We start from the raw sequence: 140,519 nt of genomic DNA on the forward strand, positions 1-140,519 counted from the left end.
AAAAATAGAGGTCTTTTCACAAATTCAGTATCTAAAAAGCCGTCTGTAGTCAAAAATACTTTAGAAATTAATAGGAATAATTACTTATAAATTTCATTAAATGTCAGTTCTGGCTTGCTCTTAAACCTTAGCTTGCCTGAGTTTTGCAAAACGTTTTTATAGATTACAGCACTACCCACTCTACAGACTGTATGCCCTAGGACAAACAGGTCCAAAAAGTAAACCACAGTATAAGTTTGTTGACAAATGAATTTGTAAAAGAACAGTTTACACCAGAAGGATCAAAGTCAGAGCCTTTATTAAACGTTCCTTCTTTAAACAGACTGCATTTAATCCCCCTTTCGCATTTGTGATTTCTAAGGCTATTTTAAATACTTTGTTTTACAGGGATTTTCAGTCTTCAGAACCGTCACAAGCAGCAAGTTAGCAGTACACAAAAACAATACATTTTAACTTTCACCGAGTTCTTCACAGGGTCCATGGAAAAAAACCAATACTTCCAGTACTGGAGTTTTTGCACAGACCCTGGAAAGGAAGTAGGTGTCACCAGAGTTTAAGCCTGATGTGCTCTAGCCACATCTCACAATTGGCCACAATTTACCAGTATTGATTAGTATATCTGTTTCTTGCGCGTTATCTATTTCAAAAAGGGGACCAAATTTTCAATTTTCAGCTAATATGGGTCTAATTAAGGCTATTCTGGTATATTTGATACTAAAATACTCTCTGGGAGTCCTTTTCATGAAATCCCATCAGAATTAACATTTTCAAAAATGAAAACATTTAAAATAGGTGTTGGAGTTGAAATGCTGATGCAGCGGTTGGTTCAGTGTTTTCTTGTCTTCTGGAGCTTTATTATCACGTCAGTATAGTGTCGTCTATTTGTTCCTCAGAGTCAGCCTGGCCAGCCAGCTTCTTCAGAGATCTCCTGCAGCTTTCGTTGAGAAGCTCCAAGCTGGCAGCATCCAGAATCTTGGAAACCGACTGCAGAAGGAAGACAACACCAATTACCAACTCCTTATGACATACCATTCAAAATATGAATACATTTAAGTGCCTTACAAGCTATATTTATCTAAAATCTTTCAAGCATACCAAAATCCTTCTTCCGGTTTTATGATTCCAGCCATGGGAACTATCGAAAAGCAGCTAAGACTTAGAAAAGAGGTCTGGGAATGGATGGACGAAGAAGTCCATCCTAAAAATAGTCTCTCCATCACCACTAATGCTGCAGTTGGATTATGCAAGTGACAAAAGCAATAAACGATCAGGCCCAGGTAAGGTAACTGCAGGACAGTAAGGGCTTAAGGCATTTTGAAAGCAAGGCTACGATGTTAAACACGGGAGGTATGTTAAATACCTGGATTTTATTACTACTGCACTGTAAGGTTGTGCAGTATCAGATAATTTGTGTATTTCTTCAAGGCTTAGCATGAGAATACTGATACAGGGTTAAACGCAAATAGGAATGTCCCACTCCATCTACTTCGTGAGAGATTGCCAGCACGTTCTGAGGCTCCGAGCACAACACAGAACCACGCACAGAGCAACGCGACACAGCCTTCTACCAATGACTATTCTTCTGTCTCATACCTCAAGCACTTCTTCACCCGCTCTCATCTTCAGAAGATTGACAATAGCTTGGTCGCTGTAGGCTCTTACACTGGTGTTTTTGTCCTTTGTGTTGTCCAGAAGTGCTTTGAGAATTGGTTTAATTGTCTGAGGATCCAGTGAGGGAAGATGGTTTTTATTTGCCCACCAGATCATCTTTTCTGCAACTAACTTTATGTCGCTGGATGAGTTCTGGAGACACTGAAGGAGACAAAGACGGACTTATATTCAGATATACCAAGGACAGGTATTTAAAGCACTCGTTTATTTTTTTTTTTCCTAATTGAAGTATTTTAAACTATAACAAGAAAAGCAAGTTGTTTGCAACTCACAGGTACACAAGAGACAAACTTGTTATCAACAAGTTTGACTAAACTGTGTAACAGTAAGAGAAGATCAAACCTTGAAAACAAGCCATCTTTTCAAAAGAACACTTCTAAATGTGTGGTCGGTGACAGGGTCACACCTTTCTCTCAGCTGTCTGAGGAAATGACAATGACCGCTCACTACAGCAAAAGCTGACAGTGTCAGCACCTCTGTAAAATACACTCAATCGGCAGCAACAGCCGAGTCAACCTCTGGTTGGAGTATAAGGTGCATTTCAACAGTGAATTTCATTTTAAAATTAAAAAAAAAAAAGCTTTGTATTTTTTATTTAATCTAACATCTGAATGTCAGCTGCGTTATTAATACTGTGATAAAGGTATTGTGATACTTTTATATTTTAATACACTAATATGATACAAATTAATATCAAGAATGTAGGATTTCAAGCAAAAAGCCTGCTTTGAAGAACGATGGCCTGCATCATGTCAGCTGCCGTGTTTGGTAGTTTTTCAAGTAAACTGAAAAGAAATGTAAAACCTGAAAATGTAACACATTTTTATTTACCATAAAGATGACAAAATAAAAGCCAGCTCTCCTTCTCCAGCACTACCCCTCACTCTGTCTTGCCCTACCTTTTCTAAGACGTTAAAAATGTCCTGAGGTTCTAACGTCCAAAATTTAGATCCTGTCTACCATGAGGGATATTTTTATGGGAAGGGGGGGAAAAAGGAAAAAAAAACCCCACACCAAAAAAACCAGAACAACCAAGAAAGAAAGGAATTTGGAGGTAGAATATTTAAATAGATAGGAATTGGAAAAAGCGTTAGCTTCAATACTCTTTTTTATCTCAGTCTTTAGGAGCTACTCCCTTCCACAATAGCAGAAGTCAAAAAGTACTGGAGCAAACCCAGGTAAGGAAAGAGTTGGTATTTCATGTTTTTCTAACAAGGGCCCTTTGACCTTTTGCAACCTTAAAAAACCTGACAGCTTCCCCCCGCCCCTTCTCTGGCAGCTGTTACTGCAAAGGAAAAAAACTGAATTCATAAGAATCAAGTTTATCACAGAAAGATCGAAAGTCAAATTTCCATATTACAGCAGGGATAGCGGTACTGCATTCACAACTGCAAAGCAGGCTGATAGCGATTTTGTCTGCTTTGCCACAAAAAGACATATCTAAGTGTCCGAGCATTACGGGACTTAGAGCTTCCCAAGATCAGGCAGCCAAGCTTTCCGTTTTTATGCTGGGTTAGCACACAGAAATTTGATAGAGAAAGCCACCCATGAGTTAGCTCAAAGACTCAGATCACACGAGAACAACCCCAGGTAGTTACCATAAAAAGTCTTACCTTGATAAAGAGGTTGGAAAGTTTTGGAGGCAGGTTCCCTCCTCCGTCCATGTGGTATTTCATAAGAAAGCCCATCCCTCTGATGCCACTAACTGCAATGGGAATCTTCGACATAAAGACAAAAATTGGTATTATTACAGCAGAGTCCAACAGCATTTAGAACTAGGCTGACAGTCACACGGATGGGTGAGCTTCTGCAGAAGGCTAAACAGGTCTTTAAAAAAAACCTGCAGCATACAAAGCGTTAAAACACTGGGTTAATGTTACTGGGTAATAGGATGAAAAAATCAAAATGCGACTATGAGCCACATGGAATAAGGCGACAGGTCTCACAAAGCCCCCAGGTTCCCCATCCAAATCAGTCATTCAGCTCTAGATTTAAAAATCTTCCTCCTAAAATGAAATATCTGCATTTCTTTTAAACCTGGCCCGTGAATGAGAACTTTAGTAAGGAAACAGAAGCGTAATTTACTCCCAATGAAAGCTATTCTGCAGGTGAAGATTCTTTAATCTTTGTCTCCACAGAGATCAGAAAAGAATCAGAACGTTTGCATAATTTCACTATAAAACTGCATCTAGCCAAGGGAGAATCTTCATGTTGGACCTGGGGATTTTAGTTCTGTTTGGTAACACAGAACCTCCACACCTTTTAAAACTACTCCCAACAAGCGCTTGCAAGAGAACTCGCCCGCTCTCAGGTAGCACTTACCCTGTCAGCGGTGGCGTTGCTGAGGATCATCTCCTGAACACTGCCGTAGTATTTGGGGGAACAGAGTCTGCTGGGAGCAACATTCACAGCCACGGAGAGCGCCAGGCTTCGCCCATGTCTCACCATCCAGTCAATGCCAGAGACATCTGCTGCAAATGAAAGAACAGAACAATAGCAAGGCTCCTGCTACCCATTCCTCTTCATCTGAGAAAGCTTTTGTCGATTTGCCAATTCGCTTCCACAAAATGAAGTAATGAACAGCACCTAAAGCAATGCCTTGCTTCCTCCACTCCTCCCAAAGAGCCACACAAACAGCGCTGAAACACAACACCTCTACCAGACAGATATGGAAACCAGACACAAACAAGTCCAGCCCAGTCAGGCCCACATCACTTAGCACATGGAGGAACCTGTCATTGGAATTACACAAGCTTTGACTCTCTAATTGTACAAGTCATTTGTAACTTGAAAGCAGAAAATGGATTCCCTTTTTAATGCCAGAGAGGAGAGTAATCCCACAGCACTCCCAACCACTATGAGCTGCTGTAAAATTCATGGTTTTGTCTAACTTAGAGGCAAATTAGTTAATTCTCCAAAAGCAACCGCAGCCATCAGACATGGTCTGCAGTAAGCATAATCTAAGATCACAATGTCATCGAAAAAGGTGGCATGGTCCTCCTGTGCACCCTGCCTGGACATCCTTGTCACCTCCCACCCTCCGTGTGTCAGCACTAGCAGTCACTCAGCCACACTGGTACCTTCATCAACTCGTCTGACAACAAATCCAGAAAAAAAAAGTATGGGTAACCCCAAATTACAGCCACCACCCTGCATCAACCATGTACCAGGGTGTACAAACGAACAGCCATAAGCAAAGAAAAGTACAATAAAATCTGGAGTAGAGATTGAGGTTTTAGATAAAGAGGAGGAATCTAAATAATTAGTCACAAAGTTTTCCTGAACCAATGGCTAAGAAGGCATTTTCCCTGCTTTCAGAGTCAGTGCCAGTCACCGTAAACAGCTTCACCTACCCAGTAAGTGCTGATGGAGAACAGTGCTGAGCTCCTCTTCGGACAGAAACGCGCACAGTTCTGCTAAGCAGCCAGCGGAGGCCATGCGGGTGGCGTCCTAACGAGGGGAGGAAGAAGCGAGTAACACTCAATACACATCAGAGATAAGGAGCAAGAACAGCAAGTGCCAGAAGACGATATAAAATAAAAAGGGAAGGACGAGATAAATATTAGTAGACACCTTTACTACCTGTGGATTTCTGTCAGTTCACAAAGTTTCTTGTACATATTAGAACTTAAAGCCAAATCCACAGTCAAAAAGAGCCATCAGAGAAAAATTAGAGATCTTATATACGTCCTGATTTATTAAATGGAAAAGTCATAAAGATGAAAGTGAATGTTTTAAAAGATGTGTTAAAAGTTAGGTTTGGATTCACAGTCTAGAAAGTAAGCGTTACTTCTAATCATGGCTAGACAAGCTTATCTCTGTGATAAGCTCATACTACTTTTAATTTAAAACTTGCGAGCGTTTGTTGTTTTGGTTTGCTTATGTGACCATCCCACACTACTCCTCTCCACCCCAAGACCTACTATCCCGTGGAAATGTGTCAATGTTTTCTATTTCTGGCATGCCAACAGCTGCATGTCTCTGTTGCACAGAAAGGAAGAAATTACTAGATGATTAATTTTAATTTCACAGATGATCCTGTTGCTATCTGCCATGTACAGAATACCCTATATTAAACTTGGAGATTCCTGTTCGTTGGAGTAAAATCTGCCATTATCTGAAAAAATTCTCACGCTAAATGACAGACCCCACCAACACACGTATGGGCATGTAGTGAAGGTATTTTGCAGGTTTTCTCCAAGATAAAAAGCAAACCTGACTTCAGAGCTGCCTCAGACACGTTGGTGAGGAGCTGCAGGTCAAACCCGCGTACACGGTTGCTAAGGAAACGCTCAATTCGTAGATTAGATTTTGAGAGTTAGCAGTGACTGGGCCAGGGTTCTGTAATTCTTGCCCCTGACTCTCAGCTAACACTCTGCAAGGCTCCAACGAGCTCCATTTTACAGACCGTATTCAGTTTAGCGAGAAATGCCCGACCGTATGCTTTATCTAAGTTTCTTTCCACTCTATCATTAGTAATTTCCCCTGGAAGTTATTTCAGAAAATAATTACTAGAAAATTCAGATTTTAAATTTAGGAATAAGACTTTCTACAGCAGGAACCCTTTGCAGCTGGCTGACGCAGTACCTCATCGTGTCCCAGCATCCCTAGAAGCACCGTGCTGATATTCTTCCTAATTGCAGCATCGACTTTTGCACCAGCTCCTCGGGTGACAAAGCGCAGCGCTTGCAGCATCGTGTCCCTGCAAGTGATCACAACGTCCAGTCAGACATTGCTTCTCCCCCGCCCGAAAGGAGAAACTCAGCTCTGGATACCTGTAACAGTTTCTTCCGCAGTTTAGGAGACCAATACTCTCTCTGCGCTGACAACAGCTCCATGCTAGAGAATATTACTGTGTTTGTGCGCTTGTGTCTGTCTGTCACTGCGTAAATATCTTCTGACTATTCAAACATTAAATAAATTCTCAAATCAGGAAGTTAATTTCTTCGGGATCTGTGTATTTCATATACCAGAACAGCTGCATTACTTCAGGTCAGGCTGACAATTGATACAGTCTTGGATCTGCAAGCGGGGTGCAGTGGGTTGCTGGGGGCGTGCAGGAGAGAGGAGAACGGGGCAATATTGCCCTGATACACGGTCACAGCTCAGCTCCTGACCCAGGGAGTCCCCACCATCCCCGTTCTTTGTTTTCCACCCTTCAGTAACAGTCAACTCCTTTCACTACTAAGTAAATCTTCCTCTCAGAATTAGGGTGGGGGGCAATGCTACACAAATAGCTGTAACAGTTTTATTCATTCATCCCAGCCCTTGCTTTCATCCTTAATAAGCAGGAGGGTCTGAGATGCCACCTACGGCTTACCTGATGGCAGAGTCATCACTGGAACGAATTCCATTCAGCAGCTCTGTGAAGAGAGGATCCACTTTCACGTGGATGACGATGAGTTTACCGAGAGCATCGGCGGCTTTAAGGCGAACAGCGCGGTTTGAGTCTTGCAGGGCTTTGGTGAAGGTTGTTTGCAACTGGGGCAAAAATGGTTTCAGGGCAATCTCAACCTATACCAGAGATGAAAGACGGGAAAGTGGTGCTGTCAAATCTGAAAGAGTGGCTAGAAATCAACGCCTGAAAACACACGACCTCTTCTACAGCAGTTAGTTATCACAAACAGCCCTTATTCAGATCTAACACACTACTGAAAGAGAAAAACCATGAAACAATGCTTTACCACAAAACTTTTACCTTTCCAAATCTAATCGTGTTTTCCGCATACTGAAATACAAGGGTAACGTTGCTGAAAAATTTTACACTATCATGAACAGCCTTTTGCGTACAGAGCACTAAAAAAAAGGCTCAGCTCAGTTCAAAGACACACAAGATGATCATCTTTGCAGTTAGTAATTCATAAAAATAGTGGACACGGGAGAAATTAATTACATGGTAGTTTTTAATCACTTGAAAGTGGGATCAGCATTTAGCAATATTTCTTAGAAACCCAGTGATTCGAGCATCTGGCTTTTTTGGTAGGCCAGAAGCTGCTGGAAGAATACAAAGCCATCACAGTCTCATTGCTGAATATCACACCAGCAGACATCCTGGCTGTGGTTACACGAACAGCAACAGGTATTTCTGAAGGTTACCATGGAAAACTTTCACAAACCACGGTCAATGACTTTGAAACTTACCTTAGCTAAAAGAAGGCTTAATGTTTCAAGCAGAGCCACCTTGACATTCCAGCTGAACCGATCTCCCAAGATCCGAATAAGCGGCCCAGTAATGCTCACCACGGATGGTTTAAGAGCTTCAGCAGAAGTCAGCTTAATAACTAGCCCTAAGGCCTTTGCTGCCTCCTCCTTCTGCTCCGGATTACCAGTTAAAACACCTTCCCGCAGCACCAGGAGTATGGAAGTCACTCCCTGTCATGAAAATCAGATAAGAAAGATTAGAAGCTACGATGCAAAAAAAATCTTATCTTTGCTCCTTTTATACACCAGATGCACAAACTTGGAGAGTTTCTCTCAATTTCCTGTTGACCTTCAGCTGCCTGCTTCCACATTTACAGAGCTACTTCTATTTGGTTTGATTTTCATGCATCTACGCCTCACTAAGCCAGTTGCTATGAGAAAAGTGGTGGCGGTTCAGGGAATTTTTAAACCAGAGAAATTTGGCAGAGAAGTCCAGCTTTACTCCCCCACAAAAAGCAGGCAGCGACCATGACTTACACGCAGAACAGAACTGTCAGAGATCGTGTTACAAGAGGAGCCTTCTGCAGGGTAACTCCAGAGCAGCGATAGCCCACAAAAACTCTCTCTAACATACAGGTCTGGGATGCCCCAACAGTCGCTGCTTCTGACAGCTGTAAAGTCACATCCATCAGTTCCCTCAAAAGGAGGGTATTATGGCTGTGACGAATCCACGCTCATTCTGCTCCTTTACCTTCTTAGGGATACAGAATCCCGGCACATGCTCGCCTTTGGCCTCATTCCCTACAATCCGTATATCCTTGTGCAGGTCCTCAATGAGAGCGAGCTGGTTCCCAGCGTCTAATTTCTGCAGGAGAGAGGGGTAAGACAAAGATGAGGCAACACGGCAACCAGCTATTCTTTGTGAATTATTCTCAGGTGTGGCAAGAGAAGACACCTGTGTCCTGCCTCCTCCAAAGACCCGCCTACTGGCTCACAATGCTTAAGTCAAACTGATCTTACAACTCTCAAATCTTTGCAGTATTTGTAAATGTAAATGTAGTTTACAAGCAAAACAGAAGGCTCAATTTAGGCAGTATTTTACAAGCTACCCCCATTTTCTCCTTGCCAGGCGTTACCACTGTCACCTTTTTCAGCCGCCTCTCACCTTGGTGATGGAGTTAAGCGCATCCCAGCTTTCATTCAAAACTACAGGGTTGCTATCATTAAATAGACGTATCAAGCCTGAAACCAAGCTCTTGAGATGACCAGTGTAGTCCGCTTTTGTCTTGGAGCAGTAGATATTCAGCATGACAGCTGCTGCCTGTCTCATTCCCAGCTCCGGGCTGCGGGTAGCTTCCAGTAAATCTTCAGCTATAATTCTTTGTCCAGCATCATCTTCCACAGACAGGATCACAGACTGGCAGTTTGCCATCTCCTAAAGAGTCCAAATTAACTTTACGTTAATTCTCAAACAGAACAAAGCCGGGTTTAGCCCCAGGTTTCCCCATGTTATCCACAGCATTACGTCTTAGAGAAATGCTGCAACATATCCCACTTGCTAATTGTTTCTCGTTAAATAGCTGGTCAAATCACTATTAAAGGCCTGATTCAGTCCTGGAGCAGAGACAGGTCTATAACCAACTCTCAGAACTTAACAAGTGGCCGAACTCTGCTGAACTGATTGCCGCGCAGGTTGTTCTCCAGCTGCAGATGGACTAATCTACAAAAATGAGAGTGGCTCAGTCTCCCCGATCTTACTCACCCCTCAGACACTGCGGGTCTTGTCAGATAACATTTTCTTAATTTAGGGAGTTTAATGCCATGCGTCATAATACTAATTACAAACACGTCTGTGGGTACATTAGAGATCTCCAGGCAGACTTGGGGCTAGAAGCTGAGCTAATGGGCACCTACAGCAGACAGACAACAGGACTCTGTCACTAACATTCCTAATTCACCAACGTATGTACACGTCTGTCCGCAATCACAACTCCAGGATGTTCTCTGGAGTCCAAATACCAGATGTTTCGGAAAGCAGTACAGAAGGAGTGCTGCACGCAAAAGAGGAGATTTCCTTCCTTCAGCCCTTTAATCTCTCAGTCTTCTATAGCAAGAATAAATACAAAGTTAACTAGACACGCTGGCAATTCTCCAAGAATAAGTAAACTGAGAACTGTGTCGTGTTGCAGGCCAAAGAGACTTTTACATGGATACAAATAGATTTGGAAAGCATACGTTTTTCAACTCGCAATATGCCACCAGGCAAAAAGACTCATCCTGAGGAAGCTAATGGACCGAATTAAAACATGCAATCTGTGAGTCTAGAGAACACAGACTCTGTGCTGGGAAGTAAACCCGAAGCACTACCTTCAGGCAACCTGTCATAACAAAGAGCTGAGCCGTGCTACTTGCCAATTGCTCTTCACTGGTTCCCAGCTTCTCTTTCAGCGCAGACATCATGGCAGGCAGGATGACACTCAAGTGCCGTGTCAGAGCATCCCCTGCCACTGATGAGAGGAAAGCTAGCACCCGGGTGTTCACAGGGGGAGTAGTCAGCTAAAAAATAAAACCAGCAGAAAATTATCTCCGAAGGAATCTCACTTCATCAACAACATGAAAGATTTCGAAGTATAAATGCATCACAACCCAAATGACAATGTTTTGAGCATAAAATCCGGAGAAAATTTCAAACTGTGCTCTTCCTTTTCGTGTATCAGTCCAAAAAAAACCTGGCAGCAAGCAGAGGAAAAAGCACAGTCCTGAAGTTTAAAATTGGTTTCCCATTGTACCTTTGGCACCAAATAAGGCAGCACCACGCGGCTCTTGACAGCCATAACTTGTTTAAGACCATCCACGGCAAAGTCAGATGTCTCTTCATTATCCTACAGGGAGAGAGACAAGTTAGAAACTCGAGAGATGATTTATGACACACCAAGTTAAACCCTATTTCAAGTGACAATTTGCCATGTGATCATATAACCAACACACAAGTCCTTCTAGCCAAAAATGCTCTCATATTATATAGCAAAAACCCAAACCAAGCTCTTTTGCCACATCAGAAAGATTTTCCGTATCAGGCATGGCGGCCAAGCAACTCAAGCAGGTGACAATGGCAGGGCCAGAAGTAGCAATTCTTCGGCCTATGCGTTGGCCACAAGACCTTCCCTACAAATGGCTAGGATGTCTCTGTGGAGGAGACAAAATACAGCTGCCATTCCCTGGAAGGTCTGCCACTACAATCCTGCTTCTCCTTTAAGCTAATTATTCAAAACCTGTCCCACAACAGCATTAATTGAGTTGTTGACTAACACTGAGCAATGCTTACCAGCTGCTTCAGCAAAAAGGGCAGGATATCTTCAAGAGCCTGATGTCCAATTGTTGAGTGCAACTGTTCAAATGTTTTAGCTGCAGCCTCTCGGACTTCTTCCAGAGGGTCACACAGCGCTTTTCTCACTGTAGGAACCAGGGACTCGGAGAAAAGCAGTACCTAAAAATGTAGAGATGAAATTACAGAATATCTAAAGCACAATGGACACATGCATCTCAGTGAAGTAGCTGAGAACACAGAATTTGCACAACTGAAACTAAATTGCTCTTTGCTTGAAATATGTCAGAAGAAAGTGAGGATTAATCAACACAAACATTTGAAGTGCTCTACGGCTACCTAGTGGATGATTTCTATTATTATATCTCATAAAAGTCAGAACTGTGCTATGTTTTAAATGTACAGACACATACAAATACATACTTTTGCCTGAACAGCAACTCACGTTAGTCATAAGCCCTGAATTCAGTCCATAAAACAAGCCCAGCACGAGCTGTATTATTCTGTCTTAACCGCAATACCTGCACCATCACATAAATATCTAGGAAACTGGAGATTTCACCTTCCCCATACAACTTACCGCGTCCCTGCTGGTGGATTTCATTATCTCACTCAACCCAATGCAGACTCCTTGCCTCTCGTCACTCTTGTCCGACCTCAGTCCATCTTCCAGAATAGGAATGATTTCAGGAAGGATCTTCTCCCCTAGCTTGCGGACAAGGTCTCCTAATGTCCGTGCTGCAACCTGTCCCCAAACATTTATTCATTAACTGTTTTACTGTTTTGTAAAAGTTAAGACGGTGAACTGTGAGTTAATATTAACTTTTGACCAAAAACTACTGTTCACAGTATAGACAGAGCAGTAGAAATGGAAACACTGCTGTTGTAAGTAACCACAGAAAAATAGTTTTACTGTCATCACAGTTGCCCTCAGCAAAGAGAGAACTCAGACATATTCATGCTCAGAACAGTTAAATTAATGACAGCCTTGAAGTGATTTATCAAAAAGAATCATCCCGTGTTCTTCAGGAATTAGTTTATATGGTCACCTGCGGTAAGAGGTAAGGCATTACTCAGTTTCTCACCGTTCGCTTATCTGCACAAGTGCTGGCCAAGAATTTCAGCAGAAGCCCAAAGAGGGTTGGCAAAATTTCACGCAGCGTGCGAGGAGTGTTAGAGACTACGATCTTCCAGACATGTAAGGAGGCCTGGCGCACCACCAGCTGCGTGTCAGAGCGGCCCATGTACAGCCCGGCCAGCACCCTGTTCCTCCTCTCCACACCGAGAGCATTAATAATAGCCTGGAAAGAAACATCACAAAACTGTGTTACCCACTCCTGAAACTTCCAAAAAGAATAAAATACATGACTATTCAATACGTCTTTCTAGCAGGCTTTCCATGCTGATTAAAAAAAAATAAATAAAAAATAAAGGCACAACAGACAAGAACAGCTTTACCTTGTTTGACTGGGCTGTTCCAAAGTTGTCATCCTCTGAGGCAGTTTCTGTGGTCATTTTTCCAGTGACTCCTGAGATATGGAATAGAAGATCTCCAAGCAGCTGAACTGAGCTAAACCTGGCAACAGGAGGGAGTCAAGTGTTACAAGCAGGGTATTCAGGCAGTACCTGCCCAAATATGACAATACAGCAAATACAGACGTGAAGCAAAGAGCAAGGTCAGCAATGAAATGCTGCATGAGCCCATGTGCAATATCAATCTGCCCACATGGCTGAGAAGCAGCATGGTAAAGGGAACGGGAAGGAATGAATTCCATCCTGGAAGGGGCCAAGAGAATTCCCATATCAAAGCAATGAATCAGGGAATAGCCTGGACTCTAGAAAGGAAGGAGACATTGCCAGTGTCTGTCTCAACCCAAAAGACATTCACCTGGGAGAAGTGCCCTCATCAGCACTCAGCTGACACAAGCCTTTTAGTACAACTAATTTTTGAGCAATTGCTATTAGCTGTGAGCGCCCCACTGGCTCATTTCCATGCACAGGAGAAGAATTAGCTTACTCAGCATTTTGAAAAATGAAAAGCAATATAAGAGGGCTGAATATTACCACATCGGCTGCCTTGTAAGTGCCTGTCAGAGTCACTACCAGAATTACTATCTAGTAGGAATGTTTCGCAGGTACCAGGGACCCCGATCCCCGGCTGGCAGGGCTTTGCAGGCTCAGTGCTATAAAGCATCATATGCAAATCAACGAGCAAAGAGAGACACTTGCTTTTGCTTTCCAGAAGGTCTCTGCATTTCCTTGAGGAGCAACATAGAGTCTAAATCACACCAGTTTTTCAGCCACGGAAGAGAAATGTCTGTGGATAAGGTGGTTACCCCTTACCTTATCCTCCACAAGTCATCGAACAGGCCATCCTCCAGCTGTGGCAGCAGAAGCGCGATGGCAGTCTCAGCGTACATACTGATGATCCTCTGGCCAGCGCGCAGGGCAGTGTCCCGCACAAACTCATTCTCGTCTGCCAGAGCCTGAACAGAGAGAGAAAAGTGTCTGTGAAAGCTGGTGTTTTTTCAGCACAATATATATATATGTATATACACACACACAAGACCAACAGGAGGAAAACAAAATGATGTTTTCCCTCTCAGCCAGGAAAAATAAATGAACTAGAGAGCTGTGAATGCACAAAAGTGATTTCAAGAAATTACTAGTGACTACAAACATAAGACAGCAAACAAATAACTTGGAAGAAGAAATAATTTCTAATTTAAGTATTATTTTTTTTATAGTCCAGCAATGCTGGACAAGTCTGCACGTCCCACAATTACCAGAAATGATGCTTAAAGTACTCTGGAGGCTTCTTTTTATCCTCTAAATAAATAAAACTCTCCAGGCCTCTGCCACATACCTTAAGGATACAAGGAATGATGGGACCAACATAGGGAGTGAACTTGTCTCCAAAGGTAATTGGCAGGTAGTTGAACATCATGATATAACCATCTCGTACGTGTGGAGCAATATCCACTTTACTGGCAGTAGCTACAATCTCTGGCATAAGTTTCTCCAGCTTTTCTACCCCCAAACCAGCCATAACTTCAGCCAGACCTGGGGAAAAAAAGCAGGGAACAGAGCTGATGAATGTAAGAACAAGCTAATCTGATTTAACAGGAGAAAGTCTGAGCTCAGTATTCAGACACAGCTGTCCCCACCTTGAGCAGCACCAGATCGATCCACTGAGCTCTGCTCATATGTCAGTGTCTCCATCAGCCATGGCAACAAATCCTCAAAGCACGATTCTCCCATGCCCTTCACCATGGCTCCCAGTGCCTTTGCCGACACCGTACGCACCTAACGGACAAGAGGAACAGAGATTTGCAAAATACCCAGTCAAAGTTACTAGAACAGATGCGTCAGACTGATTACAGATCTACAGAAGGTTAGGACAAAGTCTAGCCTAATGCACTGAAAAACACATTGTATTTGTACAAAAAAATCCAACTTACTTCAGGTACAGGATCCAACAGAGATGCCTTCAGTCCAGGAGTCACACTGGGTAGGTAAGGAGCCAGATCCTGAAAGAAAGAGCCCAAAAAGTAAGAACTAGATTCAAAATGAGAAAGAAACCTAAGTCACCTTCACGTAAAGGGCATTCAGCAATCATCCTTAACAGCCTGAGAGTTTAAGCAGTTGCTCTCACAATCCTGCAAATAAGCACACTGCATTGTTCTGTAAGTCTAAGCAACATACGTTCTGTGCAGATCACCCAAAACTTTTTTGGTGCTCACCCACAGCAGCCTAGCACTTTGTATCTAAGGAAAATCCAACACTCTAACATTTGCACAAGGTTTAAAGGTAGAGATTATCAACACAAAAATTAAACACAGATCTTTAGCCTACAGTGAGGTTCCACAAATACTTTTCAAACAAACCCTGGATCCATTTGTAAGCAGCTGATCTGTGTTTCACTGGCACTGGTTTTGCTTGTTTGTTTGTTAAGGCATTTCTTATATGGTAAAAATCGCAAGACCTTTTTGCAGGGATAAATCTGGTAATAACTAGATGACCAAAGTACAAAGCTGGCAGTCTTAAGCACCTGAGAATTATCACTGTCTTTAAAGCTGTCATGTGTTCATCTACATACATTTAATTAAAGAAGCTGTGTGGATTGTAACACTGTCTACCTTAACAGCAAAGTCTCCAAACCAAATAAATTCTCTCTAGTGCTTGTTCAGTCACCTCCTACGCAGTAAATACAGCATACAGTTAGAAAGGGTTTTCAGCACTGTACCTTCTGATCGGTCAGGGAATACATGTTCCCGATGATCTGGGCAGCCATTTTCCTGGTGTCTGTGGAACGATCTTGAAAAGCTCTTTGAACAATCGGCATGATCAGCGCTAGGGATGGAGCATCAATGAAATGGACAAATTTGGTATCCAGTAGAGTCTGCAGACACTTCTGGGTCTTCCTGGAGGGGTCAGTGAGAGCATCCAACAGAACTGGAGCGATTGCTGAACATTTTTAAAAAGGAGAGAAAAGACTTTATTTGTACACAAAACAAAAACGCATGTCAGGGTGAGCTGGTGTTCCCTCATGGGATGGTTTAAATCCTTCTAAAGCAATTAGCAGCACAGGGGCAGAGGAAACCCTATAAACATTAGCTGACAAAATGGACAGGAGCGTTCAAAAAGCCTTGAAGCAGACAGCAGCCGGTAAACTTTCATGTTACACTTTTCTAGGAGTAGTTTCATTTCTATAGAAGTTTGGATTTAATCCTAAATGCTGTGAACACAAACCTTGCTATTATAAACCACGGTCACGTCAGGACATCAGAGATGCAGACAGTTCTTACCCAGGATCTCTGGATTCCTGATGACGGACCCAATCTGCCGGAGAGCCTGCTGACCTGCATTCTGCACCTTCACGTGAGAATCTGTGAGCACTTCAGTAAGTTTTGGCACAATATTGGGTAAGCAGGAAGAGAGCTGTTTGGGAGCACAGTACGCCATCGCCCCCAGCAGTTCCACTGATCCTGTGCATGAAGTACATGAAAAGGAAGAGGAAAAAAAGACAAAACACAAAACAATACACAGCATTAAGCAGAGATATGAGAAGATGAACACATTTACCTCAAACTCAAATCTACAAGTGGTACGACAAGTCAGAGAACATACAGAATGGCTGAAAAAAAGCCACTCTACACCACTTTAAGACACTAAAAATTACTTTTTTGTTGTACCAGGGAAAAGAAGGGAGGGGGGAGAAATTCCAGCTTCTGGAGTACTTCCAGAGAGATGAGGGGTAAAAAGCGTCCCTTGAATCTGCTGTGGGGGGACAAAGTTGCTCAAATGTGTCAGGGAACTCATTTTTCTATCTCAAAAGCTGTAATTTCCACAGCCTCCTTATGAGACGATAAACTACCACAGCCACCTGTAGGGATGAAGGAATAAACAAGGGGAACGACAGCGAAGGGAACTGGCAGTTACTCTCCATCAGTCAGATATTGGTCCATACCAGCTTTGGTTCTCCAAGATTCCTCTTCTAGCGCTGCAAGAAGCGATGGCAAAACCAGCTTCACTCCATGAGTACTCAAGTTGCTCATCACGGCTTTGGCACAGTCATCTGCAGCCTCCAAGGAGAAGAGAACATTTACAAGCTGTGTCACAACGCGTGCTTTGTCCTTCCTCAGAGACTCAACGTGAACAAAGCCTTCACATAAAACAGTCTCTAAGTACAATGATGCAGCCAGCCAAGTACCTCCCCCAATCAATGGCCAATGAAATAAGATGCTTTCAGTTATTAAGAAAATCAAATTGTATTAGTGCTATCTCAAGGGATAGACCCACCTTCTCAGTTTGCCTAGTTACAAACAGTATTCCTATCCATTCCATTTCAGTTTCCTCTTAACGCTCTGTTCTTAGAAATTTAAAGCATCTTACCTCTCGCACGTACTGGTTCCCATCTCCAAAGCAAAGCAGCAAGTGAGGCAGCACATGAACCACATAGGGCTCAAAGAGCTTTCCAAGCATGCTGCAGAGCATCTCGAAGGCAAACAGAGCCCCTAAAAAACCAAAAAGGACAGTCAGAGAGGAAAATACAACTTCATTTAAAAGGAATGGAAAGTGAAGATAGAATTTGCCAAATCTCTGTAGAATTTCTCCAAAAGCACTCAAATCTCAAAGCTGAAGGTTTCTGGCCTTCTTGCACTAGTGGCTAGTGCTGCGGTAGGGATGTCTGGTCTCAGAAAGGACAACAAGAAGCCCAGGAGCACTAAAAACATGTAACAGTCCTCTGAGTCCCAGCTTAGATAAGCAGAAATAAGGAGAGGAAATGTTCAGCAGCAAAAGAAACAAATAAGCTGTGAAAGCCCCTGTGGACCAGCTGGAGCCGAATATGTACAGTCTCAGAGGAAGCCGGAGCCCACCTACCGACACCTGCCTTTGAAACCGGGACGGAGAGGCGCCAAGAACATTGTTTAGGACCAGAAACCCTTCCTCCACCACAGTGCAAAGAGAGCAGTTTTAGGACACTATGCACAATCAATGGCCCCATGACAAACACTCCCCATTTCCTTCTTGGCAAACTTTAGTAAAATAAATGTAGATAAACCAAGCACGGGGTTTGGGTATCATTTGATCTGACCACAATGGTAGTACACACAAGAGAAGTTTGAAGTATTTGGGAAGGAAAAGCTTTTGTCCCTTACCCTCACGCCGACGGAAGTTCTTCTTGTCCTGGATAGCATCAGTCAGCGTGGTCATCATCTCCTGCTGCTTGAGAGAGAGGATGCCAAGGCCTTTCACCAGCCCTGCCAGCCCATAAGCTGCACCTTTGCGCTCAGCATACTTATCAGACTCTAAAAGCAGCTGCATTAGCTTCTGTATCATTCCTCCTGCATCCTCCTTAATTGCAGGCACCAGAGGCGGTAAACAGCTTGCCACTGACTCCTGGACCTGTAAAATAATCCACCAGCTATCAGATCACAAAGTATTCATCACCAGCAAAACTTCCCCATAGGCTGCACCCACAACAACAGCTTTCTGTCACCAGAGCTATTTTTCACCTCTGACATCCCTAAAAGTACCGTAGTGTTAACCTGCCTCTGCACGGAACATGGGAATTCCTCCAGGAAGTCGCCTACCTGCTGAGATGGGGTGGACAAGGCTGCTATCAGTTTGCCAACAATTGGTTTCACTTTAGGGTCACTCTTGTCCAGATGTTTTGCCAGTGAACCCATCAGAATGACCACGCTCTGCCTGACAGCATCATAACTGGCATCATTAGGAGCATTTTTCAGGAATTCTTCAAACACTGGCAAGAGAGAGTTAACATTGTCCTGAAAAACAAAACCACAGAACTTGCCACTACAGTCCACTCAGAATGAGATTTGCTATGCTCAGTGGACTTGTTTGCTCTTCTCTGAGCCAACAAACCGAACAACCACACTGTATTTACAGTTCATTTAATGTGTCACAACACATAAAACCTCATGCCATCCCAACAGGCGACAAATATTTCCTGCTAGAGAGAAGTTAGCTCTTAAAAATTAGGTCCCCCAAACCTGCCAGCACGATGTTCTGCCAGAAACAACACAAGCTACCAGGCAAGACTGCCGGCCTAAACATCAGTGCCTGCTCTTTCGCTTGCTCCATTTGCAAAAGCAGAACAGAAAGAAAGATAAAACAAACTTCACGCTGCTTTTCTGAGAAACAGAAGAATTAATATGAAAATACTCCAACTGTCTTGGACTTAACAGGAATGCAGAGAGCTGTCTAGAAGAGGTGAAGGACACGTACGGGGAAATCAGAAGCTGAGCAATTTCCCCCCTGCACGCCTCCGCATCTAACCCTGCTGGAGAAAGGCTAGCAGTGAGAAGGAGGATGGTCCTCGATTCTCTGAATGACTTAGTTGTTTTCAGTTTAATTAAGCCAACGATCAGCAAGCTTTCATGTTTTGCTCTGCATGAGGCCCGAAAAGGAATTCTCACGTTCCCAGGATTAAAAGATCTGCGGTCTGACTTTACTTTTATTCCTCTAGTTTTATACCATTTTAACTCTGGTTGATTCAGGGCTATTTCTTTTTTATAGCAACGACAGGGAAGAACTACACTTAGTCAACACTAGACACTAACAGAACAACTCCTAACACACAAAAATTCCTACTACATGAAAGTTTTCAGCTGTTACAAGTAACAGCAACCTCTAAGAAATAAAAAAAAAAAACCAAACCAAAACCAAATCTGTGGGCTCCAACACAGTATCTACATTTTCATTCCATCTTTTTCCACTGCATGAGAGAGAAACGTTCAGACTTACTTTGCCATGAGTGTTGAGTGTTGAAAGAGCTGCATCTAACATGCACTTCCTGACTTCAGGACTGCGATCATTCAGAGCATCCGGTACAAAAAACTGAAAGAGGGGCTTCACCTGAGAACTGTCCAGATGCTGTGAGAGCTTGTTGAGTGCCAAAGCTATGCCACACCTGCAAAGATGGTGAGCTTGTGAGCTTACTGACTTCACACAGAATTTGCTCGAGGTCTCAATCACATATGCTATCAGTAGTACATTACAGAAATTGAGAGAGAACCATTACGAAACAGAAGAACTTCAGAGTGTCCAACCCACAGGCATTTCGTTACAAAGCCCCATGCTGCAGGTTCCCAAAAGGACAACAATCCTTCAGCCATATAATGACTTTTATCCCGATGAAGCACTACAGACACTTGGGCCAAAGACAGACATCAGGATCATTTCATCTACTGCTGAAATACAGCAGCTCTACAACAAGGTACAGCAGTACTGAAGAACAGATTAGCTTAAGACAGGTAGCAAACGAGATGATCTTCAATTAAACCTATACAGGGCATGCAAGTAGACAAAAAGTAATTATCCAAACTGGAATTTGTCCAGTTCATTAATGCTCGCACTGCTGCTCTTGAAACAATGAATTATCCATACAGAGGTGGGAATCCAGTAAGATAAGACAAAACTCAGTCTGAGAGGGAAAGACTCTGTTCTTATCAGGAGGACGTAGAGAAGACAGCACCCAACGTTTGAATGGGACTGAGAGCATTTCAGTTTGCCTGCCCAGCCTGCTTGAGGGCCACAAATATTCTCTACCAGAAGGAAGCACGAAACCAGCATGAAACAGCTGCATATATTTTGTTCCTTTACCACTCCCTTCTTTCTCCGCTGCCTGAACTTCTAAACAAAAATCTGGAACATCTCATTTGGATGCACGGCAAGTGATGAGATCTGAAGATGACTGTACCTTGCTTCCCACTGGTCAGGCGGTGATTCAGATATCACTCGTCCCAAAGCATCCAAAACTGGAGGTGGCCTCTGCAAGGAGAAAAAATTTCATCAGGATGCCTTTTCCAAGGAACACACACACACAGAGAATACTGTCAGCCATACCTTCAATGCCATTTTATAATACTGCACAGAGGTGTGATTCCGCTAGCGGAAAAGCACGGTAAAAAAAAAACCAAGCAGAGAGGCAGCTTAGGCCCAAAAAGACTGAGACTGACCCTGCTCTGCCACAGTCCTTTTGTATCACCTAAGGCATATCTTCCTCCTGTACAATGGTGCCATTACTGGCTGATAACTTGAGGCTCAAGACATCGAAGTCTGTGATAAGCTCAAACACAGCAACAGTAGGCTTCATGCACATCCTCAAGACAGACAAAAGGAAAACCAATATAAAATAAAGCACAAGCTTGTGCCTGTCAGCCCCTTAGGACAAGAGTACTTACATAGAGCTTCTCCTGGTAAATCTCTGTAAGTTTATTCATGACCTCTGCTGCTTGGTTTCGATACTGAGCGACAGCTCTGGAAAGAGCTTCAGCACCTGCTTGTCGCACTGCCTCTTCATGGTAGATGACATCTTTGATCAGCAGAGAACAGAGGTCGGGCTGCAGCTCCAGACCCATGGACTCCCACAACCTGCAGCACACACAAAGAAGCGACGGATCACCCTTCAGCATGAGAAGCCACTGCTATATGCAATATCAGGGTGACCTGAAGCTGCCCTCCACCTGCAGGAGGCAAAGCCCCTGCCAGTGTTGCTCCAGGAGGTGAGCAGAGGAGAGGTCCCCTTACAATCCATTCAGACAGGAAGAACTCTTACCTCTCTGCCAGCTTCTGAATCTCAGCTTCGATGTCAAACTTTACTACCCAAAGGCGACGCAAGAGATTCAGTCCATTCTTTTCATCGCTGTCTGGGGTTGGTAGAACCATTTGTAGCTCCATCAGTCCCTGAATTAGTTTACAGGAGAATCAGTGCAAGGATCTGACTTTAGAAACAGATACTTTAAAATACTTAAAACCTTTGCCAAGTCAATCTCTCAGTGTTTTGAAGTGTCAAAATTAATGTTTGCTTGTGCAGCACGCTGACAGCGTTGATCAAGGACTTCCTGTTGCTAACAGGTGAGACAGTGAAACTCAAGAGCAGCACTCCCTGTGCAGGTTGCAGAGAGGCAACTAGGCACTAGGTTGTGCTCTGGTGACTGCAGTCTTTTCTGCTCCTAAGTACAGAGACTCAGCTGGCTGAGAGCTGAGCTGAAATTTGTTCCATGGCAAAGAAAACAAAACATCCTTGTTATTTAGTTCCTTTTTTTATGTCCTCAGAAGCAACTAAGCCTCAAGCTTTCCAAAAACACTGGGCCCAGTACAGACACAGCAATTTTTTGACAGCTCCTCTTGTTAAGACTAAGCTCTATGCAATTGTAAATAGGTGTTAAGTTAAGGTGCTAGGTTAATGGCTGGACTTGCCTTAAAGGTCTCTTTCCAACCTAAATGATTCTGTGATTCTAAGTTGTCATAATTACACCTGTCTTAAAACAAAGGCGTGGACAGACCCAGAGTACTCCTTTTTGCAAGATAAATCTAGCACAGAGAGCATTACTTAGAGCATTATTGTTCAGTAGCTACTGTCTCCTTCTGCAGACATATTGCTCAAAGACCAGCATCATAGCTAAGCCTCTCAGTGTTAGAGAAAATTCACCTCCCAAAAAAATTAAGGAATTCAGTGTGACCCTGAATGATTCCCACCTACCCTGAGAGCTGCATCTCGAACATTCATGCACGGAGACTGCAGGGCCTGAAGCAACACATCGACCTCCTCCTGTTCTGCATAGGCACAGCCATCCTCCCCGCTGCTGCTCGTGCACAGGGTGGTCAGTGCATTGGAAGCCAAAACCTAAAATGCCGTGAGGAAGTATTAGAGATTCCACCACCACCACCTGCTTCTATGCACTTGGTCAAAGCCAAGTGTAGGGTGGGGGCTGAGTGCTATCACAAGAGAAAAAATTCTCAAAGAACAGTGGCAAGGGTTTGTGACAAAAATGAGAACTGATGAGTTCAGTCCAACCCTTCACCTTTTTGTTATTTTTGACCTTTCTGCCATCTCATCCCTTAGATCAAAGTTTACTGCTGGTTACTTGGGGGAGCAACTACTAAATTTCTTTGCCAGAGCAAGGCCCTAGAAAAGGAATAAAACGTTACCCATGGAAAACTGAAGAATATGTTTTGTGCAATAAAAACCCACAGGAAAAAAGATAAAGGCATTTTATCCCAAGAAGAATACCAAAGCATAGGAGAAAACTGGCATCAAGCACCAGCCTCAGAAACTTAAACCAGGTGGGTGCATTTCCCTCAGTTAGATCCTGATGAAATTTGGCAGAATCCTGGCTGTGGTTATGAAGCCGAGGACTCACCTGTAACCGTGGAGAACCCGTTCCTATCACCCGGGTCAGCAGAATCAGCATGTCCCTCCGGGGCAGCAACTCTGGGCCATTCTGAAAGGTTGCGGGGAGAAAAGTCATGTCTTGTGACTCCAAAGTACCCTGCCTGTGTATGACACTCCTTATAAAAATCACAATCAAAACCTATGGCTGGACAGGTAACCGAAACCTGTGACAGAAAACAATCTTACCTTGTTAACTTTAACTCGTAGAATTAATCTGCTTTGTCCAGTTTATACATTAGCTGTTTTACCCCACGCCTCATCCGAACAACTGTTGAAGGAGGTCATCTCATCCCCACAGCTCTCACTCACCTCATCCACCAGCAAAGCCTGGCCATTTGCTGATGATCTCAACTGAGCGTGGACCATAAGGATCTGCAGAATCTTGACCAGAAACTCCTCCTTGTCTTCACTGTCATGAGGTGTCTCAGTCATAACAGTCTTTAGGAGAGGAAAGACTAAGGAAAATGCTGGAGCTGACAATGGCGCAGCACCTGCAAAAAGGAAAAACAAACCTGTGAGCACAGCTGATCTTGTTATATTCCCAAATTTTATAACTCTAAGCATGTCTTTGTTTTAGAATATCGACTGGTGTAAGATTTACACCTTGGTAGAGCATAACGGACATGGCCAGCTTGATTCAGCCTTAGGTACACACATGCTACCTGACCCGAAGTATTTCTGTGCCCCTAGAAACACGCGGTCTAAAGGGCACTGCCTCCTGTGTGTCTGGATTTACCGCTCTCAAAGTTTAGCCTGTTGAAAGCAGCGCATGCAGCCAGCCCCTTGTTAGCCTCTACCCTTTGCCACTTCACTTAACGGTACCAACAGCGTGGCTCCAGCAGTGACTTTTGGCATTTCAGTGCTATGTTAATGGTTGGACTTGATGACCTTAAGGGTCTTTTCCAACCTAAACGATTCTACGGTTCCACCTAATGTTGTTGGTCACTACACCAATGAGCTGGCTTTAACTAATGTCACATTAAGATTCCAAATTACTTCCCATGCTTTGACAGTGCAAAAATACAAACTGTAAGTGAAACTGAAACAACTGAATAGACTAAAGTAGACAGGCAAAACTGAAGTTTTGTCTGTCCTGGAAATACTTGCAGGCGGGGGGGGACAGGACACAAAATCAAATCCATCACACAACCAAAGGTGAAACAAAATCTGTTATTTAAAGTGCATTAAGATTGTGTGTACACTCTGAGAATTAAAATGAACTAAAAAAAAAAATTATGGTCAATTTTACTTCTGAGCAGGAGGATTCACACAGGGATCTGATACAATTTAACTAATTCACTTTTAAAGTTCATCTGTCCCAAAGTAGGGGCCCATTTGCCAGCTATATTCCCTTTAAACACTTCCTACCAACCTAGCTAACCTGTCATTCCAGCCTGCAGCTGGATTCCTGACAATGAGGTCCCTCTAACTCTGCTGCAAGTCTCGACTCCCCCCCGCACCTTGAAAAAAATAAAGCTTTTGGATTCCTGTTGTTAAAGATTTTGATCCTTCCTTCCCACAGGGGCTTGGCTGTGGGACATAACAAATGCTCCTTCCAGACCTCCAGTTGGCCCAGTTAAACGTCAAGCACTAGATGGCCAGGGAAAACTTTTCCTTTCTACATTCTATCTGTGCTGTAAGAGAACACCAGATTTTAAATTTCTAAGATGCAGATGAAGAGCACTGCAGATACAATACTGCAGTATTAGTCAGCTTATGTAGGGCACAGATACTGCAAAAGTAGTTCAAGGGAGAAATATTAAATACCAAACACACTGTGAGCTCCTAGCTATTAACAGGAATAGCTTAGGTAAAACCCCCTCCATCTCTGATGAGGGATTTTTTTTTTTTTTTTTACTCAATATCTGTTTGCTTTTATGTTAGTTTTGTTTTAAATTATTGGCCAGATATTTTTAGGCTTAAGCAATTGTCATTCTATATGCAGCAGGAGGAAGAAAGCTTTATCTAGAACATAAATGTTCTATTAACACAGAGGCTGGTATTGACCAATACAAAAAAGATTATAAAATGTATCTTGGCATTTCAGCAATGAATGATAAATTTTATTGTCAACATTAGAATGAGGTATGGTCTCTCGGAGGTGTCATGGTAAATAATATTGCAAGACTACACTCAAAGGAACTTGGAAAATGAGGAAAAATCATGTGGGAATATAACATGACTTGTCCAACAAAGCACTATGGAACCTACTTCCTTTCTCCTGCAGAAGTGAAAAAAATATCAGATATTCCTTTAATTAAGCACTGTAGGAAATTTTGAAGGACAAGGGTTGAAAATACTTTCACTGCTTTCAGGAAATAAGCCTGAAAATGGATTTGAATGTTAATGAATTTGCACTTACTATGGAAATAAATTGCACAGTGGAGACACTGAATTATCACTTGAGATGTTCAGCACTGAAGTGGTGCTCAACATGGTCGATTGCTACTACTCAGCTGTGAGGATTACATGTGCCACCGTCACACAACTATCTGGCAACAGAACAGCAAGAGGAGAACTGAACTACTGGGGTAGGCGACAATCGGAATCCTACGTTTCCTTTAAAAAATTATAAACCATCTACCACAGCAGCTTTTGATTGAGCTTGATGGTGGACAACTCCAGAGCCTGAACAAACCCCCTCTATCTTTCCCACAGCATTCTCCTGGAGAAACTGGCTGCTCATGGCCTGGACAGGTGTACTCTTCACTGGGTAAAAAACTGGCTGGATGGCCGTGCCCAGAGAGTGGTGGTAAATGGAGTTAAATCCAGTTGGTGTCCAGTCACAAGTGGTGTCCCCCAGGGTTCGGTGCTGGGGACGGTTCTCTTTAATATCTTTATCAATGATCTGGATGAAGGGATCGAATGCACCCTCAGTAAGTTCGCAGATGACACTAAGCTGGGCGGGCGTGTTGATCTGCTTGAGGGTAGGTTGGCTCTGCAGAGGGATCTGGACAGGCTGGACCGATGGGCTGAGACCAATGGTATGAGGTTCAACAAGGCCAAGTGCCGGGTCCTGCACTTGGGTCACAACAACCCCATGCAGCGCTACAGGATTGGGGCAGAATGGCTTGAAAGCAGCTCGACAGAAAAGGACTTGGGAGTGTTGGTTGACAGCCGGCTGAATATGAGCCAGCAGTGTGCCCAGGTGGCCAAGAAGGCCAACAGCATCCTAGGCTGTATCAGGAATAGTGTGGTGAGCCGGACTAGGGAAGTGATCATCCCCCTGTACTCGGCACTGGTGAGGCCCCACCTCGAGTACTGCGTTCAGTTTTGGGCCCCTTGCTACAAGAGGGACATTGAGGTGTTGGAGCGTGTCCAGAGAAGGGCTACAAAGCTGGTGAGGGGCCTGGAGGACAAACCTTATGAAGAACGACTGAGGGAGCTGGGGTTGTTTAGCTTGGAAAAGAGGAGGCTGAGGGGAGACCTTATCACCCTCTACAACTACCTGAAAGGAGGTTGTATAGAGATGGGGGCTGACCTCTTCTCCCTGGTGACAAGTGATAGGACGAGGGGAAACGGGTTCAAGTTACGTCAGGGGAGGTTTAGATTAGATATTAGGAGACATTTTTTCACTGAAAGGGTTATTAAACATTGGAATAGGCTGCCCAGGGAGGTGGTGGATTCACCATCTCTGGAGGTGTTTAAAAAAAGGGTAGATGGGGCACTGAGGGACATGGTTTAGAAGTGGCTCTTGTCAGGGTAGGCTAAAGGTTGGACTCGATGATCTTAAAGGTCCCTTCCAACCTCAACAATTCTATGATTCTATCACGACAGCACAGCAGATGCGTTAGGACAGCCTGAGCCATCCCCGCCTCCAAAGGAAGCGGACCTACCCTCTCTCTCCTGTACTATTATCTTCAATGTAGTGGTAAGAGTACTTGCGCACCGCATTGTGAAGCAGATTCTGGAAGTCATCTAGGTTAAAACTAATCCAGTGGGGGTAAAAAAAAAAAAAAAAAGAAAAAAAATTCAAGAAAAAAAAGCTGATTTGATTTTTGCAGTGCAAGATCATATTCTTGCACTGCAAAAATATTGGTGCTTGTCTTCGTGTTACAGAGTGGGAAAGAACTGCTTCTTCTACAACCGTGCCAGAATAAAATATTCATGAACTGCAGCACTACACAGCAAACAAGCAGAGGCCACAGGCACTTCACTGCTGAGATCACAGATAACAAGCAATCATTTTGTCCTTCCACTTAGTCTCACTGAATCACTTATGCTAAGTGATGTTGAAAGGTAGGAACTGTCCTTGGCAAAGATGAGGCTTAATTTCGCTATTATTATTTCTGTATGAACCATTTTAAGGAAAAATACTGTTATTTAATTTCTACACTTACTATACTTGTAACATCATTTCTACTACTACCACTGCAAAAAAAACCCTTAAGGTTTTTCTTATCTATGAAGTCTTATCAGATTTAAAAAAAGAGAATTCAAGTCTCCTCTATAAAACATTATACAAACCATCAAAACTAAAACAGCTCACAGAGTTATTGCCGGGGGGGCGGGCGTCAGAGGGATCTACAGTACTCTTTACCTGGCTCTCCCTTGCCCGTTCGGCTAGGAATGGTATGGGCATGCAGCAAGCTAACAACTCTGTTCAGAGCAGTAGGCAGCTCTTCTTGACACCAGGATTCATCTAATTCACATTCTGGTTTCATCAGGCGCAAGGTCACGTGGCTCACTAAAGTACCTGGTATGAAAGAATAAAGAATCCATGAGAGGACTAAAACCAAACATTTCTTGAGAGAAACAGGAACACAGACCCAGGAATTATAACTAAGCTCTGGGCAACAGCCCAGGCTGCAAAAGAGGCAGGGAGAAGGAAGCAGAGCCCCAAGGCTAATAGGCGACGGCTTCCTTCCCACCCGCATGTATGAGTTACACTCACATCCTCCAAACTTTGCAGAGGGGAGACAGTCCCATTGCCACCAAGTGCTCCTGAGAGGTGGTCACAATGACTAGACAAGTCCTTGTCTTTGGACCCAGTCCTCTGCAGCAGCAGGATCTCTGGGATGTCACAGTCACCTCCCTAAGCACTGTTCCAGGGTGGCTTTTCCTCTTGGCTGTCTGTGGTACACGGTTATGATCCACGGCTTGTAAGAGCAAGGATTTGCACCACCCTGCCATAAAATTAGTGCTCCCTGCCCTTAAATAGCAACTGCAAAAACTTACCAAAGGTTTTCAGTCGAGCAGGCATGACACAGGAAGCTAAGGAAAGAAAAGGTTCCTTAATCCTTGGAGCAGCCAAAGGCGATCGAAAAAGTGGCAAGAAGGAACCGATGAGACCAGGGATGTACTGAGTTAGACCAGGAGGCTTTCTCTTTATAACAGTGTCCAGGAGTCCTAGGGCTGTTTCCAGCTCATTATCAAGCTATAAGAGAAACAATTCAAAAGGTTACCATAAAAAATTCATCGGGAAAAAAAATCAAGTTGTTAAATCTAATTCCTAATGAAAGAAACAAATAAATTATTGCCAAATATTCTCTACGCTACTCCATTTTCCTGTTATCAAAATGACTTGGGTCATGATAGCTGCAGAGCTGGCAAAAAAGACCATCAAAACTTACCTCTTTCAGTCGTTTTCTTATCTGAGACTCCCTTTCCAGCTGTGCATGCATCAGCTCCTTCTGCTTGCTAGTCAGCTGCACCTCATCCTTTATTCCTTTCTTCTTCTTTATCTCCTGCAATAAAGAGACATGGACATTATTAACCAGGAACTATTAACAACATCTCCTTAACTAGGTAGAGAAGAAAGTTGGACACATTGTTTTTTTCACAATTTACTTTTAAAAGAGCATCAAAATATTCTTCCAAGCCTCTCACTCTTAAGTGAAGACACGAATGGAAATCAACAACACTTTAGTGTCCCATTAGCAGCATAACATCGGTTCCTCTCATGTTTAAATAGGTCACAAATTATTTGATATCATCAAAAAGAGCTGTCCGGCTCTTTCTACAGTGGAAGGGCGTGTCATCCTCCCCAGAGCAAACACAAGTCAACCTTCACTAAAAGAATGCTCCAGTCAACCTGGTACGTTCCCTTCCTTTCATCAAATTCTTCCCCCCACCTACACCCATTGCTCTGGCCAGACTGAACAGAACTGCCAGCTGTCAACAAGATGGAAGCACCTATTTAACAACCCTTATCGAAAAAGTTACATGAGATACATTGAACAAGAGATGAAGAGAAAATACAGATACTACCAACCAGTAAGCGCACTCACAAACAAGTAGAATATGACATAAATTGAAACAAACACAGATAAAAGAGAAAAGAAACTGATGCATGCAGGTGTAAGAGAAGACAACATTTAGGTATTCAAAGTTCAGAGAATCTTTCCCAACAGTGTACACACATATGCCAGAAGCCATGAAACTACACATGTGAGACAGCAGTGAAGGTTCTGACACCAGCCTGGCCCTCCCGTTCCCAGCAACTCACCTCCTTCAGCTCCAGCTCAATGATTTGTTCCTTGAAGGAATAGGCTTTGTTCTCTCTCTTCATGTTAGCCTTTTTCATGCTATCCTGTTGAGCACTGAGATGGAAAAGTAGAGAAAAGAGTCAGCACTGCTCAGGACTAAGATCCAGGCACAACAAATCCAGGAGCTCCTCTCCAGAAAGAGCATCTGGCAAACCCACTCACCCACTGGCTAGATGTCAGCAGCAATCAATCCCCAGGTGCACAGAGAAAAGAAATTATAAAGTCCTACCTCTGTATTATAGATTTGTCATACAGTTCTCCCTCTGGTGTCTTCATGATGGCAAATTCCTCTCGGGTAACCTGGCAGAGAGCTGGATTCTCCATTGATGCTGAGATAGTGTTGATGAGCTGTGGGAGCACTCTACCAGGTGAAAGCAGAGAAAGAGATCCCACTGCATTCATAGTCGACTACCAAGAAAACAAAGGGAAAAACATTATTATCGATATTTCTTGAAATTGTATCAAAAAAAGTATGCCCTGTTGAGGGAGTCCACATTATATTCTAATTCCTTGTTCACTGGGTACTTGAATCTTATCTAGAACTCTACTCGGTTGCCGGTACACATTCTTCCGCCCTTAAATCCCAGCTCCTTTTCATTGGAGACATTTTCTTTGAACCTGCCTTTTCCCCACCTTTTAGACAGATCTCCATCCTCATAGATCAGTTAGTACTTAACTCCTCCAGAAAATTGTCCTGTTCCAAAGTATCTCCCAAAACTAACACAAGGAAAGCAGAAGTTTATCACCTGGTTCTCCGGAGTGTAGGCAGTGATCCTGGGTAATATGTCATTCAGGTGCTTGCTAATGAAGTCTTTGGGATCTATCTTCATCTTGATGAGGAGGGCTGGCCAAAGACCTGGCTGCACTGCCACTAGCAAAGAGGATAAATAAGTATAAAAAATATGAAGCGGACTGCTAACATAATCAAAAAAAAAGGTAAGATAAAAACCCCACGTTATCCATGACAGCGGTCTTATCCCTTCACGTACCTACAGATGGATGGTGGCTCACCAGCAGCATCTCCAGAGCCAGCTTTTCGGGCTCAACAGAATCCACATCCTGCCCCGCCACACTTGAGATGACACAGAGTGCCTCATGAAGGACGCGGGGAGGAATGTACGTCTTTCCTAGCTCCGACAGTTCTCCTGACTCCATCACCAGGACCTCATGAGGCAGAACCTGAGCAGACAACTTGTCATTAACACGTCACAGCAAGCCTTCCCCACAGTAACACCACACTGAACACCAACAACCGCCTCCCTCTGTCAGTGCCAACAGCCTGAAGTTTTCAAAGCAAAGAAGGGATAAAGGGTAACAGTGGAACCAAAGCACAGAGATGACAGTGACAGAAAGAAGAACGAAGGACTATACTAGATTTGGCAAGCAGGGGTAAAATAAAACTAAAACGATCATTTTTGGCAAAGAGTACTTTGGAAAAGGTTGAACCAGCTGGCTGGGAACAGTATGCCCAACTTCTGCAGTCCAATTTTACTCAGTATCTTTTCAAAACCACTTTATTCAGGCTGTATGTGTGACATGGGAAGACTATTTACAAAGTCCCAGCCTTGGTACCTAATTAATGCAACTTAATCTATTACACAACTGGAATGGCGCTGGCTTAGCAGCATGCCCAAGGATATTGGACTCACTGTTTCCTTTTTTATTTTCTTTTTATTTTTGATAATAGTTGCTGCTAAAGTATTTATGTTACTTTTGTTTTAAATAGGCAGCCTAAGCTATAAGCCAGGGCCAAAGGACCAGGATACCAAGAAAGAAACTAAGCACTTGGTCTTCCAGCAGGGATTAAATTTGGATTAAAATAATAGAACATCATGGAAAACTGCAGCTTCCTATCCAAATAAATTTGAATAGCATGTCTTCTGTGTATATAAGGAAGACCAGGCACACCACAGACACTGATGCAGTAATATGCAGTAATCTAGTAAGAAGTGGCAGCCCAGGAGATCGCAGAGCTGGAACTGAATCATCTTCATATCACGCTGTATGTCAATACTAACAGCCAGTCTAGGGTAGGGAGGTGATTGGCAGCACACAAACAACTGGCGAAGTGGAGAGTAGGCTCCTTGACTACTCACCTTGTGAGAACTGAGAACCGCTTTCAGCTCCTCCAAGAGCCCATAGGCCAGTTTGTACCCTCCCAGAGAGGACAAGAGCTTCTTAACTGTGTGATGGGCCTGTCTTCGAACATGCCAGATCCGACTCAGCAGTACTGCAACAAGGGCACGGTGATACTGCCTGCAAACAGGGAAATAAACAGGTTTAGCAAGGGAGGCAGCTCTGCAAACCAACTGGACATAAAAGCACAGAAGTTCAATGTTTTGTGCAAAGTCACAAGCCCACCCTCCTCCCAACTGCCCGCATTAACATTCAGGGATAAGTCAGGGATGGGTGGCAGCAAGAGCAGACTACGTACTGAACTTTACTTTCAGGCAGCCGTTGTGCATGATCCAAGAGAAGGCGCTCTGTCAGCTGCAGTACTGTACACATTGCTGTGGGAAAAGACAAATATTTAAAATAGCATGAGACTTCATAAGGAACCAGATTTATTTTTTTTACCTGAAAACAAACAAACAGCAAGAGGGACACATGAAAATGGCTACCCACACTGAGCCTCTATATAATCTTCTCAGTGAAGCCAGAGACAAGTCCAACTCAGATCTGCCAAGACTGGAAACGGAATCGTGGTTTAATAGAACTGTTGTTAGCTGGATCCCAGCAGAATTTTTTTGACCAGTAAGTGTGACCTATTTTTGTCTATGTCAACAGAGCAAACCAAATGATAAACAGCATGTTCACTGCATCAGTGCTGCTAATCCCAATTGTGCTGCTTCAGGATACCTGCAGGCTCGGGAAGGAAAACGAATGGATATACACGCTGCCTTCAGGAAACAGGGATGAAATTATGTTATTTCCCATTTAGAAAACTTTACCTCTTCGAAGCTTGGTACAAAAGATAAATGAATTCATTTCAGAGAAACGATTCATGAACTCATTTTCAAACCTTTCAGTTTAAAATATAGCCAGTAATGTTTTCTTTTGGGCACATTCAATTTTTTTTTTTCAATTAGTCTTTAGACACAAGAGAACAAAATAGAGCATAGAGACACTAATACATAGCTCAATTAATTTACTATCTGTTACTACTCTTCCCCAATATATCTTAAGATTTTCAATTACATGTTTTGCTCTCCAGTCTTATTTTCCTTTTTCCCCATCTCCTTAGTTTTAGGCTTCTCCACACCCTTTACATTGGCTGCAACTATTTAGTTACGCACTGGGGTACCACACAGGCACATTTCGTATTGGAAAGACTTTTACAGAATATACAAATTTGGAATTATAAAAGTTTGATAACTCAGGTTCATTAAGAAGTAAATTAATTAATTGTCAAGCTTAGACTACAACTAGTCTGAATGTACTTCTGAAAGCGCACATTGTTCATTTTAATCTGAAACTGGATCCTCCAAGGGTCACATAGCAGGGCTAACAGCAACAGTAGCTCTTGTAAGTACTAAGTAATGGAGTTAAAACTGGATATACAATAACTGAGAATTTACCTTCCTCTGATGCAGACTGCAAGAACTTCTCAGATGTAAAAATTTGTTTTTTCTCATCCAGAATCAGCTGCCAGAAACCACTCAGCTTAGACTCTGACGGGAAAAGAACAGATGTCTATCAAGGATGTTTCAAAATAAGGCAGAACTCACCAGTGTACATAAAATACAGCAGAATTCTGTCTCCTGAAATCGCTCAAGTTTTTTCTAGCTTTACTTGTCCTCAGTTATAAAGCCTCTCATCTCTCTCAATTCAAATCTATAAGCATTTCCAAAAGTATATTGGAAATATACTGACAATATATATATTTCTCTGACAAACACTTGTGAAATGTAAACTCTGTTTCATCTTAATCTTTCATAGGGTGACCCTTCCTAAAAATGAAGGAAAGGAGGAAACTGGCACGTTGCTTTCGACATACAGAACACACTTGAATTTTATATCCTGGCAGATGTGTGAATTCAGACAGTTCTTGCAATATCCTCTAACGGAAGACAGAATTCCAGTCCTCGTGCTTTCCAAAGGTGGTTTGTAGAGAATACTTTTAATGCATCAGTCAAGCCCTAGCGTGTAAGGACTGGGTGAACAACTTCTATCAGAATAAAGAGGAATACTGCCCTAAGCGAATGGAAGCTGTAATTTGCAAAGGCACGTAACAGCAAAAACTCTTCACTGACATAACCGAGAAAGATGGGAATAAATCCTTTCCTGGTTTACGAAAATACAAAATATTGCTTCTCTATACAGAAGCAATACACAGAGTAAGGAACAGTATCTCATGCACATTGTCAAGGAAAATGTTAACCCTCAGAACTTGCTTATATTGGATTCTACTAGATGTTTTGTGACCTTACCAGTTTGTCCCTCAATTACAGACATCCTGCAGATCAACAAAGCTGCAGCAACTCCTTCAGTTACCATGGGAACCTGAGTACTCTGAGATGCTGCTTTTTCTACTGTCTGGATCAGCATTGGCAGCAAGTCCATGCCCTGTAATAACGTGTCACCTGAGGAGACAGAGAGACAAATTACAAAACAACATGGTCCTTCATATTTTACATCACAAGGATATCAATGGTCCTTTGTTGTCATGAGACAAGGAAAGGAACCAGACACATACCGGGAAGACTCTCAGTCTCCCAGAGTTATTTGCCAATCACTACTATCATTGTAACTATGAAAAGCTAGATGATAATCACTTTAGTCCTTTCCTCACAGATAAAACAGTCCTGTCTCAATACATGTTTCTGTTCAAGGGATGCGAAAGAAAATGCTAATTCAGTTACATTAAAAGAATTGACTCAAATCACAGGATGTCTGACTTAAAAGACTGTGTTTCCCTAAGAGAGTGAAAGTAAATTCCTGGCAAGTCACAACCATCTGTTCCACTTCAAACATTCACAAGTCAAGGAATCCCACTGGTCCCCGACCCTTGCTTCCACAGAAACTGAGCTAGGTGTTCCTGGTATTTCCAGAAGCAACACTGCACACACAATACTGAAAAAGGAAACAAAAGACCCTGTGATTTTCCATGTTAAGTATTCACAGGTAGTGTTTTAGCTAACTCCTCTGAGTTAGAATACCTATTTTCTTTATGTCCCAGTTGGATGCTTCATTGGGTAGGTCAAAGCAACAGTAGTCAGCATTCCAGTGCCCAGTAAATTATTTTGGAATTCGAATGTCTTGGGCCCTGATCCCTTTAATAGCTGCACACACCACTCACAAGTAATCCCCCTTGCCCATGGCAAGCATGAGCAACTTCAGGTTTGCCACGTTGACATCTCTGAAAGAACCACCATCCTGTGACATCAAAGTAGTTTTGGAGTGGCTTTTTCAGCCCTATGATAGCACAGAAATTCCTGGCAGCTACAAAAGACAAATCTAGAACTACAGTTTCACTCATAACCATATTGAGAAAGTGATGGCTAATCCATTGTACCTATACAACAGATTGGGTTATTGACCTCTTAAAGCAAACGTATACCATCCTTTTGATTCACACTGCATCGACAAGAAAGGGAGATCTCACATGCAGGCACCAGACTGATCGCCTGTTGACCCATGGATGAAATGCTGAAGTCAAAGAGGATAAGACCAATACAAGCAAATCTCAAAAGGATCACCAGAAGTTTACAATTTCTGAAGATCTTAATTTCAAACACATTAATTTTTATTAATTTTTTTTAAAACTCTTGAGAGCCAAAAGCACAGACCAAGATCCCAGCATGCTGGGTGCTACATAAAAAAAAAAGCACAATCCCTGAGCTAAAAACCTTACAATTTAAGTGTAAGACAAAAATAAAGCAAACAAAAACTACTTTGGGGGTATATGAAAAGACAGCATGATGGGCAGTAAATGCTAGTAATACAAGGAGACAAACCAACTTTGGAGGCTTGAAGGGAAAAGAGAGTTTAAGGAGAAATACAAAGGAGGCTGATGAACAGATACTGCCTTACAAAATCTTTCTTAATCTATGCAGCTATCTACTTATATCAGGAAGTACAAAAGCTGATTACTCTTCTCTTAAGCCACACAGTCAAGAGAGTTACTGACAGCTGCACAATTTTACCTTTGAAAGAGGCTAGCATGCACTGCAGGTAGGCATGTCTCACGGCTGAAGTAGATGTTTTAAGGCTAAAGGCTTTCTTTAGCCATTCTATCAGCTTCTTAGGAACTTCCGTGGAGAACCGAGCACACCAAAGAGCCAGGACAGAGACTGCATGAACCAACGTGCCTTCATGGACTAGGAAGTAACACAGAGCTCATGTCAGTACAGCAGTTGCATAAAACACAGGAACGTAAAACTGAAAGCAGGTAACAACATCAGGAGAAGGCAGGAAAAGAAGGGATGTGCTTCTAAGAGACACAGCACTCTCTCCAGGGCTCATGAAAACAGAGCAACAGATTATAAAGTCTAACACAACATGCAAGAATCCAGGTTTATCCTGAATAACAGGCCATATGAAAATCCTGCTCAAGACGAAAGCAGCTTAGCAAACCCAGAACGAAGGCAAGAGGTCTCACCTTCTTGTTGCAGAAAAGGGATGAAAAGCTCAGCCACGGTTCCAGCCAGAGCTTGGCTAGAGGATCCAGAAACCACATGGTGACTAAGGCTGCCAATCCCTGAAAGGGCAGAATTCTCTCATTAGTTCCCAAACTAACAGCACTTGCTGCAAAATCTGAAAACAATCAAGAAGGACCCTTCATGTTTCAATCCTTGCACAGGTATCTCTCTCTTGTCACTACATCTGGATGTAACACCCACCAAGTACGAACACTGCAGGACCTCTGCCTTCATTTTTACCCAGGATACAGTCATCTTCCTTCCGTAAAACATTTTAGCCTACCAGCCACTTACTTCCTTTGAAGAGAAAGTCAAGAACTGGTGTGCAGTATCCAGCACCCTCTGTGACATTAACCACAGACAATTTAGATCAACAGGCAGGGAATCCTAAAAGTTTAAGTACAGATCCCTTTCACTCAGCCTTCTGCTGAATTTCCTCCACCAGAGAAGCAGAGAGTGACTCACCTGAGAGGACACTCATCTTCTGCGCGACAACCGTCAGCTTCCCTTCTGAGCCTGCCGACAAGAAACAAATGGGTGACAGCTTACTTACAGACAGACAACAGCCACGTGCAACATCAAGAATCTTCTCTAAAAATACAAAAGCTTGCCCCATTACCCATGACCCAAGTTGGGCCACCCTTACCATACAGCCAGCTAAAGACAACAGAAAAAACAATACATAAAACTCCTCGAAGTCGGCAAACCTTTATTCGTTTCAGCTGCTTACCCTACAATTTACTCACCCCCTAAGATGGCAAAAAGGTGTCTGCCCAGCGACTCCACAGCCGAAGGATCACTACACTGTCGAGCCAAGTTCTTTAATGCCACAACTGCTTCATCCATCAGTTGCACGCTGTTGGATTTCAGATGACCTAGAAAATAATGCACAAACTAAGCACTCCCTACAACAAACTGCATAAAATTAGCAAGACCAAGACATATGTTTACATGTGGCTTGACTCAGCTTCTGGAACTGTCACGTGAACTATTCTGGTTACAACTTAAAGCATCATCTTCCCTCCCACACAAACCAACTTCTTCAACAGTAATCACACCATTACAGGTACTACCAGAAAGTTGGAAGAAAGCTTTATTCTGAATTCAACACTCCCTCCAGAAGTTAGCGTACTTACTGGCCAGTCCTTTCACAATGTCGAGAGCATACTGGCTGAGATCCAGGTTCACAGATACGAGCAGGCAAGAGATTGCTGAAGACAGAAGAGATAATGGCATATTACATTTTGTTAAGTAACCGTTTTTAGCATTTTAGTACACCCTTCCCCACAATAGACATCAAGAGCAGACAGGGTCAGTAAGGAGTAGTATGAAAAAACCCTGAAATTGATTCCCAATGAACAGATTAATTCAGGATTATTCTTAGCACTCAGCTGTGAAACTCTGTCCTCAGTTCAAACAGTAGCTATCACATACCCAGACACTTGGGATCACACCACAGATGTTGCTTCTCCACATCCAATCCTTAGATGCCAGACAATCCTGCCGCCTGCGCTCACAGGACCAAAAGCATAGTCCAGAGATACACACTCCCCCGGCAACTCCAGACATCTAACGAACAACTGTTCACGCTCTTTGACAGAGCAATGGAGAGAGATGACAGACTCACTTTCAATCACGTTCTCAGGACTCCGTAGCAGGGACTTCTGCAGAGTTGGCAAAACTAAGTCCTTGAATTCAGCATGAGACACGTACCGAAGGAGCGGGGAACAGCTGTCCTGCAAAGGGAACAAAGCACTCAGCACAGCAATGGACATTGCACACAGGACAAAAGCACAGACAGCTCTGTAACAGGATGTCTCACCAGCACGTGCTTCTGAGGCTTTGTCTTGCTCATAAGGATGGTCTTCAAGTAGAAATCCAGGAGAGCACTCTGAACAAGCAGAAACACCAAATTACAGCCACATCACAACCCATACGCAGCTCCCTGCACACCATCAGGAAGCCAGGCCTGATACCCCACCTCACTCTCCTCCAAAAGGCAGCCCTACCCACTAAGCAGAAGCTTTGCTTCCATCCTCACATAAGAGAGCCAAGCAGAGATCAGCGCTCTCTGCTCTGCCCTTCAGGCCAACGCTCAAAATGCACGAGAGGTAAATGCTGTCTTCCACTCCTACAACAGGGGAGAAGGCAGAAAGCTGCAGCGCTGGCCACCTACATAAATGCACAGGCCACAGCAAAAAGCCACATATCTGGCTCCTCCTCTATAAATCTATCCCAGCTGTTGTAGTCATAAGTGCGTTACTACTGAATTGCCAGATAATGAAACCAGGGGCAGGCGCAAAGTACCAACCTCATTGAAACGTCTGTCCACCCTCTTCTCCATCATGAGAAGCAACACTACTTATTACAAAAAAAAAAAAAAAAAGCAGTACAACAGATTTACCTTGTATCGTTCGATAATATCAATTTCTTTCTGGGCTGTGCAAAACTGCACCACAAGTCCCAGCATTGCAGCGTAACTCTGGTTTGGTTCAAGACCAAGAATGACGGATAGGTACTGATCCACCAGATCTTGGTTCTGAAGAGAAAACAGAAAGGCACATTAACACAAGAGAACCTAGAACAGCTACTGAATATGGTCACGTAAGGCATACGTCACCTCTTTCCACAGCCTGTTCAATTTCTTCACGGCCCCATCCACTGCCTGCTTATGAGAACCTCCCAGGACTTCCAAAAGGAGCAAACACTGAACCTCCACCTGACAAAGAAAACAGCCAAGAAAACTTTCATGAACCTGCTTCTCGGAGAGCTCATATCAAAAAAGATGTGTCAGATGCAACTGATTAGCTGGATCTGCTTAGGAAAAAGTCCTTAGGTCTTGTAAGTTCTTCCAACCCCACACACACCACTTTGCAGAACCACGCATAACAGTTTTGGAAACTCTGACTTTAAAAATGGCAATTTATATCAGATTATAGCTCTTCTTAAAATGTGTTCCAACTATATTCCAAGATGCTATGAGCATGGTCAGAGGTTCAGGTCGCTAATGTAGGTGAAAAGCAAGCAAAAAGCTACTTGTCACTATATGACAGAATATCACGTGCAACTACTTCAAGGGAGGCACAAGGAATTCAGGCCACGCTGCAGACTGCACCCTGGAGGCACCACTAGCCCACCTAGTCTACAAACACTGGTATGAACCATAGCGCGCAGAGCAAGACTGCCCCACGCTCAGGCTTTATACACCTCTTGCTTTCTCCAGCGAAATAGGAGAGATCAAAACACACCAGAAAGCAAAAAAAGATTGTAATGTAAACCTGGATTTTAACATGACATTGTCAGTTATGTTCAGAATTATTTGCAATGTTTCAGCAACTTAAAGACATTAGAAATATTTAAGTCCTTATCTCGGAAGGGATATTTCTGCAAACTGAAAAGAACCTACCAGTTTTTTCCATGTTTCTCCCTGTCTCTTTTCAGGTGTTGGAAAGACTGTGCGTACAAGCAGGCATGTCCAGGAGAGTGCCAGCAGAGCTGCAGATCCACTGCTCTTACTGTTGTACAAACAGAAGAAGGATGTAAATCTACAGCTCCCAATACGTAACTTACCTCTACTAGTCCGTAACAGACTCATCTTTGCCCAAGTAAGAACACCACCTTATAAGCGAGGCAACATTATCACAGAAAAACACAGCAAGTCTTGGCTTTTAAGGGAAATAATTAGCCCTCAGAAGCTATGTGCTTCAGCTCCTGTTTAACACGCAGAACTTCTGAATGGCACAAAAGAGGCTAAATCTCGCCTTGCTGGAAATGAAAAAACTTAGCATAAGAAAGACCATTTTTGGATCTTCCCAGTGGCATTACAGAAATGAGAGTTAAATACTTTGCCAACTGAGAGTGCCCAAAAAGTGACTCAAGATTTCTCATCTGCTGCTCATCTTTACTGTCAGAGCTTCCCAGCCTTAGATTGCCAAATCGTTTCTCAGCTTTCATTCCCTCCTGGCACACTACTCAGTGGTGGCTTCTGCTAACTCTCACCTCCTCCCTCCACTTCAGGTAACGGATCCCACCTCCCAGCTCCCTGAGGATCCTCATCCCATTTTGACCTTTACCTCAAAGTGAAAGAATGTAGAAAGTCTCCTTGGGTACAAGGCCAGCCACTGTGACTGAAGGGTAAATATCATATCAACGCAAGCCTCTAAACTAAGATCAGATTTTTTTTTAAAGCTACACTTCTATTCCTCCATGGAGGCATTGCAGGACGGCTCTCTGTGGCCTGTATCAGCTGAACAATTCCCTAAGTCACCTTTTGGAACCACTGATGTTCCCAGATGCTACCACAATAAAACAGTAGCATGTTTCTCAGCTCAGCTTCAAATTTCATTATCTTCCTATCTATGATAAGGTCTTGAGTTCCACCAGATGAACGCCAATGGACAAGGAAATTCTCTTTCCTAATCATTTTGGAGACTATTTCTTGATAAAAGAGTTTATTCCTTGAAGGCAAAACTGTAACTCAGACCCAATCCACCGGCAGTAATACCAAGGTAGTCTTTCTGCTTTCACAGAAGACTGAAGAGTTAAGAAAGGAACACTTGAATGGTCATTAACAGCTTCGTCTCCGAATGTTTTTAACACCTCTGGCAAGCAGCAACAGAAGAATCATTCTGAATACAAGACGAACTACCAGTGACTCGGCAAACTTCCACACAAAGCAACTCATCCAGCACCTGGGAACTCCAGCCTTGCCGCCGATCCCTGACGACTGAAGCGACTGCAGAAGGTTTTTTGCTGTTGCATCTGGCTGGGATTCTGCGAGCTGCTGAAGCGCCAGCTGCAGGGCTCTGCGGGATGCTGCATCGCTAGAAAGAAAAATATATCTCCGTGAACATAACAAATCCTGCCAACACCACACATACTACTACACTTGCATCACACAAAGGATTCTGCTTTCTCATTTCAGCTGTCGAGCTAATAGTTATTTTAGCCTTGCTGTTCCAAGAAGAGGAGAACTTTCTGGCAGAAATCTCCGTTCCCTTCCTCAGCCAGCAGAAGTTATGTCGAGGCTATCCGGCAGGTTGCAGAGGAAAACACGGGTTCTGAACAGCTTCTCTACAACAGGCCACAATTTAATCCGATCTAAAAGACGTCTAAAAGACACCTTAGTCTTGCTTCACAAGGACACAGGCATGCATTCTTACAGACTGAACACAGAATGCAAGTTTTCATTTCAAAATTAAAAGTGAAACACAAGGTAAGCATTGTAAAACTTTTTAATGTCAAACATAACTTGACAGCCTAATTATTAGACGGCATCTTTCAATGTCATGCATCTATGTGACACTGCATGCTAATGTTTCCAGATGTTACCAGTTTAACTAATAAATACATAAATACCAACAGATTAAATACAGCCTTTCTACACTAACTTACTCACCGGTATCGATGCAGAGTAAGGCAGAAGAGTTTGCAAAGGCCTTTCACTGCACCCTCTGGAAGATCTGTAACAGATTATATTTCAAAATATTTCTTCATAAATCACTGAGCTCTTAATCTTCAACACAAACATCATTCGCTTTACAACTGAAATCAGTGAACTGCTCACAGCCCCTACACATCCATGAAATTGTTTGCAAGGATCATAGTCAGAGTCCTCCCTTTTTATACACTTTATGCATATTTTTAAAAATAAGGGCAAAATTGGAACACGTGCTAATTCACAGTTATCTTCAGAAAATGAGAGAAATCAGAAAGATTTTTTTTTTAAATTTGTTTCAGCTGTTTTATTAAGACTATCTAAAATCTTCCATACTCTCCCCCTCTCTACATACATACATGTACCACTAACTGGAAAAGCACACATGCTAGTAACTGGAGTTCTGGGTTACCTACAAAACCCATGCTTAGAATTCACACTGTGAGAAAGCACACTCCAAATGCCGCCAGCCCCCTGCTTCGCTACCCCACAAGCTTCACGCAGCCTATGAAACAAAATATTTTAACATTCTTCCCCACCCTGGTAACCAGAACATCACTCCAAAGCTTCTACCTTTCCCAGAAATGCATTTTCCCAGCTCACTGAGGATCTCTCTCCGTTCCTTCACGCTGGCTGTGGTTACCTTTACCGCAAACCGCTTCAGTGTGTCAGAAATCTAAAACACGGAGAGGAAAAAACGTCAGACTGCCTTCGATATCAACACATAGAACACAAAGCCAGGGCGAGTAAAACGTGTCGTCTGCCACCACGCGACCTCTTAGTGACCAAATGTGACCACTCACGGTCTTATCTGCTGCGGAACGGCTCAATGTACATCACACACGATGGAACTCAGAAACCTCCCCCTTCGGCTGAAGGATGAAAGGATGACTGCTTTCTCTTTGTTAACCTGTGTCCCTGTCACAGCATTCATGCTCTGCAAGATACATTTATCCCTCTAAAAGTAGGACAGAGGGAGAGGTAAGATCAATAGCCTGGAGTACAGGACCTTTAAAAGCAACCCAAAAAAATGCACTTCAAGAACACAAAGGTGCTCTTCAGTGCGTATTACCTCCTAAAGCCCATGCATCCCTGAAGGGGCGCTTCTAACTGCAGACGACCCAGGGCTGACCGTAGCCGCCCATCCCGAAAAACTGATTTGTGGTTTCAGGCTGCCAATAGTTGTGAAATTCTGTACACAGGCCCCAAAAAAGCACGAACCGCTCGCCTTCAGTCTTTTCCAGAACTAACAAGTACATCGCAGGCATTTTGTAAATTGGACTTGCCAGATTACAAAAGGTTGCGCCTCGCTATCAAACTCCTTCCACGTGCTATCAGTAGCACCCAAGGTCACCCAAGCAAAACGCAAAATCCCATCACACAACTGAATATTTGTCATGCCTGTGCTACTGTGCACCTGGATCTGCCAGCAGGAAGGGACACAGGATGCGCCCCCCCCCCCCCCGCAGTTTAACTCCTGTAAATAGTTTGTTTCGGTTATCAAGTGCTACCGAGACGGTGAGATATGCTGTCTCAAAAGACTAGCAAGAAGCTTAAGTTCTCAGTAACCAGCTCCTTGAACTACCGAAACCCTTTCCATGAACTTCCAAGTTTTGCAAGACCTGCAAGACGAAAGACTTTGTGGGGACTGAACAGGGCTCAGCCCGGTCTACGCTCACGGGTTTCCTGCATTTACATAAAACAAAACACGGCTCTCCAGGAAAGGCTTTTAAAATTCAGGTCTTAAACTAAGCAACTTCAGATCTTAATAATCATCATCTTTAGGAAGGGCAGCAAATAAGCATGCCCTTAGAAACTCATCAAAACTGTTCCTTCCCTCTTCAGGCAAAACTCTACCAGTTTTGCCACAAGCCTTTTTCTAAGCGCAGGAAACCAGGCAATTGAGAAGCAGCCATTGTCTCCACCCTTCTGAGCGCTGCTCTCAGTGAAACCTTGCTGCCGAGGCGCAGGAAGGGTAACCCTGCACAGCGGCTGCCGGGGATTTGGAGAGGCCAGCCACACCGCCCCGACCCTGTGACCACCTCACACCCTCAGCTCTCCTTAAAAACTGGCTGAAAGCAGAACTGCACCTCTGAACAGCAGGATACAGGTCGACCTGTGGAGGACGACTTTATCATCAGAACTGACAGAACCAGCTGCAATTAAAGAGCTCCTCTTCGTTCAGACCTTTCAATTACATGAGTTCATCACATGCAAATTCAAAGCAAGCTGCATTTACTCATGCTGCTTCATCACAAGCAGGGAGACGTACAGACATGAAAAAACACATTAAAATTACCCTTACAGCCTAGAAATGCAATATATAAATCACGTATAACACCACAGAACTTCCCAAGCAGCTTAGTGCCTTACCCAGATGGCACAAACTACGACTCCCCGCTCTCCACAGAACAGACGCTTCACCCATTTGCTTTTTCTTTTTATTAGGATGTATACATATGCGCGTTACAAAGTCAGAACACAAGCAGCGCTGCTGCAAACAAATACAGAGAACAAACGCAGTATTTATCCTAGTAAGGACCTGCTGCTGAGAAGGCTGGGATTTGCCTTGGGAACATCCCCCTCGAAGGCACCGAGCTGCAGACAAAAGCCCACCGGGGTGTAACAGCCGATCGCGGCTGTCCGGGCGCTGGGGAGCGCTCCCTCCGGCAGGCCGGGCGCGGGGAGAACGCTCGACTTCCCCCGTTCTGAACGGGACCCCCGGCAGCCGCGGGGGCGGCCGCAGCCCCCGCTGAGGCCGGCAGCCGCACACGAGGAACAGCCGCCTTGTGCCGGCCGTTTATCCGGCACTCGCTCCGGGAGCGGGCGGGACCCTCCCGAGGGCGACAGCGCCCTTCCCCGCTCCCCTCCGAGCCACAGCCGCCCGCGGCAACCGCTGAGGGAACGGCGGCTCAGCCCGGGCTCCCCAGCCGCCATTGCGGCCTCCCTGCGGCGGGCAGCGCCGGCGCGGCCTTCCCTCCCCGGGACGCGCCCGAGCCCGCTGCCACGTCCCCGGCCGGCCGCGGGCGCCAGACCGACCCCCACAGACGGGCCGATGGAGCGTAGGAGAGCAGCAGCGGGCGCAGACCCGCCGCCGCCATCACCGAGCCGCGACCGCCGCGCCGCGGGCCCGTCCCGCACTCACCTGCGTGTCGGCCGCCATGGCGCCGCCTGCGACCCCGGAAGCGGTAGCGGCTTCCGGTGTGGGCCGCGCGCGCGAGGGTGGCCGGGGCGGACCCGTCTCCATGGCGACGGCGCCGCGGCCCGGCCCGGCCCGGCCCGGCCCGAGCCGCCCCGCACGGCGGGACCCGGCCCATGGCGGGGGAACGGAGCCGAACGGAACGGAGGATCCGCCGGCACCGCCCGCACCCCACGCCGGGCGCGGAGCTGCGGGCCCCGCGGAGCCGGCGCTCCCCAGCAACGCACCGGAGCTGCCGGGTCACACTTTCCCCGAGCCCCCTGGTGATCAAGGCATGGATGCAGGCACACGGAATGTGTAAAATAGCTTTTATTTCTCCAGTCGGACCAACTCTGACATAAACAGACAGAGGGCGGCTGCTGTTAGTCGAAGAGGCCAAAGCCCATGTCCTCGTCAGACTCCTCTGATTCCTCCTTCGCCGCCTCCTTCGCCGGAGCAGCAGCGGCAGCGGCGGGCGCAGCCGTTTCGGCTACCACAGGGATGGCGGCCACAAAGGCAGACGGGTCTGCCAGGAAGGCTTTCACCTGCAAAAGGCAGGGAGGGGAAAAAGGTAAACTCAAAAGAAGCAAACATTTTGAAGGATTGAACCTCTGCAATCACGAAGGCAATGCTCGCAGCTTGCCAGAAGCCAAAGAGATGCACTCAGCCCTGCCACGTATGAAGGATCAGAGACATTTCAGCTACACCCAAGTGCAACAGCCCCAGGGAGGCAGGAATGCCAGGCAATTCAGCTTTCTCCTGCTGTTCATACAGAACACAAGGACGCAAGTGCCCCTTCCCAGGACAAGTCCCTCACACACAGGTGGGTCTGAGTCCTTTCAGATGACGTGACATGCAAGGCTTCTGTGGCAAGGCCCAGCTGCGTTTCTGACAGCCCTCTGTGCAGCAGATCGCTCAGCCATTAATTACCTTTTCAGCCAGCGGGAAGGTGTAGTCGGTCTCCACTGCCACAGCCAGGACCCGCTTGTACCCGTTGATGATGGAGTGGGGCACAGAAGCAATGGTGGGGTACCCGATCTGCAGACAGACGCTGGCAACATTACGGACACCCTGTGAGGAGAGAGAAATAAACGGGACTAGAAACCATGGCAGATGATGGCACATTTCTACACTGCGTACAATGCACGCAAGTAACACAGCTCCAGTGAAATCAGACAATGATTTAAATGGCCTCAAACGCTTTCTGAAGTAGCTTCAGGTGCAAAAGCCTACAGAAGGTACTCCCTGACAGACTGTTTCTGCAGGGCACCAGGGAGAACTCCTAGCTTTGCAGGACCCCATGGAAAATACCGGAGACGATCCTTCATTCTGCAGTAGTGCTGGCTGCCACAGCAGCAAGGCACAGGTAGAGCAGAATGGACATGGGCTGTGGCACTCACCTCCAGGAAGCGCTTGTGCAAGGTCTCCTCGGTGATGTCCAGCACTTCGGGATTGTAAATGCTGCCATTGTCAAAGACCTGCTGGATCACCAACCCGAAGGAGAAGGGGGAGATGTTCAGCATGTTCAGCAGGGTGGCTTCGCTGGCACCCACTTTGTCTCCAGTCTTGATGAGCTGCACATCGCTCTGAGGAAACAAGGGGGAAAGGAGTGAATATGCGCAAAGAAATTCAGGCACATCAATGCAACTGGACACAAATGCACATTTCCAATGGCAAGAGATGGAACTGAAGGAACAAACAAGCACAACAAAAACAGACGCCGTGTCCAGCTCCACCAGTTGAGAAAGCCCTCGACCACACGAGCAGGCGCATCTCAGCCAGGAGAAAGGCAGCGCCCTTCCTGCATTACTTGCAGGTAGCTCAGCCCAAGACTTTCTCCAGCAGAGCCCAGCCATGCAGCTGAGATCTGATGGAGAATTTAAATCCCCCCGCACTGCACAGCCAAACCAAGCCAGACATCCTCTTTTGAGTTCCCAAAGTGCAGCAGTCAGAGTTTGATCTTTAGAGCTCCCTCAACCGCCACAATCAGGGCCCTCCAGTCAAGGAGCTTTAACAACAGCAGCATGCTGCTCACTAACCAGAATTTCAATGGTTCCTCTGGAAATCTTCGTGGTGATGCCCAAGGCCTGGAAAAAGGAGGTCTTCTCAGGTCCAAGACCAGTGTTCTGTGCCGGCACAGTCACATCACAAGGAGCAATGGCACCAGCACGGGCAGCTGCTGGCACCTGGAGGAAGAAAAAATGAGAAGCTGGAAGAATGCTCACCTCTCAGATCTCGTGGGATGGCATCAACTCCCTCCTGAAGTGTTCCTCCAGGATGGACATCACCCAGGCACACACAAGTGAGACAGAAGTTGAATTTGAGCAGTTTGGCTAAAGCTGCAGGGGCCTAGCACCCAACCCATGAAGACTCCTAATAATCAGGTATCCCCCATGCAGTTTCAGTTTTAAGTCTGTATCTGCCAGCCCAGAGACACAGTGAGAGCTGATCTCCCCTACCTTGTTAGCCAGCAGCATGTCCCGGATCTCAGTCAGATCCTCCTTGGTGAAGACAAAGCCCACGTTCCCACGGATGTGAGGCAGCAGCCTGAAAGAAAGACAACAGCCTTCAGTTCTGCTACTCACAACTTCTCCTCCTCCCAGAGGACCCAGGAGTACATTCAGACAGTGTTACCCACTTTTCTAAAGCAGGATTATTCTCCAGATGACCACGAATAGCTTTGCGCATCATCGTGTTCTTCCCCATCAGCACAACAGCCTTCCCACGCAGGGACATACGGATTTGCTGCATCTGCTTGGATCCCACATTGTCTGCTCCCACAATGAAACATTTTGGGTAATCATCCAGGAGTTGCTACAGCCAAGAAAAACACTGTAAGTATCCAAAGAAATCTGGAACACTGCACAGAACAGCATTAAAACCTCAACATGTTTAAATGCAAAAAAATCCCCAACTTTCTGAAGTTTTAGAGTGCTCGGTTTAAAACGACGTTGGGTGCACCACACGGCTGCACCTTTCACTCAGCTATCTCTTTAGATCCCGAAACAAGTTATCTCTGTAACTGCTACAGCAAATTCTCACAGGAGCCTTAAAAACGGTCTGATGTGGACTATCTTAATCTTCTCCTATTGCCTCGTAATCGGTCCTTAAACAGACAACCTACGGCACCCCATCTCTTTTTTTAAAAGCCCCCCCCCTCGCAGACACGCCCCGAGCGGCGCCAGGCCCGTTCCCTGCGGGCCGCGATCGCCAGGCCTCAGCCCTGCGGGGCCGCGCCGATACTCACGATGATTTTCATAAAGTAGTTGGACTTCCACGTAGCCCTGTCTTCCCTGGGCATCGCGGCGGTGCTCCAAGGATCGCCCGGTGGGTTTAAAGACGAGCTGGGACCTGCCAGGGAGAAGCGCGGCTTAGGCGGGCCCGCACCCCTCCCTTCCCCCGCCTCCGCCTCCCCGCCCCGCAGCCCAGGACCTCCGGTACACCCCGGGCACGGTGCGGACCCACCCCGGCCCGTCCCGGCCGCCCAGGCCCGCCCCGGGCCCACGGGAGCTGCCGCGCCGCGCCGCGCACCCACCTCCACGAGGGCTCCGGGAAAGAAAGGCCGGAGGGCGGGCCCACCTCTTTTTATACCGCGGCTCACGCCCAATCGCAGGCGGCCGCGGAGCTACCTCTCCTCAACCCATTGGTTGCCCGCTGCCTGTCAATCAGGGCGGGCCGCCGTTCTCACTGGACCAGCGCCGCCTGCCGCTTACAGGACGTGCGGCGCAGGAGGCCGCGCCGTGGCGGAAGGCAAGAGGCGCCCCCTGGCGGCCGGAGGACCGCGCAGCTCCCCCCGCTCCCCAGCCCCAGCCGGGGGACCCCGCTCCGTGTCTGGTTCCTCACAAGCTTAGGGACGAGAAACAAATCGCAACACACACGTAAGAATAATGGTAAAAATTTTATTAGCGTAACTGCAAGAATTTTAAATGGAAACAAAAAAAAAAAAAGAAAGCGGAGTTAGAAGTTTACACGGGAGAAAAGTTACCAAATAACTATCAACCCAGCGGAGCAGCCCCCAGCCCAGCCCCGGCCTTCCCCAGGGGCAGCGCTTGGTCCAGGGGGGCTGCCCACAGAGCCTTTGAAGACAAAACCTGCCCAGGAACAGCTCCCGGGTCACCCACCCACCCTCCCCTGGGGACCTGCCATGGCACCGGTCCCTCCTCCGGCACCACCCCCAGCCCTCGCCCCCCGGCTCTCTCCACACGCAGCTCCCCTAAAACTGCACCTGCAATCACACAACAGGCATTTTGGACATCCAAAGGGGCAGCAGGCACCAAAAGTCATCATTTGGCAGAGTAGCACCCACGTAGCATCTCAGCATGTCAGAAACCGGGTAACTCGAGGACATGCTCCACATCTTGCTCAGGAGGAGAGTGTGTGACGATCTCCGTTAAGCACTAACGACAGACAAGCCTCCTTGTGTCACTTCGGCAAGCCTCAACCAGCAGTGAGGTAGGTTAAAGACTCCCCGGGGAGGGAAACTGAGGCACATGATGACACAGTTTGCGGTAGCGCCAGAAGCATCTTCTCGCCCCCTTTGGCACCCTCAACACTACACAGCTTTTAGTCCTCCTAGAGGGGCTGAAAGTTGACCTTTGCAGACAAACACACACAACTTACAGTGTCCATTTTAAGTCAAATTGATTTCAAAGCAGAAAAGCCAAATGCGTGAGGTTTCTTGCCTCACCAACCCGCCAGGTGCTGCACTCAGCCCAGTCGACACAACTTTAGCTCTAGTGCTTCCACAGCTCCCTTCGCTCTCACCACCACACGCTGAGGCTCATTTGTACGGGGAAAACGGTGAAAAACAGTTCCAGTGGCCCAAGCAGGGCAGCAAAGCACCGCCGCGAGGTTAAGCAGGACAGCAACCGGCAGATCCCAGCCCAAGGTCAGGCTGGTTTTTGACACAGCTGCCCCTGGAGCCCCAGTGCACCTGAAAAGCACAACCGCTGTCAATGGTGATACTGCTGTAGCGCTCCGGAGAAGTTAATTCCAAACACCACTCCCTGTGCTGCTTCGGCTGTTACCACAGAACGCCATCAGGTATTTCAACATAGTATTTCACCTTTCATAGCACCCTCCAGCCAGAGACCTAAAAGTGCTTTGGCAAACGTGAACTAAGCCTCACAATAACCTCACAAATCCAGGCTAAACTGCCCCCATTTTACAGATGGGGAAACTGAGGCACGGTAAGGTTTAGTGACTGGCCCAAAGTTACACACAGCTAGTCAGGAACAGGGTCTGTCTCTCCCAAATTCTTCTCCTTAGTCACAAGACCTTTCTTCCACAGGAGAAAAGGAACCCCTTCCCCAATTAGCCTTGCTCTGGTTTCAGGTGGCTGAAGAGGAGAAACCAAGGGCAAAGGTCTGAGTTCTTCCCTGCTGCAGCATCATATTAAGACTCGACTAGAACATCCTGGAAGCTGGGCTTTGGGAGAATGACAGGTGATTCAAATACAGCAGTTTACAGGTTACAATAAAAACCCAAAAACACACTTTTAGGTGACCCAGAGGAGGGGGGCGGGGGGAGCAGGGGAAAAAAAAATAAAAAGCTATTCACAGTTCACCTGCCTGTGCTAGGAAAAAAAAAAATACAAGTCACATTCCCTTCCCCATAGATTCCAGCCCCTCCCAACCCGCAATAAAAAGAAAATATTCAATGTTAGTTAGGCTTAACAAAGCGTTGAGGTTACAGATGCAGTAAACCAGCACAACTGGCACACTGCCTAGAACAGCACAGCTTGATATAAAAGTTGCTTTCTTAAAATCACTTCAAAACCAATTTCTGTATAAGAGGATTAAAAGTAAATTAGGTATGAATTCAAAATCAGTGTAGAAATCTACAGTTCTTATCAAAGACAGGATACAGTATTTACTTTGATAGTAAAACTCCAAGTGTGTCACACACACCTGACCCAAGGGACTTGTTATACCAGTAACAGTCAATATAAAAGGTTATTGCTCTAGCATCTCTCAGCAGAACATGTTTAAGGAGCACAGAAAAGGGAAATACCAAGGGACTGACAGGTCTCATTAGCAAAGAGAGGAAGAAAGGATATAAAGTTTGGTTGTTTTTTGTTTTTTTCCTGGCTTCTTAAACCCCTCCACTTCTCGCTCTTGTGACAGTTTCAGGCCCCGATAGATGGGAGAGTTTCAGGCCAGATAAACACGCACACGTCCCACTCGCTCATGACAGGGATGGATGAAAAAGGCTGTGCTCTAACCTCTCTGCATCTGCTTTTAAAGAAGGGACGATGCCTCTTCCTCTTTCCCGGGAGCAGCAGGCAAGGGGGGCAGAAGCCCTGAGCAGGCCTGGGTGGTGACAAGAGAGTGCCTGGCCTAGGATGTCACCCACAGGAGCACACCAGTGCTGAGGGACGGTCAGGGCTTACTCCACCTTCTGCTCCAGTGTGTTGAGAAAAGGCAGAGAATAATAAACTAGGGAAAAAAAAAAACAAAACAACCCACCCCACACAGTAATGTTAATCTTGTATCCTCTTAACAAAAAAAAAAAAACCAAACAAAACCAAAAACAGTAAGTGGTATCATCTCCTTACAGTGTAATGGAACTGGAGAGACCCTTGCAGGGTCTTGGCTGCCTGCGCTGGCGCTCTGATCTCAGCAAGTCACACATGGCATGTGGCTTTAGTGAGCAGAGCCAGGGTGGCACTGAGATCACAGGGTGCCCTCGCTGTGCTATTGCTCAGACTGCAGGCATGCAGACAAAAAGCCTGAGAAAGAGGTGTCAAAGCAGAGGGCTGCATTGTCAGCAAGTGTCACGATTTGCTTGGAGCGCTGACACAGGCTGAAACGTACTGGCAAAGACTCCTTCTGCCAGGAGGGGGCTGGGTAAAATCTGCCTGTTGGAGCCCTCGAGCTAAGCTCAGCTGTCAGTCACACACACAGACACGCACACCGTAACGAGGGGACTCTGCCTCTCTCTACTGAGACACAGCAAGGGCATTTCCAGTTTAATGGTCCGTCTCGTCTCTGGATCTACTGCCTCTCCACAGCAGCAGAAAGCACTCCCACCCCACCCCACCCACCCTCCTCCCCTGCCTGGTAAGGTTTCTAAATCACAGTAATGTTCAGAGAGACAGAACTGCCAAGGGGGTGGCAGAAAGATGCTTAGCGCCCATCTATGATGCCTCTAACAGAAGAGCTTGAGAAAGCAGTTCTGGCAGTAGGGCTTGTCATTCTGTTCTTTGAAGGTTCCTTTGTTGAGCTGCTTGAGGCAGAAGGCACAGACAAAGTGTTCGGGGTGAAATTTCTTGCCCATAGCAGTGATGCAGCGTCCTGTGATAGGCTTCTGGCAACCGGAGCAGAGCGAGCCACGCCGCTCGTGGTAATGCACCTCGCAGTAGGGCTGCCCGTCATGCTCAAAGAAGCTGCCATTGATGAATGGTGTGAAACATTCCTGCAGGAGGACAAAGCAGAAGGGGACAGATTGTATAACAAGCTGGGGATGCGGGCAGCTCCACAAGCCTCCTCTGCTCTGTGGCACAGCCTAGCTGTACTGTGGGCAGGGTGGAACAGCATCGTCCTGTTGTCCAAAGAGCCAAACTCTGTCCATCGAGAAGAGTTTCCAAGGAAAGGCTGACAGATGGACAGATACAGCCACAAGCAAGGGAATTAACTATGTAACTTCTATGAAGAACATACTACAGATGAGCTACCAGACATATCCAGCCAGGAGAAAGGAGAACACTCCCTTCCTCTGAGATGGGAAACACTGCAGCACCTGTCCCTGTTGGTTGTTTTTTTTTAATCTCACTCCAGCTTCCCCACAACAGCAGGCAGAAGCAGGGACCAAAACAGCCTTTCATGCATCAGAATTCTGATGAACGTGGGACTAGCTCCAGCTGAGAAAATGAGGCACAATTAATCTTTACAAGTGACCTCTCCAGAATGGCTGGCATTACACAGGTACACTTTGCGCAGCATCATCCATCCTGAAATACCTCCACCAGGTACACACGCATCTTTACCGGGAGAAAGTGCTGTTTGATCTACAGTGCCAATGATTTTGAATAGATTAGGAGAAGAGGACACACCAGTTATGTGCTTATTAGCATCCAGAGCTCCTCACCCCCCTCAGCATCAGACAGCTGAGATTCTACACTTCAGAACCTGCAGCAGAAGCACCCACCATCCCCACAAGACTGGAGAGACCCCTCTCCTTGTACAAGTGGGAAACCGAGGCAGCAGGTGTGGGGGAGAGTTAATTATACTGTCAGATTTCTGAACACATCAGCATCAAGGCCAACAGGAGAAGCAAGATTTCCAGAATCCTGGTTTTGCTGAGCCCCAACACCATCCTCTTCCCAGGGAGGACACACGATGTCACACACAGCTGGACCCGAACATGTACACAGGAGTACAGCAAACAGCATGCAGAGCCATGGACAGCTGAACACTCACAATACTTGGAAAAATGCAGTTTGCCTGCAGTGAGTCAAGACTTTTCTAATGCTGACAATTAGTTCAACAAAGCCTCCTCCCTCAGTCAGCAGGACAGCTGAAAAGTCTGCTCTGCTTTAGCAAAAACAGGAAGAGAATCCCGCTTCATGTCGTGGAAGACAGCAGTGCTGGCCTCACGCATACAGGCAGTGAGGCAGCAGGGTGAAAGGAGAGCAGAACTGCTTGACAGAAGTCTCATTCTCTGCACAAAAAGGCACAGCCCTCCCCAGTTCCACACAGTTAGGACTGCCATCTTCTGCCTCCACTCCCTGCACACCACTCTGGGAGCCACAGATAATCTGGGCAGGCAGTCCCAACAGCGTGGTGACAGTCTGCTCCGAGCATCATACCAGGAACTGACAGCTTGTGGTTCTGCTGCTTGTTCTGGTCTCTGCCTTTCTTTCCCACTCCAGGAAACACTGGTTGATTTTGCTCATCTCTTGGGGCCTGCAAGAGTTAATATTTGCAAGGCTCTCTGAAAGAGTGCCAAGCATTTAATCTGCAGTATTCCTGTTTATTATGCCTGTTGTATGGAGCCTGCCACTATTTCACTGACTTGCATGTTTGTCTGAACAAGGTCAGTCTCATTAGTTTACATTGTCAGATGGAACATGGGAGGAAGAGCTTCAAAATCTGATTGCTGAGGCAAGTGCTTAGAGAGAAGCTTAGCTTATAATTATTTAAAGGTCACAGAAAATGTCTCTGTTTATCTGCGAGCTGCTGCAGAAGCCCATAATTGCAGCTGGGAACAGAAAGAGCAAAGCAGCTAGAAAGTTTAATGTAAACAGGCAGAGGAACAAGAAGGTGTTTGGTTGCTGACATGTTTTTATCTTGTGGGGCTGGCTGCCCTTCGCTACCCCACAGACGCCGTTTCCTGATAAGGGACCAGATGCCTGCAGGGTGGAAATGAGAGGGGTCGTACAGCAGCAGCAAAGGACCTTGGGTTTCTTACCCGACAGACAAAGCATTCAGGGTGCCACAGGGTGTTCAAGGCAGAGATGTAGTTTTCCAGGATAGCCCGGGCACAACCTCCACACTTCGGAGCAAACATGTCAAAGTAGTCCTTGCGGCAATAGGCTTTGCCATCCTTCTCATGAAATCCTGCCAAAGGAAAAGAGAGGCAAAGAGTATCAGCTTCTCATCTTTACCTGTGGCCAGCCACGTTCTGCAGGGTAACCAGCAGGGGCAGGATCATCCTTCCCTCTGCTAACGCAGACACAGCAGGTAGCCGTTCCTTGTTCTGCTGCTCTTCCTATCCTATGCGTGTACATGTACACGCATACCCTTCCTCTCCGGGGAGAAAAGAAGATTTCTGCTAGCATCCTTCCCCCATAAACAGCTATATCCCTTGGAACTTCCATCTTCAGCAGTTCCCCTGTCACCTCTCAGGCTGTCCCCTGCTAGCAGCTCTGCCTTACACACTTGTCTGCAGTTCAGGGAAGAGATTGCATAAACCAGCAATACCTTCAGGTCCGAAGAAAGCTCCACATTGGGCACAGAAAAAGTGTTCAGGGTGCCATGTCCTGTCCAAAGCCGTCACCACTTTCTGTTCAGAGGAAGACAAAGTGCAACTCATGTAAATGATGGCTTCGGCTTGGAGGTAAGGGGGGGCTGGGTCAGGGGAAGATCACATTCACATTGGTACTGACAAGAGCGTGCATTAAAATAGACTGTCCTTTAGAGAGCTGAGTCAGTTCTTCCCCATCTCTGGCTCATTCAGGCTTTCCCCACTGCACACTTTTTTTACCCTAAAAGGATCTTACGCACTCCTTCCTCCCTTATACAGGGCCCCGTCCAGCTCTCAGGACTAGCACTGGTGCCTGCTGCTACAGGCTACCAACAGACAAATGCTGAGGAATCATTACCAGAATGATGGAGCGATGCGGGGTTCTGAAGGAACTTCAGCAAAGGTAAGAGGAACTAACTCCTCTCATTAGTGTAATAATTTGACTGTGCCAAGTTGTTTCCCTTTCAGAGCCAGGGCAAAGGAAAAATAGAAGTCCCCAAACAAAATCTTCCACCCAGGACACATGGGTGAAGTTTTAAACACCTAGGCCTGCAGCACCTTGCCAGGGCCCTTAATCACCCCCAAGGAACTTACATCAAGGATCGGCCCATTGCAGTAGTAGCAGCGAGGGGAGAAGAGGTTGTGATAGTCCTTCTCGCAGTAGGGCTGACCATCCCGCTCAAAGAAGTTACGCGACCCAATCTCCTCCTGGCAGTGGGTGCAGACGAAGTGCTCAGGGTGCCAGGTTTTCCCCATGGCTGTAACTACCTGTTGGGAAGACAAATTATGAAGGACAATTCTATCTCCCTCTCCCCTAGACCACATGACAAGATACCAGCTGGAGGTCAGCAAGAATGACAAGTTCTACTACTCAAGTGAGCCCTGGACTGGGGTAGCATGAAAACTGAATTACCTATCATCTCAGGAGAGGGCAGTCCCTCAAGGGCAGGGTAGAGGTCACTGGAGGAGCTTACAGCGTACCTAGCCAGTGGATAAATAGAGTACTTCAGTTTCTCCAGCATCTCCAGTCTCTTCAGCCTCACGAAACAGCCCTCCCCATTACTCCCAGCGGCAGCCCAAGATCCAGCAATGAGACAGCACCTTCAACTCACCTGCCCAGCAATAGGCTTCTTGCAGGCTCCACAGACACCTTTGGCAACTGTCGCTACACCCAGTTTGTTCAGGTCAGACTGGAGACTTCCCAGCATGGTGTCCAGCTGACTGCCAGGCTTGGAGGCTGTGGATGGAGGGGAGCTGCTACCGGCTTTCCCCTGCGCCATGAACTGCAGGGAAGAGAAAACAAAGACTGTAAGGCAAGTGCTGCTGTGCTTACAAGATAAATGCCTGCTGTTGCTGCCAGTGGCTCCTCTGTAGAGACAGACAGGAGATTGCCAGGAGACAGCTACGCTCTCTGCAGAAACCAGTGAGAGCCAGGATCAAGTACACACACGTATTCTGCCCGTTCAGAGACATGCAGACACCCTGGGACGCGTAACAGCAGAGCTGTGAACTGACGATTTCATTTTCCTTCACTGCGCATATAGTGGAAGTCACCAGCAGATCCCAAGCAGTCAGCACAGTGCTATGCCTCTGCCAAAAATCTCCCTTTACTTCATCAGGTCCTGGCCAGCTGACAAAGCAGAGACAACATCCAGAGGGCCCCTTCCTCTTGACCTCTCTCTATTTCTATGCTGTTGCCCTCTCAGTTGTCACTCTCTCCTCTCTGATAAGAGATTCCTCTTCCTCATCTCACCTCCTTTTAAGCTAGAGTATCTTCTCCCTTCCCCTCCCTCTCTTTGCACCACCTTCTGCAGATCTTTTTGCCAAGTCTCTTTTGCCCCCATCAGGTGGCTCTCATCCTCTGCCTGAGTTAAGCAAGTGGAAGCAGGAAGGAAATGACTCCCTTCAAGTTGCCTGCTGTTTACCTACAGAGAGGGCAGTGCATCCACAGCAGAGCCCTAGCAGACAGGACTGCAATGGAAAGACTGCCACGTCTATTGTCAGACCGCTGGAAATGCACAGGGGTGGGGCAAAAGGGATTAAGATACTTGTTTCAGAGGCTGTTTCTGAAACTCACACCACTGCAGTACACATGGCTTCTTGGAAAGGCTTCCCAGAGGACGGGGAGAAATGTTTTACTTAGGTTCATAACTTATAAACAAAGTATATGCTCTCTTTGGCCACCAAAGCCCCCATTGCAGGCAAATTGCAATAATGAAATACACATTATTTTAGCTGACTTTGCACTGCAATAGCTACTGTCAGGTTTAGAGACCCAAAGAAGTGCCTCCCTGAGATGTTGGTCTGGAGCACATTTTCTCTTACTAAGAGGACAGATTAAAATAGACATAAAATCTACACTTGAGAAGAACTTACCAGCCTGCTGCCAGCACAGCCAGGGCAGCAGGGACACACTGAAGTGCTTCACAGCCTTGGCAGAACCTGCCCTTCCAGCCACAGGAGGAGCTCTATTCCCTCTCCTGCAGCTGGTCACACTTGTAGCAGACTAGTTTACTCAATGACAAACCCTGGTTTCAACTCATTTGTATAAAAATTCTCATGACATACATAATTTTAGCTTTCTTACACACACTCCTCATCAGCCATGCCTTGCATGCAGCATGACTCCCAATGGAGCTGAACGGTTTCTCCCCTCCTCTCTCCTCCCAGCCATCCCATAACTTGCACTCTCTCCTAGTCCAGCAGCACAGAACAGCCTCATCACACCCCAATGTCCTGAGCCTAAAACAAACCCTCTGCCACACAGAAGTTATTTGCTACCTAATGGTTACCATGAATGTCTCCAAAGCACACCATTGCAAGGAGATTTTTCACAGGGGGGAGACAACAGACCTTTGTAAACAAAGCCAGGCCAGAGGTCCAGGACAAAGCCAGGGCCTGTTGCATGGCACAGCAGGAGGAAAAGGGTTGCACCGTGTCAAGAGACTCATACCCTCTCTCACTCTAACCAGGGGCTTGTGGCCACCAGGCAGGGCAGGGAAAAATGCCACACACAAACGATAAATACCATTTGGAGAGAAAGAAGATGAGATGAATTCAACATGTAGCAAACAGAGCACTTCACCCTTGCCTGTAAGGACCACACACTCCTGCAAGCCACAGCTGACCTCAGTGCCAGCACAACCACCTGTGCACGCTACAATTTCTACCTGGCCTGGGATACAGCCTTCCCAACAGCTCACAGATGAGTCCCCACCTGAAAGAGGTTTGTTCCCAGCTCCCACACGCAATGCCTGCTGTTTACAGGCAACACTCAGCACAGCATCCACATAAATTTGTCATGCAAAGGCCCTTCAAATTCACGCCTTCACCCATGAGATCTGCCATCACTCAAGTTCAGTTAGGCGCTCTATGAGCAACAAACCACGCACAACAGGGTATCATGTACATTAATGGCGGTGGGAGTTCTCAGAGCAGATCCTGGCAGCATCTGCAGCACACTCATAGACCAGCAGAGCACACCATGCTGAAGAAACAGAAAGGAGGTCCTGCCTTCTCAGGGGCTGGGGGGCCCAGTGGCGCATGAGCAGCCAGCAGATTGGCACTGTGGACGAGGGGAGGAGCAGAGGTCACCTGAAAAGTACAACAGTTCAAGATGCAGAGGTGCTTCCTCGCTCACTGCTTGAAAGCTGCCTATACATCTAACATTCCACAGTACTGCAGTGCTCATATACATTAAGACTTCCCACCATCCTGGAGCTGCAGCCCTTCCCTGACAGGAGATGCAGAACACAGCTCTTGATCATCTCTTCCCCAAAATCCACTCACACTGTGGACACCTGCCTAAACAGGCAAACCAGGAATGACTGCTGATTTGCTCCTTCCAGTATCAAGGTTTTGCCCACTCCAAGGGAGATCTGCAGCCTGTGCTTCAGAGCTGCCTCCTTCACCTCAGAGGGAACCAGAGTCCCTGCTGCACAAAGTCAGGACAGACAGTAACCACTCACACCCCAGCAGGTTATTGCACAGGCACGTACTTTGCAGTGCTAGACAGGCACAGCTGGGATTAGATATTGCCAAAGAGTCCTCTTCTATCTAGCAGTTCAGTACTAGCCTTTACCTGAACATTCTATCTACTGAGCTATCAAGCTGGGAGCAGCATTTAGACTGGAAAACACTGCTAAAAACACAACCCAGAAGAGGTAAGCCTGCCTGCATCTGTGGGAAGAAAGCTTCATCTTCAGTCTGACAGCCAACGGAAACAACTGTCTTGGTGCTAGGGGTCCAGGCCTGGGGAGAACACGAGTGCCTGGGATCTTCAGAAGGGGTGCCCACACCAGAAAGCTCATGATAATCATCATCAGAAGTTTCCCACTGAAAGAGAGGCTGGGGAGCCAAGCTGAAGGAAGAGGAAGAGACTGGACTCGGAGCTGAGGTAGATGGCACATGGGAAGGCTGAGGCGGGAGTGGGAGGAGAGGCGCGGGGACAGAGAGATGAGAGGGAGCGGCATTAGCAGAGACTGTCTTTGCAGCTTCTTTGGAAGGCTGGAGCAGGGGAGAGGCTGGAACAGAGACTGTCCTCCTTGGGGGGAGCGGGGATTCTGGAGGAAAAACCACCTAGAAAGACACAGAGGAAGAAGAAACATGAACAAATGCAAAGAGGAACAAGTACTTCCTACAACAGGAAGGCTAGTTGTTACCACTATGTTTATTTAAGGGGAAAAAGCAGCAAGAAAGAGAAGGGAACTAGAAAACATGCTTCCCTGTGTAGCTAAAGGAAGAGCACCATCTTACACCCAGAACTTCCTGCAGAGGTACAGTATTGGGGAAAACCAAGCACGCCTCTCTGACAGGTCTGGTTTTAAAAACAATCCCCGCATTGACATTCGATAGGTGATAGTAGCAAACTGCCCAAACAGGTACCATCACCAGCACGCTCAGATCCCACTCCAATTCCTAAACATCAAAAACTAGGACCTGAGTGCCAGTTTGCTTTTCAGGCCAGACAAGGGTGAGTAGAAAGAGCTAGTTCTTCATGTTGCTCCTAAGCTCCAAAAACTAAATCTGCACCTCCACACAATGCTGTCTGGACAGAGGGACATGCTGGAGTTTCCCAGCCCATGTCCCTGCTTTCTACCTTCTCTACTTGCTGTCCACCATTCTGCTCTTCCCCCTGGGGTCTGGCAGTGATAATGACCCCCTCTGCCAGCCAGTCATCCTGGCTTTTCCATTCTTCCTGCTTAGCGATGCCCAGTTTGTCCTGCAGCTCTTCAATCAAGTGATCTTGGGACTCAGTCTTGTGAAATATGGCAGGACCTAGTTTACGTCTTGGAGAGAGGTCACGATACATTGGATGCACATTCGCAGTCTCTTTTGTCCTCTTGATTAAAGATTTAATCTAAATGACAAAGGTAATAGTATCAGCAGAGAAGAGCAATGTCAGAGCAAGCCCCAAGATGCAACAGCACAAACTCAAGCCATTAGTGACAACTGTGAGCAGGAAGAGTGATGACATTTATTCCACAATGCCAAAATTCTTCTTGGCACAGCCCAGAACAGTGACTCAGTGCAAGGAAAAACCCCGTAAGGATAATCACAGCAGCCAAAAATAACTATCTAGAAAAGGAAGGGAAAGATTAACCAGCAGGAAGCCAAGATAGGAGGTACAGCATGACCACTCCACTGAGCATTAAAGAAACCTCAGCATCACAAGGGCACAGAGCAGCCTCTCTGTGTTTGCCCTTTCCAGGCATACAACCCTTGGTCAGAGATGTCTGGTGCACAAAGCGTACTTCCAACACTGGAAGGAACACTAACAGCCCCAGCAATGAGACCTAAAAAGGCTACCAGAGCTGCCATCCCAAGTCAGGAACATCCTCCAGTGGCGTGAAATAGCCCTTTAACGTTGAAGAAGCCTCTGTGGACTGAGTATTACCCCAGCTACGGAATAAAAGTCTATTTTACAGGGAAGTCCCTACAAACTGCTGTGTTCTGTGCTGCTGACCAACATGCAGAATAGACCACAAGATAAAGCAGAGGATTTCAAACCTCCGTGACATGCAGCTGTCAGTTACATTGCCCAGAGCTGCATGCTGTTAGTGTGGGTGAGCACACTCACACCACACACAAAATGTTAGTGCACTGTCAGAACAGTCCTAGCTCGGACTTGTCCTACTCCTACATTCATTCAGTGCCTGCCTGGCCTGATGCGGAAATCCTCTCAATGGGTGGTTTGGAGACGCAAGGCAGATCCCATTCAGCTTTCCAAATCTTTTCAGGAGATTCTGGAGCAACTGCAGAGCTTCTGAACTGCTCGTTTTCCTCGTCCCCTCTGGTTTTGTTCATGTTGGCAGTACCTGCCTTCCTGGGAGTTCTCTCTCTCTCTCTGCCCTGCCTCTTCTTGACCAAATCAGGACAGTCCTTGGTTTCATGTGGTACTTCAGCTTTTACCTCCTGTCCTTGCTCCACTACAAAGCTCAACTGGTTTTTAGTGTCTGGGAAGACATCCCACCGATCCAGGACCACAACAGAAGGTTCATACACAGGATTCAAAACACCGTCACTCTTTGCATGTACCTCTGGCACATGTGCTGACAGCCCCAGGGCCCACAGCTCATCTAAAACCATTTCCACACTTCTGCCCTGGAAAGGAAGGGCTGAATTGTCCCTGAATGCTCCCTGCTGATCCAGCTCTTTAGGTGTCTGCCCCTTCCCTTGAACATTTAAAGCGTTTGAAATTGATACGCTAGAGATTTTGGGATCAGTTCTCTGCTCCTTCTCAGTCTCTTTTGCTGAATCGTACTCTAGGCCTTGTGCCTCCACAGTAGCAGATCTACACAGAAGCTCCACACTGGAAGCCGGCACAGCCCGGGAACCGTTTCTAGAAGAGTCAGACTTTCTGCTCAGCCGAATCAAGCTTGCAGAGGTCACCTGCTGCCCACGAGTAGCATAACTAGAAGAGACTCGTGGTGGGGGCACAGGGACCGTTTGTGGCAAACGGGGCGTGCATGGAAGAGCAGCAGAATGCCCTGCAGTAGGCAGAGCTGCAGTGTTACTGCCTTCCTCAATGCAGAGGACTGCTGAGGGGGCAGATGTTGGCACTGTCGAGTCGCCGCTGTGACTTGCAGAAGGGTGTTTGGAATGGGATAGCACTGTTGGACTGTGAGAAGTGTTGCTGAAGTCTGGATTTGCTGAACTGGGAATCGGTTCTAGGGAGGGTTCAGAAATCAGAGACATAGTGGAACTAGTCTGCAAAAAGGAGACAGAAGGAATAAGGAGAGAAAAATATAAAGACAGAGGTAAGGAGAAGGAAAAAAGCAAAGAATCAAGCATTACAGCAATCATGACCTTCAAAATCAAAGCGCCATGCTGATCCAAAGCCTTATTTCTAAGAGTAAAGATGGAAAATGAGATATCAAAGAGCAGAACCAGTATGACATTGTGCTGATCTTCACATGAGCTTATGTGAGATGAAGTTCTACAGCCATAGAGATCCTTTTCCTATGCCCTTTAAGTGATAGCTCATGTGTTCACCTGCAGTTGTGATGGGGGCATGCAGCAGCCACCGTGAAGCCAGCTGCAAACCCGTGAATGTCTAGACTGTGAGTAAAGGTCACATTAACAACTTACTCATAGTCAGACATGTAAGTTTTACATTTCAAAGCTGAAAAAAAGCAATCAATGCACAGAACAAAGCATGACATTTTCTTCTTGATACACTAATAAAATGCTCCAGTTGGCTGAGTTCATGGTAATGAAAACAAAGCTTCAGGGCATTCACAGCCAGAACAGATGACATGGGCTTTGTTCTATTCACATCACTAATCTCACCTTGGACGTGACACATACTGAATCTATAGAGTCTGTCAGTCACTCCATGCCCTTGTAAACATTGCTTAGGTGGCTAGATTAGCCTCTTCCCCCTAGGCCAAAGACTCCACATTTACATTGTAATAAAATCAGTGTTAATTTTGATCCAAAATACACTCTAACAAGAGCAACTGATAGAGTCTTTTGGTTCTCCTTGACTTACAGGGTCTTTTGAAAACAAAAGATCATGTTTCCTCCTTTCCCCATTTTCAGTGGTTCCTGGCTGAGCTCTAGGTGACAAACTGGCAGCACTCCTTTTTCTTAAAAAGGGAAAATCAGAACAGTGGCTTGGACAAGTTCACACAGTAGGTCAACCTAAGACCAATGCTGAGCCCTCACAGTTTTAAAAACGTATCCACAAAGGATTTCCAAATCCAAGAGCTATCAAGACCTGCTCTAATTCTCAGTCACATTTCCAAAGAAGCCTCAAGAAGTCAGATGCTTACACTCTAAGGCAGCAGGGCACATAATTTCCTAAGCCCATGCATGGTATCTCAGTCTTTACTTACCATTCTGCAATACTTATCACAAATAAAAGGATAAAATTAACCAGAACATGCACAAAATCTGCCAGTAGATCGAAGAGACCTATAACTTCAGCTGACTTAGCTGCTACCATCCCGAGGGGCCAGGAGCTGTCACGCACACACACATTTGTGAAGTCACAACAGTAGTGCTACAGGGAGACTATGCTCAAAGGAAAGAGCGACAGGGGACCAAAATTCATTACAGATTGCTCCTGTCCTCGAGTAGCACAGCAAGACCCACAGTCACAGCAGAGATGAAAAGGACTAATAAGTACATTGAGTAATTAAAATGAAGTAATTTCCCAATATTGCCTCCCCCTGTATTTTGCCTAAGCTGGATGCACCTGTAAAAGTAACCTGGTTTTATTCTGTGGTTCAAACTTAATTCCAGACTTCCTATAATGAACTCAGTCATTTTCAAGGCAAGACTAACATTTTGCTCAAAAGCAAGTATTTCCAGTGTATTAAAAATATGCTAGCTCCAAAATAAGAGCAATGGTTAAAAGCTCAACAGTAATAGAACAGTTAAATACAAGCATCTAGCTATGCAATAAGCAGGCATCATATTACATAGAAATAGAAGAGGTTGAAAAAACAAGTGCATTAAGTGATCTCAGTGCCCACCGACTGATGAGCTAGATAACCAAAATCAAATGGATTCTGTAAGCAAAAAGAATGAGCAACTCATTAAAGCGAGAAAAAAGATGATAAAAGGGTAATGTATCAGTCTGTAATAGCACCTTTTACTCTGGGGTACAAAGGAAATTAAACATCAGTGCCTCCATTCCTCCCATCCCCATCTACTGCAACTTCTAGTTGTACCAATTACCAACTCCAACTAACTACACACCATACTTAGTTCTTCTGGTACTGAAATGGCAGCTTCTCATCTTTCACCTTTGCAAAGACTCCACTTCTCTCCCTTACATCCTGCCGCTAGGACAGACTACAAATACATTTTTACAGACAAGCTAACACCACTAGTTGGCACAAATAAAGGATGTTAAAACAAACAAAAAGGACTGAAGGGAAAATGAAGCAACCTGGCAGACAGGAAAAAGCAAAGTAGCAGTTAAAAACAGTCAATGACAATACTAACAAAAGGAAAATGATCACAGAAACCACGTTCTTTGTGCTTCAGGAAGAACATTTAGACACAGATGAGCTCAATGCCTCACAAAAATACTAATGTTGTGTTTATAAGGCCCAAATCTTAAAGTCTTGCTGCATTTCAGTTTGCTTTCAGAGTTCAACCAGAAACTAAGCCAGGAAGGTGGGCAGTATTACAAAAAGCAGCTAGTCTCTGTCATGCAAGTTTTACTGGAGTTGCACAAAGATTCTAAGGCCTTTTCTCAAGACTGCAAAGCATTTGAACACCCACACTTAAAAACGTCCCCTCCTTGTATCTTGCAAGGAAAACCTGTGCTGGGCAAGGTCATTCTCAGTTGCCAAGAGCTCACCTAGGAGCAAAGCAGCAACCACACCCCAAGCTTGTTTTCTGAGCCCTGATAAAAGCAGCAGGGACAGGGGGCCATGGCACTCAAGCTCCCACAGCACTTGGAAGGAGCAAGGCAGGGTATGCCAGCAGCGCAGGTGGGAACTCTCTCCAGCTTCACAACAGTGCAGTTTTTCAACCAGACTGAACAGACACTTGTGGATATCCTGCACTCTAACCTAATAGGGAGAAAAAAAGGCAACGCTAAGGTGTCAATATTTGCAGTTCACTAAATACACACTACAGTAAGTCTAGAGAAAACAGTGAGTAACTCCAAGATTCTCACAAAATGAAGTACCTGTGCCAGAAATGGCACACTGAATTGAATTTCAGCAAGTGCAAGGCAAGTGAAATCCCGCAGAGCGTGCATGCTCAATGCTGGGTTCTGAACTCACGCACTCGGTAAAAACTCTGGGTATTATGCCCTCCACAAAACCCCCAGCACACATCCAAAGCACTCATGTGAATGGCAGCACAGAGAGAACAAACAGCAAAGCCAGAATTGAATGTCCTGTCTACCTCCCCTCGCAAAACAATCCTCAGCTCTGGCTGCCCTACCTAAAGTCATAGAAGGAGATGGAGTTCAGCACAGACAAGACACACCAAGCATCAGTAGAATCTTCCATATGAGGAAAAAACAGAGAGTTGGGACTTTCTTAGTACTAGAAAGCAGACTTGCATGTTTATGTAAGAAAGGGAAACTCAACAATGACCACAAAGAGAATATCTAATATATTTGCTTTCTTCACCTCTCAGACCAAATTCAAGTGAATAATTCAGTACGGCTATAAGCAAACCAGCTGAAAATAGAAAGCAAGAAGTGAAAATATTTTTCATTTTGCTATGATTATGGGTAAATTAAGTCTCACGAAAATAAGCTCCACAGTTAATCACCTAGTGCAAGACTGGTAACATACCTACATGAATAAAAAACAAGTTATTCAAATACATATGCCAAATGCTTCACTTAATCCAGATGACCACGCGAAAGTTACTCCTGAACTTATCCTATTATGGGATTTTTATGTGCTACTTATGACTAACGTAGCAGTTCTTTTCCAATACAATAGTTTGATTTCCAAACAAGATTCTGAATAGTATTTGCTATCCTCTGCCCCCACAAGAAGCTCAGACTTTAATCCCATTTTGAGGTGAATAAGAGATATTGTTTTACAATGGAAACCTTTGAAGTCTCCAGCTGTCTGAAGCGAAGGCTTCAGTGCTCATACCACATGCCTGGAAGATCATCCTCAGGGAAAGCACATCAGGGTAAAAACACACTCCAAAGAGGAGGATCTTCCCACAGAACAGAAGAGCCTGGTCTCTGTCAGTAAGAAGACTGGAGTCCCATGCTCCCCTACTTCTTGTGAAGTTGCAGCACAGCAAAATAATTTACCATGTATTGAGCAGTAACTAAGCTCATTATCTTTGGCAAAGAGACAAACTGCAGAACCAGAGGAAAAACAGACCCCCGAACTGCCTTTCCCTGCCAGTGATAAGAATTTATAGCATTTGAGAACACCTACAGTAGCCCTCAGAAAGCACAAATACCACCACAGGAAGTTTTTGAGAGGTAAAGAGGTCATTCTGGAGACCAATGAAGGTCAGCAGATGTGGCTAACAGGCAAAAGAGTCTGGGGGGTGAGGAGGGACAAGACGAAGTATTAAGTTGTCATGATAGGGCACCTTAAAGTCAGAGAGAGACGCCATCAGCTCATCCAGTTCTCGTGTAGCTGAAGAAGCAGATATACGGGTCTGCTGCTGGCTGGCGGTGACCCGCTGGGGGCTGCTCACCTCACCTTGGCTCACAGTGATTGCAGGGCTGACAAGGAAAAAACAAAAAAAAAAAAGAAAACAAAACAAAAAACGCGTGTTTAAGCCTGGGAGAGCACTCCTAGACTGAAAGTCCCACTGCCCCTCCAAACAAGCACAGCACAGTGAGTTTCACGAGCGCTGCCCACCCTGACCAGCCCTTCCCCAGACCCTGCCTCACTGCCAAGTCTAACACAAGTGTGTTCACTCGCACACACACCATCCATTAAGAAATGGACAATGACCAAACATTCATTTTGTCAGACAGTGGGTATTTGTGACCAGCTTTAAATCTGAGTTTGAACAATCCACGTCTCATAACATCATTTATATTTTTTCATCCAGGAGTAGATAAAAGAGCGCCAGCATCTTCATGCACCTGCTTGATTTCTGACCCTTTAGACAAAGCCCATCTTCTGCCTGCCGCTCTCCTGCAGCATCTGCCCCCGCACTACAGTCACTCTTCCCACAAGACCCTGTCCCACCCCACCCAAGCCAGTAACCACCAAAGCACTACTCACACTGGACTTGGCACAGAGCTCTCCAGCTCGTCCAGCAGGCTCTCCACACTGGGACGCACATCTTCGATCCCACGGGCACCATTTCGCTTTGGCTTTTCTTTTGTAGGGGGTGCAGCCTTCCCTCCTACAGAACTGCTGCTCTCTGGGACGACATAGTGAGGTCCAGTCACACTAGGTAGTGATGGGCTTCTGCTGGTTTCATCTTAGGAATGGGGAGTACAAAAGAGTCATTCAGAGCCCTAGGTCCATACATACATGCTAATCACAAACAAGAACAACAAATTGCCCAGAACCTTGTCAAACATCCATCTTTGAGGATACTCAGAACTTCACAGCACAAGGGCCTGAGCAACCTAATCTAACTTTGAAACTTTAGCTCGAGCCAATTTTGAAGTTGGCCCTGCTTTGAGCAGGGTGCTGCACCACAAACATCAAGAGATCATCCATACCAAAGGAATCTTTGATCAGGGGCTGGATGGGTCTCCCACATAAGGATGTTGGAAGGAAAAAGTGGGCTACTGTTTTGAGAATCAAACTATCCACTCATCCGAAACGTCTTGCTATACCTTACCTGCTGGGAAGCCACTGGCAGGATTATGTTGAACAGCATTCAGTTCCAGAAGAAGTCTGTCCAGTTCTGAGAGGTTGCTGCCCAGAGAGGAGCTGGTCATTGTGGGAGATGGTTCTGCAGACTTCTGCTTGTTCGGGAAACTAAAGATAAAAGGGAAGGGTGAAACTTCTACATCAAAATACAGCAGAAGGATGGAAGGAAACTTACATTATGTTCACAAAGTTCACACATGTACTGTACTCTTTTCAAGCAATGCTTTTAGCTCTGGGGGAAAAAAGATGTGTGCTTTGTGAAATGACTACGACGCAGCCACTGCTTAGCCACATCTTCAGTTGTCTGTTACAAAGAAATAGCATTGATGGACAGGGCCTCAGGTTTTAGGACTGTGCGCTGCACAGCCCTGTAGCAAAGAGTTAACCATCTGCAGATCCAAGACGCACAGAACAGCACAGAACCATTAGCTTGCATACAGGAAAATTACTTGTTTCTGCTGACATCACATCAAACAGCAAAAACCTTCCCCCTGAAGCAAGAGAATGCAGGGTCAGCACAGACTGGAGAAGGAGGCAAAGTACAAACCTCAAGCTATCAACAGAAAGTCAAAAGCAGCAGGCTATGTGGTAGTGTCTTAACAGCACTCGAGGTCTCGTTTCAAGTACTCAAACCTTTACTTTGGGGAACTCTAATCAATTTATAAGAAAGTAATTTGAAACTATTTTCTACTGTGTTAAATACACAAGCCTTGAACGAAGTTTACCAGTGCACAAGTGTGTATAAAACACTGGCTGTGATTACTGCTTATCCTATATGGGTGATCCCATTTACCACACACAACTGTAAACAGTTTCAAAGCGAAACTTAGCACCAATGCAGTGATTTTTATATTAATTACACTGTAGTAACAGTCTTCCCATCATCAATGGCAGAGAAATTATTTTCTCCTAGTTCTACAAATGGAGAAATAGCTTCTAATGCTCTAGAGGTTCCTATTTTATCAAAAAAATACTTTCTAAGTCCAAAATGGGAACTTCTGTCTTGCGCACACTACCACATTATGCTCAGGAAGTTAATATGTAACAGGCTTTAGGACTCTGACACCTATAACACCAGTGACAATTATGAAATTCCATAAGGGCAATTATTATCTTTCCCTTCAGACCGAAAAAAAATATCCACATATGATTCAATCTGAGTAGGGCGTACCTCACCCCGAGTCAAGCACACAAGCTACAATTCACACCAGAACCAAGCCATGCCAGACCCTTGTACAAGAGAACTTATGGCTGTAATTACCTCCATTTTGTACTAACTGCATGCAGCCATCTGAAAAAATCGCAGTTACTGCCTCCATTGGGCTATCTCTGGATATGCCTGCCTGTACCCAGAATTAGTTCTGGTTGAAAGCAACCTCCCGCTCAGCAGAAAGAGCTAGGCATGGTTAGAACATGGCGCCAGAGAAACACCAGTCTCCACACAGTAAGAAGGTACCCAGGACAGAGTGCACTGTAGAGGGCCATCAGAGATGAAGTTCTGACAGCGTCTTCCTCACTCATCCCCATGTCAGCAGAAAGGTCTGTCCTACCATACAGGCAGCTACTCCAACCTCTCAGCATAAGGGTGGCTGCCTTTTTGAGTATAAACTAGTTATCCATCTATCCTCTACTGAGATTGAAGCTTTAAGAAGTTTGAATTTACTTGAAAATTCAAGTCATTGCACATCCTGCTCAGACACAGGTAACTGAGCTCCCCAGGATAACTGACCCAAAGGCCACCCACCTCCTAAAGAACTTTTGGGCTCCTTAACAGAGGGAACGATTTGTCACTTGTCTCTGGATCGTATCCTTCACAACACAATCCAGATCCTGTTCTGCCCAACAGATCCTTAACCACTTCTGCAGCTGAGCAAACCAAAGGGCCAGGTCAATCTTCGCAGTGAGTATGCAAGTTACAGTGGTCTCTTACAAAAGAGGCAATCAAAACCAACTCAGGGCAGCATAACATACACAGGCAATGCAGTATTTGTTTCCACTTATAGAAGGCAGCTTGAGCCACAGCAGGCTCAATTTGTGAGTCAGGCTTATCTCTTAACAGCAACAAGATACCTGTAGACGTGTTCCTCTTCACTGGCACGAGAAGGAGAGCTGAGCCCGTCTCTAGGAACAGAGGCACTGGAGCTTTTGGCACTAGAGCTGTATATAGGAGACTGGGACTGAGGCTGTGGAAATAAGATTTGCATTGGAAACAGAGAATACAAAACAAATACGTACACTGCTGCATTGCAACCACACACACGGATAGGACAGAACAAAGCCCAGAAGAAGAAAAAAAATAATCTGCTACATAGCTAACCAGCCTCCATCAGATGAGCTACACCAGGAACAACTGTTCTCCACTTGCTTCAGATTTGCCTGTGAGTTGCAGATCTGTGCTGGAAACCCCCAGTCTGCTTTCCACAGGCTGCAAGACAGATGACTAACACTAATCTCATCACACTACCATTTTGTCGGAACAATGACAATGATTCTGTGCCATTTGCTCCAACCAGTTTGTTCTATGAAAAACCCACACCTCCCCCCATTTCCCCACTCTGTTCATAGTGAAACTCATCCTCCCTTCTTGCTATTCCCTCTCCTTGCCTACTTCCTTGAGAGACACTGCACGAACAAAATAAGCATGCATCCTCCCCAGCCGCACACATTTACTTACTTGCTGGTGGACGTATCTGGATACGTTGGGTTGCCACTGGTCTAAGGGGTCAATCACAGTGCCATTCAAGGCCTCATTGGAAGGTGGCGGGGGCACTGGAGGTGGTACAGCAATCTCCTGGTATGTGTGGTTTCCAGTTGGGTAGGAGTAAGGCGTTTCCTCTGTTAGAAATACTGGCCGTTTGGAGATATGTGAAGTGGTGGATTCCAGGTCTGCCAGTAAGGCGTCTGCAGGAAAGGGGAAAGAAAAAAAAAAGTAAAATCCTAGATTACTTCTTTTTCTATTTTGTCTCATTCAAGATATCCACATCAGAAGGTCTTTGGGAAGACCCTTCATCTAGGGTGATCTATTAAATGCCCTGAAAAACATTACTGCAGCCCAGGACTGAATGGGTTAATCAAACTTCTAGTACAAAGAAAACACCAAGAGGTAACAAAGCAGCCAGAAAAACTGTGTCAGCCTCAGATTTATTTCTTAACTGGAAAACCACCTAACAACAGGGACCTGTAGTCTCACTGCACCATGCAGAAGAGCAACCTAGGAGAAACCTGCCCAGAGATCAACTGGCAACAGGATATTGACACAGACTAATTACAGGCCCCACATCATCACAGAGTCATTTACTGTGGCCGCAGGCACTGCTTTCTGCAGGAAACAAGATCTCGGGAGGGGTTTTCTCCCGAGTCTAAGGTAGTGGAAGAAGCATGAAACTTTCAAATTAGTCCATCGGCACAGCAGGAGTATGTGCTTCAGTATTCCTAACAAAAATCCCCCTTAGTATATCACACAAACAGTTAACTATTTTCTAGAGGCTGCCAGGTAAACGCCATTTCTTCTCCTGGAAACAATTCTCAGCTTGCTGGGTGGAGACTGCTCACAAATTCCTGAAGAGAAGAAAAACTTCCACCAGCTAGAAACGCCGGCACTCAGGCCAGGCAGAAGAACCCACGCCATATGGTCAGCACCTCTCAGAAATCTCAAAGCAGGAAAAGTGCTCTCCCTCAAAGACAGGCCATGAAAAGGCATTCCCATCTTTCTGTGTTTCTGCCTGCAAACTGTCCTCTGCCCATTCCCAGCCCGGCACTCCTCTGCGGTGACTCACAGGCAAATCCCGACTTGTTGGACCTTCTGTCCTGTGAACCCACCCTGCGGAGCCCACTGCAGTTCCCGGTGGGGGAAACTCCAGCGAGCGACTGGAGGTCTGCACTGTACTCACTTTCTAAAGAAAGCCTCACTGGCGGGCTGCCCAGCTTTCCACTGGGGCAGTGGGCTCCAGTGCACACCTCTTTAAGGCTATTAGAGAGTAGCCAGTTCGCTAGGGACATCGGCATTCTCCATTATAACAGAATCAGGACATACCTGGCAGGTCCCTTCAGAGATGTGGAATTCAGCCAGACACCAGTAACACAATGTCAGCAGAATTAGGAAAGGAGGCTCTGAGAAACCCCCTGGATCTCCCTCCCCTCCACACAGAAGCCACTTCCTTCAGGCAATCTCAGTTAGCAAGATTTGTCTTTCTCCTCCCGCACACAGCAGGTACTTGATTCTCAGGTCTGGGGTGTGAGGGCTCAGCCTGAGCGGAGCCACCCTGCAGTATCCTCCACCAGGGTCACAAGGAGCTGAAGTTATTAGGTGGCACCAGAATAGCAACCGAGCAAGCACTCGCCCTAATGGCTGCCTACCCGCTCTCAGGGGGCAGGCACCTGCCAGCTCAAAGCCGCTTCCTGAGCACAGCAAACCACACCAGCCAATGCACTTAGCAGCCCTTCAAAATATATTAAAGTGTCAAATGGAGGACACTATCATTGCATTACAAGACGAGGAAGGTGCTGCTTTTATATTCACTCTCTTCCACAAACCAAAGCATCACAAAAGAAAAAAAAACTAAAAAGTGATCCTGCCCTCAGAGAACTGAATACAGCCATTAGCAAATTAAATACCATGTTAAATTAACTCTATACACCTTTCATCTAGCCAAAAAGATGCTCCAAATCATTTAAGTCACAGGCATCTTCCTACAGGGGCCAGAATATCCCAGAAGCAGTTTCTCCAAAGGAATCCAAGCTTTCTTCAGCTGGGGAAAAATGAACTTAATCTTCTTTTTAAGCAAAAGAACAGCTGGTGGATTCCAGAGCAAACGGCACATACCTCAAGGGAACTGCTGAAGAGCTGCAATTCTTTCAACCAGGCAGGTCCTATGACTGGAGGTTTCGTGCACACAACCTCCAAGAGAAGTGCTATCCGAGAAGGTGTGGTTTTTGCTTCTCCCCACCAATGACAAAGGCAAATCAAACTCCACCAGGAAGTGAAAATCCCATGAGGGTGCTGGGCTCCTCCAGCCCTGCAGAGGGGACCCAAACCAGTTTTCCACCCTCCACCCATAGCCCTCGCTGCAGGACAGGCAGATGTAACCATCTCACCACAAAATCCTCCTCCTTGGCTCGGCACTCTGCTGAATGAACCGTCGGACAGAAAACCACTGCTTTTTACTAACGGCACAGAAATGAGTTCAGCTAGATTTACTGGTTTACTTTTATAGGTCTGCAGAGTAAGAGGGGTCTGTAAATGCCGGGAGCACTCTGCTCCCAGGTTGTGAAGGAGTTAAGGAGAAGACATTACAGTTTAATGATTAACTTCCCCCATACCCTCCCCCTTCCTGACTTGAGCAAACAAGGCAGAGCTGAGGAACAGGAAGCGGAGGGAGGAGAAAAGGCTGGTGAGGAATCATTGGGTTACTCAAACTCCACTTTAACTTTACAACTGATACCAAAGCAGTTGCAGGACGGCACCACCCCACCTGGCAGGACAGGGAAAGGAACAAGACAGGAGCAGGAGAGGCACAAACACATTGGTTTCTGAGAGGCAAAGAACCCCTCCTTGTGCTTGCTCGTCCCCACGTTCTGCAAACCCACGGTCCACCCTTCCTCATGTCCCAGTCGCTCCCTCCAAACTCACTGCCTCAACAGAGGGAAGTTCTTCCCCATTCATGTCCCTCCTGTTGCTGCTTCAAGACACACAACCTGTTCTCTGATCCAATCCTATCAGCAACCACAGTTTCCTGAAGTTTTGCTTGAGTGGGGAGTTGCGCCCATTCAAAGGGTCCAACACTGGCACCAGAACTGCCCCGAGGAGGGCAGGGCGAGAGCAGTGATGGCACAGCGAGAGTGGTGGTGGCACGGTGCCCGCTCAGTCCACCCCACCTTGCGGAGCTTCACCCTGCCAGAAGGAAGCGACCCGCAGGCACAGGCTGCAAATCACTCTCTTGGAGGTCAGCCTAAGGAGTTTCACAGCCCAGAGACAGGCTGCAGGCAGTGATTCAAAACACAGCCAAAGGCATTAACATGTTGTTTTCCATGCAGCACCTCATCCCAAGAGGTCCCAAAGTACTGTGCATTCATTTAGCTTTTGTGCACCTTTTTAACACTACCAGAAGACAACATGAGATACAGATGGGGGAGGAAGAACGGCAATTTATTAGTAGAAAACATGACCCATTGCTCTCTTTCTTTCTTTTGCAAAAGGGACTGTAACCTGACGAACTGTAAGGACGATGCTGTGGCTTGCGCAGTGCTGCACCTCACGTTACAGAACTGAGTTCACTACAGTGATCGCTCCTTAAACAGAAATATTAAATAGAAATATTAAATTTCGATCGATTTATTGGATAATTAAGTGTTCCTTCCCAAGGCGACTCCTGAGGGACGGTGCTGCAGGAGGTGTAAATCAACCAGTTAGTCCCTCCCAACGCGTAGGAAGCAGTTGACTGGATCATCCCAAGGTGCTGACGCAGACCAGTCCGCACAACCAGCAGCCATCAGAGGGCACCACCACATCCTTACATGGACAGAAAGATGAAACCGACAGCAATGGCTAACTTGGCAGTAACTTCAGCTCACTTGTTCATCCCCGCTGAGTCGGGAACCTGCCCCTATTTTAGGCACACAGAAACTTTCTGCGGGTGCCACGTGTACTGCAGCTCCCCACGGAGACACACATCTTCAGGCCAGCACACGCCACAGCACCTCTGGGGCTGGAAACAACCACGCACACTGACTTCACCTCAGTTCTACTGCTGCCCCAAGTACTCTGTAAAATATTACAGACACAGCTCTAGGAGGCAGACTCTCCCAAGGTTACAAGATCAGAGATTCGTTTCTCTCTAGAGGATAGATTTAACCATTTTGTACCAATAAAGTAAACCAGACAGGGTTATGCCAGATCTTCTCCTGTGCTCGTCCACAGGATCACCCCTCCTTCCACTCTACAAGAAGCCACTAACACAACCCACAGACAAAATGTTAACTCACAGACACGTGGGTGGAGTGGAACCAGAGTACAGTTACCAAAGCCTCAGCAGGGCTCAGCCCACTCACAAGCATGGGCTGTGCATACAGAATTTGTATTTCCTCTGTTATAAAGAGTGCTTAGTGGGGTGTGGAAGAGCGAGGGATACTTTCTAAAGCACCACCAATCAGACACTCCTGGTTGCCATCACTACGCTAGTGCGGTCACACAGCCGATACAACCCTAACTCACTGTCCGCAGCAGCACAGTGCATCTCAAGGTGTGCGTGCCTGGGTACTCCACGGGCGCAGGTAACCTGGCCAAGCACCTGGTGAAGCCGCATGCAAACAGGAGACAGGAGCACAGAAGGATGGAGTCCTCCTCCCCCCACTGGGCAGCCCAAAAATTACATGCTCAATTGGAATCGCATTCAGAGGGCTACTCAAACCACATCCACATCCTCCCCGGCATGGGAGGACATTTGTGTTCACAATCAAGTGGTTTTTCTACACTGACTTTCCTGTGAAGGAGGCACAGTTAAGGAATGATGTCACGTTTGATACCTTTACTGCTATAAAGCACTCCAAGACATCCAGGGGTCCAGGTGCATTAGTTTGCCCTTCTCTCCCTTCCCCCCCGCTTTGTCAAAAAACATTAACTATGAGGTCCTTGGGATTCTGGCCTTCGAATCCCACACACAGCTCTGCATATATGTTAGATACATATGAGTGGCCCTGAATACAAACTGCATTGCTTCAAGGTGGTTCCCAGCATCTGCCAAAGCTCTGCTAGTCATTTTGACAGCTTGGGACAAGAACTCTCAATCTGATGTCCAATGTATTGAACAGCTCTGAAAAATCCCTTTTACCAAGAAAATCAGCAAGATGAAAGAGCAGGAAAATACCTTAGGGTAAGCCCCATTTGCCAGTTCAAGCTGCACTGAAATAAATAATCATGTCCCAAGTTATATACTGCACATTCCTGCGCTATCTCCCCGGCCCACACCTCTGTCAGACCCAGGAACAGCTCACGCATTCCAGGGACTCCAACGCAGGCTCCTTTGCAGTCACTGCGTGTCAGCACTCGCTGCCCTGCAAATGCCGTATCCTCCGGCAGGAACAGCCTCGTGTGCAGCCGCAGGGGCACATTCTTCAGCTTCCCACATCCCAGGTTTGTCTGATAAAGAGCAGTAACACCAGACTAGGGATCACAACATGGTTCTGAGGTACAGAACAGGAATGGATAACACGGGAGCCCCTCTGTACTGATGAACACACAAACCTTTTCTATAAATCTGACCTGCGCTCAGCCCCCTTAAATAGATAAAGTTATTAAAAAGAAAAAAAAAAAAAAAAAGAGATATTTACATGCATCTTCCCATGCGTATCAAAACATACTCTTTTTTCACTCACCTCTTTGTATCTCAAAAATGCTCCTGGATTAAGGTGGCATAGTGAAGCAGAACACATCATCAACTAGTTCTGGACAAATCTACGTGACAAGGCATTGTCAAATTCACATTTGCCAATTGGCATCAAGCAGCTTTTTAAGGCTAATTTTTCCTCAAGCCGTAAATAGTTTTCCACTCTTCATAAGAAGTCTAGGATTTTTTTTTAAAGTGAAGCAATTTAAAGAAATGTAAATTTGCTTTTTTCTGTTAAGGAGAAGCCTTCTACTACTGCGTGTCCAGCATAATTCCAGCCTGTGTGAGGGCTAAGACACACAGCATATTCAGTCAGCTCAAAGATGACAGCATTAGTGCCAGAAGAGAGAAAACTACCTCAGATTTCCATATGCAGTTCATCTCTCTCAACAACTGAGGATGAGCTATTAAGCCATGCTGACACAGCAAATAGTAAGTAGATCAAAAGGATGGTCGTCGAATTTTCTTCTACATCTCATCTACTGCTGGGGAGGAAATGGAAGCATAACTGAGGCAAGATACTTCAAATGCCTCAGATATCAGTCTTTCATTTTCAACAGTTGAAAGCCACATCTGCGCATCCATCAAACCGCACGTTGCCTGTAGCGCTGCTTCTTGCATGGGACATCTGGAAAGTGAGTGACACTGGAGACAGGATTCTTCATCCAGCCACCACACAGAACAAATGCCTTCAGCTTTCAGCCACAGAGTCCCATGGCCACCAACTTCTCTACTGCCACATGTCCCTGATAGCCCAGACACAGCACACTGGGTAATCAGGATGAGATGTCTATGCACAAACTACAGTATTTCCTCTAATGCAGCTGCAGAGAACAGGTGTCTGCACCTCCTCTCTTGTTCCCCACACCCTGTTTACCCAAGTAACTGGAACTGCTACAGGTTTTCCTGGCTTAGGCAGCAGAACACTCCGAGAGGACTGGTAAAGGGAAATAAAAAGCAAGACAGCCATAAGGGCAGGTCTAAATGAGGACATGGACTTTACATGATAATCATGTCTCACTTGGTGTAAGACGAACTGCAGACCCCACGTTTCTAGAATGACACACCATTCTCCAGCCCTTTTTTCTTAATACCTGTAAGAAGCTGAATTCAAATCCTTGATCTTTGCTGTCCCCTAAATGAATGAGGGGAATTGCATCTCCAGAACGGAACTCTGAGCTTGCAGACTCATCTGCGCAGTCTCTTTGCAGAATCCCTGAATCCAAACTTTAAAAATCTCATTAGGTTCCAGTGAGTCTTCTCTCCCCCACCGCCAGGAGTAAATGCAACTCCAGCTCACACACAGGGAGACAGCTCGGGGCGGTAACCCAATCCCTGGCAAGACAGTTTTACATTGTGAGTAACTGCAGAGGAATGGGGAGCTTGGGTATATTTATTGTATTAAACAGCCTTTCAAAAGAAACATTCGCAATGCTTTAGAAGAGCTGCATCAAAAAGACGTGTTGGAGCCTTGCTATAGGGCTTCTCACTCGAGTTTCAGTCTGGAAGGGGTGGGGAACCCCAAAGAGAAACCCTGACAACAGGAATTCCCTTTTAACAGCAGCTTTGACTTTTCTCAGCAAAATGGAAGAGCATTATCAGAAACAGGAAAACCACGAACAAACAGATGAATACAGGCATTGACTTCCAGGTAAAAGAAATGTAGTAACAGGTTCTCAAGGCATTATATTCTAATCAATGTTTTTAAATGCAAAAAGATCAGCCTACAAAAGCAATAAAATAGAAAGACTACATTCAAAGTGATACCTTAAAAATTCAAAGTGCAATTAGATGCTCTTAAAATCCTGAAGTTCTCTGGTTCACATAGATACAAAGTACGTAAAATAGCTTGGCTTACTGTTTAAAACATTTTGAGAAGGAGACATTTAGAAGTTTTCCAAAACTTAACCAATATGTTGAGAAAGTGGTTAGAATACAGGACACGTAACAGCTCTCTTGTGAAGGAGGGACAGATTGTTATTCAAGATACAGAAAAATTCAAGGCACAAAAAGCAAGTCATTTGCTAGACCTAACAACTGCTGGAGTACCAGTAAAGAGCAGCCACTGGTATTTTTACTTCACATTGTCTGCCTAGAGGAAGTTCAGATGACATGGTCAAAAAAATCACTCAGCTATTTTTTTTTTAATGTATTCCAGTGACTGATGTTTATTCAAAGCCTTGAACTATCTCATTATCAAGGTATTGGTGCAAGTCACGCCTCATGTCACTGCTTAACAAAAAGAACATCCAGACTAGTATCAATACACGGTATGGTGAACTCCGATAGAAGATAATATGCATGAAAATCCTTCAAGCTTCTCTGTTCTTTGAAACCAATATTGTGCCTTAGAATAAGCTACACCATACTAACACGCCGTTATTTGTGGCACTGATTTACAAATTTGTGGGGGTGTTTCAGGAAAACTTAACAGCAAAGGCAACCATCTAGTAGTTGTTATGCCTAGCTACACCAGGCTGCAGAGACAAACTAAACAAGAATCCCGTGACAGGCAGAATGGCTTTCAAAAATCACATGATGGCAGCCACTGTGAATCCCATCTATGCCATAACTCAAATATGGAGAGCCAAACCAGTTAGCTTTCCCCAGTACAGCAGCCCATGCACCCAGCTCTGACCACTATCAGCAAATGTCTAAACAAAGACAAGACACTGCGCTGTGAGATGTGGTCTACATGATCAGCTGCAGCAATGATTGTGGCTTCCTGTCCCAACCACTGAGACCCAAGCTGGAGATTTTATTCCAGAGCTTGTGGCCAGCTAACTGGTCACAACTAACATGCATTACTACCACCCCAAGCACGGGATTGTAGAAGAGTGTGCAAATACAGCCTGTTTAAAGCAATTTCAGTAACTGTTTATCAGTAACTAGTCACTGCACATTTGGGGATGAAATGCAAACCCTTCAAGCGCTCTCACTGTAGTTCCAGCAGAGTTGCCGCCACCACCCACCAGTGTAAGGGAAGGGCCCAGCGATCCCTCCTTGCCCCAGCATGCAAACCCATGCTGTTCCTGGAACTTGCCCTGTTCATGGCCAGAAGTTTACTGAACTAATTCAACTTACTAATCCAGTAAAAGTTTACTGGGTTGTTGCTTTGGGTTTTTTTTAGATAAACTTGTTACACCTCTTGGAAGCATAGCTCCAGCCACTCTATGACTTAAGCAGCTTTTAGAAAGTGTTTTAAAGCAAACAATGCCAGAATTTAGCCCTTGTCTAACCAAGTGAATAAAACTTATGCTTTAAACAGGAAATACTATCACCTCCAAAACTCAGGCCAGGACACAAACTGTAAGACCCAGCCCCATCCTGCCATTAGTTGAAAGAACTCACCCATCCTCCTGTCTGATTCCCCTAATTAATCTGCATCTCAGATGCAGACGAGAAAAACTGCAGCCTGAAAAGGGAGCAATCAGCAGGCAGCACAAACTGAAATGGTCTTAAATTCCGGAGACATCCCTCACCACTACCAGCCACTTCCACAGGAGCCTACACTGACATTTTGGCTTTGCAGCCCCAGGATTATGACACGCCTCCATCAGTAGGGCTGCACACCTGGTGCTCTCTCCTTTGCGCCACTAAGCCCAAGGGTTAGCTTTTGACACAGACTACTCCTGATCATAAAATTTTGAAGATGAGCCAACTCTGTATGCTACAAAATCCCAAAAGAAGCCATCATGTGAGCTCAGACCTTCCACCAGATCCCTCTGAGGGGCAAGAGGGCTATTTGTACATACGCTGGAAAACCATAAAGGTCACCACAAGATCCTTCCTGGAACTGGCCACACCGCTTCCTTTCAAATTAACACAAGCATTTCACTGAAACTCAGCCCTGCCCTGTAACCTCAGCAATGGTGTATTTGTCAGCAGGGTGAGGGGTTAGACTGCCAGCATCACGAGGGGTCAGCTAGTTCCTGTGTAACCCAGCAGCAAGGCGCCGAGAAAGGCCACTCTGAAGGAAACCAGCTGACCAGTTTGCAGCTTGACACCAGCAGCCCCTACGAACCACAGCCCCATTCCTTGAGTGAGCATCTCGGATCCACCTCTTGTAATCTTTGATGCAACAGGCTGGGAAATCCATCAACTGCTGGCTCCCTTCACATCCCTCAGTTGGCAGGAAGGTAACCTAATCTTAACCAGACCCACAGGGCATGGGATCATCAGTGCTGCATGCAGGCTGAGACACACTGCAACTGCCTCAACGATCTGAGTCAGCACAGTTTCCTGGATGAAACAACACAAATCTACAGCACTCTCTGGTCTACAGTCCAAGCTGTGTGAAGGAACCACAAAAGATTTTCTTGTAGGACCACAGTTTTTCCACTTAGCTCTTGAACGCTACATTAGACCCCAGGTCAAACTGGCTGAGAGAAATGAACCACCACCTACAAAAGAGAAACACATAGTCTGCCTTCCTCCAACTTTCTTAGAAAAACTTTCATCCCCTTTCCACTACCTCAGAACAGTTCATTAGATGGCTGAGATAACAGAATTCAAGTCTCACAAGGCACATAAACGCTTACACAGTCAGAGGTTTGCTCAGCATCCTCACACTGGAAGTGCTTTATGATTTAAACACCATCTCCTTTCATCCTGTACCTGATGCTCCAGGAAAAAAAAAAAAAAAAAAAAGGAAAAAAACCCAGTAAGGTTACCAGCCCAATTTCCAAAGAAAATGTGGTTTGAAAACACTTTTTTTGGTTTTCAGCTGAAAAGCTGCTAAACCAAGCGTAGCCTTTTTAAGTTCTTCAAATTAACTTAAGCTGTCCACTCCACTGCCATGACTATCGTATTCAGAAGCTGTCAACAGAAACACCAGGAAGAACAAACTCTTACAGGCGCTGAAGATCTAAGGACAGCATAGAGCAAAGCAAGGCCGTACAAACCCAGCTTAAGGTAGCTGTTGTATTCTTCAGGTATTGCCTCCAAGAGGAGTACGTGAACTTACTAGCAGCACTGTAACATCTCTGGTTTCAGAGCCTGCTCCCTCCCAAAGGTGTGTCCTCCCGTTTATTTCTCATTTCCAGAAAGTGCTGGGGAGGGTGGAAGGGAAGGGTTACTTCCTGCTGTATACAGCATCCTCTTTTTTATAGCATGGTTTCTCCACACTGGAAGTGAAAAGAGACATCTTGTATTTACTTCCTTATGTTTATAGTCCTGAGCAGCAAACAGCTCATGTCAGGAAAAAACACCCTATGCTAAGACCTGGTGACTTAAACTGAATTCATGTCCCAGGTTACTAAACAAATAAGTTTTTCAGTTTCACAGCTACCAAAGGCTTCTGAGAATGCCGGATCCGCAGCTACACAAGCCTTGAATGCCTCTATATAGAGATTCACAGACAGACAACCCACAGTTGTGTGAAGCTAAAAGAGAAAAACAATCCCTTGAGCGGATCCTTTCTATCTAGATCAGTGTACTCTCAAACTGAGTCCTAAACAGGAAACAATGACCAAAGATGGATAAGCTTAGCCAAAAAATTCCTCCACTGCTCTATGAACAATCTTCAGGAGGGTCAGGAAAAGTTTGTAAGGGGTTTGCAAGTCATAGCACTAGCACATCCTGTGACACAGTGCCTGCAAAAGCAGTAGGCAGAGCTAAACTCATCACTTGTACAATGTTTAAGAGCACAAAGCCAGGTTCTGGTTTACTGAACAGAGAAGTTGGAAATTGCACAAGAAAAGTTTGTGATACATAAAATGCTTCACACAGACCTAACCAGCCTTTATTCAATACTCCAACTCATGACCTCCAGTGATTCAGACCACCATGATTTAAGTACTGCTGCCCTCAGATGATTGTCCCATCCACAAATTACAGCACTAATAGCAGAAGTGGAAGTCACATTTTCAGCCACATTTTTCAGACACGGCAGTTGACAGCTCCACACCCTAAACCTAAACCTCCACATATTTCATTTTATATTGATATAACAGGCTGTGACCTGCCGCAACTATAGGTAGTAACATCTGCAGCCACTGCACCTGAATTCCAATGAGGATCACAAATCAGAATCCTTACCCTAACATTCACACGCCCTTGATAGCACAAAAAGTCACCTACCTTTCAGAAACTGAGAACTAATACGCAGCCCTGAACAGCCCAACATAACGTGGCAAGTCCACGTTATTTCAGAATAGAAAGTAAGTCTGACTCTCAGGCCTGTACTAAAAATACTTAAGTTGGAATTTCTCATTCTGAATCTGCAGCCTGCTACAAGCTCCACCTGCTACCAAGCCTTTTGTCAGAATGCTCTCTTTTTGTTAGCAAATAGACTGGTGTTCCAATGGGCAGTTATAGTTAGCCCTATGAAAGATTACGAGGGACAACAATCTGCACAAATTAGAGAGTCTCCATCTCTCTCCCTGTGTGTCAACTGCCAAATTGGAAACAGCTTTGGTCTCCAAGAAGGGTAAGTACGGCCTCTGACAGTCCTCTCCTAGAGTGGCTCTTCTTGTGCAAGATCTATTTCTGATCTCCGCCTGACAACAAATAGATCTTCAGGCATTTCCAGGAAGGCCCAGACAAAGGCATTAGCAAATGGCCAGTATTGACCTAACTGTCTCTGGGAGGGAGGCGGGTTGGCTCAGACAAAAGTAAAGGACATTAGCTCTGTTCAAACTCAGCAACACTCAAACCGATCAAGAGTGAAAGGGCATCGTGGCTAAGTTGGTGGAAGGAACAGACTGGAGTGCGACTAAATGTTTTACACAAGCTACTGAGCAGTTAATGCCAGCTCACTACTGACCTGGGCTGGATTTCAGCCAACATCCTAGGTGGAAAAAACATTTAAAATAAAAATATTAGCCACCAATGCACTAACCTCTTTAGTCCTCTATTTATCCTCATGCGCGCGGAATAGTAACTTAACCCTCCCCATGCATGTCATAAGAATTTTGATTTGCTGCTGGCTTCCCTCAGAAAGTTTCTAGAAACTGGGATGAACATGCAAAAAAGTCCAGCAAGATCTGCTCTCCTCTGCCAAAACAAAACAAAAAAATATTCATTAAAACCAAACAAGCTGCCGCTGAACTGACTCCTCAGGGACCATTTCCCAGGGCCAAGGCCTCCGATCAAAATTCCAACTCCCTTGTATTCCTACAGGAAGAGGGGCTCAGCCAAGCCAGCTATCTGAGGAACCAGACCCTTCCTGCTACATCAGCATGCAGCTACTCCACAAGCGCTAGGTCAAAACACAACGTGCATGCACACTGCCATTTTCCAAAACATCTAATAATCTAGTACAAAGGAGACATCCATTAAACAGGGCAAAGAGACACAGGATGCGTACAGAAGCAGCAGAAAACAAGACACTACAGATTTTAAATCACAGCTCTGGTAAAAGGAATAAACAGAAGCTCAGGGTTCGAGACATTTCTAGTCCCTCGGCTGATCAGTCACTCATGGAAATAGTGCCAGTGTGCAGCAGGAGCATCACAGCGCTGAGAAATTTATCATACCCTACAATTTTACTACAGTGGATGCCACTCCAAACCCGTGCTGCTCTATCCAAGTCAGGTACGTCAGGTTGATGCCATATAATTATTATCTTGCCAAAAGTCAGTTTGCCTTCCTTGTGCAATGAAAGGAACGACTCCCTCTACTTACTATTCTTCTTCCCTAGCAGCATGTAGAGTTGCTGGGAAAGAAAGTCATCTGTCTCCTCCAGCAAACTAGCTTTCTTCCTTCAGCAGGAAAGTACGCTCTTTAGAGACATGAACTGGGCAATCTGTTCTCATGTCTCCCTAAAAAAAGAGACAGGTAGAGAATGGTAACAACTACGAGGACAGCAGACCAGACTGGAAAACACTGCCATCATCTGTGTGACAGACCCTGCTCGGCCCTGGACTACAGGACTTGGAGAAAAACCGACAAGTGCAGAGGTGTGTGGCACTCAGCTACTAGCAAATAATCCTCTCTGTGCCCACTGAAATGAGGGTAGACAAGGGCATTTTTTAAGCCCTGGGTAGACTGTATTTGGTTGAGATTTGTATAACTGTACGCAGTTGGGTCTGACTTGAACTAAAAATTTTTGTAAGCAGAATTGAGGTTACAATACATGCTAATCCAGTATTGGATAACTCTTCTGAGCAGCTTCTAAGCAGCAGCTTAGTGCCATAAGCAGTGGCAAATCAGAACAGTGTGAACACACAGCAATGGTTTCCAAATCTTTGTGCATCGACACCCCTCATTTGCTTGTGCTCCAGAGCCCTCAGGTGGAAATCACAAGTGTGTAAGTCTGACCACTTAAGAGGACACCTTGCAACAGCTGTAGAAAACTTACCACTTTGAGATCATAATTTGGGAACTGCTGATTCTAAGTCATCTGGGGAAGGAAAACATGTTCCATCAGGGTTTACATGGGAACGGAGCACAGGAGTTCCACTGGACAGTGAGCGCCGTGGAGAGAAGGATACAGTTTCATAAGATGCAGAAAGGCGAATTAACAGTTCACCACTGCCAAAAATGGAGAGGTTTTACTCACTCTTCCAGACATGTGCTGCTGCCACTTAACTTGTGTCGGCTCTGGCTCTTACAAGACCCCTCTGTGAACCAGTTCAACAGAATATATACAAAGGCAAAAAAATTGACTGTTCTCTTTTGGGTTAGAAAAGAGAGATGAGCACAGCAGTCCGCAAGAAGGAAGAGGTACATCCAAACAGCCACATGAAGGAGTAGAAAAGGAGTAAGGATGAGTGAAAGTAAAGCCATCCCTGTTTCAGCAGCAGCAAGCCGTTATATTGACTCAACTGCCAGCAGGTCCACCACCTCAGATACCTCAGCATCTCACCTTTGCCACACAGATACCCATAGTCAATAATAAGACTGCTACTGATCCTATCCATCTACACATGTACAAATGGGTTGGGACACAGTCAGAGACAAAATACTGTCAGAGCTTGCATATTCTAAGTTAATTATCTGCCTTTTTAAAAGTAACAAATAGGAAAGCATGTGGACCCTATAACCAATAAAGGGAAGGGTAAGATTTGCATGGTTATGCAAGAATAGACATGAAACTTAAGTGAGGAAAAAAATAGCATCTTTTAAACAGTGGAAATCCTATCCAAGCAGCATAAACAGACCTGAATATAGACCCATCTAGGCAAAGTGCCAGTTAAAAAATTTGAGACACGCATAAAGATGATGAAATGAAGGACAGAAATATCAGTATAAATTCTGAATTCATTAAAAGCATTAGAAGCACAAATTCTGCCTGTGAGATGCAGAATGCCCTGGCTACCAGCAAAAGGAGGATTCCAGCAATAGAGAATGGGGACACTAAAGAGACACTGCAATTGTATCCATATTTAGTACAGTCTTATTGAGACATTCCTATCCTGAAGGCTCTTAAATGGGGTATCAGAATACAAACTTGAGATTTTAGTCCTTGAAGAGAATAGTTTTCATTAACTCCAGCAACTTCCCATTCAGTAAGTAACAAGTCCATCTCCCAAGAGCATTCAACAAATGCAAATCTACCCTTAAAACCCAAGGTATCTCAAGTTTGAAAAGCCTGTGCCTATAAGGAGAAAAAGTCCCAGCAAGTTTCACCCAGCTCCTGGGGATGCCAAATAAAAGGTTAGTATATTGAGATATAAATAAAGACAAGTTAAAAAGACTTGCTGGCTTGACCTGCCAACCACTCTGAGGCGGGTTGTTTCCCTTTTTTTAAAAAAGGAACTTTTGTCAAATGTGGTATGTGGTTTAACTGGCTTGTTAAAAATCCAATTACTAAGAAAGTATACTCTCAAAATGGTGGATTTTTCTTTTTAAGAAGTTTTGATTTCTGCAAGGGTTTTCTGCAACAGAGAGTGGGAGCAGACTTGGAAGCAACACCGAACTCTTTATAAGCCAAAAAGTGTAAGTCATCATCAGCAACTGACTTTACACAAAGCGCTGCCAAAAGCACAATGTAAACTCGCAGAGCAGCGCAGGGGGAAATGACAACAAAATATTTAACATTTTTCAGTCATGTGGATCTTAGTACTACTTATAACTATAATAGGTAGAAAGTTTTAAAATTAAGCTTTCAATCTGATGAGCATTCTACTAAAACTTAAGAGATAACCTGAGTAATTACAGATAGCCGACAAGCAACATCCTTGAATCACAACAAAGTACAAGGGGCCAAGAAGCACATGGTTAAAAATCTGATTAAAGCAGCCTCTGGGAATGAAAGGAGGACAACGTTCCAGAAATGAATGTGGGAACTGGTCCCCCAGCCTACTTTGGGAGATGTGTGTGGCAATTTGATGGAGACGGCTGATGGCTCTAGAGCTCTGCCTTTTTTTTTTTTTGCCTGTTTTTTTTTTTGTTTTGTTTTGTTTTGTTTTTTTTTAAGCATTGGCAGAAGAATGTGGCCCAAGAGTTTCACAATGTCACGACAGAGGCCCACAGAAAGAAAGAAAATTGTTAAAGCCAGACAGAAAACTAACATTTTTAGAACTGGAATATATTGTAGGCAGTGGATGGAGAAGAGTTGGAGAATGTTTAAGGTTTTCTTATCTCTTCCTACCGTGAGGAGTTAAATGACCTATCATTCTACCTATCATCTGGCATCATGACAGAAGTACTAGTCACAAGGCTTTTGCTTGTTTCGACACCAGCAAGAGAAATAGTGAGGATTTCTTTTTACCAAGAGCAGTATTAATAAAGCAATTAAATACTTGACAGCTTCTTCATCTCAGTGTCCTGCACAGAAGTTTTTGTTATTAGACAAAAAAATTTTATTTCATCAACCAAAGGCTGTTTTACTCACAAGAGAACTCATGACCACAGAAACCTGCAATTAGAAAAAAAATTACGAAGACCAAGGAGAAAGTAATTTTTGAGAGGTAAAGATGAGTAAGAGACCAATCTCCAGCGCTGACCAAAAATGGAAATGCCAGCAATACTGAAATAGAAGCAGCACGAGAATAAACTTCCCTTTCATAGGTACGTGAAATAAATCCTTCTTCAAATTACTTTCTAAAACAGGGGTTTCAGTATAATCTCTGACTGTTCCTCCACCAATCCTATGACAAAAGTCAATGATCAGAGATAACTGGAGAGAATATTTTGCACTAATCTGCAGAAGTCAAGATTCCCAGCCCCTACATTTCTGCTTCGCTGAAAATTAAGTTGACTTCTTTGTCTTAACTCATCATATTCTTCCCTGCTATACACTGAACTAGGGCATAGTAGAAAATGGATTCATTTTCTTATCAAGTACCTAGATGCATATATATTTTATATGGACATGTACCTACTCACATCACTATCATCCCATTATTGTTGGGTACTTATAGAATTAATCTGATCTGCTTCAGAACCACGCTAGCATTCACAACCCACAGAGAAACAGGGACCAGGCTCTTTCACTTACACACTGAATGTACAAAGACAATCTCCCATGCACGCACAGCAGTGCAACTGCCCCCTCGCTGAGAACAATATTCCACTCCTATCTCTGCGACAAATCCAAGCCTAACTGCTTAAAGCAGCTGGAAAACTGACTAACTCCAACTCGTCCTCCTGTCCCCGTCCCTCCCCACCCCCCCCCCAAAAAAAAAAGCTCTTCCTGCCAAGCAAGCACTGAATACGCTGCATTCCATTTCATTAAAACAATTACTCAGAAGCCAGCCAAGAATTACATAAAGCTTCCTCCCTGCACTACCCCCAGCCCCTTCTCTTCAACCCTCCTCCCCAACAGGCAGAGCAAACAGCTTCCCAACTCCGCAAAGACAGGATCATATCAGAGCGATATCACTCTGCAGAAAGTGGCACGAATGCCTCACATTGCACGGGCTATTCCATCCCACACAGAGCATCCTTCAAACTTAAGCAATGCAGAGAACTGCAGCAGATCCAGACTGCCTAGAAGGTCTCTGACTTTCACAGGTACCATGGTGATCTGTTTCATGTAGTTTTCTCCCTCACATTCAACGGTAAAGTAGCATCCAACAAATTAATCCCTTAACCAACTCTTACAGACAAATGAACGATAACCGAGCAGATTTTATCTCTAATTCGCACGGCCAAGGCTTTTAAGCATGATCCCAAGGCAGAAGGTGCTGGAGGCACCAGATTTAAGCAATTAAGAAGTATGGGAGCAGCACGCCAGAGCAGCTGTGCTTGTGAGGCACTGCCCAAGGGAACTGCTCAGCACAGCCAAGTAGCAAATCTCAGATTAAGCACCAGCAGGACAGATTGAAAACTACAAGTTTAGGGTTATAAGAACCTGACTGACAAATTCATCCCAAACTCCACACTGCCACTCCGCAGCTCCCAGCCTGACTGACAGCGCTGAGCTCCTCACATTTCACAGCAGAAATAAAAAGCAGCTTCTTCTGGCCAACACTGCTCACCCACCCACAACACTGAGTTGGCTACTGATAAGAGATTTCATGACGTGGATGAAATGGCATTTCATTCCCTCCCCCAGTGCTACGGCTCTCTGCAGGGATCCTGTCTAACTGCTGGAGCTGCTCGCAGCCAGGCAGAATAGTTCCAGCTGTGTATCACGCTGCCTATCCAGGCCTGCACAGCCCAAGAAAAGTCTCCCACTTAAAACCATAATGAACAGAGGGAGAGCTGCAAACCAGAAGTAATACTCCTGAGCATCTGACTCCTGTGGACCACCTCCGCCCAAAAGGGATCACTTGCTAGCAGCAACAAAAAACCCTAGTCTCAGGGCAGCTGCCAGTGCTGAGGAATGGGGAGCAGCAGACAACTAACGGCCAAACACAATGAGCAGCAGAGAAGACCAGCCGTGCCATCATCTTATTCCAACTCATGGGGCACCAGTAACCTCAACCGACGGGCAGTTAGCCTTAGGCTCTTCTGTCTGACCCAGCTGAAATTAGTGGCTCCAACCCAAAAGAAACCTTTTCAGAGAGAAGCCCTGAACTTGTTTAGAACCATGAAAGAGGATAGAACAAGAGAGTATTAAGCCCCCAATCCACAGCAAATCATTTACAGCCCTCCTGCCCATGATTCTTCTACTTCTGGCTTTTTTTGACCCCTCCTGCTCTTAGAAAAACCCAGCCTAATCACAGTCCCTGAACCACCACAAACTTCTCTAGAGCACAAAGTGAAATTCTCTGCTCACCTTGCTCTTTGGGGATGGAAATAAAGCAAGATCCTATCAGGCGTCTAGACAGACACAGGATTAATTCTGTCTGCCAGCTCAATTTTGTGACAAAAACATGGGATTGGTTTATTCCTGGAGACCCCATACAGTTTGATTTATAGCTGAGCTGTTTAAAGCACAATTCCCCATGCAAAGTGTCATTCAGAAAGTTTATTCCCTGGAGCGCCATTTACTTTTTTTGATGTTCTTCACATCATTTGCAAAATGTCAGAGGTTTAAACACATGCAATAAACAGTAAAAAATAAATAAAAAAAAAAAAAACAAGAAATCAAGCTACGCTTCACTGCATGCTGCCAGCCAGAAGTACTCAGTAGCTCACCCAGCAAAGCCATCTACACCAAACTTGCAGATAAGAACACTGTGAGAAGTGGCATGACAAACCGCATTTGAAGACTTCAGACTACCTCATCATCATTTAAATAACTTGAACTAAACTTGTTCACAGTGTAGAGCCAGTCCAGCGCAGGGAAAGAGGAGCCAAGCAACAACAATGCAGGCTGCCTCCCCCTGTGGCCTGCCATAAGTTCTCTTGGATCCTCAGCTTACAGTTGTCTGAAACTGCTTAGATAAATTTCCCATGTAAATTCAGAATAATTACTGTCTGCTACAAGAAAAAGCTGCATTTATATGAGCAGAAGAAGAGCTTACCAGACTCCTAAACAGCACAAACACACAACCTCAGGGACTTAAGTTCCTTTACTGAAACACCAACACCAAACTTGTTCCAGAGCACTCCAGTTGCCATTTCTACTCATTTGCTTCACTAGGATTTAAAAACATACATACACAGAAGAGAAAGCATGGATCTTAACACCAATCAATCAAGGGAGACTGTCCCCAGCCAGCTGGTTTCTGCTGCTCTGGGGCCATTTGCAATGAGAATAAGCACAAATGGGAAAAATAGCTAAGAGTGATATGAGAAAGTCATCACCCATCTCCTATTTTTATGGTATATCTTTAGCACACGACATTCTTTGAATGACTTCACGACGTTCTGTGGTAAAGGGAAAGACTAGAGTAGAACTACTGTGGGGAACTTGGAAGGGAAAGGAAATCTTTTCTGCCTACTCACAGCCTGTCGTAACAGAGAATGAAGCAAGGATGAGCAATCAGAAAGGCAAAGAGGGAACATTAAACAGGGCTGAGAAGGGAATACAAACTTAGAAATCTAATTCAAACTTGCCATTGTAAGCTTTTGCAGCAATGGTGACCGGAGAAGCTTGGTAAAGTTACTCTTCTCATATATTCAGCTGGAAGCTATTTCAGAAACACAAAGATCTCAACAAACATTAACCATCCTTTGCAGGTAAGGAGCTATTATCCCTATTTCACAGGCAGAGAAACAATATGCCTAAACTCAGGGCAAGTTTTTGAGGCTGTGGATAAATGGTTACCTTATGCTAGATTAAACATAAACCACAGCTAAAAGAGGTGGCCTCATCTACTTTGCAGTCCCCTGTCCATGTAAAAAAAATTACTTTCAGAAGAATCAACTTGCTGATCCAGCTAACTGCTCAACAGTTATTGGGGATACAAGGAAGGGAGATGGGGGTGGGGAACACAACACACCTTACAGCAGCCAGCAGTTAAATCAAGTTAAACCAATTTGAAATCACAACTTCCACTTTCTCTCCAATCCATTTAACTTCAACCCAAAATGGAAAGGAATGGTGCCACCCTTGCTTCTACACTGCTCTAGATCTAGTTACCTTGCAACAGAGCAAGACAGTTCAGCTTATTGATCCAACAGCAAATTATTTGTTCAATTTGGGGGAAAGGGCTGGTTTTCCAAAAGATCAGCAATTCACCCTGGAGCCTGATACTCACTAAGTGCGCAGCAAGCATACAAGAGATGGGGAAGCTGGATCTGAAACTGGATGAGATGTGAGGTGAGATTTTACAAATGCTAAAAGAAGAACAGGACCTGAAGGCCTCCACAGTTCCCTACCTAGCATTTTAAAATATAATAGCCTAGTAGTCATGACAACCTGTACTTCCGAGGCTTGTTATTAAACCTAAGTTAGTTAGGACAGGCTAAAGTGAGCAAGAAACGCATTCCCTAAACCTCATCATCTTGTCATAGCCCAGGGAAGCTTCCCACAGACAATGTCTCACTCTCAGGCAGCTGGAGCAGAAGAGCATCTTCATTAACAGCTTCCGCATCAGACAAAAAGGGACACAGAAGATCAGTACACAAAGGGAGGGAGACGCAGTCTGAGACGCAGAGCAGGAAACTGGGACCAGAGATCCTATTCATTCGCACTGATTTTCCACTAGCGCAACACAACTGAATTCAGACTCTGTTCTTGCTTTCTCCAAAGTTGCAGTAGATTCTGGGTATCACAACTAACACATTACACTGATTCAAACAGATTTGTTTTGTGGCCATGGAGAGGCTTTCCCCCCCTTAGTTGCAGATTTAACTTAAGGAATTTATATATGTCTGTTTAGCAGTAGATCAGAAAAACAACTCTGATTTAAGTCGAAGTGCATTGTTATTGCTTGTTCTGCTGCCAGACTTTAGAATTTTATCTGTCATTTCTGTAGTTTCACAAGTTGTTTCATTTAATAAATACACTTCAAGGGGAAAAAGGTGAGCAAAAAAGGGTCTGGAGAAATTGAAGTCCCTGGGAAAAGAAGAACAAGTAGAGAGACAGAATTAAAGATGTATGAGAAGTTACCCATTTCTTTCTCTAGTGGTAGAGATGGTGTCGGAGGATCAATTTTAACCAGGAGGGCAGCTGAACACTTGGGAGAAGTTGACCTCTCCCAGCAAGGGACAAAGGAGCTAAAGACAGCACAGAGTCCAGCCTTTCCGTGGAAATAGAGCAACAAGAAAAGAAGCCTCTCTCTGCATCGCACACTGCTTGAGGCAGAGGACTCCCTGTCTGAGTTGCTCAGGACAATGAAGTCCCTGTTTTACGAGGGGTCAGAACAGCTAAGAAGCTGAAACAAGTCAGAACCCCATTGTGCAGAGTATTAGTTCTGTTTACGGTCTTCTCACCCAGCAGCAGCAATGACTCAGAAACCTAAGCCAGTAGAAAGCCATGGGACCAAATTACTTTACCAGTGTTTCCCCCTAATACCATTTCCTGGGCGTAGCTAACCATAAGCAATTTCACACTAAATTTTCGGTCAAATGAGACCAAAACCCACTGCATATGACTTTCAAACTGGGGGAACTGAGTCAGAAACAGGCCAGCATGCCCCTCACAAGGGGGACGGACAGCATAGCCCTGCAGAGCACAACAATTTTCCAAATGTTAGGAGAGATGACAGATGGAAACACATGCATCCCCTCCACACTCCCATGAAAAATCAATGGCAAGGTCGCTCCCTTTAAAGTCACTCTTGAGAGGATTAAGCCCTGAAGAGAAGGTGGATTAGGGTTTCTAAAACAGAGGGAAACAACCCTTAAAGTAAAATCTTTTGTGCCACTGAACCTTTGTGCTCAGAATTTTGAAGCCACATTGCTAGGCAAACCTTCTGCTAAAGAAAAATCCTTCCAGAAGTGAGCAAGCACACCTAAAATAAGAGGTTTACAGTATAATTTACATGCACAACTAAAACAGTCATAAATACGTTCTTACTAAACAGAAGTAACTTCTTTGTAAAACATCTTTTACAAGCTCATGAATGCTGTGTTGGTTTTGATTGCAAAATACAGCTAAAAAAATCTGAAGTCTTTTTTTTTTTTTTAAAAAAAAACACCACCACAAAACCAAGCAGTAGAAAAGTGAGAATTTCAAAGCCATCAAAAGAAAGCTTCTAAAAGCAACATCATTTCTGTTTGGAGTTACCAAAGCTCAAAAAAAAAAAAAGGAAAACAAATAAAAGGTTTTTACAGTAGTGTTTGCAAACAACCACTTTCCGAAAAAGGCTGTAAAAAAAATTCAAAGTTAAAAATCAAATAGTATCTGACTAAAGGAAATGTAAAGTTTCCTTTCTCCTACTCCTCTCACCATAAAAATACATGATACTACATGAATTACGTTTCTTCTTCTGCAGACAGCAGATCCTAATGGATCTGTTCACACATACTACTTGGAGAAGGCAGCACCAACAGAACTGAGAATAGTTCAACATCTAATTCAATATCTCAAATTGTCTGAAGCAAATATGGGCAGTTGGTCACTTGCGTGCTGGAAGCACAGCACGTAACAACAACATACTGCAAGAGGTGAGAGCCCTGAGTTAAGATTTTCACTCTTTAGGACAAAGTTTTAGTCTCTGTGCCAATTTACAACACTGCAGAATGGCAAACTCATTCAGCAAGCTTCCTGTCAAACTCCAAGCACATCCGCAAAAAAAGCTTCCTTAGAGAGAATCGAGGAAGACAATCTGGACAAGTCTGGTCAGCTGCTAGAATTCACCATCTCCTCCCCGCTTCCGACAATGTGCTATTCTAGTTTATACCCAGGCCCAGCACTAAGCATCCTGTGCCACTGAGGCTCCCCCAGCTCAATGGGGTGCACGAGTTCCGCTGCGGAGTTCTGAAAGAGTTTCCTGTGTGAGCTGTGTAACACCACTTCTTCAACACTGGTGGGGAAAAAAAAAGGAACAAAGTTTTTTTCAACTCCAAATGAATCCCCAAAGCAATACAAATCCATTCTCACAGATGTTTCATAACCTCTCCAGCCCAAGCAGCATGAAACTGAGATACTTCTGGACCTCCATTTTACAGTGCACAAGTCCACACTGATCAATTCCACCAGCTCCATGAAGAGACAGGAGATTTTTGATAAATTCAGGGAGTTAAGAACAAGACACACCAACTGGCTCTACGAGGTGTCCCCTCATGCCCAGCAAGGTCTATCAGTCACTAGTCATTTCTGCACCACACAGATTGAGAAGCATGGTATGGAAATATCTAAGTGGATTTTACGTGACATCAACTCTTGAACCTGCAAGGTGTATTAGCGCAGGCTCAACGCTAAACTACTTTTGGGACAAAACTGGCCCTGGAATCAGTGCAGCTATGTCCACATGGCATCGAGCCCGAACCAACACGCCCTGCCGGACCAGCTTGACTCTGGACAGAGCCAGTGCAGACGTCTGTATCCATGGCACAGTTAATCCACAACTCAGATAATCCACCCATAGATAATGAGGGAAGAAAAACAAACAACTCTCACTTCAGTTCAAAAGTTTGGCGTATTTCAAGGGAGTTGATTCAGCACGGCATTGTTCCCTTATTTATGCATCCCAAGGTGAAGGGCTTTAGAAAAATAAGCGAGTGATTTTGGGGCTAACAATGATCTGCAGACGGAAAATAGCTAGTGTGCCTTTCCGTGGTGAATTCTGTACACCAAAGAAAAGCTCAGAGAGAGAAAAGATCCAACTTCTTTTGTTCAATTGCTTGCTGTTAGATAATCAGATCCTGTCCAGTCTGGAAGACTGCACAAAAATTAAGAAAGTCATGGTGTAATTAAGACTTGATGAAATCAAGTTGCTGAGATAAAGAGTTCTATTTTAAAAAGCAGATCACAACTTTCAACTTTTGGTTGTGCCAACACATTTAACACCTCAGAAGAACAAACCAGACACAAATTCACATCTTTTTCAGAATTTTTTTGCAGGTCACCTCTAATCCTCCCACGGAGGAAAGGAAAAACATGTTGAAACTGCAGTAGCCTATTCGGACAACTGGGAAGTCACACTACTGCTGCTCAAGGAGTGCAACAATTGCAGTGGGCACAGTACAGCTCCCGTGATTTGTTAAAGAGCACAACGATGAGACACCAAACTGGCCCTACACAACACTATCTGTATGCTCACCTTGAAGGGCCACTCAGCAAGTCAATACACAGACTGGGTGAATCCTGTTCTGACTAGCAACGCATTCCTGAACACGATAGAAACTTGCAGTAGGAGCAGCACCAAATCTCCAAGAGATAACCAGGCTGAGGGACACGAGAGACAGTAAACAGAACTTGTCTCCACTTAAAGAAACAATAACTGTGAGAAGAAGCTGCAGTAGAAATTCATTCTGTTTGCACCACCAGCTCCTTCACCTGGGTCAAGGTTCCACTCCCTAAGAACAAATCTTTCATGGTGCACCTTTCACCAGGAAGCCATGCAGCTGATGGACTTCTTGCCCCTTAAGCGTTATCATTAGCCCAATTCAGAGTCTGTTTTCTGAAGGTGTGACCTCCAGCTTTATGCCAGCACTGTAATGTGAGCTTCCAGGTCCAGTAATAAACTGCAATTTTCCTGGAGCATATCTTAACAGAACGTCTGGTTTCTATTAAAGGTAGGATGGAAGTAATGGACTGCAGCCCCTCCCCAGTGTCTGATTTAATCGGTTTCATAAGCGGAACTCAGTCACCCTAATGTCTCACAGAGCATAAGGGATTTTGGTAGATCCACCCCCTTTCCGGCTTGGTACCAAAGGAACTCAAACTCTCTAGATCTTTCCAGTGAGACCAGTTGCCTGACATTTTCCCGCTACGTAGTTTCAGAAGGTTTTGCACACCTGGGGGAAGCCATGGGAGGAGAAAGATGAGCTCGGAGCCCAGTGGCCGGCTGGGCAGGGGCTGTGCCCCGCTTACCACCGAGGGCTCCCCAGTGACCACTCCATACCCAGGCAAAGTTACCGATCTCGCCCAAGAACAGACTCGAGAGGCTACGGCAGCGGCAGGGGAGGAGGTGTCTGCTGATCCCCGACCACGCTCCACGTTGCTCCCGGGGTACGGGAGCGAAGGTCGCCTTTCCCGGCCGGGGCAGAGCCGGGACGAACACCGGCGGCCCGGACCGCGGACAGGGGCGGGTGTCGGTGGCCCCAGGGCAGGGCAGCCGAGGGGCCCGGGGGCGGGCGGCGGCGCGGCGAGCCGGGAGGCCCTGCGCGGTCCGCGGGGAGCGACACGTCCCCGGGCGCCGGCAGGCCCGGCCCGAGCCCCACGGCGCGGAGGGGCGCAGCGTGGCCGCGGCCACCGCCGGGGGCTGCCCGCGGCGCTGAGGGGCGGTGTCCTCCCCCAGCCGCGGGGAGGCAGTGGGCCTCGGGACTCACCCAAGTCGTCCATGGTGCCGCCGTGCCCGGTGCCGCCGCCGCCCGCCTCGCCGCCTCGCAACTTTCCCGGCCCGCCCCCGCGCGCGCCCGCCGCCCGCGCGCGCCCCCGCCGCACCGCGCCCGCCCGGCTCTGCCCCCTGGCGGCGGCAGCCGCCACCCCGCCGGGCCGGTCCCGGGCGGGGGGACGCGGCGGACCGCCTTCCCCGGTACCGATGCGCAGGCCCGGGAGGGGGAAAGCGCCCCGGGAAACGCCGGGCGGGGACCGCGGCGCCCAGAGCTACCGCCCGCCCGCCCGCGGGCCTGGCTGCGGGCTCCGTCCCCAGGGCAAAGCCGGCCCGCCCGCCCGGGGCACCGGCCTGCGAGCTCGCCCAGCTCCGAGGCTGCCCAGACCCTGTCCCCTCTTCACCCGAGGAGCAGGACCCTCCCTGGGTCCTCCAGCATTCGGGCCGGGCTCGGCTGCGGTGCTGCTGCCCGGGGGGAGCCCCGCACACCAACACTCCCCGCCCCAAAAGCCTTCAAACAAATTGACATTTCTGCATCCCAGATGCACCCGATCCACAGGGAAAGCCTGAGCAGGTGAAACCTTTCCTGAACAATTTTCCACAAGCCGTTGCCACCAGAAAGGGAAGCCACCAACCACTTCTCCTTTGCTCTGTTTAAAAACCCTAACAGCCCTGCTGGATTTATCATGTGATAGCGCGTCTTGAACCACCATTTCCCACTTGCTTTTCATTTCAAATCGCTCCTAAACCACACTTCAATGCGCCAAAGTCCTTGGCCTTGCCCGAACCACAGAGCAGCTCCACCCTCCTCAGAGTGTTTACTCCACCATCGCACTCCAGCCAAGTCGACATGGCAGGAAAAACAGTTGCTCAGCCCCAGCGCTCAGCTCCGAATCTGATGAGAGATACACTGAAAACTATCAGTGTGGGAAAAGCTAAGGATTCAGGAAACATGACTCTGGTAGCACTTTTCCTTACAAAATTACTATGCAGTCAGAGAATGTTCTCAGAGCTGAACAGCACATGTCCTGTTGTTGAGACGAGATTACAGGATTGCATTTTCATAAAAACAGCAACCATGAGGTCAGCCCCGAGCAATCTCCCATGCTTTATTTTTCACTCTCTAGGCACAAACACACCCAATTTCCCCAGCTAACACAATTCAACAGACATCATTATTTCCTGTGTTAAGACGCGCTATAATGAGAACTATCACTAGGGGGGCTGGGAAATATCCCCTCCCTAGTCCCAGCCTATGCTTGCGAATAATCAACGGCCTCCAGGAAATTCATTCCAGGTTTAACTCCAAATCTAGGACTGCTCAGAAAATTACACTCTTACCGAGATCTAAGTACAATACAAACATAAACTACAAACCGTGTGCTTCACCATCAGTGCCAAGAATCTTGCCTGACACCCCCCTTACTGGTCCCTGAGCAAAATTTAAAATATTATTTGAAGGGATTGTTACGTTTTCTCAAAACCTACCACTGGCTGTACAGTGATGACTTTAGGATGTGATCCCTCAGGTGGAGCAACATAAAGCACTAGCATTTGCTAGTAGCATGGTGGACCTAAGGTCATCAGAAACGTGTCCTTTCCTGGGACCTGTATGTTTCTTCTAGTATCTGACTTCACTTGTGTTGTATTTTTCCCTCGGCATAAATGAAGTGCCCACTGCGCTCTGTTCATACCGTAGCCTGCTGCGCAATTCTTACCTTCAGCTCCCTACAGCGGCCTTTAGGAGTCTGGAAGTGAGCACAAATCAAGAAGGCAGTTTCTACTCTGTCTCAGGGCTGAAATTAACATGTCAGCGCATCAATTAAGGTTGCGCCCACAAGAAATAGGTTGTGTCCAAGCTGCTCAGTGTAAAAAAAGACAAGTCATTGCCTCTAAAGCTTTGCTTACAGCTTCAGCACTGCCATGAAAGGGTAGTGAGGTGGAAAGGCAGTGTCACATGAGTGATTCTATCCTCTAGTAATACAGCTTTTAAAACCAATCTTATTCACATTCCACTCCTCATATCCAGGTGCTGTTCATAACTGAATTCATTTTCACATGCTAACATTTCTTACTTAAAAATGTCTGTCCCTTACCCCTCCCACCATAGCCTAAGGAGTAGCCGCAGGTTAAAACCCAAGCTGTTAAGACAACTGCTCAGTGGTGTAGGCTCAAGCTAAACTCACTCAAACAACGTTCACCCTCTCCTGTCCTTCTTAACGACCTGGAACTCCTGTTTGTTCATCATCTACTTGCTTTCTGCCTCTGAAACTCTCACTGACTCACGAACACCTGCTTGCTGCTCAACCACCATTCTTATGCAGCTGCCAGCAGAAGCAGCTGCAGTTCCCCGGTGACAGCCACCTCCAGCAAACTCTTTCCCACCAGAACAGTGTGTCCAGAGGCTGCTGGTGGGGCTGAGGGGGAAGTGACACTAAGAGCAGCTACATCCCTCATAACTGCTGCCGGATGGGAAGCGCTAGGGAATGAAGGTAATGCATCAGAGAAATACATGGGGCTTCCTCTCATGTTGTGCCCTGTGACTAAGACACATTATGACTCGACTTATCTTTCACAGGTGTGACAAGGAGTTATTGTGCCCATTTACAGATGGAAAACAGGGCTGGGAGCTGGAAATAAAGTCAGCCAATGAGTCAATATCAACCTAATGTCGGACTTCAGGACCTCCTGGCTCCACACAACCCAAGTGTTCAGAGTGCTTGCTCAAGGCATCTTTCCCTCCTGCCAAGCATCATTTACCAGTTATATACCAGCTCCATAGTTGTTGCTTGACCCACTGACCTCCACACACTTGACACTCAGACTGGATGGATTAACTGTCCGCCTGTCCCCTTCAGGGCTGTAATCTCAGACTGCCTGCCAAACAGAGGAGCTATCCAAACTCATTTCATAATACCTCCTATGAAAGACACCGTTATTTACAGCAGACTAAATCTATGTCAGAGAAGAACAGATACGAAGCTACTCTAACATTTAAGGCACGTTTAGAGCTTACCTGTATACTTTCCAGAGAGTGACTTGAAATTGCAGAGCGATGACAATGACTTCATTGCGGTGTGTGTCCTCTGTGCTGTGCCCCATGGACATCGATGCAAGGGGATGTAGCTCCTTCTTCAGGTGAATGCATAAAAGAAAAATTCAAGCAGAGCTTTAGGCTTACGGCAATGGCAGTAAATCTCAACGTGCAACTTCCCCATTCAAGGTCCAACTTCACGTTTGTTGAAAGCATCTATTACAGCAAAACGAACAAACGTGGTTTCTAGCATAAAATGTAGGACATGACTTTGCAATGCAGAATGAAAGCACCATGCCAGTGTATTATCACAGACAGTTTTGGCAGAAGAGACGAGAAACAATCAAGTGATAAAACCAATACTTATCAACACAGTTTATATAAATCAAGCAATTACATGAAGTGTATTACACACTGTGAACTACATATGCTTTTGGTGTTTATCAGCGTGGCTTATTCTGACAAAAGGGTTATGGCACCCCTATGCTTCAGGTTTTGATTTCAAATTGATATTGCTAGCAATGAAGTGCAAACGAGGGGAAAATGAAATCTAGATTTCACTGTCACTTTGGTCACACTTTGGTGTATAACAGCAGAGCATAGCTGAATCTTACAAATAAACCTGATAAAGATGGAACATTAATGTTCACTACTAAGTTTTCTACTCTGCCTAGTTATAGTTTAAAACAGCTGCCTAGCTCAGGGTCTTACCGGCAGGGTAAGAGCATCTGGATGGCACACACGACCACAGAGAACTTCAGTGGTAACCTGTCAGCAGTATAAGCTCCCTAATTCATACAAAGGGACAGAGGGCAGCTGCTTCCAGCTCTGGCGGAGGTTCAGCCCAGGGAGCTGGTGTGCGATGATCATTAGTCTCCCTCCACATGGTCTACTCGTGTTAAATAAGACAACAGCTGCAACTTAGAAATGGATGGAGTTTACTTAACATAAAGTAGCATTTTACACCAAACTCAGCAGCTGCTTTTTTTACAGAGTAAAGGCTTATGATTCTTTTGTTCCTTTCACAAAAAAAGGAGGTTTGGGGTTTTTTGGGTTGTTCCTTTTTTTTTTCTTTTTTTTTTTTTGGGGGGGGGCATGGTGTGGTTTTTTTAGGCCAATGATGCCAATAGATATACATTATCAAACCCACAAAAAATGCAGGTTATGGTACTGTGCACTGAAAGCTGTTCCCTAATTGGTTTTGGAGCACTTCTGGAATCAAGCATAATTCAGACTGCCAGTCCCCCTCACTCGCTCCAGGAATGCCAGCCATCCCCTCGCTGCCTAAGCCACCTAGATCCTCCTCAAGGGATCCGCCCCAGCGAGAGCCACACGAGCAATGCTTCTCCAGTACCCCAGTCCCTCCACTTCCATTTTCACGGGCCGCTTCCTCCTTTAGCAGCTTTGATAGAAAAAGGCAAGTACGGAGCTTTTAATGCAAACGCGCCCTCAATTTATTAACCCATGTTTTTGGCAAGTGCAGGCACCGGCAGCGGCGGGAAAGAACAAAACTTGTATCTCCTCAGTATAAACCTCGATATTTCACCTGAAGATACAAGATCAACCAGGACCCCCCCCTACACTTATCAAGCCCCTCCGTTTTCCATCTATTTTTCACACCGAAATTCAGTCTCCGTAGAGACTGTCAAAAATTGCCAATGCCGACTATATTTCAAGTCGTCATGGCGGGGTATTGGGAAAAGTTTTCAATTAGCAATAATCGCGCCTCGGATTAACCTCATTGGCTACGATACTGCCACTGCGCAAAGCTAACCCCCTCCTCCCACCACCGCCACCCCTCGCCCTGGGGCCGCCGTTTAGGTCGGGGCGAGCGCCCCTGCCCGCCCGCGGCCCCCCCCCGCGGTCCCCTGGCACCGGTCCCCGGCCGCCGCCCAGCCCCCCGCGCCCCCGGCGGGAGCGGGGTACGCCGTTTTTCCCCCCTCCGTGCTGAACGGCGGGATGGCCGCGAAGCTTGCTGGGAAGGAGTATGCAAAGTAGGCGTGACGTCAGCCAGGCAGCTCCCGCTGAATGAGAGGGTCCCCCAGCGGCAGCCCGTCACAGGGACACCCCGCCCGCCTGGGGTCCCCCCGCGGCGGTGAGCCCCAGCCCAGCCCGAGTCGTTTTCCGCTACCCTGCTGTGAGATAAGACCGAGCCCGCCCAGCTCGGTGCTGCGGTCTCTCTCGTTAATCTGCCGTTAACCACGTGTAAGCAGCCTCCGAAGAGGCTCTCAAAAATTGCCAATGCCGACTGTATTTCAAGTCGTCATGGCGGGGTATTGGGAAAAGTTTTCAACTAGCAATAATCGCGCCTCGGATTAACCTCATTGGCTACGATACTGCCACTGCGCAAAGCTGACCAAGAGCTCCACCCTCCCGGTGCCCGCCGCCACCGCCCCGCCGCCGCGGTCAGAGCGCGCCGCCGCACCCTGGCGTCCCCGCCGGCCCGCGCCGCCGCGCGCCCCCCGCGCTGCCGCCGGGGCCGGTGTTGGGGGAAGTTACCGAAGGAGGCAAGGTTACCGGAGGCGGGGGGACACGGCGGCGGGGCACGCGGGGGGTGCCGGGAGGGCGCTATGGTAATGAGCGCCGGGGAAAGGGCCGTCCCGCCGCCCAGGGCCCGTCCTGGGGGCGGGGGGTGAGTTGGCCAAAAATATCTAACAGCATAAGGGTCATTTACACTCACGGAATTGCCAAAAAAAATGAGGGTCGTGCCCTACAGCTCGTCAGGGACCGGGCACCGAGCAAGGGGTGCGCTTCTGCCTTGTGATCCCAAAGTTACACAGTGCTGTATCCGAGCTCCAGCTCTTCTGGGCTTCAAAGTTACTGTAAAAGGCGAGAAAAAAAATGTTTTGGACTAATGAGCAAGAGCTGTTTGGAGAATGCATTTGAAAAGCAGCCCAAATTATTAGAAAGAGCCCCTTGTGTGTAAAATAGGTGAACAGCTAGTACTAGCCTGCTACTGTGCAGCAGTCTGGACCTCCTCTGATTGATTTGTTCCTCAAAAAAATAAGACTCCTTTGAAAAAAAACCCAAATCCCTTATTGCCAGGTAATTGTCGAGACTGCCGCCTGCACCAGGCAAAGCAGCACCCCAGCTCCTGGTGGGGAGCACGGGGTAGGCAGCGGGCAGGTCACCACAGACCCGGGGTTGAAAACTACCTGCGTGGTGTCAGCTCTGCAAAGCACCGCGGGCCACGGGCACACAAGGACTCAAAGAAGCCACCACCACTAGCCACCTCTGCCCGCTTCAGGCTTAGAAAGGAGGATCTGTTGGATCAACTGGAAAAAGCCAGAAGAAATCCCCGCCGCTAACAAGGCACTAAGGTGGGAGCAATCAGTGCTGTTCTGCAAAGATGGGCTGAGCAGATCCACCAGCACATTCCTGCTGCAAGGTGGTCCCTCCACCCCAGCACTCCTAGTTCCCCTTCTGCCAGCTGCCAGGTTTCACTGGGTCAGCTCACCAGGCCAGCAGAAACCCACCTCCAGCAGAGCGGTAACGGGTAAGGATGAGATAGACTGAACCCCAGCAGGAGTCACTGAACTGCACAACTGATACAAGCCCTTTGGTGGCAAAGAATTCAATCCTGAAGTGGCCAAGCGTGTCTGACTGTGCCCCAGGAGAGGTCCAGCCAGACCAAAGAAACAACCACCCTCTCATTTGTCATCCATGCCTCCTCCAAAAGCTGTGCAGAGATCCCTTGTCCCAGACTGACCTCTTGGGTTCTATCTGGCCACATTAACTGCAGCACAATGCATCAGATTTTCATTATTTGTCCATCCATGCTGCCACAGGCCTTTCCACATCTCCAAAATATTTTTCCTGTCATCCCAAATGAGCTTAACTATGAACAACAGGACTGCCAGACAGGTCCATCTCTCCTGGGATCAAGTATAGGTACCAAAGGAAGAGTGCCAGAACAGGGCAAACATATCAGCTCAGCATACTCCCATAGCCTCCAACAATTTACATCTCAGGGAGTTCCAGAGCTCGAAGAGATGTCTTAACAGCCCTCAGTGGATTTTTCTTCCATTATTTGTTCAGTCACATTTTAAGCCTAAAACCAGTTAGTATCAGTGAAAAGAAAATTCATGCTTTTATACGGACAAGCATCTACAATGCATTTTATCAATTTGTATCAAATCAAATCTGATTTTATTCTGTATGCTTCCTTGAGGGCAGCTATGAAGCTCAGCGTTTTCAATTCCACTTTATCGGGTGTCAGGAACTCGGTTATTTTCCTTCTTTGAAGCATGGGAACTGTAGTCTTTGTGAACTACATTTCCCAGAAACTCCTCTTCCGGCAGCCAGCCTTTTCCTTCCGCGGTCGGGGAGGGCAGCATTATGAAAGGTGAGTTTTCAGGCGTTATTCACGATATCACTCTTACTTCATTAGAGGTACTCGGGCTTGTGTCGCGTAGCGTACCCGCCCCGCCCCCCCCCCCCCCCCCCCCGTCATTATTACAGCAAAAGAGACTGGGATGACGTGGGTGTCCCTCAGAATTCCTGTCCCGTATCCATTTGTAGGAACCTGTTTATCTTCTACCGTGAACTTATCTAATCTCTGTCTGTGGAGCATCTTGGATGGGTGTTAAAAACAAACTCTAGCCTCGGATATCAATAGGTACATTTAAAGAGTTTCACTTACTATGTATAGTAGTTATTTTTTTTATTCTGAGCACTTTCCTTTTAAAAGCAGCTTTGCATTTCACAGGAAATACTCTGTCCTTTCTAAGTGTCTCTCCTCCGCTGTCCTACTTCTGTGCTTCACAGCAGCTCTCAAATGTACCTGTTATTTTTGCTGCTGGGCCTGCCATTGCCTTCTCTCTCTTGTGGGCCAACCCATTTTATATCTCCATTTCATTCCCGCTCAAAACATTTCCTTCTGAGAGATGTTCTGATGAGAAGGGACAGGAATGGAGAATTTTCATCAGTTAAAGCAATTTAAATACTGTCAGACAGGCTTAACAGCCTCCGGGGAGCATCATGATAGAAGTTCCTCTCAAAGCAAATTACAGTTTATTGGGAGACTTTGTCCCTTCATAGAACCATAGGGTTGGAAGGGACCTCTGGAGATCATCCAGTTCAACCCCCACTGCCAGAGCAGGGTCACCTTAGAGCAGGTGGCACAGGAACACATTCAGGCGGGTTTGGAATGTCTCCAGAGATGGAGACTCCACCACCTCTCTGCCACCCTCAGGGTAAAGAATTTCCTCCTCATGTTTAGGTGGAACTTCCTATGCTCAAGTTTGTGCCCATTACCTCTTGTCCTGTCCCCGGGCACCACTGAAAAGAGCCTGGCCCCATCCTCCTGACACCCACCCTTTAAGTATTTATAAGTGTTGATAAGGTCCCCCCTCAGCCGTCTTTTTTCCAGACTGAAGAGGCCCAAATCCCTCAGCCTTTCTTCATAAGAGAGGTGTTCCAGTCCCCTAATAATCTTTGTAGCCCTTTGCTGCACCCTCTCCAGCAGTTCCCTGTCCTTGAACCGGGGAGCCCAGAACTGGACACAGTACTCCAGGTGCAGCCTCACCAAGGCAGAGTAGAGGGGGAGGATGACCTCCCTCCACCTGCTGTCCACACCCTTCTAATTAATTCATATGGAAAATTAAACCTCTTCAGAGGGAATGCCCAACACAGCTCCTGCTAAACATCAAAACAAGGCAAGAATCATTGCGAACAGAATGCACTGCTTAGATTTAAAAAGTAATTCAGAATATGGAGGAAGTCCACTCTTTCCTGTAATTCAGCTAATGATGACGCAAAGCCTTGAGAACTGGAGATGAACTGAGACAAACCTACTCTTTGCCACTTGCATCAATTTAGTATCATGATACAGCTGAATGCCCAAACTTTAAACGTATTTAAATATTGCTCTATTTACTCTAAGAACTGGCACTTGAGGGGGACCAGGGACGTGAGGCAAAGCAATTTGGATGGAGCAGGAGTCTAAAAACCACCCAGGCACTGAAGCACAGGTCATCAAAAGTACCTAGATGCCAGCCTTTTAGACGATTAAGCTCATCGCTTGGGTACCTCTGACTTTCTCAGAGCTGCGCCCAATCTCACAGGCACTGCAAGTTTCCTGTAGGCAGCGTTCATGAAGCTGCCCACATGCTGCAACCATTTGACAGAGCCCTCCTTCAAACCACTGCCTGTAACACCTGGAAAGGATCTGCTCCAGCTGGCTGGGGACTCCCAGTGAGACCCAGTCCCTTAGGCATCCTCCCAGTAATTTGTGATGGTGAAGGCAGAAGTGTGAGCGGACATGAACCTGCATCCAGGTGTGCCACACCACCCAGCAAGCTTTAAGCATCAGACTATCTGGGGCCTGTTGCCCAGATGATCTCTAAAGAGATTATCCCCCTTTTATCAGTAACTCAAGTCCTTCCTCGATCTTCCAGATCTCATACAAGCCCCCTTACTAAGGGAGAGGGTGGGAGGGAGAAATAGCAGACAGCCAGTTCTCAGTACTGTTTCTTTCAATGTTTTTTGTACTTTGTATGCAAAACCAGAGAGGCCCAGAAAAAATAGTTTTAAAATAGTGAAATGGAGAAAGGAGAACTACAGACTGCTAGAAAGACTAAACAAAATCAATGTCCAGACCAACCCACTCCTGTCACAACAGGTCCTGCACACAAATCCAGGCTACTTGTCAGCAAAGCCATCCTGCCGGTCCCTAACAGGACATGCCATTCCTCCCTTAAAGCAGGATCTCTCTCCCATTCCTACCTGCCAGGCAGTTGTTTCTGACCCCACACACTTGTGTGATCCTTTCTCTCTCAGCAAAGCCCCCTGTTCCTGCTGGAGAAGCAAAGCAGTACCCATCCGCATCTCCCCCATCTGACACTGGGGACATGGCACCCACAAAGGAGGAGGTGCCAGAGGCATTTAGCCAGTGTCTTAATTATATTCAGTCCCATTTCAAGGCCTTTTCTGCACCAGGCCTTTATGGAGGGGGGGAAAAAAAAAAAAAAAAAAAAAGAGAGAGAGTAACTCCAGTCAAGGCCTTTGTCCCGAAAGAACAACATTGCAGGTTTGTTTTATCTCCCTTCCCACAACGCGTGCAAAGGATGGGGTAAATAGAAAGCACTGATTTGGAGCAGGCAGAATGTTAAAGAAAGCAGAGCAAGGGTCTCTTCTGGGGAGGAACCAGCTCTGGGTGGACTGCTTGGCCTCCCTGCACGTATCTGGGAAGACTCTGCATGTTCAGGTCTTTCTGGGGTCTTTACAAGTCCTTTTAGGCAGCCATCCTTCACACCAGGATAGAAGAGCAGGAATCCTGCAAGTCAGGGGTACTAACTTCGTCCTTATACCCAGAGCAGTTCTCAGTGTTGCCCTCTGTGAAAGGGACAGACAAACTTTGTCCTTGGATGGTGGGCTTTAGTTAATATTTTCAAAATAATTTGTGTTTCTTTACCAAAAAAAAAAAAAAAAAAAGGCAAAGGATACTTAGCAGCATCATTTTTCAGAGAATCCCAAGGAAATGGAATTCAGGACATGCTCTTTGCTTTCCTTTACCTGCCATGTGTTCTGTTCTTGGCTTTTAGCTGAACATGTTCTCTGCCAGGAAGATGTCAGGAGTTTGCAGAGCCATCAGATTCCATCATTTCAGATCCCATTCTGTATCCAGGGCCTCTCCAAACTTGGCCTTTGTGCCAGCCTGTCTTCCTCCAGATCCAGTGGATGTAGAAGAGCTGCAGCGCTTTGTTTCGAACTCTAAGAGGCTGTTTGTAATGACTGGAGCTGGAATTTCGACCGAATCGGGGATCCCAGATTACCGCTCTGAAGGTGTTGGGCTCTATGCCAGGACAGACAGACGGCCCATCCAGCATGCTGAGTTTGTTCGTAGTGCCAGTGCCCGGCAGCGGTACTGGGCAAGGAACTTTGTGGGCTGGCCCCAGTTCTCATCCCACCAGCCAAACAGAGCACACCTGATACTAAGAGACTGGGAGAAGCTGGGAAAGCTGCACTGGCTGGTGACCCAGAACGTGGATGCCCTTCACGCCAAAGCCGGGAGCCAGCGCATGACAGAACTGCATGGTTGCACCCACAGGTACTCTCTGTTGGCAGAGGGAGGATGGTTAATCCTCTGGTCTCTCATTCAGGGTGACTGACAAGCAGGTGCAGTGTTAGCTGCTGAGAAAGGAAGCAAAATGTCGATGCTATGTTCCTGGAAATGACGCACTCAAGGGTGGTGTTGGGCTGGGGCAGAGGAAAAGATCACAAAACAGTGCTGTTCACAGCACAGTATTGAAGAAACGTGAACACCACCCCATTTTTTTGAGCATTATTTGGATCATTTCCCTTGGAGCTGGCATCAATTGGAATTTCCCCTTTCCTTGCTACAGCAAATGTCCTCTTAGGGACAAGGACAAGGGAATCCTGAGGATGCAAGGATTATCCAGGGCTAAGCAGAGTGGACAGTGCCAGAAATGCACAGGACGAGTGGACTGGAGAAAGGCCACCACAGCCTGGCTGTGGTCACCCAAAGTTTCCAGATGAAAAAGCACAGCCTGCACTGGGAGAGAGGTGTAGGAATGCTCTAGAGTGTTCCTCTACAGCATTCCTACAAAGCAGTAATCAGAGAGAGAAAGACAGCCTCTTGACCTGTACTATTTGGTAAATAAATGTGGATAATGACCACAGACCTTCCAGGCCTTCTAAGGAACAAATGACAGACTCCAGACCTTCAGCTGACATGAAACTCTCCGTTAAGACGACTTTGCTCTGAATTACAGGGTTTTCTGCCTGGGCTGTGGAGACCAAATCTTGCGCTCTGAGCTTCAGGACCATTTTGAAGCTCTGAATCCTACCTGGAAAGCTGAAGCGTTCGGTGTGGCTCCGGATGGGGATGTCTTCCTGACAGATGAGCAAGTGTGTGATTTTCAAGTCCCAGCCTGCCGTAAATGTGGTGGAATCCTGAAGCCCGATGTGACATTCTTTGGAGACACAGTGAGCAGGGAAAAAGTGGATTTTGTGCACCAACGCCTGGCAGAATCAGACTCCATGCTGGTGGCCGGATCCTCTATGCAGGTAAATAGGTCTTCCTCCCACACTGCATTCCTATTTTTGTGCTACTCTGCCTGCAACAATCCTTAGTTCCACAATTTAGGACTACTAATTGCTGGTGGATCACAACCGCCTCCCAGAGCTTCTTTGTATTTTATTTTTACTGTGGTTGGAATCTGGCTTCACAGTTGGCCTGTTTGGGGCTTCCCTGTCACTTTATTGCCAGTCTACTTCATCGTGCTATAACTAACTTCATTCAGATCTCTCTCTGCTACCTCCTCCATCAGTACATTGTAGGTTCACAATTGCCTATGAAGCCAAGATACCTGATAAATTCAGTCCTGCAGACATCAGCACACCACATTTTTTTTGCTTGAATTTTTTAGCCCTTGGCACCTTTATAGGCCTCATGGCATACCGTGTGAAATACCAGATTTTAGAACCTCTAATTCCTAATTAAATTCTCAGTAAGAGAGCATAAGTATTTCTGCTTGCTGCTTAGGATTGTCGTTTGTATCACAATGTGTTTTGTCCATTAGCCTCTTATCTATAAGGTAAGGTAGTTGAGAAACCCCTGTTGTTTAACCCATAAAGCTTTTGGAATAGAATTTGTGTAAGAGAAATTTTTCCAGGAACAAGTTCTATTACATTAAAAAAACCTACTCTAACATCTCCCTGAACAAGATAAAACCAAGGCTGCCTGATTGCAATTCTCTTGGCTTCAGGATACTGGAGAAAAATTCCTTGAGCTTGCAATTCTTAAGCTTATAATCCTTTGTACAGGAATGATTGAAATGCCTTGGGTTCATTCTTGTACTACCTAAGCTAGGCCATGTGAGAACCATCAAAAGTAGAAGCATTTAAGTACCTATGATAACTAATAAAAACTGCTGCAGATATTTACTAAAAGACAAAGACATTTCCCTTCAGTGTACTATGAAGTTTCAGTTTCTATGAAACCAAAAATCCTGCAGTGACAGAGGTTAAAAGCTGTTCTTTTCTGCATACTCCTGAATGAAATTTCCTACCTGAATTCAGTGCCATTGCCTAACACAGCACGTACCTACAGCCCCTTTTCCCACTGCCAACAGCAACTATTTAACTTCCCTTACTCCTTTCTGTAGCTCTTATTTTGCCTAAGCTGACAGTAATTTTGTTTTCTGCTATTCCTGCAGGTATACTCTGGTTACAGGTTTGCTCTTGCTGCCCAGGAGAAGCAGCTGCCAATTGCAATCCTTAACATTGGGCCCACAAGGTTAGATCACTTTGCGTCCTTGAAACTGAATTCCCGCTGTGGAGAGCTGCTGCCTTTGATTGTTGTAAATGACCCAACAAGCTGAGTTTCAGTAGCTATCAAGAGTAAAATTATTTCTACAAGGTGAGTACCTTCCCTGGTCAGTCACCTTACAGGGTAAGAAGATGGGTTCCCATCAAATGCTGAGACTGAGATGTGCTGATTAGAAATATGTTCCCACAATGCGCACCAAAATGTGGCTGTAAATTTGCATCTGTAACTGGTATGCTCTGATGGGCCATGATACTGTTTCCCATGCTCATAAATAAAAAGCATACAAAGTGCTAATGCTCCCAGAAAATTAGGCTAGAGTAGCCAGAAGACTCGGCAGTGTGGAATTCCTATCTGTTTGTCACAATCAGAAAACTACAAGGAATAATCTACAAATTCAGAGAACCTGATCAACGCTGTTGCCCTTGCAACTGACAATTCAAAAGCTGTGCCTGGTTGAAAAAGATCCGGCTAATCCTAATTAAAACACTGCTGTTTAAAAAAATCCATTCCATTTATAAAGCAGCTTCTTTCCTCCAGTCCTGCAGGACTCAATCTCAAAAGGGGAAAACCTCAATCTAAGAGGCAGCTGTGAGATCCAATGCATGGCCCCCGATGACACCAGGAGAGGGCAGCAAGCCTCCCACATGTCAGCCTGACCGGTTTTCTCCATTGAAACCATCTCCACTTCCCAGGAAACAAGATGATGATGAAAAAAGTACTTTTGTGCCTCACTTTGCCATTGTAAACAGTGCCTTTTCAGTCACTGGGACAGGATAATCAGACTACCATATCTGAGAACAAAATACCTTTCTTATAATTGTCCCCAGAGAAGAATGAGTGGCACAGATTTTGACCGAGTAACTTGATGCTATAGCACAGGAGGGCGGCGTGGAAAACCACTGTATCTGCTGGAGGATCCAATACCACTAGCAGGCAACTGTGGAGTGTGCAAAGAGGAAAAGGAGGCAAGAAGAACTGCAGTTGTCATTTAAAAAAAAAAAATGGTTCAAAACAGAATGTGAACAAGAATACTGTTCTTTAAGAGATTATTTGAAAGCACAGACTATTAGGCTGATGCCTTCTAACAAGGAGGGGAAGTTAGCATTTCTCTCAACTGTCAGCTGACAAGCTAAACTGCATTCTATCTGAACCCTTTAAAAATTACATATTGTTGAGATGCCAGAGGAGTTATTTTAAGCTAATCTGACCAGAACTGCTTCCAGTGTGGCTGCTACATTTTCCAGAATACATTTTTCGAAGATGTTATTTAATTAATGAATAGCTAAGTAGTGAATTAAAATTGTTTACAAGACTGATACTATTTGCACTGTAATTTCCTCTTCCTCCTATGATTTATTTAAGTACAGTCTCAATAGCCAGCTTAGATTAATTTTTTCCTTGCAAAAATGCAAGATGTAATTACTAACAGCTGATGAATTAAGAGAAATACAATTAAATCTGTACAATAGGTCTCCCTCAGGAGGTAATCTCAGGCTATTAATAGATATAATTTTCCACTCTCCTAACAGGAGATCCATCACTACTGGGTAACCATTTTTTGTTGATCCTTAGGGTGGTAACGTAAGCCATATTAAACCACTTACGGAGTAAAAAAGACAGAATCTTGCCCAGACTAGAGCATGAAATTTTTGACCCAACCTTCTGCACGAATCTACTGCTCCCCTTCTGGCAATGAGGGAGATTAATTGTCAGGGTCTTCCAAACGTCCCAGTCCTGCTTTCCACATAACATGTCCTGTATTTGTATTTTGACAAGAATGGTAACAAGCAGTTGGAAGCAAGGATGCCAGAGACATCTGCTAAAAGGTCAAGTAGCAAAGCAAGGACAACTGACCACACGATGCAGAGTTCTTTTTCGCTTTGTTGTTGATACAAATCCATATCAGGCAGGAGCAAGTAAAGCACAGAATCTTCAGGGATACTTAGGCACACAATTTCTGCAGAAGGTAGAGGGAAGGAATTAAGATACTTAACGTGTTTCATTTAAATATCTTAATATAGTCACATTTAACATAGCTATAATGGATGAGAGGAGAGATGGCTTCACGTAGAAGCCAAGCAAGATAACTTCAGGACCCCTGCCTCCATTCTGCACTCATTTAATGGATCCCACTTTGCAGCAGGTTAGGTATCTGCTGTTTGGTAGTGAAGAAAGCTCACAGACGTCACTGCATCTTTAGCATAGTACACCTGTCCTGCCAGCCAAAGCTTTTGCAGAAATCATTGTTAAGGCTTAGCAGAGTCTCCACACACAGACAGGAAGCTTGCACAGAGTGTTTATTCGCATAGGTTTTTCCATGAGACGAGAGATTTATGCTTCCTTAGCAGAGGAACTGGGGTTGGGTTTCTTACTATCCCTGTCTTCTGCACCACCTTGAAACTTGCATGACATAGATGTGTTAAAAACAGAGGCTGCAGTTTTAGTGCCAGTAGAGCCAGCATTTTGAGAAGGTGTGGGAGCATTGCCAAGAAGTCTAAAACAAGAAAACATTTCCAGTGAGGACTTGGCATTAGCAATGTTACAGGTAACTAAACCTCCCACATCTATCCCTGTCTCTTCTCCAGTTCAGCAGCTGAGCCTGTGGGAGAGGAGTCAGGGTGTCTCTTCAGTATCACTAATAAGTGAGTTGTGTTACCCTGCCCCTTCACTGATCACACTCTATACTTTTAAGTCATTGTCTGACTGACTTACAGTAAACAAACATTACAGTAAATTTCCTGTGCATGGTTTATCACTACTATATGTCAATAAGCATACATGCAAGTATACAAGGCTGAGGTGAAGGAATTCCATTATTTTTTTTTCTGCTAAGCTGATCCAGCACTACTAAAATTGACTTCTTTTAGAGCAGGATCAGAGCACTTCACCTCTTAACATGTTCCCCAAGACACCAACGAGAAGCAAGTTCACTCAACTGAGAAATGCTAAAGAAACCCTAAAGTTTCTCCTCCAAAAGCCGAATCTGCATTACTCTAGTGCTGATTGACACCTTCCCTTGTCACTCCTTGGGGACTATTTGTGTGGGAAGATGCAATGCAGAGAGATAACAGCTATCAGAAGATAACTATGTCATTGCAGGTAGCTAGGAAAGACCTATCGTGAGAAGTTCGTGTTTCTCATCTTACCAATGTAGTTACCAGCCTGGAGGGATTACAGAAACCTCCAGGGTTGAGCACTAGAGGATGCAAATTAGCCATGCTGTGGGAAAACAACAAACTCAGTAAAATAACTGACCTAATGTTCAGCTTTATTCTCTCAGCCTATGCAGAATTTGCAAGGGAGGAGGGGGAGAAATATTACTCCTGAAAGACTAAACAAAAGGAGGTAATCTTTGTGTTACTGACTGAAACTAACAGAAAAATTGTGTTACAGAGCCTGCGCAGCATTCTCTTCCCCCATTACCAGGAAGGAAACACAGATTCTTTCTGTCTACCTTGTCTGCTTTAAGCCAGCCTCATCCTCCGCATGATTCAATCCTCTCCTACCTTTTCTGACTCTCTGTTGTTAGACCAGTCCACCAGTATTTTAGATCAGGGCTTGAAGTTGTAGCTCTGTCCACCTGTGGGTGGCAAAAGTACACATCAGACAACAGCAAAAGGACAGTGTTTTTTACCACAGCTGAATCAACACCTTATGCTCTTCCCTTTTTCTTACAGCTGTTCCTACTAGGACAAGCCCCTCAGGTTTGGATAGAGGAGCTGAGAGTGCCTTATAATGGATTTTTCTGCTGCTCCTGTGAAAGTGAGGTTGGAGCTACCCAAAGCAAATAAAAGCTACTTCCTATTTGGCAAATCTTGGTTTTGTTTCTGGGCAAATTTTCAGAGCAAACTTTGTAATCAAGTCCTGCAGCCTGAGAAAGACATTTCACATACTGTGCTCCAGTGAGGGCAGCACAGGCTGCAAATGGCCCAGAGGACTTTTGCCTGGTGCGCATGGTATAAGTGCAGCCTCCCACATCTTACAGTCAGATTGCTCCTACTGACAGACCTGCTTATTCACGGCTTCTGGAAAAGGACAAAACACCCTGAGCATGGTGAACTTGGGAGGTTCAGGAACCTTGGAGTGAAGGCAACTAAATCTACCCTCTAGAGTGTTCTTCTTCCCCTGTGACTGCTTTGGATGCCACCCTTTCCCAGTCTTTGCAGCTATGAGGAGGAAAAGAAAAAAAAATTATTTTAAACCAGTGCCAACGTACTGGTTTCCTCAGTCTATTCATTCAAAACCTGGGGCTTGGGCAGGACAGATGGAGTCTCACATAACCTGTCCTAGGGCAGCCACAGGTAAACAGCAACTGAAAGCAACAGTCCTAGGAGGCTGTCTGAAGCCAATGGGAAAGGCATGAGGAGGGTCTCAGCCAAATGCCTGAAGTCAGAGTTTCTTATCGCTACACCCAGCCATTCTCTATGGTGTCTCAGTGCAGGATTTTTGAGATCTCAATTAACTTGGCCTTAGCAATTGTGTTTTTAGATTACAGTAAAGGTAATAGTGGTGAGGGAGTAAATTTACAACAGAGGACTTTGCCTCTCCAGTCCTACTGGTTTGGCCATTTATTATCACTGATAAATACTGTGACAATATCTTTCAGAGGCCAGATTCCTTCCGGCTGATGCTTTCTTTCTGTAGGGACAGGAAATTCTCATACATGGGCTGTTAGACAGCTTCAGTTTCTTTGGTTAGAGCCTTCAAATAGAGGTGGATGATGCATTTAGAATAACATCACAAAGGAGACCTTTAATCTTTTTCCTCCTCTTGTATTGGTTCTGTGAGCCTCTGTAACTGCAAAGGTCCCCAACAGGGGCTGCACAGCTGAGTGCTCTGTCACCTACACACCCAAATCCTGATAGATACAGGAAATCATGCAGGGGACACAGATGGACAATAAGAAATTCATACCCACTCACCCTGACAGGACAATTAGGCAAGCAAGTAACAATTACGGGGGCTAATAATAAGAGGAGAGGGAAAAAAAAAATTTAAAAAGCAAAAATCATTTTGTGTTAGAGGGCCTCACGATACAGAGCTGTGAATTTTACATGCTACAGAAAAGCAGTTTTGAGTGAACGACCTAAGTGCTTCTTGCCCTTGCCAAGACCCAGACAACATAAGCAGCTTCAGCATGTGCAAATCAGAAATGGTACCTTTTTGCTAATAAAAGATGATTTCTGGGCCATTTTTCTATTCCTTTATCAGAAGACCCTTGCAAAAAGAAGAAACATAGAGAGATTTAGATTTAGACACATGCTTTCCAGATTTCCAATGTGATCCTACATTTTCACATTGGCAAGGGCCAAGGAGAAGAAAATCCAACTGGACACTGTAATCCTAAAGACTGAATATCTGCAACAAGGCGATCTTTGCCCCAGAGCTCATAGTCTGACACAAACTGCTGCTGGTAGGAGCGTGGCAGTGCTTGGCTCCTCATTCAAGCAGGTACCATATGACAAAAATCAGATTATGCGCCTCCCCTATTTAGCACTTGGCATGACAGAATTTAATTGGGCTTCACAGTTGACTCCTGTGTCTGTGCACAGGACTGACCATGGCTGCAGCAAGGCTTCTCGTCTCTCTGTGCACCTAGAACTACTACAATAAAGAAGCTGTGCCTTGCAGGTAAGGAAAGCTGGAGGATCCTTGGGAAATTGAGATTATCACACAAGTGGGATGAAGGCTGCCTTCTCACTAAGATGAGTCTTTGCTGCTTGGGGAAAACAGCACTGAGGCTGAGACAAGAAGCAAATGCTTTTTTAATGCGTTTTCACAGCTTAGTATGAAGGGGAATAACAACCTCCATTTATTGAGCTGCACACTGCCAAATGGGTTGAAGACAATTCCTAAAGCTCTGCCAGATTTATGGTGATTGGCCCTTTCAGTCAGAGGGAAATTTGGAGCTGTGAAGAGCTGATCAAAGAGGAAAGCTTGTTTTAAAGGGGGTGATGAAACATAGACCTCGTGGCTCATGAAAACCACCCCAAAAAAATCCAGGAAGTAAGTTTTAGTGATGCCCCGCAAAATGGAAGATAAATCAGATGTCTTGCAAAGCAAGTAAGTATGTTTTTCCTATAGAAACTTGCAGCAAGTGGTTTCTGCTCAGGTGGTGATAAAAGAGAGGGACATACGATACTGTATCCAGCAGCAAAACAGTTGATCTGGGAAAATATCTTCTAAAAAAGACCACAGAATGCCAGCCACCTTTCTGGTGCTTTCCCTGAGCTCCTTCTGCAATTCACACTGGCAGTTACCATGGCGAGCAGCATTTGGGAGCAGCTAGCAAGGCAGAGAGGGCATTTCAGAAAGGCCTGGGCTGAACCATTCCTCCCACCAGCACCCTCCAGAGACCCCAAGCCAGTAATGCTACACAGCCCTTCCCTCTCCAGCTTGTCCTACTACACTTAAGCCTCTGCTGAAGTAGTCTACTAAATACTGTTAAGCTGTTACCAAACCCACAATACCACTACTTGACAGTTAGAAAAACAAGACAGTGCTTGCATGCAGCATTTAGCAGATGAATCATCTCAGCCACTTTATAGGGAAGGAGGTATAGCTACCCATAATGGACAGAGAAGGCCATGCCCTCCTTTTATGGCACATACTGTGGGGATGCAGAAGAACTGGAGTCAGCAGCAGTTGCCCTACAGGTTGCTGCAGCAACACTACTACTTGGTGTATTGGGGAATGGAGCAGAAGTCCCTTTTAGCAGCCTTTTGCTCACCTTCCCATGCAGATATGGTGCGAGGGAAGCATGTGCTAATCACAGGCTAAAGCACAGGGAACAAATAGCCTACGAATTCACCTCATCCTCACTGCCAAGAGACAACAGCAGTTCAAAGAGGTAAGGAAGCATGACAAAGCAATTAAATCAACAGAGTACTTACATTCTTTCTAAACAGAAGTATGCAGTTCAGCTCAATGGGGCACAGGCAGGCGAGCATCTAAGCATTTGCTCAGCAGGCCCTCACATCTAGGAAGTCAGGTTCAAGACCCATTCTTGTACACACTGTTGCAAGCCATCACCTCTGCTCCCTCACTTGGAACACTCTCCACCTGTATTCAGTTCTCTTCACGTTATCTTAAAAACACCTCTCCTGTCTATTAAGATAGGATAAATTGCATGCTGTCCTTTGTACTGCAAATAACTGTTGTACAAACAGCCAGAGCAGAAACACTGTATTTGTATACAGTGGTATTGAACCTGCTCTTTTCTCTCCAGGTGGCAAAGCAGTGTCTGACTCTGGGAGCGAGTTCTGCCAGGCATGTTGTACTAGCCATGAGCAGTCTACCCACAGTCCATAAAAATCACTGAAAATGTCAGAGACAAGCTGGGTAAAGTTTTTGTCTTCCAGTCCTTAATAAACTATCTCTCAAAATTACCACGAAAAAAAAATATTGAGCTTTGTTCAGATCTCCATACTGTCTCTGACTTTCCAAGGACCACTCTCCACAATAAAACTGGGCAAGAGACGTGTATGGGTCCCCATTCCTACGCCAACAGCAAGAATCTTAGCACCCCACCAGAAGGCCCAGCCGTGCTGACCCAATGCACAGCGGAGTCTGTGGAGCTCGCTCTCTAACAGCTGGTTATTTCAGCTGATGCCAGCAGAGCAGAGTGACTGGCTTTGCAGGATTTCTGTACATTGCAAACTTCTCTGCGTCTAGCAGGGTTGGCTATTCCCAAACTACAGCTTGGTGGGCTGCAGGAGGTTTTTGGTGTTGCACACACAGCATAAGTAGTGCAGTTCCTCACATCGGGGCACGCAGGCAGTGTCCGAGATGCGCACCACAGGAGCTGGGCCAGCCGAGGGAATGGGGAGGGACCTTCAACAGTTTGCAGAGAGAAGCGGGGAAAAGCAGATCTGCAACAACTGGCATACGAATCACACAGGATCTGATTTACTGCTCCGTAAGGGCCTTGCACTCAGTGACACCAAATTGCAGAAACAGTGGTGAATAGGAATAATTGTCTAACTTCTGTACAGGCCTATATATACCCACTATATGGCCTGGAAACCAAAAATCAGGCATTCATCTTGGAGCCAGAGCAGCAAATATCAAATAGGGACCTCGGTTCCTCTCCTAACTTAAGGGAGTTTTGATACCAACTTCAACAGCAGTAAGCTCTCGCTCTGAAAAGAAAGTCAAAGTAATATTTTTGATTAAGTGGGAAGGGTTTGCGTTACCCTTCATTGGATGTGTTGTTTCTGTATCTTGTTTGTGGAACACACTGGCAGTAAAAGGTGCTTTCGAAATGCTGGATATTAATTACTCAGAAACATTCCCCTGTCTATTCTAACAAACATTTCTGCTCCAACAGATGCATATTCTATGTGTGTGTCTCTTATTTTCTGGGACAGCAAGCCCCAGAGGCAACAGCACAGCCAACAGGCACACAGCAGATTCAAAGCAAAGAGGAAAACTTTGGTAGTGTTGCCCAGGGGACAGGGCACTAGGCTTGGAAGGATGAGACCAGAGTGAATTCTCAGTCCTTTGATCAATCCAGAAGTCACACTGTGACATTCAGAAAGTCACTTCGCCTCTCTGCATCTGTATTCCATAATGTAATAGACATAATGCTATGGCCCACACCTTTTTGTATTCTGGGCTCTACTGAGAAAAAGCATGAAAGAGATGGTAGATAAACAGTATCACTATTCTCCCCGAGATCTTTGCTGAATGATCAGGAACAAAACTGCTTTAGGAAGGTGAAAGGCAGAGACAAGCCAGCTGGGGTTTAAAAACACTGTTCCAGATACAGACGATATCTGCAATTCTGCGTGCAGCCCCCTGTCCTCTCCCTTTCCACTAAGGAAAGATACCCATTTACCAGATTCTGCACTTTTCTGCATCACTAACTAGACCGTGGCAGAGAAGAAGAAAAGCTGAGTCTGAGAGGAAAAGCAACAGTACAAGTGTCTAGTATTGCTCTCCAGGCCCAAATGGAAACTGAAACGGGGTCATTACCACAAGCATAGTTGTTTGCTCTCTGCATGTCTTGGCTCAGCTGGAGTACTTTCATCTCTGCAATGCCCATATAGTTAGAGTAATTCAGCTCGCCCTGCACAGCCTGAAAAATCTTGGCCTCAACAATAGAAAAAAGATAAGACAAGACGCTGATACTTCACTTCTGCAACGTAAGCCCACAAAGCCACCATCCCGCCAGCATCTCACACACCTGCTGCAATGGCTGCAGCGTTGTGTAAGGCTTCAGAGCTCCCACGGTTGCTGAGCACAGGGATTCCTTGTATTTCAGGTACTCTGTTTCTGGTCTTGGAACAGAAATACAGACTGGCATAGCAGAAAGTCTTCACGTAGTCTTTGTACTCCTCATAAGCTGTCAGTAAGTCAGTTCAATCACTGGCCTGCTCTTAAACTCCACAATGTTCCTCAAAGCCCTAAAGAGCAGCTTTGCAACAGCACACCCCCTTCAACTCTCCCTGCCTCTGCCATTGCCTACGACTTGCCACTTTACATTAAGTGGGAAGATCCCCTACACATGGGCTCACTCAAGGGCTGTTTAAGTCTACTGATAGGTCTTTTGCACAACCAAAGCAGCATATAAATGAGAAGCATGATCAAGGGACCAAACATAAGTGCAGGTTTATAAATATCTGTATGGAGTAAGACAGATATGGGACAAATTGGTGCCTTCATCTATCCACTGAGTTTATGTAGGGCATGCTAGCATGCCCCAAATGCTGGATGCCAGGAGCACACATACTACTCACCTCAAATCCAGAGAGTTCCTACTACAGGGAAAATTTATACCAACAGTTTCTGAAACGTTTCCAACTGCACCCCAGCCCTCTTCCCTGCTTGTGATGATATAGCTCAAAAGTACAGTGTTTCTTCTAGATAGTAATGGTATTTTACTTTTTTCTCTACACTGGGATTTATCATTTACCACTACAAAGGGATTTCAGTAACGTTTACATTTACTTAGAACCTTTACTACTCTACAAACGATAATTTCAGAATCAAAGCTAGTGTGTGAGCACAGGAGACCTCGTCTTGCACTTCTAGCCCTAGGAATGACTCATATTAGCAGTATGATGGGGGTGCCTCCAGGATCCTCAGGATTTCTGCGGAGGACCCCAAGAGGTCAATGTTTCCAGAAAATCCATGTACACAAACACCCAAGGAGAAATAAGCAATGAATACTGCTACAAAACTAGGACTCAATCTGCCTTAAGGTGGAGTATTCAACTGAGATACGCACAGCCTTCTTTTTTTTTTTTAAATAAAAGCAATTCACCATCCTATCTCATTATCATCCTAACACCCTCAAAGACCCAGTGACCTTTACTAAGAAGGCATTGCAAGTACCTTCAAATAAGATATCAAACCAGCTTCTTCCTTCTCCATCTGTTTCTGCTTTCTCAGAGCCCTCTTGCAGATCCTTGGGTTCTGCTCCGTGTTTGAGTACAGTTCATGCAGGTATTGCTGAGTGCAGGACAAAGACTGCTCCTTAAAGTCCTCTAAGGAAATCAGCTTGCAAAATGATACACTGAGGGGGTACTCATTATCAAACCCATCCAAGACCTCCACCTGTACCTGATCAAAGATGACAGGGCCAGCTGTATGCTCTCCTCCCGCTGGTGGAGGCAAAAGGGCCATTTTCTGGTGATGAACCAGGGCCTTACTCCTACCCTGTCAGCAAACAGGGACGCAAGCAGCTGCTGCCACAAGAGCTCACCAACATGCTCCTGAGCACCTCTGCCAGTAAAATTGCCTCTGTACCGTGATATCACCAAGTCTGTGTGGAAGTTTCAGATCAGGACCTTGTCAGGTCAGGAAAACTGGGGCAGACACTGTCCCTCAGAGGGGCTCCCTGCCCTCCCCTGACTTCCAGGCCAACATTAACTCTTCCCCTACAGCTCTGGACCAGGACCAGCGCTAGGCAGGTGAAGGCCTCCCCAGGGTAAGCATACATGAGTCTCTCAGAGCAGCAAACTGCCAGACAAATGGCTCAAGCCCCTCACAACACCACACCCGAGGGATACGCACCCACAAGAGGGGCAGCCAGAGAAGCAGTGCCTGCCCTCCAGCCTCACCAGGAGAGCGGCCCTGAGGAGACCCAGCGAGGATCCAGAGGCCTCGCAGCACTTTCAACCCGCAGCGTCCTGAGGGGAGAGGGCGGGGCCGCCCCGCACCTGCCGCCGGCCCCGCCCCCGCCGCTTCCCGGGGCCAATCAAAGAACGCGGAGGCGCCGCGCGCACCACAAAGGTCCGTTGGAGGAGGGGGCGGGGCCTCCCCTCAGCGCCCGCCCGCCATTTCCCTCAGCACGGCGGAGGGAGGAGGCGGGAGGTGTTGGGTTGTTGTAAGGCGTTTATTGGTAACAGGCCGCCGCGGGATTGTTGCCGCCCAGAGGGGCGGGAGGAGGACGAGGACTAGGTCTAGGTCTAGTTGCAGTATTTCTTGGTGTCCAGCTTGACGTACTCGGGGTTGTAGGGTGCCTTGGCGAAGCACATGGCGGCAGCGCGGTCGCAGTTGCAGATGAACATCTCGCACTCGTTGTTAGTGCCTGGAGGAGAGAGCAGCAGCAGTCAGACCCTCAGCTCCTTCACCAGGCATGGCAGTGACTCAGGCAGGTGTTTGTGCTGCCAGGGTATCACCATTTCACTGCTGCTGTTCTTTGGGGGGTGTACATGCTTCTCCCCACTAACCCTCTGGCCCCAAAGCTGTGTGCACCGGCCCAGCAGCCTCCTGCCTTCTTTCCCTGGAGTTCTGTTTGACAGCCTATCTGCTATTTGTCTCCAACCGAGAGCCCTATAAAAGCTCTACCATTACCTTGGAGATGTCCTGCATAAGCTGTCCAGCATACTGCTCTCTGGGATACTCTTGCTCTCTCTGCAACACTGCCATTAAAGGGACTCCCAGAAAAGTACCACAGGGACACAATCCCCTGAAGAAGGAACAGGCTTCCCTACGTACTCTGATACCATATATCTTCCATAAACTTTGAATTGTGTGCTATATGGAGAATATTCCCTCTGCCGCTCATGTGAGGTGCCCCGTTTCTGATAACCAGCCCCCCAGCAGGGACTTGGGCTGTGCCTTCCTGCCACAGCAGCATCCAGTGTGACACAGCCCCGTTCTGGCGGAAGAGAGACTGAAGTAATGTTTGAAGCGTAGTGACGTGGAAGCGGACGTACTGTGACACTTAATCTGCCCAGGGGAGCAGCTGAAGCTGTATGTCTTTGTGTAGGGGTTGTCTATGAGGAATCTGCATGAATCAAGTTTCTTTGCCTGAGAGTAGCAGTTATCGTGTACTTGACAGCACCTGGGAAACAAGGAGGAAAAGGTCAGAAAATACCAGAAATGCAAACTCAGCTGACCTGTAAGACACACAAATGTTCTAGTATTGCTTTGACAAAGCACTGAACAAAAAACAACAAAAAAAAGAGATACCCAGTGATAAGAGGGCATACACAAAGGACAAAGGACCGCAAAGGGACACGGTTCTGCCAGCTAATGGTCCAAGAGGTGTCTGGTACATGTGTACCTGCTGGAGCATCTTCACAGAGTTGTCCAGTGGGCACAGGGAAAGCCAAAGCCAGAATTTACCCTACGCACCCCGTCAGTGCCCGGTAGCTGACAAGTAATGGCTGACACAATTCACTGCGTCTTGGCTGTCAGTCTTGTGTCATCTCTAAACTACAGTCACCTCTTAGCATTTTGCAGCTCAGCCCTGCACGTGTCGATGGTCGTGCACTGGGCAGTGCGCTCTCAGAGCTGCGTCTGGGCTGCCAGCACAGCACTGCTGCAAAAAACCATGCTGGAATGAGCACAGTCTGACTGCCACAGGAGAGAAAACTGAGTTGTTGGGATTATATTTCATCTTAGTAATAAGGCATCAAGGTGTGATAGTACACATGCTATTTTCCTTCAATTGGTCTTTGAGAGAAAGCTTAATTCACAGCAGCCGGAGAGTTTTATGAATAGTTACAGGCAGGGCCAGCTGAGACGTAGCTGGCGTGACAGAACCCTGAAAGCACAGGCAAGGAAAGAGGTTTGTAAAAGCAGAGTCATAAACCTGTCGAGCTCGTCCACTGGTGTCCCCTGGCCTCCCAAGCCACAGTAGCAGCCGTAGTCCCCAAAGTCCAGCAGAGGATGGCTGCCCGGGATGGTGCATTTGAGCATGCTGCGAAATTCCCACACGGCCCGGGGGGAGACAGCAGCGCAGGCTGCGCCCACTGAGAAAAGACATGAAGGTTAGAGGTAGGCATGGTGTTACCAGTCCAGGGGGTGCCGGGGGGCTGCCACCTACGCACCAGACAGCAGGAAAAGCAGGGCCAGGGACTTCATCCTTGGAGGACCTGAGAGAGAGACACTGATGCTGAAGAAAATGCAGCTCTTTATACAACAAGCTCACCTTGACATGGGTATGAGGTAAACAAGGCAGTATTTATGTTACTAAATGCAGACTTCTTCCATCAGAGGCTGTGTGGGCAGCAGGTTGTGACATCACCAGTTGAAGGCCAGTGGAGTTAAATCTCTGAAAGCCAGGAAGACAAATATTTGCTCTCTAGATTTTTGCTTTTAAATTCTTTTAATATTAGAAGCCAGCAGGAAAGATCTGGACGTTTTTAAGGGCCCTCTACTGAAAAATAGCAGCAGTGTGGTAGTTGCGTTACAAATTGCTAGCAATTTTCCAATTGGAAATCCTTCTAGTACTGACATCCTCTTTTTATGGTATCCCTCTTATGATTAATTCTGTACCTCTCCATGGATTCTCCTGGCCTAATTCAGAGACTAAAGTACAGGTCACCCCCTCTTCCCAAGTGGCCATTTGGCATGAGCTGAACTGAAAAAAATTCAAGCTGTTTTTCACTTTGGAACCACATAGGAGGAATAGGTACTACTAGGCACAAAAAAGGACCCAGCGACCTGGAACGCCTCTGTATCTGGCTTAAACAAGGAATAGTGTCTGTTTTCACATGACCTTAAGAGACGCTGGAAATGAACTGGGCTTGGAAGTTTCGACATACACAGCAGACTTCAGCAGCGCAGAGACAGCCGTTTCTCTTTCTCCAGCACCAAAGCAGAACCAGTTAGGCCCTTTGGTTCTCTGTGCCAAGGCATGAGGCAAGTTGGGAACCTTGAAATAAGATAAAACGGGTAAGAAAAAGCTTCCTGGAGTCAGCCAGGGGCAAGTCCAAAGTACTGCGCTTGTGTTGAGACCCCAGAGGCTCTAACGCTGTCGGGGCTACAGGCTTGGCATTTTTACACACTCAAGATATACATCCCAGACTGCTCGCTTGATAGTGAGAGCCTGCATTTATTTCTAAAGTGACAAGCCTTCGTTTTTTAAGAGCAGGGGAAGATGCAAAGCCCACCTTTTGGCAACAGCCTAATATATGAGTACTTATTCGTGAAGTTGGGGCTCAGTACCCTTCAGTAGGCACAAATGCATGTTTCTGTGACAGACTGAGACTATGCCAGGGTGCCCACAGCATCCAGAGGATGTTGCCACAGCCATAGGACATCTGGCTAAAGGCAGACATGCTGTTGAACAACCAGAACCATTCCAACTTTTTTGATCTCTCACGAGCTCTCCGATTGTCCAGGATTCCCTACTCACAGGTGAGCTAAAGCCAAACAGATGCTGAGTTACAGATTCAAGATTCTCGTGTCCTGAGTGAGAACATTGAACAAACATCAAAGGCTGATGTCAAGGATAGTCTGTACCACAGTTAGTTCAGAAACAAGGATCTAATCTTTTGCCCACAGATCGGTCTGCTGGCTTTCCCTTCAATATCAATTTAAATGTTCTTTCTCCTTTGCTGCTTGGGCCACGTGTACCCTTTTTTCATTATTTCTCTGTTCTCCTACCTGTGAACCTTAAGACTCTGTGGTTCCTTTTTCCTCACTTATCAACATCAGATTTATTATTGATGTTGCTAGGAAAATTTCCAATAAAGTGGCCTTTTAAAGTCACAAGTAAAAAATACCGTCATATCTTGGATTTCATACATTTTAATTCAACAAGAGGATCACCAGGTGTGGGAAAGGGAGCATGTGGGCATTACAAGAGTGATTCATGAGAAAAATCCCATCTGGGTAAAGATTTTTCCACCAATGCTATTTTTGGTTTCCCCCAACCTGTGCTGCACAGAAAGCCGCTGGTCCTCAGTAGAGGACATCCCAACTTACAACTGGTGTCCTGGTTTGAGTGACACAGGACTAATTTATCTTCTAATGCTTGGGAAAACTGCACTTTTAGAAGGCCCTAATATCTGAATTTGTGAAAATATTTAATTTATAGCCAGCTATGGTATGTGGGTTTCAAGGTCTCAGTGTTTCGAGCTTGCCAGGTGCAGGGATGAGGAGGAGCGAGACCCAGGCACTTGACCCAAGCTGCCAAAAGGATTATTTCATACCATGAACGGCACATTGAATATAAATTAGAAAGTTTGCTAAGGAGTTTCTCTCCCTTGATGGCTGCCATCCTGAGAACTTCTTGCCCCAGAACCAGAGCCCCGAGCCCTTCCCTTCCTCCCGAAGCCGCAGCGCTCGCAGTGTCCCACATTGGCTGTCACTGCTGGGAGCGCACGGCTTCCTGCTGATAGAATGGGCTGAGTATAATTCTGGTATATTTTATACTGGTATCGGGATCAATACTGGTTCTTTAGTATTATTGTTATTTAGCCTTATCCTATTAAATCTATTTATATTTCAACCTGTGTGTTTCCTTGTATTTCCCTGATTCCCCTTCCCAGGTGAGGAGGAGTCATCGGGTGATAGAATAATTTTCGAAATGACAGTAAATTGTCATGTGTTTTTCAAATCATAAAAACTGGTTCCTAAACTTACAGGCTTGAGCCTTGGATTATTTTTAAGAATTCTCTATAATTAACAACTGCCGCACAGGGTTTCCAACTATTTCACACTGTTAGAATTCCCCTTTCTCTTGTAGTGTTGTCTGTTACAGACTTTTCTTTCCTTCCCGTCTCCACATTTTACTTACTTAGATCTAGCCTCCTTGGTCCACCATAGTCACTGAATCCACAGCATCTGAGCCAAACTTCTAAGCACCTCACTATGTGCTCCTTTCTTGAACAAAGATATCTACACAAAACCTCTGTAACATAGAGAAGAGACACGATGTCTGTTAAAACCGGATCTGCCTCACATTATAAACTGGGCCATCGACAAAGTCTGGGAGCAGAACACAGAGCCCCTGCCTGGGGCTTTTATCCTAAAGGCAGGCTGCAACTCCTGCCACGTCCAAGTTCACCTGAAATCTCCATTTGAAAATCTCCCACCCCCAAATAAAGACGGAAAAGGACAGTTTTCAAATAATTTATTAGGAATTTAAAACTGAAATCTGGAAAAAGGGTTACAGGTGTGGAGAGAACAAACATTGGAGTGTAATAACTTACTGGCTTAAAAACACAGCTTTATTTCTTTTAAAAAAAATGCCCACCCTGAAACCGGAGCCCCAGGCTCCAGGCAGTGGCAGCACTGGCCAGAGAGTGAATCACAGCCCAGCAGCAGCACAGCTGGCCTTGGATGTCTGGAGGGGGCACGGAAGCAGTTCAGCGCATATACCAAGAGGGAGGAAAGCGCTGTCCGCAGACCCAAATTTGAAGTATATAGAATAAAAATAAACCCAATAAAATGCAGCTCTTCTTTAATTAGGAAATATTTAAAAAAACAGACATACAGACTCTTGTCTCAGTAACAAAAATTATTGCTTTGTGTTTTCAGTACTGATCTGTTAAGTACCCTCTTACCTAAACAGAACTCTCCAAACGCATCGCCCAGGTCAGGACAAGCTCCGGCAGACGGGGGAGGGATGGAAGAGAAGAAGGGCCCTGTGGCCCTCCCAGTCCTGTTCTGAACGCCCCTCTCCTTCACAGGGGCTCAGTTTGGGGGAAGAGAGGGAATGATTTTTAAAACTTAAGATGAAGCTGTTATTTCCCTGGGAAAAGAGTTTGGCTGCATCTTAATAAAAGGCTTAATCACCCCCCTTAACAAGGTCTTTGGTTCACTGAAATCCAGACCCAAACCTGCCCCGTGTTGTCCTGCTGGAGGCTTCCCCTGGCAGAGGGCTCGTCAGCAGCGGCCGGGACCACGCCAGGGGAAGCCCCGGCAGGTTCTGGAGAAGGGACCAGATCACCCCCCCACAGGACTAACAGACAAATTCCCACAGTCTTCAGAACACAGAGTAAAGCAAACGGGAAGCTGCAATTCTATAATTCATATAATCCCTGAGAAGCCCTTAACCCGCCCCCAAATCACCACCCTAATGCTTTTCTCCCCCGTTAATGACTCCCCAACCCAGCGCCCTGCCCTTCCGAGAACAACCACCCAAATCTCCCCCTGGCCCTGGCCGACACCCCTTCCGTTACCCTCGCCTCCAGAGGAGGATCCCCTTTCCCAGGAAATCTTGACGCGAGCGATAGTGTTTGGAGAGTGAATTCCTTTCAAAGTAACCAAGACAAGCAATGGCGGTAAAGCCCTTTTACCTAAAGCCAAACCAGAGGCTGGCACTACGGAGCCCAGTGATGGAGTCTGTACATCGAGCGATTGGAAGCAGCTTTAACCCGCTCAGCAAAACAGCCGATGGCCGGTACGTTTCACCCCCGCCCCCACCCCACCCCCCCTTTCATCTCATCAGAGGTCTTAAAATCTTACAGTAAAAGGTGTACAAAAAAAGAACGGAGTCCTGTCAGGATTCTGCTGGAGAGTATTGCTCACACTGCGGCACCAAGTCCAGGACCTGGAGCTGCTCCTTGGAGCCAGGCTGCAGGCAGCAGCCAGGTTCAGCTCGCGATATTTACATATTATACAGGAGGAAAAAGAAAACCCCACGTAAAACTAAACCTAGGAAAAAAAAATTCTTTCAGCTGTAAGGATAGTGTTTTCACTTAGCAAAATATACATTTGTTTTGTTCCATAGCGATGTCCAACGTTTTCGGATCCTTGAAGTTTCACACTTTTCAAAGCCTCACATTTACAAAACAGAAACAATTAAAAACAGTTTCTTTAAAAAAAATAGAAATACATCAGTTCCTCTCAGCCTTTGCTCTCTCTGTGTCTCTTTCTTCCCTTCAGAACTGCATTCTTGTTACATACCGTGCTTTAAAAACACTGACGACAACAACAACAGAGTTGAAAATATTCAAAACAGTTTCAAAGCCAAATAAAAATACTCCTCAATAAAAACTACCTAACACAATCACAAAGCCAATTCATAAAATATGTCTACTAGCTCAGGAAAGAGCAAACAACAAAAAGAAGGGGTAGCCCCAAAAAAAAGATAAAAAAATAAAATAAAAAAATAAAACTAACAGCTAATAAAATAAATAAAAGAAGAATCGGTGGGCTGGGGGCAGGGAGGGGGGAAGCGTAAACCGTCGGTGGTTAGTAAGAAAGCGAGATGATCTCCTCGGGTTCAGTCCAGTGTGGTCTGGTCAAAGGGAGAGATCGGGGCAGGGCGGCAGGAGCCTGGCAGCCAGCCGGCAGTGTGCAGTTTGATTCAAGAAAAAGGTAACCTTGGCTCATCCCCCGAGGCTCACCAGATCCTCCAGCCGCTGTCCTCGGTTAGGTCACTGGGGAATCTGCGGGACACAGCAGGGGAGGGAAGCGACAGGATCTAGAGCAACCAACAGCTTCTCTCTTGGGCTTTTCTTCCTTCTGGTGCGATCTGACAGAAATACTCCATACCCAAGCTTGCCCCAACACTGACTTGCTCTGCATCTCGCTGGCACAGCGACGGGGCATGGCAGAAGTGCTTCCACCTTTAATGGCAACGCGCAGGCCCGGGAAACAAGGCCCCACACGCTGAGCAGCCTGCCTGCCCCGACCTGTGGCACTCCTGGCCCCAGGAGAACTGTGACGTGGCGGGGTCCAGCCATTTCTCCAGCACTCAGCTCAGTGCAGCCTCGCCAGGCTGCCACATGCTCCTGTCTGGACACCGCTCCCTGCAAGCTTTTGCCCTCATTTTTGAAAAGCTGGGTGGTTTTTTAATTTTAAGCCAGCTAACTTCAGCCATGTTTGCAAAGCAAACAGAGACCGTCCACCAATTCCCTCTCAGGCCCATCCAAGGAACAGAAATGGAACTGATCAGACTCAAATTTTCCTTCTGTCCTTCTCCCAGGCAGGAGAGGAAAAACCTCGCTCCCCAGAGACATTGGTCTCAGCAGCAGTGAGAACAACCAGCTGCATGGAGGAGGCTTCCCCAGCCACACAGGTGAGCCACGCCTGTGATTCTGGCCAACCCTGCAGCCCTTTTCTCTGTCAGTGCTCCCATTTCCTTCCCCTTTGCACCCAGACACTAAGCGATCTCTCCACAGCACTCCCAGCCTGGGGAGCGCGAGGTAAGAACCCAATCTGCCAAGCCTCTGGTGCAGAAGAGAGCCCCAGGCTGGCCGCAGGACCCTCCGCAGGGTGGGTCAGGCCAGCGAACCTCACAGCGGCATCCACAGCTCCTCCCCAGAGCCCAAGCGCAGGCGCCAGCTCAGAACTTCACTCCTCTCAGTACCCGTTCCTGTTCAAAGCTCTCTTACCTCCTGCCTCCTTCGTCCCCAGCTTCAGTGATACCCATTGGTAAAAGCTGTTGCAATCAAGGGACCCTGCAAAGAAAGAGTTAAAACACCACTCTTAAGGAAACAAAATAAAAGTGAAGAATTACTACCACAACAAATTCAGTTAGTAGCCTAGGTGCTGAGAAAGCTGGTTTCAGTTGGAGGTGCCAGGTCTAAAGAGCACATCACCCTGCAGGACACTGGGTCAGGGCTGAGATGGGCTCTTGGAAAGTCTGTGCCCAATCAGGGAAAGGTCTGGAGACTGGGACCTTGAGTGGTGGCCAGGGAGAGCCAGTAGAACCCAGGGATGCGGGCTCCAAGTGAACTGCTGCATCCTGCGCCGGCTATCTGCAGTCTGGGGCTCAGTGGTGGCGTGGCAGATACTGCAGCAGGTGGCATTTCTTTACCAGAAAGCAGGCCGTGGGCTGAGAAGGAGCCACCCACCGCTGCTCACCTCCATCACCACGTGGAGATGCAGCCCCTTCCCCTGGCCGTGCCACTCTCCATCTTCCTCCCCCTGCGCAGAGCCTGAGAGGGAACACTCACCCCTAGGCTGTGGCCGAAGCCGGTGCTCGGGGCTGGACTGGCAGCGCTGATGTAACTGCTGACCCCTGAATCCTGGTTGGCGGCTCCATAAAGCTCTGCCATTGGCCCGGGGCTGGTGGTGCCCAGAAATCCACCAGTGCGACTGGGGGTGGAACCTACAGGAGGCAATAAAACTACAGAGTGAAGATCCCAAAAATGCAACCCCGTCCCACCCCCCTCCCGCAGTCCATCTCAAACCTCCGTGACAAGACACCGCGCTGGGGAGGAAAGTGGCAGTTACCTGTCCCTCGCACCACGGCTGCTGCAGCCGCTGCTGCCGCCATTGGTCCATACGCGGTGAGGGGGATCGCTGGAAAAGAAGGAAGAGGCATCTCAGGGGCACAGTGGCTACACGGGAAACTCCTCAATAGGAGCCTTTACTCCCCGCTGCAAAATACCAGGCCCACACAAACGTGTCAGCTTAGTGCATCACACACAACACCCAAGGATGACAACAGAGGAGTGCACAGCGCTGCATTTATCCATGTCCTTTTGCACCGTGAATGTTTGGAGGAACTCACTAGCCGTGCTCTGCTAAGCCCAAACCCCGGAGCAGCTGAGGGCACGATGTGGAAGAGCTGAACCAGAAGTGGGCAATTTCAGATGTATCCTGTCGCTACTTAGCTGGCAAGATGCAGTTAATCTAAAACTACAGATCCAGATTTTGGCTGTAAATGTGGAGAAACGCAGCAGCTCAGGGAGCAGCTGGCAGCTCAGCATCCTCAGGCTCAGCCCCTCCTCTCTGTCCCTTGGTAATATTCTTGGATAACAGTTTAATAGCGTCTTTCTCCCTATTTCTCTGCTCTTCTCAAGGCGCACTATCCTCCCCACTCTGAATTTTGCTCCTGAACTTCTCAACCCCTTGCCGTTCATTGTAGAAGAGCGGGAAACATATACCTAGGGAGCAGGAACTAGAAATGGCTTAATTAAAACAGTAAGTCTTTATTTATATGTAGCAGTTCTAATTCCCAACTCTACTGCCACAGGCATCCAGCCCTCAGGGCAGGAGGCATCTAGCCAGCATGTTTCTCTTTGCCCTTAAAATGACTGGGTCAGCATTTCATGCTTGAATGTGAAATTCACTGTGATTCTGTTTAGAGCACCATAAAAAGAGGTCAGAACAAATCAATCGCGTTAAGGCTGAAACCCAGACTGGCTTATAAGGGAATATTTAGTAGCAGGCACCAGCCTGTTTCAAGCAAACGTCATATGAAGCTTATATCTGGGTTAGCCGCTCATTACAGGCCCTGGGCCAACGTGAGCATGTTGCTGCTTCGCATCACCCCCAAAGATGCTGTTCCAGGGAGGAAAGGCTGCTGCCAGCCACCCTCCTGCCCCATCATTGCTTCAAGTCCCTAACACACAGCTGAATACATGTGGTTTTACTGAGAAAGGAGGCCAGGTCTTCTCAAAAAGACTCCAGTTCTTCTTTCAGGAAAAAACCTTCTTGCCTTTGCAGTCTGTCTCCTGAGACACCAGGTTTGTACGGTGATGACAAAGCACCTGCATGTTAGCTCCCTGCGTGCTGGAGCAATCATCCCTGCTTGTGCCATCCCCTCATCTCAGTTCCACTTGCCAAGCCCATGAAGCGCAGCCCATTTACGCGCGCGCATCCACTTGAAGGCACAAGGGCCCTCGAGCACTGCACAGCTCGCTGGGCCTTTGTAGGAACGGAGGGGGCCCTGCCCTTCGCGGGACCAACTCCAGCCTATACATGGGAATCGCAGCTCTTGGCCTAGCCAAGAGGCTGCACAGCGACTGTTTAACAGTAGGTAAGCGTAACGGGAAGGGAAGGACGCCACGATCCCCAGCTGGTACTTCAGTGAGACACTCAGAACTGTAAGCTAACGTGGCACCCAGCCAGGACAGCAGCATTAATAACTTCTTGTTGTACAGAGCCCTGGTGCACCCCAGCCGCTGGTGACAGACAGGCCCCGGGGTGATTCACCTCCGCTAGGAAAAGGCACAGTGCAGCCAGGGGTGGACCTTGGGAGGGAAAAGCACTTTTGCCAAGTCACCAACATTCCTCTACATATTTTATGGGTTTTGCTGAAAAACATACATGTAAGTAAACAACTGGACCTACATCTCCTTTGCTTGGCAACCAAAAGGCTCAGAGGTGGGGGTCAGGTGCTGATGCGGTTGCGTACATGGTGTCAGGGAAGGGCTTTATTAAGAGGGAGCTAGGATTTGGTCTCCCCCTACCTTCCTCAGGGCAATTTGTTCAGTGGGGGCTGCCAACCTCAGCATCCTCAGGAATGGAGACTCCCTGAGGATCGACACATTTCTGTACCACAGAAACGCCCTTTCCCTGTTGGTACTGATAATTCCAGGACAGCTTCTCAGGAAGCTTTTCCACACCCCCACTGCAGAGAGATTCAAACCCTGAAACAGGTGGGGCCAAGGAAGCAGTGGAGAGGAGGAACACCATGGAATGAGATGGCACACGGGGAGCAGGACGTTACACAAAGCTGCTTTTCTACGACAAAAACCATGGACAGGACAAAGCTGGGGAAAACATGGCCATGGAAGGGAGAGTAGACAGAAGGAGCATCACTTAGAGAGAACAGACTGCGCACAATCCAGGGACTGAGGATCCAGAGGGTATTTGCACTGTGAGGACACTGAGCCAGGACTAGTCCCTGGAGAATGGTCCTCTGCCCCCATTTCATTCCACCGTTCCCTACAAGCACTGCAGGACTTTGTAGAGTCCCACCATGCTCACTTCTGCCCAGGAAGCCTGTGTGGGACTAGCTCAGCAGCTGCACCACCTGGAGCAGGGAGAGCATTCCCTGCAGCCCCTCCTGCAGAGGGAAATGGGATTAGCATAACCAGGAGTGCCCCCACACCCTCTCCCTCCTCCCAGCACTCCAAATCTCATCCTTGCAGCAGCTCAGGTTAAGGTCATTTGTAGACCTTTGAGAAGTCACCCTGCTCCCTGCAGTTTTCCATATCTGGTTTACACCCAGCCTGGGGCGAGGAGCTAAAAACGAGGCAAGCAGCAGGAAACGCCATCTAAAGATTACATGCCTTCATTTGGTATGACCTGCATTGCCCTTCTGAGAGGCAATACACATGGCTCTGATTGCCTCTCCATCTTTCCAGCCCCAGCTTTGGATGGGGCTCTTACAGATGGAAGAGGAAATAAGGAATGTTTCCCGTCTAACTGCGCCAGGCTGTGGAGCAGCAACACCACTGGAACAGCCCAAAGCCCCCTTCTCCCCTTCCAGCTTGTGAGTTTAGGAAATGAGCGGGACTGACCTGTGAGCTCAGGGAGGACGGGGGCACTCGGGAGAGGGGTCCGCTCTACACGGAACTCTAAAAACGAAATGCAAGACAGCTTAGGAACTCGTCAAACGCCCCGAGGGAGAGCCCGCAGAGAGATGGCAGCGGGGTCTGCTGGGGGAGCAGCCTGCAGCCAGACTGCGACCAGGCCAGTGCCTTCTTTAAACTAATTTATAACTGGTGCTGAAAGGTGCTGGACTCCTGCCCTGGAGGCTGAAAGGATCCATTTATCCTTAGAATAAATCTGGCGAAGGCAAGGCAAGTGCAAGCCTCAGGTCTGCCCTGGAGCACTGCTCTGCGACCCATCCAATCTGACCTCTTGGCTGCAATGCCAGTGGGTGCTCGGTATGTGCCACACTCATCTGGGCACGGGTTTACAGCGAGGCACTTGAAGCCACTATGACTGAGACCCATAAATCGGATTCACACAGAGCTTCCAGACAGCTAGGAGGCAACAACAACTTTCAGCCACAGACAGCCTGGGCTCACCTCAGGCAAAGAGGAAATTTCCCATTCCCAGCCCCTAACATCAAAACTTCATATATAAACCATCACACTGAGGGATGGAGTAAGGAAGGGATGCTCAGAGTTGCCACTTCTCTAGAAAATAGCATGACAGTCTTTTCCCTGAGCGTGCTCTGCCTCGTTCCCTTGCCTCGCAGAGAATGGGAGGAAGAAGAGGCCCCAGAAAGCTCTGAGCAGCTGCGGCACAGCAGGTTCCAGCCATTGATCGCAGAGTCCGTGTTCCGAGCACATGGCGGGGTTGGGAACTTGAAACCACCCAGTTTGCGAGGGATCTGCAGCCCACTGTCCCAGCAGATGTTTTCTGGAGGCTGTGAGTGGTCCAGGCGCTGTTCAGAACAAACTACAGTATCGCAGGCGCCTGCATTTCAGGGTGCCTAGGAGTTCCCTGTCCCATGGAAAACCACATTTTAAAATCCTGTGCTACTTTCAGAGCAGTGGCAACTCTGGTAAAGAGAGACAGACACACACAAAGGCAGCGAGACAGGCAGAGCTGCAGGGGCCCTTCTGTGTCACAGCAGCAGCCCTATGGAGGAGGCTAACATAAAGGGCGTCACAGCAGCCTTGGGCTTTTCCTGCTACTGGAGTGTGAGGATAATCCTAATGAAGGACAGGCTGTTCCCACCTATTCCAGGGCTTCTCCCCTCCCCCTTCCACATGCGTCTCCAATTTAAAGAAAGACCAAACAGGGGAAAGGGTGAAAGGGGCAGAGCCTGGGTCACGGATCATGCCAGGGACTCCCATCACCTGAAGGCAGACCAAAAAACCGAGCAGGGAGCACCACTCACCAGGGAACTGGTAAGTGTAGCCAGGTGCAATGCCAGTGTAACTTCGACTCGCGTAGGTGGCAGCTTGGAAGCCTGGATAACCTGTGGGAAGAGAAAAGGGCTTTGTTACTGCAAGCTTGCAGGGCCCATGTCCTCAGTGCCCGGCTGCTCACAAGCAGCGTGACCATTAGTGTTAGACAGCACAAACAGGACTAATAGCAGAAAACCGAGGAAATTGCTGGGCCAAGCCTGCACACATGCAAGTCTGCAGAAGAGTTTTAGCAGGCCCATTTAATTTTTTCCACACTCCAAACATGTAAGGGCATGGAGGTTTCCTTCCCAGAAACTCATAGCTCTGCAGACTAAGGCTTTCTGATGCATCAGCTAGATTTACAAATAGGAGGAGATCAGGGAGGTGGGGGCATTTGAACGGCTGAATCTGAGTCACTTGTGCACTGGAAGTGCTGGCGAATGCAGGCAGTGCTTCTTCCTGGCGCCAGGCAGGAAGACAATTCTTGCTGTTCCCCAGGAAGCTGCCCACCTATACCGAACAAGCCTGGGAGAACGCAGGGCACTGACTCAGAGATTAATATTTGATTTGAGATCTCCCAAGACATGGTACCTGGATTTCCCAGTGACTCAGCTTGAGCCTCGCTGCTTTAGAATTCATACGGCTTATAAAAGGCAAAACCCAGAACCACAGGCTGGAGATTTATTTTCCTGCAATAAGTCAAGTGAAAACATTGGGGGAAAAAATGACCTTCTTGGGGTTTTGTTCAGTGACTAACTGCTACTCGGCAGGCTTAGCAAGGAGAGCCAGGCTGGGTACACCCTGCCCAGTAACACTAGCGATGATCTTGTGCAAACAGCATGCTCTTGGTTTGGCTCAAGCCTGGCTAGAACGAACAGAGGGAGGGAGAGAAACCATGAACAGCAGGCGTGCTGGAAGGATCATGCCTGACTCTCAGATGCAGGCATGAGGGTTTGTAGACCCAGAAGCAGAGGCTACAGAGGACTTTTTTCTTTTTTTTAATCTTGTATCTGAAGACATTTGCCTCAGAAACATGGATAGACATGAGACCCACTCTGCTTGTCACCAATTTCTCCTTACAAGACAGTCCCATGATAAGTGTACAGTTTTCCTTGCAATACCAGATACTTGCTGTCCCTGAGAGGGAGGGAACAAAGTGAGACAAAGCTTAACTAGAACTTTAAGGGCACTTTGTAGTCTTTAAATGGCAGTGAGGACATTTATATGGATCACTGTTTCAATTGGAAGCTCAGGGGCTCTTTAATCAACTAATTCATCAGAAAGTCTGTAGAAGCGTGGGAGGAAGATGCCTGGGCACAGATTACTGCACACTTGGTTCAGCGATGCAGTTAAAGCATTACAGCCTACATGCTATGGCACTGCGGGACGGTTAACGGAGTTGCAGAGGGCCAGAGCTGCCCAGCACATGTCTGCGCCCGGCCAGCTCCTGCTGTCGCGGGGCAGCAGTGACAAGTTTGCAGTTTTTCCAGGTGCCACCAGAGGGCAAGTTGTGATCGCAAACAGGTCCCGGCTACCCCCCAGCGGCCCCGGCCTTGCACCAGGGAGAGGTGCCCTTGGCCACCCTGCTCGCTCCCGAAATAAAACCTCTAAGCTGCTGCCTGGCACGACCGGGAGCTGGGGAGGAGATGTGTCCTTGGGCTTACCCAGCATGCCGATCCCGAGCATGAAGGCATCCATCCCGTAAGGCATGACTCGGGACCGCCCTCGTGCCGAGCCCGTTGGGGACATCACCTCCTTCGGTTGGGCTTTTTTACACTCCACCTGCCACAAGAAAGTAAGGATCAGGCTCGGCTGCCACCAGCACAGAGCCGTGCCTCAGAGCACACGGCTGCAGGCACTGCCCAGCCGTGGCCACGCCAGCAGCCCGTCCCGCTGTCCTTCCCTACCATCCCTGCCCCTGGCCTGCCTGCTGCCAGCCTTCCCCCTCCCTCCACAGCCACCACAGGCAATGGGGAGCTCAAACACTGCTTTTCTCCTCCTGCAGCTGCCCTCGCTGCTTTGCCTGGCCCTGCACCAGGGCCTCAAAGCCTAATTTTCTTCATTTCTGAAGAAAGGTAAAACTTGCCCTCTCCCAGGCCACCAAGAGGTTTCATGTAACTTCAAAACCTCCAAGTATGTTAGCTCTTGTCCTTAAAAGCTCAGTATTGTGCTGGTTTACCTTCACGCTGCAAGTTTCTTTCCCAGACTGGCTGCTGTGGTTTTGGGGAAAAGACTCAATCCAATCCTCCACTGCAGAGGGAAGCGTTTCAGGACCCAAGTGCCACACACCCTGCCCCTGGGCCACTGCCCCATTCTGTCCCATACTTGTGTCCCTTCTCCCCCAGGTTCTGCCCCAGACACTCACCATTTTGTTGTTGATCTCGTGGAAGTGGATTTCACACACTTTTTCCACAATGTCTTCACTTTCAAATGTGACAAACCCAAACCCTGAAGAAAAGGCAAAACTCCTTGATCAGGTCAGAGCTCTGCGCAGTTTGCACCTGATACCCACATCCTTCTACTGGCAGAAGAGAAGGAGCCACAGGCTTCTAGGACTGTACAATCAGCCCTTTCTAAAACGGTTGTTACTCATCTTCCCTCTCCAGCAAATCCTGCTTTTATGCACAAAAAGAGCAGGACCATCCCCTTACACATTCCCCTTTCCTCCTCTTTCTGTGCCTCCTACCCTCTCTGAACCCAACTGCTGTCAAAACCAAGTATTTTTTTCTTAAACTTTGCTAATTGCAAGGCAAACCACGTGGCTGATAATGCTGGGGAGGATCCTGGCAGACACTCACACAAAGAGGGTCGGTGGAGAAATGAACAGCTGCTTGCCAGGACACCACCATCCTCACTAAACGCACCCCACCAGCAATAACACCCTGCACGTTTCCTCTTCAGTCACCAGTCATAAAGCCTTGTACAAGCAGGCGAATATCAGCACTGAGTTGTACAGAGCAAGACAGGTATACACAAGCAAAGCCATTTGCAGAGTTTCACCAAAGTAAGGTTAGTATCTGGGGTAAGACAGGACAGTGTGTTCCAGGCCCCTGGCCCATGCTCACACCTCCTTTCTCTCCCCAACCCCTTTGCTGACGTTTTGGCAAAGATCAGCTTGGGTGGGCAGGCTAAACTCCTCTCAGCTGACCGCAGCCGCTTCCGGAAAACTGAGGTAGGTGGGAGGATGTCTTTAAGCTTGCCTTACGAGCAAGATGGGATTAAGCAGAGCTTTCCGCTTTCCAGAACTGGCCAATTCCACGGTGCTTTAAAATAACTTTGAAAAACAGACGGGGATCTGCTGCCCAGAGCCCCACTTTTTCTCCATCCTGCCAGCAAAGTCTCTCCGTAAACTCTGTCTGCCTGTGCCCAGGTAGTTTCTAATCATTCACTTCAATAACCACGAGCAAGGGGCCTGGAAGTTCAAAAGCAAAATCCTGATGCCAAAACCAGTCCTGACCCCCAGCAGACCCCCACCAGGCCTGCTGCACCCTGGGCAGAGCCCCACACTGCCAACACAGGGGCTGGCAGCTCTTCCTGCTCCTTCCGAAATGCCCGACAACTCTTTTATTGACTAGTGTTTGGGAGGCACCCTTGGAAGAACAGGGGTTAACACCTCTTCCCTTTTAAGATGAAGCTTGAACAACATCCTAGGCCGGGCAACCAGCTTTAGAAAAAAGCAAAAACCTGAAGGGTACACAGCATAGAGAGAGCAGAAGGGAGTGTTCCCTCACTGAGCCGGGGGCAGAGGTGCTTGGAAGTGCTTCAAACAACACACAGACATAAGAGTGGCCCAGCACAGGGCTGTTAGTGGCCCTGATTTGGAAGACGCCAAAGCTAAGTTTGCAGGTTAAGTTGTTGCCAATAAATCTCTGAGTGGGTGCAATGCTTGCTGGTGTTGAGCCCTACCACGCCACCAGGTCTGAAGACTCGCCGGGAGAGCTGGAGGCAGGGACGCCCATGGGTGGGCTGGGTCTGGATAGCACAAATATTACAGCCTTGCTCCCATCCTGTAACCAGACTCCACCGGCAAGACTCAGGCAAGAAAAGGTGACCTGGGAGCACAAGCGGGCTCCAGGCCGAGGAAGGGGCGAGAAGCAGGCACTCTTCAGGTTCTCGTGTCAGCTTTCCCAGAGCTCAGATTACTTGGGACAAGGTAAGACACACACTGCGGGCTGGAGCCGCGGAGGTAAGCGGGCAGGGGAGGGGGCCGCCTCCTCTCACATATCTGCAACTCGGCGAGTTTACAGCACAGGAAACGCACTGGACAAAAGCCCTCTGTGCTGCAAGGGACGCTGGTAAAGGATGCAGATGCAAAAGGATGGGGTGACTGGAGGCAAGATAAAGAGCAGCTGCGACTCGCATGCCCTGCTGCTGGGATACTAACCCCTCCCTACGCAAGGCAGAAGGCAAACCCTCCACAGTTCCCTCTCCTACAGCCAGAAGACTGCTCTCACCTCGGTGTCGGTTGGTTGTCTTGTCGAACATCAACATCGCGTCGTCCACCTGCAAAGAGAAAGGCTCAGATCAGACTATTGCTGTTGCCACAAGCATCCTCCAATGCATTTGCACAGAGCTGCTTCTCCACAAACCAGAGGGGATCATGACAAGACCTCCCGTCCCTGAGAAGGAAACGGGGTGTGCACATACACGCACACCAGCTACCACACCAGGCACGTCCCCTTGCCACAACCAGCACAGTCCCCCCACCAGCCCAGGGCAGGTGCTGCTGTGCTGAGCCCCCTCGGCCCGGCCCCTGGCAGCAAGCGACCCCGATTGTTTGCCTGCGGCTCCAGCCGGGGGGCAAGGAGCAGGGAAGGCATTGTTCCCAAATCCCAGCCTCAAAGGAGAGGAGAATTAAAGGGGGGGAGAGACGCAAAGCTGGAGAGAGGAGAGGAATAAGGGGCCTCCCAGTGACAGGGGAAGCGGAGGCCTCAGACAACAGAGCCTGCCTGGGAAAGCTGGGAAGCGCCCCCGCCCCCACCCCAGAGGAGCCTTTCCTCTAAGTGAGGTTTCCCACTGCTGGAGGCTGTAATTAGAGCAAATTTACTGCAAGGCCTGAGCAGGGCTGCCTTCCCGGGGGGAGGGGCGGGCGGATCCCATCCCCCAGCCGGCCTGGGGCTGCTCTCCTCCCCGGCGAGCCCATCACTGCCTGGTGCCACTTTTCCCCCCCATCTTCCCGCTGGGTGTTGCCTTCCAGAGGCGCATCTGCACCACTCCGCAGGTCAGGCCGAGCAGGGTTAAAAAATACACTTCAATCCCCTCCGTGTAAGCCCCAGTGTAAACCTGTCCCACTGACCCATCCCTCCTCTCTAATACCACTGCCTTAATCCGATTATGAAACTGGACGTGCAAGTGCTCAGGGGAGGCGGCAGCAGTCTCCGGCCAGCAGCTGCCCTGGCCTTCCTCCTCCTCCTCCTCCATGCGAGACAGCCGCTCCCCGAGCAGCAAGCAAGCCCCTGCGCCCCCAACTCCGTGGAAGGATTACTCCATTGCCTCATCCCTGGGAAGCACCTGCATCGCCTCCTTCTCCAGAACAGACCACCAGTTTGGGCAGAGCATTGTTCATATCCCAGCGCAGGCAGCCACAGACTTCGCTCATGGAGAGCCTGCAGCCCCAGTCAGGGAAGGGACAGGGGTCCAAGCTCAGCTCCCCCAGGACAACGCAGGACATCCAGCTCCTCCTCAGTGCCACAAGGATGGAAGGAGCCCTCACTAACATTTCCGGTGCCATCATAAGCAGACAGAGATCATCTTTGATGCCCTTGGGCTTGTCCAACATGTCCACCCCACAAGAGCAAGAGGTGACAACAGACAACCTGGCTCTCACTTCTCCTGGGCTCTTCCCACCCCAGCTCAGCCTCCCTCGGCCAAGTCAACAAACACCTGAGAAACGCGCCAGGCATCCAGTCGGAGCCATGGGGGATGTAAGACTTCACACAGACCCGAAGCAATTCCTCAGCAGCTTCCCAAGACACAGCCAAGGAGCTAGGGGCTGACAACAGTTCATCATGCTGCCATTCCCCATCGCCACTCCCTCCTGCCCTTGCACCATTTCCCCTTACGGTGCCAGCACAACTGTGACATGCTGGGGGGAAACCTGGTGTGGCTTAAAAATGTTTCAAGAGGCTTTACTGTCTGGTTTTGTTCATTTTTTAAGTCAGATCCATTCCTCCATCCAGTTTGCAGAAAGGCTGGGCACATAGCTGTCCTCCTGCCCAGCAAACACTGGGAGAAAGCTGTGTCAACAGCACTCTGCAGCAATGCCATTCCCAAAGACTTCAACACAGGTAGCTGGAGCCCACAAACCCATCACGATGAGAGATGGGCACAAGAAACCAGTGGGGATGAGCACAGCCCAGCTGCTGACTTACTCTGTCTGACCAGTCCCAGAAACAACCTCTTCTTTGCAGAGCCTGGAAAGCGGGAACAGCTGCAAGCGGCAGAGCCCAGCACACATCCACACACAAAACCACCTCGCAGCAACATGCTGGACGACGGCTGTGGCACTCCCACAGTGCTCAAGCACTTGGGAGCTGGGAGAAGTACAACCGCTTCCTCCCAAACTGCAC

General features: G+C 46.6%; 6 protein-coding genes, 1 long non-coding RNA gene and 2 other non-coding genes across 21 annotated transcripts in view; 1 reads left to right on the forward strand and 8 right to left on the reverse strand.

Moving 5' to 3' along the window:
* Window positions 1-278: 278 nt before the first annotated feature.
* Window positions 279-44,591, reverse strand: GCN1 (GCN1 activator of EIF2AK4). Of its 2 annotated transcripts, none has more exons than XM_074606023.1 (58): window positions 44,553-44,591; window positions 41,981-42,083; window positions 41,369-41,432; window positions 40,662-40,793; window positions 39,377-39,485; window positions 38,591-38,689; window positions 38,375-38,509; window positions 37,793-37,861; window positions 37,598-37,706; window positions 37,107-37,181; window positions 36,717-36,845; window positions 36,436-36,486; window positions 35,931-36,029; window positions 35,476-35,649; window positions 33,760-33,912; window positions 32,908-33,000; window positions 31,764-31,839; window positions 31,426-31,585; window positions 30,319-30,508; window positions 30,076-30,200; window positions 29,559-29,737; window positions 29,290-29,383; window positions 28,415-28,528; window positions 28,020-28,218; window positions 27,382-27,537; window positions 23,151-23,332; window positions 22,810-22,890; window positions 22,149-22,292; window positions 21,222-21,349; window positions 20,848-21,037; window positions 20,364-20,434; window positions 19,409-19,574; window positions 18,235-18,429; window positions 17,800-18,046; window positions 17,033-17,154; window positions 16,608-16,722; window positions 15,946-16,125; window positions 15,384-15,604; window positions 14,599-14,667; window positions 14,305-14,443; window positions 14,004-14,200; window positions 13,481-13,623; window positions 12,596-12,713; window positions 12,223-12,438; window positions 11,718-11,882; window positions 11,138-11,299; window positions 10,602-10,694; window positions 10,225-10,368; window positions 8,978-9,247; window positions 8,564-8,677; window positions 7,813-8,043; window positions 6,992-7,185; window positions 6,259-6,373; window positions 5,025-5,121; window positions 3,994-4,139; window positions 3,285-3,389; window positions 1,594-1,812; window positions 279-984 (listed from the first exon to the last, which is right to left on the reverse strand). In XM_074606023.1, the coding sequence occupies exons 1-58, from the start codon at window positions 44,568-44,570 to the stop codon at window positions 859-861; spliced, it is 8,010 nt and encodes a 2,669-aa protein (XP_074462124.1). In that variant the 5' UTR covers window positions 44,571-44,591; the 3' UTR covers window positions 279-858. The 2 variants fall into 2 exon arrangements, with proteins under 2 accessions (XP_074462124.1, XP_074462123.1); XM_074606022.1 differs by having other exon boundaries at window positions 3,994-4,142.
* Window positions 44,592-44,897: 306 nt separating this feature from the next.
* On the reverse strand, window positions 44,898-48,195 carry RPLP0 (ribosomal protein lateral stalk subunit P0). The gene is made up of 8 exons (XM_074606071.1): window positions 48,121-48,195; window positions 47,833-47,936; window positions 47,224-47,399; window positions 47,045-47,132; window positions 46,625-46,771; window positions 45,986-46,171; window positions 45,516-45,656; window positions 44,898-45,130 (listed from the first exon to the last, which is right to left on the reverse strand). The coding sequence occupies exons 2-8, from the start codon at window positions 47,884-47,886 to the stop codon at window positions 44,969-44,971; spliced, it is 954 nt and encodes a 317-aa protein (XP_074462172.1). The 5' UTR covers window positions 47,887-47,936; window positions 48,121-48,195; the 3' UTR covers window positions 44,898-44,968.
* Window positions 48,196-48,470: 275 nt separating this feature from the next.
* PXN (paxillin) lies at window positions 48,471-95,959 on the reverse strand. Of its 4 annotated transcripts, XM_074606067.1 has the most exons (15): window positions 95,884-95,959; window positions 70,014-70,240; window positions 69,410-69,522; window positions 67,308-67,447; window positions 66,737-66,938; window positions 66,090-66,225; window positions 60,711-61,760; window positions 59,650-59,910; window positions 58,725-59,129; window positions 58,065-58,145; window positions 55,664-55,834; window positions 55,146-55,319; window positions 54,509-54,590; window positions 53,997-54,145; window positions 48,471-52,001 (listed from the first exon to the last, which is right to left on the reverse strand). In XM_074606067.1, exons 1-15 carry the CDS (start codon window positions 95,894-95,896, stop codon window positions 51,735-51,737), a joined length of 3,471 nt encoding a protein of 1,156 aa, XP_074462168.1. In that variant the 5' UTR covers window positions 95,897-95,959; the 3' UTR covers window positions 48,471-51,734. The 4 variants fall into 4 exon arrangements, with proteins under 4 accessions (XP_074462168.1, XP_074462169.1, XP_074462171.1 ...); XM_074606068.1 differs by lacking the exon at window positions 58,065-58,145; XM_074606069.1 differs by lacking the exons at window positions 48,471-52,001; window positions 53,997-54,145; window positions 54,509-54,590 and adding an exon at window positions 55,465-55,532 and having other exon boundaries at window positions 55,184-55,319.
* Window positions 95,960-100,549: 4,590 nt separating this feature from the next.
* LOC141750991 (U4 spliceosomal RNA) lies at window positions 100,550-100,690 on the reverse strand. The gene has a single exon (XR_012589838.1). It is a non-coding gene; the product is annotated as a U4 spliceosomal RNA (small nuclear RNA).
* A 442-nt stretch (window positions 100,691-101,132) lies between these two features.
* Window positions 101,133-101,273, reverse strand: LOC141750992 (U4 spliceosomal RNA). Its single transcript, XR_012589839.1, has one exon. It is a non-coding gene; the product is annotated as a U4 spliceosomal RNA (small nuclear RNA).
* Window positions 101,274-101,315: 42 nt separating this feature from the next.
* Window positions 101,316-116,594, forward strand: SIRT4 (sirtuin 4). Of its 4 annotated transcripts, none has more exons than XM_074606563.1 (6): window positions 101,316-101,431; window positions 103,203-103,264; window positions 106,464-106,969; window positions 107,655-107,949; window positions 109,101-109,303; window positions 112,891-116,594. In XM_074606563.1, exons 3-5 carry the CDS (start codon window positions 106,470-106,472, stop codon window positions 109,263-109,265), a joined length of 960 nt encoding a protein of 319 aa, XP_074462664.1. In that variant the 5' UTR covers window positions 101,316-101,431; window positions 103,203-103,264; window positions 106,464-106,469; the 3' UTR covers window positions 109,266-109,303; window positions 112,891-116,594. The 4 variants fall into 4 exon arrangements, with proteins under 4 accessions (XP_074462664.1, XP_074462666.1, XP_074462663.1 ...); XM_074606565.1 differs by lacking the exon at window positions 112,891-116,594 and adding an exon at window positions 109,751-110,529 and having other exon boundaries at window positions 101,319-101,431; XM_074606562.1 differs by having other exon boundaries at window positions 101,324-101,431; window positions 103,096-103,264.
* On the reverse strand, window positions 110,187-120,350 carry LOC141750816 (uncharacterized). 2 transcript variants are annotated; one of them, XR_012589798.1, is made up of 4 exons: window positions 120,233-120,350; window positions 114,373-114,430; window positions 112,720-112,793; window positions 110,187-111,170 (listed from the first exon to the last, which is right to left on the reverse strand). It is a non-coding gene; the product is annotated as an uncharacterized LOC141750816 (long non-coding RNA). The 2 variants fall into 2 exon arrangements; XR_012589799.1 differs by lacking the exon at window positions 110,187-111,170 and adding an exon at window positions 111,494-111,707.
* Window positions 120,351-120,537: 187 nt separating this feature from the next.
* On the reverse strand, window positions 120,538-125,309 carry PLA2G1B (phospholipase A2 group IB). 3 transcript variants are annotated; one of them, XM_074606496.1, is made up of 6 exons: window positions 125,196-125,301; window positions 123,217-123,326; window positions 122,500-122,544; window positions 122,262-122,421; window positions 121,381-121,508; window positions 120,610-120,749 (listed from the first exon to the last, which is right to left on the reverse strand). In XM_074606496.1, exons 3-6 carry the CDS (start codon window positions 122,531-122,533, stop codon window positions 120,628-120,630), a joined length of 444 nt encoding a protein of 147 aa, XP_074462597.1. In that variant the 5' UTR covers window positions 122,534-122,544; window positions 123,217-123,326; window positions 125,196-125,301; the 3' UTR covers window positions 120,610-120,627. The 3 variants fall into 3 exon arrangements, with proteins under 3 accessions (XP_074462595.1, XP_074462597.1, XP_074462596.1); XM_074606495.1 differs by having other exon boundaries at window positions 122,500-122,723; XM_074606494.1 differs by having other exon boundaries at window positions 120,538-120,749; window positions 122,500-123,326; window positions 125,196-125,309.
* A 205-nt stretch (window positions 125,310-125,514) lies between these two features.
* The window catches only part of MSI1 (musashi RNA binding protein 1), a 31,334-nt gene continuing 16,329 nt past the window's right edge, over window positions 125,515-140,519 (reverse strand). For 2 of the 3 annotated variants that reach the window (XM_074606497.1, XM_074606498.1), the window contains 9 exons: window positions 138,405-138,453; window positions 136,316-136,398; window positions 135,615-135,732; window positions 133,941-134,021; window positions 132,607-132,663; window positions 129,587-129,655; window positions 129,307-129,461; window positions 128,743-128,808; window positions 125,515-127,794 (listed from right to left, as the gene is read on the reverse strand). In XM_074606497.1, the coding sequence (XP_074462598.1) occupies window positions 128,767-128,808; window positions 129,307-129,461; window positions 129,587-129,655; window positions 132,607-132,663; window positions 133,941-134,021; window positions 135,615-135,732; window positions 136,316-136,398; window positions 138,405-138,453 (654 nt within the window). In that variant the 3' untranslated portion in view covers window positions 125,515-127,794; window positions 128,743-128,766. The remainder of the gene's footprint in view (window positions 127,795-128,742; window positions 128,809-129,306; window positions 129,462-129,586; window positions 129,656-132,606; window positions 132,664-133,940; window positions 134,022-135,614; window positions 135,733-136,315; window positions 136,399-138,404; window positions 138,454-140,519) is intronic. The other variant, XM_074606499.1, reaches the window with a different exon arrangement.

Source organism: Larus michahellis, chromosome 13 (genome assembly GCF_964199755.1).
Source record: "Larus michahellis chromosome 13, bLarMic1.1, whole genome shotgun sequence".
Taxonomy (NCBI): domain Eukaryota; kingdom Metazoa; phylum Chordata; class Aves; order Charadriiformes; family Laridae; genus Larus; species Larus michahellis.

Coding starts and splice junctions, on each gene's coding strand:
- GCN1 (XM_074606022.1), bottom strand. Junction 30,201..30,318: donor GAGCCACCATCCATCTGTAG/GTACGTGAAGGG, acceptor CCTCTTTGCTAG/TGGCAGTGCAGCCAGGTCTT. Junction 22,293..22,809: donor CGGGTTCTCCACGGTTACAG/GTGAGTCCTCGG, acceptor ACGGCATTTTAG/GTTTTGGCTTCCAATGCACT.
- RPLP0 (XM_074606071.1), bottom strand. CDS start 47,886: ATGCCCAGGGAAGACAGGGCTACGTGGAAGTCCAACTACTTTATGAAA. Junction 46,772..47,044: donor ACATGCTGCTGGCTAACAAG/GTAGGGGAGATC, acceptor TTCTTCCTCCAG/GTGCCAGCAGCTGCCCGTGC. Junction 46,172..46,624: donor GAGGAACCATTGAAATTCTG/GTTAGTGAGCAG, acceptor TTGTTTCCTCAG/AGCGATGTGCAGCTCATCAA.
- PXN (XM_074606067.1), bottom strand. Junction 66,226..66,736: donor AGCTCTGTGCCAAGTCCAGT/GTGAGTAGTGCT, acceptor TTTCCTTGTCAG/CCCTGCAATCACTGTGAGCC. Junction 55,835..58,064: donor GCCCCCCAGCCCCTGAGAAG/GCAGGACCTCCT, acceptor TCTTCCCTGCAG/TTCATGGCGCAGGGGAAAGC.
- SIRT4 (XM_074606563.1), top strand. CDS start 106,470: ATGTTCTCTGCCAGGAAGATGTCAGGAGTTTGCAGAGCCATCAGATTC. Junction 106,970..107,654: donor CTGCATGGTTGCACCCACAG/GTACTCTCTGTT, acceptor TCTGAATTACAG/GGTTTTCTGCCTGGGCTGTG. Junction 107,950..109,100: donor TGGCCGGATCCTCTATGCAG/GTAAATAGGTCT, acceptor CTATTCCTGCAG/GTATACTCTGGTTACAGGTT.
- PLA2G1B (XM_074606494.1), bottom strand. CDS start 122,533: ATGAAGTCCCTGGCCCTGCTTTTCCTGCTGTCTG. Junction 121,509..122,261: donor CCAGTGGACGAGCTCGACAG/GTTTATGACTCT, acceptor CTTGTTTCCCAG/GTGCTGTCAAGTACACGATA. Junction 120,750..121,380: donor TGGGCAGATTAAGTGTCACA/GTACGTCCGCTT, acceptor TCTCTCCTCCAG/GCACTAACAACGAGTGCGAG.